Here is a 144,179-nt window from a genome sequence, read left to right on the forward strand (position 1 = left end):
TATGTGGAACTGTGAACACCATATATCTGGCTACACAACTTTCCGTACTTTCTCTCTTATTGCTATGTGGTAGTTGGATTAATATAAATATATTATGTACGTAGTACTATTTCTTTTTATTTTTAATTTTACTCTCTTTTAAATAATTATGGATTAAATATATTTTTAATTTTTTAATTTTTAATAAAAGTTAGTATTAATATTTTTACAATTTTTGATTTAATTTTGAAATTGTCTGGACTAAACTTTTTAACGAGATTTTTTTAAGTTTATTTAATATATTATCATAAAATATATTTTAAACGTTAAACAAATTTAATAAAAGTTCATTAAAAAAATTATATTAAATTAATTAAAAAAATTAAATTTACAGAGTTTGAACGATTAAATTCAATTAAAATTTAAAAAAAGAAGCTAATTTTTAAATATATTTTACAATTTGTACCTTTGAAGTGAATATGTTTTTACTCATTAGAAAAAATAGGTTAAACTAATACTAATTTTGCAGTCACACACTGTTGTCTTCAAAATATCCAACAAAAATACAACAACATCAAACCCCAAATCACTTTTCTCGCCGATTATATATGGTTGACATGTTGAATACCCAATCAAGTCAATATATAATTAAACCAAGTTTGATAAAATTAGTTACAGATTAGGGTTTTGCTTTTTTTAATTATTATAGAATATAATCTTTACTTTTTAATTACATAAAAAATAAGTTATTTCAACCCCAAATAGTTTAAAATAATATCATGCTCAATCACCATATTCAAAATATTATCTTTATTTAAGTAAGTCTTATTTTTAAATACCGATTCTTAAATGATACAAAATTAATGAGTGCAGCACAACAAGCAAGTCATTTTCACATTTTTTTAATGTTATAAGTAATGTCAAAATTGAGTTAAAATTGAGTTAACTTATTTTATTATTAAAAATAATAGTACATGCTGATTAAAAACCTTGTCTCTATGAGCTAACTAGATTAGATTTTGTTAAATAAGAGTATAACCTTCATTAGTTTATTTTCTTTATCTCATACATATAAATTTGGTTGAAAATCACGATTTATGTGACGAATGTTGAGGTCATACATATATATGATACATAATTATATGTGTTAGAGTAATTATTTATTTAGTCAAATAATAAAGTGATCTGATTAAATTAAAGTTTTAGCTAAAGACATATGTCATGAAAATAAAAATTGTGTAGAAACCATTAAGTAATTTCTAATTTGATGATTGTAACGTCTCATTTAAATAAATGAACTTACTTCAATGACACGTCACACAAAATAATAATAAGAGCAGAGATGCAGAGTATGGACTCACTCCCTAAAGGTATCCAAGAGTTATAAAAAAAGAAATCCTAGGGCACACCACAATGCCAAACAAGACACAGTACGAGGTCTAAAGTAACCAGAAACACAGTACATATCAAATAATACATGGGTCATAGCCCTAGCAAAAGACATAAAAAGAAAAGTCCAAGTCTAGTCGACTAAGCAGCGGAGCCATCACCTCCCTGTTGGCCACGGGTGTTCCTCGCATCTGCTCACATCAACAAGTTGATGATCATCGCAAAAGAGAGAACCACACAACAGAACACACAACAAAACAGAAGGGCAAGCTAGAGCCAAAAATAGTTTTATCATACAATCAAATATATCATCACAGTCCAATATACATATACCATCCAAGCATGTTATGACCTTTCAATCAATACACTAAGACTCGACTCGACTCATTCGGATTACATATAATCTAGTCGGATTCAGCGGATGCTTGCACTTGTGGTGGATACCTCTGCTCACCCCTGAGCTATGTGTTACAAGTGTTACAATGAATCAATTCCCCACACACAAGGTTAGCCCTTAATGAATTTCAAGCCTCCTGCTACTCTCACCACAAGAGTCAGTCCGCTCTAAGTGAGATTAACTAACTCCTTAGTGTTAGAATACAATCCTTACCTTGAATCCTTACCAAATTATATAGATGGGGCACCACCATGGACACCCACTAACAGGAGCCATGGAATTACGTCCCGACCACTGAAGCGCGACCCTGAAACCCCACCTAGAGATTTCAAGGAATTACGCACTGACCATGGACCAAACATAATCAAACAAGGAATATTTAACATGCACAGGTATATATCTCATGTCAACCTTTACAATCCATCCTCACTTGTATTCCATATTGAATCCATTCCACTCATCCTTCACAAATCACGAATATAGAAGTGTATTTCATACCGACACCATACCACATTCATTAATCCACCTTCACCCATGTCTCGTGTCAAATCCATACCAAACTCATCATTTTAATTTCATGAATCACCCTATACAAACATCATGCTCACCTCACGTTAATACTCATGAATCATAATTCCATCTTATTCATACAAGGTCACTCAATTCATATAGTTCATACTCAAGGTAAAGCATACCAACCCAAACATACAATTAAAGGACCCAAAACATGAAAGAAACAGTTATATAGAGAGGTTTTGTGCCAGTCTCGCACAAGCCACAAGGTCTCGCTTAGGCGAGACTGTCATCAGGGAAACCCTGCGAGACTCGCGGATTCTCGCTTAAGCGAGCCGTTACTCGCTTGGGCGAGAATACCCCTCGCCTAAAAAGAGCTTCCTCGCCTGAGCTACGCATATAGCAACATACCTCAAGCCCCCATGCGTCCTCGCTTAAGCGAGTCTCTCTCGCTTGAGCGGATGGTGTCTCGCTCAAACGAAAGCTCTTCGCCTGAGCGAGAGATCGAGCGCGAGTTTGGGCCTGTTTCTGTAAGTCTCGCCTAGGCGAGGCCGGGTCGCTTGGGCAAGAATGTCAAGTCTCGCCACTGTTCATCTTGCACATCCATCCAAACACACTCCAAACAACAGTATACATCCATTCAATATTTCACAATGGCACCACAATCGTACAAATCATAAAACAGTGGCAAAATGTGCAAGAAACAGACTTTAACAAAGATCCCTAGCTTCCCTTACCTGGAATGAGTTAGAATGAGATCTCGACACCGAACAACGGAACACCACGGCTCTAGAAAGAGATTACAACCCTGTGAAAGTGAAGCGGACAGAGTTAAACAGGTTTATCAGTACGAACCCTAGCGGGACTTACGAAGAGTACGTTGAAGGCAGAAAATAAAAGGCAGAAAATAAATGGGCCTTACAATGAAGAGCCAAATTAGAAATACTGAATCTTAAAGTAATTAACCAAATTAGGTTATTTAAAGGGTCATAGTTCCTTTCTGATAGCACACACACAACGTAAGTTTCTATTCCTATTCCTTTCTCTTTATTAGGAGAGAAAACCTATAAGGAAATACAGGAGGTGCTCTACAGAAGTAAGATTAGAGGATCAACGGTGCTATAATAATATTATCATTAAGTCGGATTCAATTTACAACATATTTGTAGGTATGAGATAATATTTATAATTGATCGCTAAAATCAATATTAAGATTATAACTATTGGTTTCTAACGATTGGTATCAAAATCACTCATACTTCATTCATGTTTGTCTTTGAAAATTAATTTTAAAGATTTAGATTTTGTTTAATCTATAGGATCCTTATTTGAAACCGTGTAAACAATTTAAATATTAGTATAAAACATATTTGAAACATCAAATAAATTTAACAAAATTTTGTTAAAAGAACTAAATTCACATATTTATAAAATTAGAAGGCTAGATTGGATAAAAAACTTAAAAAAACTAATTTAGTCTTTTACTTAAATTTAAAAAACCAAAAATATATTTAACCGTACAAAACTTACAACTTCTTATAAATTTGAAAAATAAAAATAAACAATCTTTAGAAAGATAATGTATCTACAAAATTAAAAAAATAAAAATAAAAATAGTACTTCAAAGAACCACTTTTTAAATTTAATTAAGATTCCAAATTGATTTATTTAGCATTTTACATTTTGTTTAAAATTTATTTCGAAAGATGAAAATATCTTTAGATCCTTTAAAATCTATATAATCCAGTGAACTTTTAAACAATAAAGATTATCTGATCGTATTTATTTAATATATAAACTAGACTTGTATACAAACACTACTTATTTTATGTTTGAATTTTTGGGTTCTTTCAACTAATTCAGAAAAGTTCCTAAAAGACGGCAAAGTTCTGTACGGAATAGAACTCAAGAAGAAACCTTGTACATTGATGATTTTAGTTTGGGACTTTATCTTATGTCAACTTTTTCTTATCTTCTAGATTTTGTGTGTTATTGCTTTAACGTAAAAGTAAATAGTTAAATTTCTGATAATTAATAAAATCAATTATTATTAATATAGAAGTTATTTTAAATGGGTTAAAATACTTAGTTTTTTTTGTTTAATTTTATTAATTCAATTTTAATATTTTATTTTGTTCGATAAAATTTTAATTTTTGTTAATGTTATTTAATTTAATTTTTTTATAATAATTTAAATAATTAAGTATGATATACCAGTTGTGATTTTTAATTATTTATTTATTTATTTATATATATATATATATATATATATATATATATTTTTTAATTTAGAAAAAAAATATTTACGTGTCTAGTCAATGACTTGTTACGTAGGAGTAACAGTTATTTGATGATTTTTTTTCCTATAAATTTAATTGTTATTTGATAATTTTTTAATATTGATTACCTTATAATTTGGAATATTTTTATTTAAATTTTTCATTGAGTATTTAATTTTTATTTAAAAATTTTACATTAAAAAGCACAATTATATGATATAAATGGTGGAGAGTCTTAATATAATAGTATAATTTGTAATATATATTGTTGATATCTTGTTAAATATTTTAAATTAAATTAACTCGTGATTATAACTCGTGAGGATAAAAATAGTAATATATATATATATATATTAATTAGTAAAATTATACTCATATATGATTTTAAATTATAGGAGAGGTCATTAATATATGTTTGTTTGGTAAACTGTTCTCAACACGTCAAGTACATAAAATAAATTAATAATATTTATGACGTATGTGGAATTGTGAACACCATATATCTGGGTACAGAGCTTTGTGTGCTTGCTCTGTTATTGCTATGTGGTAGTTGGATTAATATAAATATGTTATGTACCTAGTACTATTTCTTTATTTTTAATTTTGTTCCATCATAAATAATTATAGGTTAAATATATTTTTAATTTTTTAATTTTAATAAAAATTAGAATTATTTTATTTTTAAAATTTTAATCTAATTTAGTTTTTCAATTTTAGAATTATGTAAATCTAATTTTTTAACGAAATTTTGTTAAATTCATTTAATATTTTATTGAATTAAAATTTTAAAAACATCTAACTTCAATTTTCTTTAAAAATTTAAAAGATAAAAATATATTTAGTGCATTAGTATACGTTACAATTTGTACCTTTGAAATGAATATGTTTGTACTGATTAGAAAAAATAGGTTAAACAAATACTAATTTTGCAGTCACACACTGTTTTCTTCAAAATATTCAACGTTTAGGTCCATGATCACAAAAGTACAACATCTCTCGCCGATTATATGGTTGACATCTTGAATACCCAATCAAGTCAACATATAATTAAACCAAGTTTGATAAAATTAGTTACAGATTAGGGTTTTGCTTTTTTGTAATTATTATAGAATATAATCTTTACTTTTCAATTACATAAAAATTAAGTTATTTCAACCTCAAATAGTTTAAAATTATATCATGCTCAATCACCGTATTCAAAATATTATCTTTATTTAAGTCAGTTTTATTTTTAAATACCGATTCTTAAATGATACAAAATTATTGAGTGCAGCACAACAAGCAAGTCATTTTCACATTTTTTTTTAATGTTATAAGTAATGTCAAAATTGAGTTAACTAATTTTATTATTAAAAATAATAGTACATGCTGATTAAAAACCGTGTCTCTATGAGCTAACTAGATTTTATTAAATAAGAGTATAACCTTCATTAGTTTACTTTCTTTTTCTCATACATATAAATTTGGTTGAAAATCGCGATTTATGTGACGAAAACATGAGAAAAGGATAAACTTTAATCTTCTATGTGTTTGCAAAATGTTCTAGTGTGAATAAACGCATACATATGTGTGTGTTTTTCTGGAAAAACACAAGAACTTTTTAGCTTACTATGGTTTCGTAACTTGTACACTTTTTTGAAAAACTTTATGGTCAATAGAATCAATCAATCGCTATCTTCATTTTCACACTATGTTTTATGTCATAAAAGAATAATATAAAAACCTTTAATTTTTTATGGTTCTTTTATGGGTTTTGTAAGGAAAATTTATGAGGTAGATTCAACAAGAATGAAAATAAAACTTTAGTAAATTCATGAGACCTTCTCTTATGAATTTCCTTCCAAAAATCATCGATTTTATGTTGGTGGTGGTATTAGTCTATTAGATACAACTATACTTAAAAAATGGTCAATTTTTTCAATCTATTCGAATACAAATTTTTCAACATAGATCTCACTAATATAAAAGTCTTATCCTATGATTCTCCTTCCAAATTTTTTTTTATATTTATATAGCTATAATTTCAAAATTGCCACCTTAGCTTCTAAGAAAAAGCGCAAACGGTGAGTTGCATCTTTATTTGGAAAGCTTCATGCATTACAATTTTATGCCCATTATTATTTGAATAGATATTTTATGCGCAGATTAATTTGAATTTTGAAAATGAAAAATAACATAAAAATTGTTGTAGAGATCGTTGACCCAACAAAAATACAAAGGTCTTGAGATGCTTGTCAAATTTCAAATTGGAAAAAATTATAGATAATTTGTTGTTCACACGCAATAAGAAAAAAAAAACCTTATTTTAATCCCATAAAAAGTTTCGTTTGACAAATAATTTGTATTCTAGAAAGGAACTACATAGGGCATTTTTTAACGTTATTGATACACTAATATTTAAGTAGTATAGTGACCTATTTTGGAGAATTTGAACCTTCAATATTTAATTACAACACTTTTATTTTTGCATTTTCAAAATATACAATTCTAGTTTCATTGTTAAATTGATATGAATATATATATATATATATATATATATATATATATATATATATATATATATATATTAAATATATTGACAACACCCATATATAATAAATTAATCCCTTCAAATATTTTAAAAACACTAGTATGTCTTTTATATGAAATAAACGGTTGCAACAATATAAAAGGTGTGTAATATATATATATATATATATATATATATATATATATATATATATATATATATATATATATATATATATATATATATGGTTCGGGGAGGTTGGGTAGAAAGTTTTTTACAAATTTCAATACGGGTTGATTTTTGACTTGGTTTACCTAGAACCTGACTCACCCGGGTTGAACTCGTGGTGAGCCAGGTTGGTAAGCCAACCCGTAAATAAAGGACCACAAAAGTATTTTTTGTTAAGTTGGATTTTGTATTTGGGTCATGTTGTAAGCCCCATTTTCAGTTTTATGTGTTGGGCCTAGCCCCTTCGTAGGCCCAAGGCCAGCTGTAGGACCCCAATACCCTTTTCAGCTCATTCAGTATGCTCTTGCCTCCTTTTTTAGAAAACAATTTCCTCTCCTCTTTTGTCTTCTGCTAGGAGCTCTGCTAGGGCACGATCTTCATCCACCTTCGAGCTAACGAAACCCATCTAGTACCTTCTGGTAAGTTGAACTTCAGAGTCCTTTGGTCTATTCCCTTCTCATTTCGCTGTTTGAATATGTTGGTTGGGTAGGGTTCTAAGTATTCACCTCGTATTGTCCTGGCTTTCACAGTTCACTGTTCGAGTTCCTGGAGTGTAGTACCTCTTAGCTCAGATCTGTTTGCTTTTGGTGCTCAATATAGAGGTAAGGGAAGTTAGGTTTTGAGTCTTTAAGAGCTATTTTTGCATGTCTTTGGTCCGTACAATGATTTTTTTTTATCTGATTGATGTTTTGGATAGTATAAACTGGCTTGTTGAGTTCTGGTATGTTGCTATTGAGTGTGAGTTCCTGCTGCATGCGCGTAACAGTGGCAAGTACTATTATTCTCGCCCAAGCGAGCTCGTCTCGCCTAGGCAAGAATGGTTGAGACTCGCCCATGTTTTGTTCGAGCAGCTCGCCCAGGTGGAGGGCTCTTGTTTTGAGCGACACGCTGTCTCGCTCAGGTGAGAGTGACTCGCCCAACCGAGTTCTCGAAGAAAACTTGGTGTCCTCTACTCGCGTTCTCGTTCAGGCGAGGGATTTCGATTTTGGGCGAAGAGTGATCTCGCTCAAGCGAGGGAGTCTCGCCCAAGCGAGGGAGTCTCGCCTAGGCGAGAGCTCGTAGAGTGCCCCTGTTGCAGATCTCGCCCAGGCGACTTTTGTTAAAAGAGATCTGTCTAATACTCTTAACCACAAAGGGATCTGTGTTGATTAATGAGTTTCTCACTTGTTTAAAGTGTATCTTGAAGGAGTCTTTAAGGTTTAAAGCTTAGTTAATCAATCACACAGTTCTGGGTTAATGGACTGTTTTAAAACAATCAAGGAGAATTAAAAGAGAGAAGAAAGAAGCAAGACACACAATTTATACTGGTTCGATTCAAAAAGAATCTACATCCAGTCTTCTCCTAAGTAACACACTTAGGAGGATTCCATTAAACAGAAAGGTTCCAAGAATTACAAGCACACCTATGTAATTCTAACCCCCAAAACCCAAGAACTTGATTCAACAATCAAGAACTTCCCCTAGGAGCAATGCATCCACACAATTGCACCTAGGTCCACACTTCAACCACTGAAGCTACTGTAATCAAAGACACAGAAAACAAAACAAGAAACGAAAACACCTAAGTTGTGCAGATTTGACTTGATGCTCCTTGAATCAAGCAAGATCCTTCATGGTAGAGTCAACCATCAATCATTCTTGGATCTGTGCTTGGGTTATTGCAGAATCTTCTGAAGCTCTTCTGTCTCTCAGATTGCTCTTTCTCAGATGAAGACTGCGTGATCTCTCTCAAAAATTCCAGACCCAAAACAGATTACAAAACAGCTTTTATACAAAGGTTTTTGCTGTCACTAATTCAATTAGCCATTTACCTAATCGATTATCGTGAGTATATTTTCACTTACTTAGTACAATACTCACAGCTAATCAATTAGTCAAGGAGCTAATCATATACAGAGTTACACAGCAAGCCTGAAATACAATTGATAAAGAGAAGCTAATATCCTAATGCATATCCTAACTGGACCAAGCTATGTTTTATCCCAGATCAGTAGACATCATCAAAATTGTTCTTCATTTATGGATGAAAGGCTCCCCCTTTCAACAATCTCCCCCTTTTTGATGATGTCCAAAAATGGACTATGATAAGCCTGCCTGCAGCACATTAAGCAAACACAACAGCAGTACAAGCACGCAAGGCAAACAACAGCATAGGCATATAACAGATATCACTTTAATTTTATGCTCCCCCTATCAGTATAGCCTATCAATGCAGTGGCAAAATAATTCTCCCCCTTTTTGGACAGTAGCAAAAAGACATATTCAAGATGGGACAGGAAAAAAAACAACTAAATAGCGCAGCAAAGTAAAAGATGCAGCAGTAGATAATGCATAACAACCAGGATAACAACCAGAATGCATAGCAATTTCGCATAATGGATTAGCGGGCTCCTTTTGAGAAATTAAGTAGCAACTATGTGATGCAGAACTTAACACAGACTAGGCTTTAGATAGAGCACGATAATGGATTAAGGCCAAGGTTAGGCAAGCAGCTACACAGTTTGAACACAATAGGCATACAATGTATGACAATACTACCAACGCAGCAGGTGAAATCAGTAGCGCAGGTTAACATCAGAGTGCAGACAGCCATAATTAGTTGCAATATCACAATAGAAGAGGAACTTTTCACCTTGGCAATGCCTAAAATTTGACCTTTGTTATTAACACCTCTTGTAACATGACCAATAATTGGCTTTGTAAGATATCTTGCAGAACTTCTTCACATCTCCTTTCATGTGTCTTGAGCATCCATTATATAAAAGCTACATTGTTTTCCTTGCATCAAGACACACCTGAAACAAAGATTAAAGAGAAGATGCAGGTACCCAATTGAACTTGGGTCCTTTCATGTTAGTGGTTTGAGGTGTTCCTTTAGGTACCCATCTGTACTCTCCTTTAGGAACCCCACAATTTTTAAAGTAGCAGGAATTAGAAAAATGGCCAGGTTCAGAACAGTAGGAGCAAATGACAGATGTTGGTTTACTCATATCTAGAAAACTTCTGGTGCCTAATGGATTAGATTTGCCACTGTAACCTATTCCCTCTTTATTAAGCACACTCCTTTGAGATCCTAACACTGCATCAAGATTTGATCTTCCCAAAGTGAATTTTGAGAGAGTTTTCATTAGATAATCTATCTTTTCTAGCTGTCCTGGGCATTTTTCACATTGGGGAGAGCTTGTGTCATCTTTGGACCTAGAGTGTTTCTTAGATTTCTCTAGTTTTTCAAGACTTGTTATCAGATTTTCATTTTCCTCTTCTAGTTGCTTTACTCTACCTTCAAGCCATTTAATTTCTCCTCTACGCTTATTATTTGACTTTTGCAATTTTGTAGCTTCCTTATGTAATTCATTAAAAGCATCAAGTAATTCATAGTAATTATTTTCATCATCATTGGAGTTGAAACTACTCACACTACTCTTAGAAGAGCTTGTTCCAGCCATAAGACAGAGGTTGGTCTCTTCCTCAATGCTTCCATCAGATTCACTAGATGAGCTGGAGTCACTATTGTAAGCTTTCCTTTTCTTCTTGTGCTTGTCTGTCTCACCTTTCTCTTCTAATTTTTGCTTCAGCTTGAGGACAGGGCATTCAGGTTTGATGTGTCCCATTTTTCCACACTCATAGCAAGTTGGAACATGTTTTTCTTGCTTCCTAGAGGATCTTTTAATTTCTGCAGAATTACTGGTAGCTTTGTTCTTGTATTTTATAAATTTTGAGAACCCCTTTACCATTAGTCTCAAGGCTTCACTGTCAGAGTTGTAATCATCATTAGATTCATCTACAATTTCTGCTTTCTTCAGTTTTGCTGCAGATTTTACAGCACTCTTCAAGGCTATTGTGTGCCTCTTTTCTCCATCCTCTTCTTCCTTGAGTCTTCCAAGCTCTAGTTCGTGTTCTCTTAGCTTTCCAAAGAGTGTAGCTATGTTCATGCTAGTGAGGTCTTTGGATTCTGAAATTGCAGTGACTTTGGGCTGCCATGTCCTGTTTAAGCTCTTCAAGATTTTGATATTCAATTCTTCTTTGTCAAAGATCTTGCCAAGAGCTAGAAGGTGATTTACTATATGTGTAAATCTTTTCTGCACATCACAAATGCTTTCTCTAGCCTTCATTCTGAACATCTCATACTATTGAATGAGAGTATTCTTCCTTGCCCTTTTGACTTCATTCGTGCCCTCATGGGTGACCTCCAAAACATCCCACATCTCTTTGGCGGATTCACACACAGATACCCTGTAAAATTCATCCAAAGTTAGTGCAGAGGATATAATATTTTTGGCTCTAACATCATAGTGTGCCCTTTTATTTTCATCAAGAGTCCATTGTGAGAATTCTTTAAGAACAGTTTTGCCTTCCACAACTTTAATGGGTTGAAAAGGTCCATTAACTACAGCATCCCAGACCCCTTTGTCCACTGATTCAAGAAAAATTTTCATTCTAATTTTCCAAAAAGGGTAGTTTTCACCAGCAAACAGAGGTGGCCTGTTGATGGATGCCCCTTCAGCAAAGGTTTAAGATGTATTAGACATATCAGGATCTTTCTAATCGATTATCGTGCGATTAGCCAGCTCTGGTGCCAATTGTTAAAAATAGATCTTTCTAATACTCTTAACCACAAAGGGATCTGTGTTGATTAATGAGTTTCTCACTTGTTTGAAGTGTATCTTGAAGGAGTCTTTAAGGTTTAAAGCTTAGTTAATCAATCACACAGTTCTGGGTTAATGGACTGTTTTAAAACAATCAAGGAGAATTAAAAGAGAGAAGAAATAAGCAAGACACACAATTTATACTGGTTCGATTCAAAAAGAATCTACATCCAGTCTTCTCCTAAGTAACACACTTAGGAGGATTCCATTAAACAGAAAGGTTCCAAGAATTACAAGCACACCTATGTAATTCTAACCCCCAAAACCCAAGAACTTGATTCAACAATCAAGAACTTCCCCTAGGAGCAATGCATCCACACAATTGCACCTAGGTCCACACTTCAACCACTGAAGCTACTGTAATCAAAGACACAGAAAACAAAACAAGAAACGAAAACACCTAAGTTGTGCAGATTTGACTTGATGCTCCTTGAATCAAGCAAGATCCTTCATGGTAGAGTCAACCATCAATCATTCTTGGATCTGTGCTTGGGTTATTGCAGAATCTTCTGAAGCTCTTCTGTCTCTCAGATTGCTCTTTCTCAGATGAAGACTGCGTGATCTCTCTCAAAAATTCCAGACCCAAAACAGATTACAAAACAGCTTTTATACAAAGGTTTTTGCTGTCACTAATTCAATTAGCCATTTACCTAATCGATTATCGTGAGTATATTTTCACTTACTTAGTACAATACTCACAGCTAATCAATTAGTCAAGGAGCTAATCATATACAGAGTTACACAGCAAGCCTGAAATACAATTGATAAAGAGAAGCTAATATCCTAATGCATATCCTAACTGGACCAAGCTATGTTTTATCCCAAATCAGTAGACATCATCAAAATTGTTCTTCATTTATGGATGAAAGGCTCCCCCTTTCAACAACTTTGCCTAGCTTAAGCGAGACAGTTGTGTAGCTTAAGCGAAGGCATTTAGCCTAAGCGAGAAAGGGGTCAGGTTTGGATCTATTTCCTTTGGTTATCTGTGGATTGGCTGTATGATTTGTAAATGCATGAATTCCTTATATTTATATATGCCCTGGAATTGGTATGTTTGGTATGAGTAATGGTATGGAATTGTACATGATGGTTGGGTGAAATGAGAATTGAATGTATGAGATGAAAGTGGTGGTTGTGGTATGAGAGACATGAAAATCGTATGTGATAGGCGTAATTCCATGGGCCTCGTGGGGAGACTCCATGGTGGCGTGTAGTGTATATATTAAGATATGGATTCAAATAAGGATCGCATCCCGAAACTCTAAAGGGTCAGTGAGTCTCAGGTAGAGCAAACTGACCTAAGTGGTGAGAGTGGCGGGAGGCCTTAGTCTTTGTCAGGATAATGGCCTTAGATGCTTGAAGGTTAACCTTGTGCGTGGTAGGGTGAAACCCATTGGCAATGGCTCTGCAGAGCAGTAGAGGCCACCACAAGAGCAAGCGTCTAGTGAATCCGATCTTAGTATATGTATTCGGATAATTGAGTCTTAGTGTCTTGTTTGTTTGCTATAACATGATGCTCTATGCCTCCTGTGTTGCATGATTGGGCTGTTTAAGTACTTGTTCTTTTATACCATGATAAGTTTTAAATTGCACCAGTTTACCCTTGCATTTTGTGTATGTTCTGTTATGTTTCCTCTTTTGCGATGATCACCTTCTGGTGGGAGTAGATGAGAGAGGTGCTCGAGGTGGATATGGGGATAGCAGCGGTGCGACTTAGATTTTCTTGTCTTGATGGCCTTAGGAGCAGTTTCAGGGCCATGGGGCCTTTTGTAATAGCTGTTTAGTGGCAACCCCTTTTTGCTAAACTGTTAACTTTCCGTTACATTTTTTATGGCATGGTGGTATGCCCAAGTTTGTTTCTTTTTTTTTTCGGTACCCTCTTGGATGACTGTAATGGTTACTCTTCTCATATTCCATATTCATCTGATTGCTTCTCACTTTTATGATCATGTGATATTTTATTAAGTAGATTATTCTATATAAATGGGATGTCACACATGTTAGGTCATTCTTATTAGTCAACACTTAAATAATTTGTACTTTTGTGATTTTGGTTTGTATTTGAATTGTATTAAAATTTATTTAGATTTTAATTAAAATTATAATTTATTTTTGATTGAAAAAAAATGTATTTTTTTAATTAAGTGAACCCCTGAGTCAACCCGTTCGTTTAACCCATCAATCCATAATGAGTTAGGCCGGGTTCAAATTTTTTTAACTCGCTAATAAATGAGTCAGGTTGGATTGACTCACTAAATGATCAACCCATAATGGGTCGAGTCGGGTCAGACCGAGCTACCCATTTTGACATTTTTAAGCTATGTATTTACTCCATATTTAATCAAAATGATAATGTTATAGGCTTTGTTTTGATAAATTTCTCTATAACTATTTTTAGAAGATAAGAATAAAAAAGTTGAGATGAACTTTTACATAAATTAATATTGACTTATTTGTAATATTAGAATTTTTTTATATTAGTATTTTTCTTAATTTTGATATACATAATACTTTTATTTTTCTCTTAATAGTACTAAAGATTTTTTTTACATACCTTAGTGTTGACCGTTGGAAAGTGACAGCCTGAATCCAAGTTTTACTTTCAATTTATAGTCTTCTACATTTTTTAAATTCTATTATATTATTTCTTCGTATATTTTCACACATACAACAAGAAGAAAAATATTGTTTATGACATAAACCCTATAAACATCTTTTTGAATAAAAGAAAATATTGATATAAATATATACAAAACAAAACTATCATGTATTAAAATTCCTAAATAAGATTTAGAGTCAAACTCTGACAAGTTCTGTTATCATCTTGTAAATAAATTCATTCATATGGTAATATTCAAATCTAATAGATATCAAATTTTTATTAAATCTTCATTTTTATCAGATAATGAGTATATTATTATTTTTATACTCGTACCTGTTTTCTTATTGTTTCAGTATTAATCAATTGATTTTTATAAAATAATAAAAAATTACGATAAATGAATCATAATATCATCAAATATTCAATATTAAGAGGAAAGTTATTTCTCCAGTATTAAATATTTAGAAAGAAATCATAATTGTATACATTTAAAATTATAATACCAAATAAAATTTCATGAGAAACCAAAACATTTACTAAATTTGCAAACATGAAAACCTAGTTGATAAAATTTAAAAATATTTTAAAAAATATAAAAGGAAGGCAAATATTCAAATTAAAATATAATTTAAATGTTTGATTAATTCAATTTTTAAATTCTAATGAATGCTTATTTTTATACACTGATAAAAGTTATAATACACCACTTAATAAAAATCACGCAAAAAACAAAACAAAACAAATAATAATAAACTTTTAACATAGATCTTGTATCTTTTTAACTTCAATATATGTTGAATGGTGATATAAAAAAAAGATCATGACAATTAGATTAAACTTTTATATTATAATAAAGAAAAATTATTTTATACAATTATAGTGACATGATTATAGTATGATTGATAATGAGATAGAAAATAAAAAATAATTATATAAAATATAGCAAAATAGTATGATACATGATAAAAATAAACAAAAAAAATAAAAATATTAAAAAGTTATCATATGTGTGTCTTATAAACAATTTGAGAGATTATTAAATAAAATCACACAAAGAAAAATAAATGTATAATTAATAATATGGTGAGATGAAGAATACCTTAGAAATCTAAGAAAACTTTTAAAATATCAACATAGTCAATGGTTGAGAAATAACAAAAATTGTTTTAGTAACACAAAAAGAGTTATTCAAATGAAACAAAAAATAATAATAATAGAGTAAAGAAGATAAATTTTTTATATTATAGTACCTAGTAAAGGAAATGTTTATGCACTTAAATTGAGAATGTTAAACATCCTTATGCGTGAAAGAAATATATACAATAAATAAAAAATTAAAAAAGAATAGAAATATTCAAATGTGAGACGTAAAAAATATTTAATTGACATACATCATTTAACATAATTGCATAAAGGTTATGATAAGATGAAAAATATGTTGGAGATGCGAATAAATTTCATGACAAACCAAACAATTAGAAAAAATAAAAAGTAAAAAATGTGTAATATATATATATATATATATATATATATATATATAAGGTTACTTAATTAAATGTGAATATTTTAATAATTAAAAGAGGGACGAGGATATGGCGAAGAGGGGTATTATCGCGAGTATGAGGACAGGGACAGGGCAAATATGTACATCTCCATACTCATCCCCATACCCAATTAAAAAATGTTAGAGATTTTTCATACCCATATCCATATTCAATCAATGCGAAAATTTTCCGTCAAAACGGAAACGAATTCGGACAATATCCACGAGAATTTGCCATCCCGGTATATGACTTTCATTAAGAGATTTTTCTATTCAAATAACACATATAAATATAAAAGTTATCTAAGTAGTATGTTAATGGATTTTTCCATAAAAACTTATTACAAACACATTATAACAATGAGACATAAATCCAACTCACTTATTAACATTATTCACAATCCAAAATTTTAAAACAATACATTTTTGAGTTTTTTTTCTTATAAAACACTCAAATTTCTTATTCAAATTTAGATTTATACTTGAATTTTTAACATTATGACACATTTATTTAGATGGTACATTTTTAGATCACAGTTCCATTTATAGAATTCTAATTCTAAATTGTGATAGAAAGTAGATGGGATGAAAAATAATTCAAAATTTAATAATTGAAGAGTCAAAATTTTGAACTATCTTACTTTTTCTTTTTTATTTAAAAGAAGGGGAGGAAGAGATTTTTAGGAAATATTTTTTTTGTTTGCAAAGACATATTCATATTTTGATTCCTTACAAAACTGATATAAATAAAAATGAATTATATGCATAAATATTTGAAAAAGTATATTATTAGAGTAATTTCTCAGTCCATATATTATTTGAAAGAAAAACACATTATATTATACCAATATTCTTTCTTTTTAAACAAAAATATCTCAAATAAAAATTTATTATTGACAATTATACGTAAATAAACTCTCAATAGTTATTAAAAATTCAAAATATTAAAAATACGGTCTGACTACGTTTAGAAGAGGTGAATTTTCATTATCAAATATTACATATAACATACCATTCTACTGTACCTGAAGTTATGGAAAAATCAAATACTCTTTGTTGTTTTCTTTTGTTCTCGAAACTGTAACCAAATAATGGTGTTAATGATCGTCTTACATATCTTCAAACAATTGATTTTATAAACTAAAGTTAATTTTCATTTAATGTTACTTGTAAACAGCTTTACATGTTATTCAAAAAATAATTTTTTACATGGAACTTTTCAGCGTAAATTATCTTAAACATTAATAAATTTATCACATATATCTATATAGTATCAAAACTATTTATTTATTCTTAAAAAAATAGGTTATAGTTGATATTAACATTCTAAAAGTTAATTTATAATGATTTATTTTCTTCATGAAAATAAATAAGTATTTTTAAAAGTATATTTTATAAAAAAAAGTCATGAGTTTCACCTTCAAATATATTTTATATCTAAAAATAATAATCACGAGTTTCATCTTAAAAAATAATTTTAAGAACAACTACAAAGTTGAAATTATTTTTATATGGCTTTTGTTTATAAACTCATTTGAAGATTAATGAATAACTATTAATCTTCGAAAATCACATAAAAATGTAAAATCGAAAACACATATATTTCATGTGTAAATCATATTATAAAGTTGTCAAAATGATTTATCTCGATCCATCACATAATTGATCACTAAGTGAGTCAATTCACCTGACTTATTAATTAGAGAGCTCAAGAAATTTGGGTCTAGTACAACCCACCTGGATCGGTAAGTTAAACGGGTTGACTCACTCAATTAAAAAAATTACATTTTTTTTCAATCTAACAGTATTTTTAGTATATAACCAAAATTTAAAAAGTCCACATCTATTTATAAAAAAAATGTTTTTTGTCATTTTAAACAATAAATAAATGATTCATCTCAAAACCAAATTATATTTCTAAATAAAATATAAATATGTTAGAATATGTGGTTTTCATCCAATTTCTATTACCACACGTTACTTAACCATTAATCATTAATCATTAATTATTATTTTGCTTAATTTTTGAAGACTCTTTGTATGACTTATTTACTATTTAAGTTTTGAAGACTTTTCATATTGTCTGTCTACTAATTAAGTTTTGAAGACTTTTCATATGACTTATTTACTACTTAAGTTTTGAAAACTTTTCATATGACCTATTTACTATTTAACTATTTAAGTTTTTTTAAAGACTACTTTTCGTATGGCCTATTTACTGATTCAGTTTAAAGTCTATAAATAACATCTCCATTACTTGAAAAAGAATTTAGAAAAAACATTCAGAGAGACAACTTTGTAATGTATACCTTAGTGTATTTAGGTGAGGATTCTTGTTCCCATTCAAGAGCTTTGTACTATTCTTTGTATAGTGGAACTTTGTTCATCATCGTCTCGTGGTTTTTTCCTCTTACATTCAAAAGAGGTTTTTCACGTAAATCTTTGTGTGTTATTTGTCTTGTTCTTTTACTTACTTCTCTTTAGTTCCAATTGTCATCATCCCGTGCTTTCGCATTGTTCGAAACCATAACAAAATAATTTCAATAAATATTTTTTTTATGTTCAGGTTGGCTCACCACCACGACTCACCATGAGTTCAACTCGGAAGACTTGAGTTCTTAGTGTGTCGAGTCCTTTTTTGAAAAAAATTACAACTTCTTTTAAATAAACTTGACTCAAATATGTGATGAACTTACAAATATTGATCTTAGAAAATTACATACAAAATGTAAAATAAAAAATACGTATATTTCATGTGTAAATCATATATACACAAAACACATTTTAGAATTAAGTTAAATTTGTATTTTATTCCTTAATTTTAAGTGAAAATTAAAATGAATCATCTTTAAATATTTACATCAACAAATATATCTTATTATATATATATATATATATATATATATATATATATATATTACCATTAGGTTAGTAAAACTGAATTAATCTTATTCAACCACAACACTTAATATATTCGTTGGAGTGGATAGATACATGTTTTTGGATTAATTAAATATTTTATATCAATCATCTATTCTAACAATGAAATTTATTATTTTCCCAAATTGATTTTTGGGACAATTTCATCTTCCCCACCAACTACATGACCCTCACATTAATTTTCCTGGTGTCCCTGTTCCCAAAAGAAATGTGTTTTCGTTCACGTGGCCTGTCAGATATTATATAACATACTATGTACCTGCAGTTATCAAAAAAAAAAAAAAAAGGTGATGAACTATTTTAGTTTAAATGGAAACTACTCTTCATTTTCTTTTGTTCTTGAAATGTGTAACCACATAATGGTGTGTTAATGATGTCTCAAATATTTTAAAACCACTGACTTTGTAAAATAAAGTTAACTTTCATTTAGTGTTACTTATTTGTAGAACGTTTTACATGTTACTTGCAAAATCCGATTAGCAAATCATTTATCGATTGAGATTATTTCAAAGAAGATTTGTAAGTTATATACAATGTCAATTGGCCGTCGGTCGTTTGAGAAGACTTTGCAGAGTACCTCGTACGGTATCAACAGTTGGAATGTTCTCAAGATTCTGTCTTGAGGTCCACTTATAACGATATGTGTAACATTAAACTGGTCACCGATCAAATACTCCTTGTAGTGCGAACAGTTAGACTGACTGCATCAAGGATTCCACCCTGATGTCCTATTATGCAAATTAGGTGTGACGTCGTTCGACAAGTCTAATCGAACGGCGTCTAAGTAAATTAACTAGTTGTGATTAACTTTAATAGATTAATGATCAGATTTAGAAAACAATTGGATCATGTTTAAGCCGACACTACTTATAGGCCCATATATAAAATTATAAATACAAGTCAAATGTATAGTTGTTAGGGCTTTTGTTCTCGCATTTATTACAACTTTTATTGCTTTCACCAGATAGAACCCTTAGTGACTTTAGCATCGAAGTGACTTTAACCTTTAGCAGATACACCCGATCAGCAGATGGACAGGAGGACCAAACGAACAACTTAAATAAAGATCAGAATACTCAAACAATTATTTTAGTACATATTCTTTAACACTGCACCCAAAACAAAAACTATTTATTCTATCGATACATAATTTATTTATTTTTACAAGTTAACCGTTTATATTTGATATCAACATTATAAAAGTTAATTTATAATGGTTTATTTTCTTCATGAAAATAAGTAAGTACTTTCGAAATATAAAAAAAGTTCAAGAGTTTCACCTTCAAATATATTTTACATGAAAAAAAAAATCACGAGTTTCACTTAAAAAATAATTCTATGATCTAAAGTTAAGAACAACTACAAAGTTTATATAATTTTCTATGACTTTTGTTGTAAACTCATCGAAGATTAATGAATAACTATTAATCTTAGAAAATCATATAAAAATATAAAATTGAAAACACGTAGTAAACCATATATACACAAAACACATTTTAAAATTTGGTTAAATATGTATTTGGTTTCTTAACTTTAGGTGAAAATTAAAATTAATTTTTCGTTGAAATCTTGGCTCAATTTAGTCCCTTAAGTTTAGAAATGTGTAGATTTAGTCCTTTTAACTAAATTTTATTAAGTTTGTTTGACACTTCAACATTAAAGTGGAAATAAATTAAACGGCATAAACAACAAATGTTATTATTAAACACATTTGAATTGTCAAATAAATTTAACAAAATTTAGTTAAAAAAACTAAATTTATGTATTTTTAGAATTGAGAAACTAGATAAGACTAAAGGTTTTCAGATGGATTAATTTCAATTTTTACTGAAATTTAAAAGTCCAAAAACATATTTAACCTTTTAGAATGTTAGATAAGATAGGTACAAAATAGAAAAAATAAAATAAAATTGATTATTTAAAAGAATAAAAATATAATAATAATAATAATGAAACTTACATAAAAGAAAAATCTTCTTACAAAACTCTAATTTATAAAATGGCCGTACAATTTCCCTAGTCAATTACCCTTGATGAAATTTTTAATAAAAAAAATTTAAGAGAAAAAAAAATATTTTCCTTGTAATAAAAAAAGTTTTAGGGAATAATAATTCTATCATCTAAAGTTAAGAATAACTACAAAGTTCAAATTATTTTTTTGTATGGCTTATGTTTGTAAACTACTTAATGAAAAGAAAATCATATAAAAATATAAAATCGAAAACAGTGTGTAAATTATATATACACACAAAACATTAATTTATCTTTTATTGTTAAATGAAATTTAACATTAATTTATTTTTGAATATTGATATTAACAAATATATATTAGAATCTTCCAATCATTCTTGAATGGATCTTAGACCATATCATTTGATTAATTAAATATTTTATATCAATCATTTAACATTCTTTTTTTGGGACAATTTCATCTTCACAACAACAACATAGTACATGACCCACACATTAATTTTGATGGTATCCCTTTTCCCCAAGAAATGTCTCTCATCTTATTTTTTTTATTGTTTGACATGACATATTAGGACTAACCTAAAGAATGTTGGCGGGAGGAAAAATTGAAAATCAATTAAAAAGGTAAGTTAACGCTGATTGAATGAATTAATTAAAATTCAAATAGATGAAATAAAACTTTGGTATAAATGAATGAATTGTTATGAAATAAAAGGAATAATAGATAATAGAGAAGAGAAGAAACAATAGAAAATCGAGAATAAAAGAATAGGGAATAACTTATCGGTGTCTATTATTATTGATAGGAAGAGTCCTATTTATATATACAATATGTAATCCATAAAGGAAACAAAACAACTTAGTTAATACAAATATTTACCATAATAAAGAGTAATGAATCATATGAGTAAATGTATCAAATCAATGGACAATCATTAATTCATAACACTCCTCATTGAGTGTCCATTGATAAAGAATGTGCCGCCTCGTTAAAACCTTACTAGGAAAAACCCTTTAGGATAAAAAAAACCTAGTGAAGGAAGAAAGAAAAAGAGTACAACATTCTGTATTCTTTAATACAATATTGTTCATCACATATTCTATTTCTCCCGCTCATGTAAACTTACATCATTAAAGTGACGGAGTCCGAATTTGTGAGTCATTTGCTCAAAAGTTCTTCTTGGCAAAAACTTTCCAAATAGACTTGTCATATTTCAGATGAATGAATTTTTGGATGTCTATATCATCTTTTCAATTGAACAATACACTATTATCTTCATATATGGTTGTTGATTCCATCTTTGTTGGGATAGTCACAAGTTTCTTGCACATGTTGCATTATAGGCCTTAACCAAACGTATTCGCAACTTTTCTCGTAATTTTGTATGATTAGACGATATTGCTATTATGGTTTGTTTCATATACCATCATGAAACCATTGTGCTACCACATGTGAACAAACATCTTGTTTGTTATCAACCATTGTGATATTGTAAGAATATGTAAAATAACATGCATATCCATAACCCATTGGTCTGAATCTGAATCATTTGGATGGAATAAGCTCATATTCATAGTACCCTTAAAGTAACGAAGTATATGTTTTACTCCAAACCATTTTCTTCTTGTAGTTGAAGAACTATATCTTGCTTAACAAATTTACAGCAAATGCAATATTAGATCGAGTATAATTAGCAAGATGCATTAGTGTTTCTATGACACTAAGATATGGTGCTTCTAGACCAAGAAGATCTTCATCATTTTCTTGAGGTCTAAGAAGAGTCTTTATCAACATCTAACGACCTCACAACTATTGGAGTGGCTAATGGACATGACTTGTCCATTTAGAACATTTTAAGCACCTTAATTATATAAGCTTCTTGACGTATAAAAACACCTTTATTTAAATACTCAATTTCTAATTTCAAATAAGACTTTGCCCTTCAAAGATCATTCATCTCAAATGATTTCTTTGAGTAATCAATTGCCTTTGTGAGCTCATTAGGAATTCCAACGATGTTTATGTCATCTACATAAACAATAATTATGGCAAATTCATTATTTGGATCTTTTCATATAAATACAAGAACAAATATGATCAATTTTATATCCTTCTTTTAATAAGTATTCAAAAAGACGGTTAGGCCACACACGTCTTGATCTCTTTAATCAATAAAAGAGCATGTTCAATTTTATTGAATAACCCTCTTTAGAATTTGTCTGATTGGGCAAATAAAATCCTTCAGCGATTTTCATATAAATATGATTCTCAAAAGAACTGTACGAATAGGTTGTAACATCATTCATTAGATGTAAATGCAAACCTTGTTGTGCAACTAGAATAATCGAATATTGCAATGTTGTTGCATCCAATACTAGTGAACATGTTTTTTTCACTAATCAATACAAGGTTTTGTGAACAACCTTGAGCAACCAATTATGCTTTGTATATAACAATTTTATCATTTTTAATTTGATTTTTTTGCAAAAATCCATATGTACCCAATGGGTTTCACAACTTCAGGAGTGCAAACTATACGTCCAAAAACCTTTCGTTTAGCAAACAAATATAATTATGCTTCTTTGCATATTTTCATTTTGGCCAATATTTTCTTTGTCGACAATCTTCAATGATCATTGCTTATTGATCCTCATTGTCATTCATAGCATTCATCGCTATGTTATAAGTAAAAGTTTCGTCAATGTTAACTTCATTTTGGTTCCATATTATATGATTCATGACATAATTTATTGAGATCTCATCATTTTCAACCATTTCAGGTACCTGAGGTTCTTCTGGAACCGAACCATTAATTATGTCAAATGAATCTTTTGGGATTTCAACCTTTTCGATTAGGTTATTTTGCATATTAGCCCCCTTTCTCATTCAAGAGTTTTTATCTTTGGAACCAATAGGTCTACCACTCTTCAAACGTGTTCACATGAGTGTTTCAACCCTTTTTTTTCCGCATCATAATAACTGATCATGTCAAACAAGGCAATCATTTTGATTTGTAAACTTCTGGTTTACCATGACATGCATTTAAATTGTACTAATAAATTTGTAGTACAAACTATAAGAGAATGTTGATAATTTCTCCAATACACTTTCTTTTTCAACTCAATCATAGAGATATAAAGATATTTCATATCTTTTTCATTGTTTGTCTCAATATAATATCCATTTAGACAAATATCATTGAAACTTAATAACTTTCTATTCAACTTCTTGGTAGAAGTATAATAGCTCTTCTAGAGTCTTCAAATATATTTGTAGTACTATAAATAATACTAACATCGATGTCTAACATTATCAAAAAAGAGAAAAATTTATTACTCTTGAGAATTGTATAAGTTGTTGTACAATCAATAAGACACATATCTTTTGGTACTAGTGCAAAACACTCGTTTTTCATATAAATGTAAATATCAATATGATATTTTTTTTTCAACACTCTCATAATCAATTAGATGATCAATGCTTTCATTTGCTTTAGCAAAGAAAATAAGAATATCAAGATGAGTAGCATCCATATGGCCATAATCAGAATCACCATCTTCATAAGCAAAGTGTGTTTCTATGTTCTTCTCATTATTTGTAAGATGTTCTGGTGTACAATAAGTACAACTCAAATGGCCTTTACCATCGTAATGATAATATATACCTTCATCTTTTTGTCAATATTTTCACATTTTCCTTTTCCTTTTTTCACATTATCGTGCCACTTCTGGTGACAAAATGTGTCTTTGAAATTTTCTTTATAACCATGTCCAAAATCAAGATCATGATCGATCATGAAAATATAAATAAAATGTTGCTGAATTCACTTCCAGAAATGGAGCAGAACCAATTTGGACAAGTTTCATGATTTTTTGTCAAAAGCTCATTGCTTTGTTCAGCCATACAAAGACAAGAAATAAATTCATAATATTGATTACTGCATTCACTTCTGGGAATGGAGCAGATTAGCCGGATCTCATGATTTTTCATCAAAAGCTTTATTGCTTTGTCCAGCCAGCCATACATAGGCACGAAATAAATTCACAATATTTGTGAAATCTCTTTTCACAATATTTTTGTTATGAGAAAATTAGTTGCTTAGATGCTTTATTTCTTTATTTAATGGTATCCTAATATCCATTGCATCTAAATATATTTCAACATTTAAAATCCAATATTAGGAATTCTTTCTTGTAATATCAAAGGTCACAAATCCAAATTTTGCAACGTTTCGCGTGTTTAGAATTAACACATAAAATAATAATAATAATAATCATCATCATCAAAATAATCATAATAATCATCATCAAAATAATCATAATAATCATCGTCATAATAAAAATAAAAATAATAAGACGGAGATGAAAATTGATAAAGTTAAACAATTCTTATCGCAAGAGGAAGAATATAAGTTAAAATTATAATTTGAGAAAGGATTAGAAAGAGTCTGGATTGAGACACGCAGAGCACTGTCGTTATAGAGAAAAAGCTTCCACTAGTCCTCAATTGGTTGAAGCATCGTGCTGATAACGTGTTATGAAATAAAACGAATAACAGAGAGAATAGATAAGAGAGAGAATAAAGAATAGAGAGCAACTCATCAGTGTCTATTATTATTGATAGGAAGAGTCCTATTTATATATATGTAATCCATAAAGGAAACAAATCAACTTAGTTAACACAAATATTTACCATAATAAAGAGTAATGAATCATATGAGTAAATGTATCAAATCAATGGACAATCATTGATTCATAACATGAATTAATTAATTAACACAAAAATTACGAGAAGAATAAATTGATAAAAAAATGTTATACTATAAAAAAGAAAGGAAATTTGAAACAAATATTTTTCTATAATTAAAATTATTTTGATCAACAAAAATTAAATAAATAAATAAACACAAAATTAAAAGTGTAATAAATATTAATAATTAATGATAAAAAAAACTTATACTGTATAAAAATGGAATAAATGTTTTTCTATAACTAATTTTAATTTTATCAATAAAATTTAAATTAATTAATTAACACAAAAAAAGTAATAAAACATCAATACTTATGGGTGAGAAAAATTTTATACTATAAAAAAAATTGGGATAAATAATTTTCTATAGTTGAAATTATTTTTATCAACAAAATTTGCGACATCCCATTTTAATAGATTAATCTACTAAACAAAGCATCGCATAGTTATAATATTAAAGAGCAAAGCTGACAGAAGAAACCAGAGTTAAAGAATGTACTTTAACAGTCATCCATAGGAGTACTTAAAAGGAAACCTAGGCATATAACCATGCCATAACAAAACCAAATCTAAAGCTTAACATTTTTGCAAAAGAAATGCTCTAAGAGCATGGAATTACAAGGCACTAGGGCCATAGAATTTCTTTCGAAGGCCACATCAACGAGCCCACTAAGCTGCACTGCTACCACCATCAGGCCTACCTCCAGAAGCATTCCCATCTGCTCCCACCATATGGTGATCATCACAAAAGAGAAGACGGAACAAGAACATACACAAAAATTGCAAGGGTAAGCTAGTGCAATTTAAAACTTATCATGATATAGAAGAACAAGTACATAAGCATTCCCAGGCATACAACACAGAGACACAAAGTCATGTTATGGCAAACAAGTAAGACACTATGACTCAATTATCCGGATACATATACTAAGATCGGATTCACTGGACGCTTGCACTTGTGGTGGCCTCTACTGCTCTGCAGAGCCATTGCCAATGGGTTTCACCCTACCACGCACAAGGTTAACCTTCAAGCATCTAAGGCCATTATCTTGCCAAAGACTAAGGCCTCCCGCCACTCTCACCACTTGGGTCAGTTTGCTCTACATGAGACTTACTGACCCTTTAGAGTTTCGGGATGCGATCCTTACTTGAATCCATATCTTAATATATACACTACACGCCACCATGGAGTCTCCCTACGAGGCTCATGGAATTACGCCTATCACATGCGATTTTCATGTCTCTCATACCACAACCACCACTTTCATCTCATACATCCAATTCTCATTTCACCCAATCATCATGTACAATTCCATGCCATCACTCATACCAAACATACCACTTTCGTTCATAAAACCCAAACACCCAAGCATATTCACGTACATCATATTTGGGAAGAATAATCCAAACAATACATGCAACAAATCATCCAAACAGTCAATAAAACAGTGCACGCACTCACGAACTCGCTTGGGCGAGGGGCTGGCCTCACTCAAACAGCGGGCTCTCACCCAGGCGAGACATGCAACAATGGGGATTTCACGAACTCTCGCTCAGGCGAGGCCTTCTCGCCGGAGCGAGACAAGGCGTCGCTCAAAACACGAAATGGTCGCCTAGGCGAGTGCTCGAGGCAGAACCTTAGGCGAGCCTCTGATATTCTCGCCTAGGCGAGACAAGCTCGCTTGGGCGAGACTATCAGATCTCCCCCACTGCTCCACGCATGCTGTTGGGTATTGGGCTCCCTTCCTATGTGGAGAAAAGGCCCAAAATTTGAGAAGCCCATGTCTCACTTAACCTAGTGGAGAGGAGGCTATAAAATAAAGAGAGAGGCAGAACAATAGAGTCAGAACACACTGAAAGCCCTAACGCATAGAGGGAGAGGTAGAAGGAAAATTCTGTTCACGTTTTTCACAGAGCTGTCACAGTAGAATCGGCGCTGCGGATTCGTTCACCGTTGGATCCGGCTGAAATTTTTACAACAGGTTCGGAACTCATTGATCTTCATTCTGACCGGTCGGATCTTTGATACGAGGTCTGAGTTCGGAGATATTAATTTCGCACTGCAGCAGTGATTTTTAGAGGTTTTCCTCTCTTGTTCTTCTCTATTTGAAAGCTTTGTTGCTTTGTTATTTGGTTGGATGTTGACACTAATTTGTGCTATTGATTGAGACTCTTTTGTACTCTTGTTGATCATAGTGAAGCTATTTCTTTAGTCTGGACGACTCGTGGTTTTTACCCTTGATTTGAGGGGTTTTCCACGTTAAAAATCTTGGTGCCTTTATTTGTACTTTTGGTGATTTATTATTGCTGCTCTTTGATTATTTCTCCTCATAGATTCTTGCAAGTTAGGGGAAATTATATCCGCTGCATTCTCTGGTATATTGTTTGTTGTTGTTTTCCCCATCACATGCAACCCCAGAAACAGACCACATCAAGCATTTTAACTCCATCTTACACAAATACATGTATCCTCCAATCATTTCATGCATAACAGTAGTGGAAACAAGCACATGCAACAAAAAAAGACGAAAAAACCTAGCTCCCCTTACCTCTGTTTTGGAGTACCAAAAGTAACCAACCCTAGCTATGGGGTATCGCAGCTACAAGGACTAGAGTAGAGCTGAAACATGAAGATCCGGACCAAAACAGGGTTAGGAGATCGAACCCTAATGTACCCAAAGCGCTCAACAGCGAAGAAAAGGGGAAGAGATAAACTAAAGCTCTAGAGTTCGACTTACCAGGAGTACAAGATGGGTTATGCTAGCTTGGAGATGGGAGATGATACGTGCCCTAGCAGAGCTTTGCTTCGTAGAGGGAGACAACATGGAGTTTTGTTTTTGAAAACCCAGACAGTGAGAAATGAGGAAGCAGAAAGGGTATAGGGGTCCTACTGAAGGCTGGCCTTGGGCCTCCGAAAAGGCCAGACCCAAAACTTTATAACACTGAAAAAAAAGGGCTTACAAAATTTAAATTAATGAATTAAATAATTAACACTAAAATTAAAAGACTAATAAAATATCAACAATTAATATTAAAAAAAATTATACTATAAAAGAAAACTTGGGATAAATATTTTACTATAATTAAAATTATTATTATCAAAAAAATTTAAATGAATCAATTAATTAATTAACAAAAAATTAAAAAAATAATAAAATATCAATAATTAATGTTAAGAAAAATCTTATATTATAAAAGAAAGAAAATTTAAGATACATTTTTTTCTATAATTAAAATTATTTTTGTCAATAAAATTCAAACGGATGAATTAATTAATCAACACAAAAATTAAAAGAATAAAAGAATATCAATAATTAATAGTAACAAAAATCCTATACTATAAAAGAAAGAAAATGAGATAAATGTTTTTCTATAATTAAAATTATAATTATCAATAAAAAGTTAAAATGAATGAATTAAGTAATTAATACAAAAATTAAAAGAGTAATAAAATATCAACAATTGATGGTGGGAAAAATCTTATGCTTTAAAAGAAATAAAATTGGAAATAAATGTTTTTTTCTATAATTGAAATTATTATTATTATCAATAAAATTTAAATGAATGAATTAATCAAAACAAGATTAAAAGAATAAAAATATCAATAATTAATGTAACATCCCATTTAATTAATAAAGCTAATTAGGAAATGTCACACAGTATAATATAAGAAACAAGATTAACGGAGTATAACGTCACTCCTACAGATATCCCAAAGTACTTAAAGGACGATAATAGAGGCACACCACGATGCCTGATACAAAGTAATGTAAACGAGTGATAGTAATTCAAATAAATTCTCAGATAAGACAATAAATACATGGGCCTTAGCCCTAAATGAAAATTGTGATCCAACCCTGAGAGACTACACATCGAGACCTCCATCACCCCGATGACTTGGGGTGTTTCTCACATCTGCTCACATCAATAAATTAATGATCATCGCAAAGAGAGAGAACCACACAAACAAGACATGCAACAAACAAACAAACAGGGTAAGCTAGAGCGAAAACAGTTTAACATATAGTTACATGCTATTTCACAGTCCACGAAATATATGTCACCCGAACATGTTATGGCTTTTCAAGCAATACACTAAGACTCAGACTCGACTCATTCGGATACATATAATTTAGTCGGATTCAGCGGATGCTTGCACTTGTGGTGGATTTTCTTGCTCTACCGAGCTGCTCACCCCCGAGCTAAGTGTTACGATGTCTCAACCCCCATACACAAGGTTAGCCCTTAATGGGTTTCGAGCCTCCTGCTACTCTCACCACAAGAGTCAGTCCGCTCTATGTGAGACTAACTAACTCCTTAGAGCGTCAGGATGCAACCTTACCTTGAATCCTTACTAATTATATAGATGGGGCACCACCATGAACTCTCATTAACAAGGGTCATGGAATTACGTCCCGACCAACTGAGGCACCACCCTGAGATCTCACCTAAAGATTCAAGGAATTACGTCCTAACCACATATAAATCATGTTTCACCAACCAAATAGGTATTCATCATGCATACCGATCTCATGCCAAACTTTATAACCAACCTTCATTCATATCCCACATCAAATCCATACCAAACTCATCATATTCAATCCATGAACCAATCCCATACATGCACATTATGTATTTCATGCCGTTAACAGATCACATCACCCAAAAATATAGCAAACATACCAAGACAACGGAGAAAACAGAACCTGGTGCATTCTTGCTCAGGCAGAAGAGTCTCACTCAGGCGAGAGCGTTCTCTCGCTCAGGCGAGCTCCCTTCGCCTAGGCGAGAGCTCGAAAAGGGAACAATGGTGTTGTCACGTTCTCTCGCTTAGGCGAGCCCTCCTTGCTTGAGCAAGATGGCCTCTCGCTCAAGACTAGAGCTCGTCGCTTGAGCGACAACTCGGGTAACACCAGGGAGGGTTTTCTAATGGTCTCACTTAGGCGAGCTCCACTCGCTTGGACGAGATTATCAGATCTTCTCTACTGTTCGCGTAGGCCAGTGCACAAATTCATCCAGGACAATGTGAAATACGCATTTATATCATATTGAGCATCATATACACACCATAAACACAAAATAGAACTGAAAAAAAAAACAAGCAGAACACATTTTAAACTCGAACCCTAGCTTCCCTTACTTGGAAATAAGCTAGCAAGGGACCTCAACGCTTAACCCCACAAATACAACAATTCCGAGAGTAGTTTAAGAGTTGGAAATAGCGACACAAAAGAAAGATTGGGTTTACTATTGTGAACCCCAACATAACTACGAAAAACAACTTAGCAGGGAAGAGTATGGTTCAAGAACTAACATACGTGAAGAGAGAACGAAGTTGAACTAGCTTGAATGTGACAGAGGGATAAACCCTAGCAGAGGTTCACAACTGCTCAAGAAAGGAGCAAGGAAGATCTGTTTTTCTGTAATGAGACGTATGAGTGGGGTTAGGGCAGATTAGGGTGTTTGGCTCCCTATGGGTCAGCCCTAGGCCCAACTGGTTTGGGGCAACCCCTTTAAATTAGGGCAGAAAATTATTTAGTGGACCTTACAATTGGAAAGAAAAATCGTATACTGTGAAAGAAAGAATATGAGATAAATGTTTTTTTATAACTAAAATTATTTTTATCAAGATGAATTAATTAATTAACATAAATCTTAAAAGAATAAAAAAATATCAATAATTAATGGTGAGAAAACTTCTATACTATAAAAAAATTGAGATAAATGTTTTTCTATAATTAAAATTATTTCTATTAATAAAATTTAAATAAACGAATTAATTAATTAAACAAAAATTAAAAAATAATTTATTGACTAGAAATAGTCATCAATAATTTAAATTTATATTACTGATAATTTTATGACGAAAATTTTGTCTAACAATTTCAATTTGTATTACCAACATATTTACTAAATAAAATTTTTGTCTATAATTTGAATTTATATTACGATAATTTTTATCGATAAAAATAAATTTATCTATAAAATTCATTGACAATTTGTTTTATAAAAATTTTAATAAAATTCGTCCGTAAATTAAATTAAATTTATCAACAAATATAAATCTGTGGGAAATTTTTAAAATTTTTTAGTGTATGTCACATTTTATTAGATGTTTTCATCCAAATAACATATATAATTACAACAGATAGCACAATAGTATACTGATAAAAGTTTTTTTAGAAAAATTCACGGAGACACAAAATTCTAATGAAATATATGTTTAACTCACATATTAATATTTATTTTCAATTCAAAAATTAAAAACAGTTTATAAATTCTTTTATAAAATACTCAAATCTTTTATTCAAATTTGCACTCACACTTAAATTTTTAACATTGTAACAAATATTTATCTAAGACATATTTTTAGATTGGAATTTGATTTTTAGGGATCGAATTCTAAATTGTGATTGAAGGTAAATTGGTTGAACAATAATTCAAATATATGTGCAAATATATTTGTATTTGAAAATAATAATTCGGATATAAAATAAATGAATTATATGTGTGAATATTTGAAAAAGTATATTATCTGAGTAATTTCTCAGTCCATATATTGTGCTATTTGAATGAAAAACACATTATATTATACCTAGTACAATAATATTTAAACAAAAACAACTCAAATAAAAAATTATTGTTGACAATTACACGTAAATAAACTCACAATAGTTATTAAAAATTAAAAATATGGTAGACACTATTCAAAAATTACGGTCTAATAATTACATTTAGGAGAGATGAATTTTCATTCAGATGGCCTATCAGATATATTATAACATACTATTCTACTGTACATACTGTTACCGAAAAATCAAATACGTGATGGAAACTACTACTCGTTGTCTTCTTTTGTCCTTGAAATTATAACCACATAATGTTGTTAATGATCATTTTAGATATTTTAAAATAATTGACTTTCTAAAATAAAGTTAATTTTCATTTAGGGTGTGTTGTTGGAGGTGGATAGGGGAGAGAGTGTGAAAATGAATTTGTATAAATTTGGGTTGATGAATTTTTGTGTTTTTTTGAGTGGATTTGAAGAGTAAAGTGAGTGGATTTGGAAATAAATTTTATGAAAATTAGCGAGAAATTTGATTGATGTGATAAATAAAATTAATTGTAAAAATAGATAGAATTAGAAAATTACCAAAATATCCTTGATGGAAATTGTAATTTGATGTTATAAAAATAATTATAATTAATTAATAAAAATTAAAAAATATATTAAAATTATATGAAATTTTAAAATAAAAAAATTAAATTTTTATGAATGTAAAATTTTTTTATACAATTAAATTTTAAAAAAATTATACAATTGAATTTTAAAAAAATTATACAATTAAATTTTAAACAAAAATTATATAAATAAAGTTAAAAAAAGGTTAAAAAAAAATCACATACACACACGACACCAATGTCGTAACCGGTGTTAGTGACACATACACACACACACACACACTCACTTGCACCGCACCAGTTAGCTAATCGGTGCATATCTCAACTATGGACTTCACCACCACACACCACCACCTGCTATGTGCGCCACCATAGCCCAGCCTTCCATCCTCTTTCTCGCCCACGACACCCAACCACCTCATCTTCTTCCCCTCCATAGATGAACTCAACAATCATACCCACACCCACACTGTATCGCAGCAACACCATCTCTCACCTCTCAAAACGATCTGCAACCACCACGTTGCCAGCATTCACAATCACACACTAGTGTAGCCAATTTAAAATGTTCTTCGAAAATGCACAGTGGAGTGGAGGGAATCTCGCTCAAGAATCTCGTAGGAGGTAAGGGAATCATGAAAGGGAATTGCGACAGCTGTTTTTGCATAAGAAATGTGATAAAACAAGGTTATTTTGGTAATGTGCCTCACATAATACCACTATCAACGCACTTTTGTAGGGATGGATTAATCCATTTATCTCCCAAATCCGCTCTCTCACATCTACGTAAATCTATAAAAAAGAACGCGGCCTAAGTACAAAATCCGCTCTCTCAAATAACCTCGTACAGTACCAACCATGAAAAGAAACACTACATTAATGTTACTTGTAAAAAGTTTTACATGTTATTCAAAAAAATTATTTGTTAAACTTTTCAGCATAAATTATCTTAAACATTAATAAATTTATCATATATATATATATATATATATATATATATATATAATAGTTTATATTTGATGCCAACGTTCTAAAAGTTAATTTAGAATGATTTATTTTTTCCATGAAAATAAATAAGTTTATAAAAATGGGTCACGAGTTTCTTCAAATATTTTTATATAAAATAAAATTCACAAGTTTCGCCTTAAAAAACAATTCTATCATCTAAAGTTAAGAACAACTACAAAGTTCTAATAATTTTTTATGACTTTTGTTGTAAACTCATTGAAGATTAATGAATACCAATTAATCTTAGAAAATAGCATAAAATTGTATAATCGAAATGGCATTCATCTCATGTGTAAATTATATATAAACAAAACACATTTTAAATTTGGATTAAACATGTTTTTGTCACTTAACTCAACAAAAAATTGGAATTAATATCTCTTCAAAATTTTGATTTAATTTAGTCTCATAACTTTATAATTACGTATTATAATTACGTATATTTAATCACTATGACCAAATTTTAAAATTTTGTTAAATTTATTTGACGTTTCAAACAAGTTATTTTTTAAAATTGTTTTTTAAACAATTTTGAAATCTTGTTGAAATGGTTTATTGTGGTATTTGGATCACAAATTTTTTAAAATAATTCAACATATTATTTATTATTTTAGTAAATAATTATATAATTTATTTTAAAATTAATATAAAGATGACGATCCGTTATATAATTTAACTAACTATTGACGACTTTTAACTATTATATCTCTACTTATCAAATATTCTACTTTTTATTTAGGATAGTTATTTCAAATATTGTGTTAATATAAAATTGGTATTAGTATTTTTTTCCTAACGTGATTAGAAATAAAATATTTAGAAGAGTCAAATTTTAATTATAACAGCCCTTAATTTATGTAGGATAATAATTGTATAATTTATTTTAATTGTAACTGCAAATGTAATTAATACAGCGTTATTTTTTTAGAATTTGTGTTTTCTTATTAAGAGTAAACATTTTACCAAAGTCAAATTTAACTATCATAACCATTAATTAATTAATAAACAATTACACAGAAACTATTAACAAAATAAAATAGATTATTGAAAAATATTAAATGGAAACTTAAAATCATAACATAATATTTGTGACACTTTTTCCAATTTTGAGAATTTTAGACTTTATTAATTTCACTCTATAAAATTTACAAAGAATGAAATTTTAATGGCGAAATGGACGATTTCTCCTATGTCATTCATTGTGACAATATGAACATTTTTTTAGGTTGAACTATTTGATCCATTTCTCTATGAAAATGAGTAATTATTGACCTACTGTATAACTTACGATGTATTTGAGGATTTGAAATAAACTTTGTAGTTTAAATATATAGCTGATATGATAATAGAAAATCGAAAAGTTAAAAAATGTCCACAATCATACCGCTAATCGTTTAATCTAACATTACAAGACTTTGGTTGACATTGATGGAAGAAAAATATCTCTTCAACATTAAATTCAGAATTTCCTCAATAATCATGAACGTTGACACATTGCAAATTCAATCAAATGTAATAATTAAAAAACATTAATCATCAAATTTATATTAATTTTAAAATAAATTATATAATTATTTATCCTACATAAATTAAGGGTTGTCATAATTAAAATTTGACTTTTGTAAATATTTTATTTATAGTGACGTAAGTTATAAAAAAAATTCATTATATGTTTTACATTAAGAAAATATTTGAAATAATTATCCTAAATAAAATTTATTAAGAAGTATGTGGAGGTTATGTAGTAAAAACGTTATTGAAAATTGTATGCTATATATGCTTACGACTTTAGATATGCGTGTATACAAAATTCATTCGAAAAATTAAAATTTTAATATCGTCTTTTAATATAACGACTTGAACAAAATAAAGCAAAAAATTGTAAATGTTGTGAACAAGTTATACCAAACTGATAATTTTATTTAAATTCGACCATTGGTAATATATGAAAAAAATTATATTAATTTTGTAAAAGGAACCGTTTTTCTTTTTCTCTTAAGTCAAAGTTGATGCAGTGCTTACCTAACACCGACGCATGATCACGTGAGAAACTATAAGTCCAATATAAACACGAACTCAACACCCAGCAATGCCAAGACTCGTTCATCCAAGCCACGTTCCTACCAACAAACTTAAACCTTCTCAATCTTTTTCCTTTTTTCTCTTTCAATTATGTAAAACCTAACTCATTTTCCACTCTAATTAATCATAACGATTACTTCTTCCCATGTATAAGCTCTTAAATCACAAACCAAAAATGTCCTTTTCGTGTAAGAATAATAATTCTCAATTCGTATTGTAATAAATATTATTTATTGTGTTCTAGCTTCGGGACCAATTTCTGGTTGCTTCATTTTACCTTTAATTAAGGAAAACTAGAAAAATATTTTTCTTACGTACGTTGATCCGAAATTTCAATAAATTTTAAAATCACTGTATTTATTGTACTTAAGCAAAATCGGGTGAAGAGCATTCTATCACAAATTGCATATGATCAAGAGACAGAGACAAATCTGAGAAAATTTAATAAATAATGAAAAAATAGTATGAGATTTACTTTATTGAATTTTTTTTTATCATTTTATAGTTAAGAAATAATATGTAGACAAATAATGTATTGAATAGAATGATTCTGCTCAATTTCTAAAATTATGTGTATAAAACATATTTATTAAGGAAATAATCTTGAAACGTTAACACCAAATTAACTTTCTCTGTAAATTTAAAATTAGAAGAATGAACACCTATCTACTACACAACTCAAGAGTAATGAAGACATGTCATGTAAATAAGTGATAACACAAGTATACCTAATGTTCAAAACACGAGACACTGAAACTCACATCAATCACATTAAATGCACCCATTAAACAACAACCTCAACCTCACACTCTACCTACTTATTCAATTTACAAACATCTCATAATTCTAAACACAAAAAATAATCACAAGTTTTTTTTTTTTTTCATTACTATCATAATTATATAATAAAAACACGTCTAGATTTCTATTAATATAAAAAGTAATATGTATTACAAATAAACATAAACCGTTTTATTTTTCATTTAAAAAAATCATAATTACAATTATACAATAAAAAAAATTATAATTTTTATGTATAATTTATAAATAACAAAAATAAAACCTTGTTGAATCAAAAGATAAAAAATTACTGTTAATAGCTATAGATGTTCAAAACATATATTTGATAATATGTTTATTATAAAATAATGACCAGCCTCCACAAATATAAAAGAGACCGTGTCAATAATAGTCTAGAACAAAATATCAAAGTTCTGTCTCAATTGGCATGTTGGTTAGGGAAATTAATAAATTAAAAAACGGTCAGAGAAAAAAATAAAAAATTTCCTTTATATAGCACTAGGTTGAGGGAAACCGAAGAAAAACCCCAACACACTACTTCTACTACAGTTTCATTCCAAAAACCAACCATGTCTCCGTTCATGGTTGTCGTCGCAACAATCGCGGTTACGATTTTCGTATATCGTTTAATAAACTTCTTAACGCGTTCTTCTTCTCTGCCACTTCCTCCAGGTCCGAAACCCTGGCCCGTTCTCGGGAATTTCCCACACATGGGCCCGGTGCCGCACCACTCCCTCGCCGCCTTGGCCCGCGTTCACGGCCCGTTGATGCACCTGCGTCTCGGATTCGTTGACGTCATCGTGGCGGCGTCGGCGTCGGTGGCCGAACAGTTTTTGAAGATCCATGACTCTAATTTCAGCAGCCGGCCGCCGAACGCCGGAGCCAAATACATAGCCTATAACTACCAGGATCTGGTGTTCGCCCCCTACGGCCCGCGGTGGCGCTTGCTCCGGAAACTCACCTCCGTTCACCTCTTCTCCGGGAAGGCCCTGGAAGTATTTAGACACTTGCGTGAGGTGAATTTTCTGTTTCTATTACACACGTAATATTCATGCATACACACGTGTATACATGTTATATATATATATATATATATATATATATATATATATATATATATATATATATATATATATATATATATATATATATATATATTTAAAATTTATTTTATTTTTCTGTGAACTTTTTGTGTTATAGTGTATATGACAAGACTTTAAATCTATATATGGGAAAGAGTACATGATAGTTTGAGTAAGTTTTATTTGGATTTGAGTGGTTTTAAAGGGAGAGACGTGTATGTAAGTAAATGAAATTATTTATAAACCTTATGTTATTATTGTTAGTTTCTATTTTACTACTGATATGAATTAACTCTTATTTTGTTCTTCTAATTTTTTACAAAATTTAATTTAAAATTACTTTTTGTTTACTTTATTCTCTTTAAAGACAATATATTTTCGCTTTTGAATTTTTATTTTATTTTGTAAATTAAACCCTGTATAAACATTTTTAAATGCTGTGTCTGTAGAACTTCTGTGATAGTCATAAAAGCTTTTTAACTAATTTATTTAAAGCAACAACTTTAGTATAATTTTTTTCTTCAACGCCACATATTAAAAGTGTCGGTTTAATGTCAAGGCACAATTTATTTAAAGTTACAACGAAATCAGTCTAATTAATTTCTTTTTCAACGCCACATATTAAAAGTATGGGTTTTTAGTATCACGCCACAACTTAATTCATAGATTTGGTAACTTGTAACTCTTAATCTAGAAAACTGTTTTCAAAGCTTCTCATTTCCTCAATAGATCTGTGTCAGTATTGCATATGTTTTGTTAACATTTTAAGGAAAATATTTTCACAATAGTTGTTAAAATATGTTAAAGATTTGGTCCCAAATACATATTTACAGAAGTTGAAAATTACATTTTTGTATAAAAGTACAATTTTACACTTTAGTCCAAAAAGACAGACCTAACGTACGGGGAAAGACGTACAACATACTTTAACACTATTTTGTTAAGAGAAAAAAATTGAGAAAATAAAAAAATAAATGTCACGGTATAAAAAATTAAACTTCAAATTATAGTTATATCATAATATATTTTTAATTTACTGTGATTCACTGTAAAAATATTGATGAAAAAATTAAATAGTTTATCACTTTATAATAAATATTTGAAAAAAAAAATCTTTTAACTTATCGATTAACATATTTAAAATAAAATAAGTTTGAAGTAAATTCAATGCTTGAAAACTGTTTTTTACTACAAAAAATATTTTCAAATATCATTAACAATACTTGAAAAAATACATGTATTCAAAACATATGTGTTTTGCATAATTAATATTATCTAGTGTGAAATTTACTCTATTATTATTATTATTATTATTTGAATACCTCTATTTTTAAAAATAGATGAACATCTTTATGTAATAATAATATTTGAAAGAAGTGTTTTTGAACCTACCCACTACTCTAACCTAATCATGCATTACTGATGATGCCTATTCCCATACCATGCTCAACTTTTGTAATGACAACATTCATCACAACATAAACCGTTTCCTTTTGATGTTTACTTATTTAAGATATATTTTGTTTTAGATGTTGATGTCATTTATTTTATAGACTAAAATGGTCTTTTCAAGAAAAACAATAATTTTTTTGTCTTTTCTAATTTTCACTAATTTACAAGATAAATATTTTCACTAATTTAGACGAGAAAAAGTATCGACAAACAAACCGAAAAAATAAATTTTTTTGGTCCGTGCTTGTTAACGTTTCCCCTTAATAGTTCATAAGTACGCGTCACATTTCGACGTGTATAATTTTCATGCTAGTAATTATGCAAGGCGTGTGTCTCGCATCCGCGCAATGCTTTTCTTGTGGTCGCATTCATGTCACTTCTTACAAAAATGCCACTTATCCGTTTCACTGTAAAGTATTGTATAAATATTTTTTATTTTATTTATATTTTGAAAATAAAAAACTTATTATTAACATGATAGAGATTTCTGAAAATTTAAAGAAATTTAAAGAACTTTTTATTTTGTATAATAATTTAAAGAAAAATAATATATTTAATTTCTGAAAATACTCGTTAATGTCATACGATAGAGATTGAAGTCAACATGAGTGACGTAGGTGTGGCAGTTGACATTAATGAAAGTGTGACGAATTGATAATGAAAAACTAATTGAGAAAATGAACGACACGTTTCAGGAAGAGGTGGGAAGACTTACACGTAACTTGGGAAGTTCAGAGGGAAAAGCAGTGAATTTGGGGCAAGTGTTGAACGTGTGCACGACGAACGCATTGGCGAGGGTGATGATCGGACGGCGAGTGTTCGACGACGGGAACGGCGGGTGCGATCCTAGGGCTGATGAGTTCAAGAGCATGGTGGTGGAGGTGATGGTGTTGGCCGGCGTTTTCAACATCGGAGACTTTATTCCGTTGTTCGAGTGGCTCGATCTTCAAGGAGTGCAAGCTAAGATGAAGAAATTGCACCAAAGATTTGATGCGTTTTTAAGCACCATTATTGAAGAACACGATTCTTCTTCCAACAATCTCTTGAGTATCTTGTTGTCTCTTCAAACTGTGAAGGACGATGATGGAAACCATCTCACTCACACAGAGATCAAAGCACTGCTTCTGGTAGTAACCACTCTGCTCCATACTCCATTTTTTTTTATCGTTTTCATAAAATAATCGCTTGTTAACTGTTTCTACTCTGTTCAAATTTGGCAGAACATGTTTACCGCCGGAACTGACACGTCATCCAGCACAACAGAATGGGCCATCGCGGAACTAATGCGAAACCCGAGAATCCTGGCCCAAGTCCAGCAAGAGTTGGACACAGTTGTGGGCCGAGACAGGAGCGTGAAAGAAGAGGACTTGGCCCATCTCCCGTACTTACAAGCTGTGATCAAGGAAACCTTCAGGCTCCACCCATCAACCCCTCTTTCTCTGCCACGTGTGGCTGCCGAGAGCTGTGAGATATTTGGGTACCACATCCCCAAGGGTTCGACTCTCTTGGTGAATGTTTGGGCCATAGCCCGTGACCCGAAGGAATGGGCCGACCCGTTGGAGTTCAGGCCCGAAAGGTTCCTTCCCGGTGGTGAGAAGGCTGATGTTGACGTTAAGGGCAATGACTTTGAGGTTATACCATTTGGTGCTGGACGCAGGATTTGCGCTGGGCTCAGCCTTGGGCTTCGAATGGTCCAACTTCTAACTGCAACCTTGGCCCATTCTTTTGATTGGGAACTGGAAAATGGGCTGAACCCAGAAAAGATGAACATGGATGAAGCCTATGGGCTGACCCTACAGCGGGCTGAGCCTCTTTCAGTGGTTCCCAAGCCCAGGCTCGCACCACATGTTTACTCAATGTATTCATAATTTTTAAGCTTCTCAGCTTCTTAGTATTGCTGTTGCTCCTTACTTTTTCTTAATGTGAGTTTTAGTAACAATAAAAATATAAATGGTGCAGTGTAATATTGTGAAAAAGGAGATTTGTCTTTTTAGTTGTATTTAATTTCGGGGAAACTTATTTGTATATGTTTATGAATAATTAAATATATGCTATATGGAGGGGATTTCATAACTTGTTTATACCACATGTTTTCTGTATGCTAATAAAGCTTTTTTCTAATATATTGAATGATAAATACTTAACCCCTTCCTACCACTAGGGAGTCACTATGTGTATGTTGAATGATTCCACACACAAATATTCATTTAATAATTCCACAATTTGATTACATTAACCAATTTTTTATGTAGAATCACACATAAATCTATGGCGGAGGCCTTTTCATAAACACACACTTTACATGTAAACTTCATCCATTTTAGTCTGATAAAACTTTCAACGGTTACCAAAATTTACATGTAAATTTCATCCATTTTTACAAATACCTTTGCAACGTAAACACCTCATCCATCCTGGAAAACAAAAAATACTTCGAATTACAATGAAAATCTCTCTTACTTCTTCATTTCCACTTTCTCCCCTTTTTTTCTCTCTTTATATTTTTCTTCCTTCATTCTCCGTTGCATAAAAAAAATCATCTAATTGCACTAAAAAAATAACAAAATTAATGATCCTGATTTCTAAAAAAAAAATCTTTATAGTTTATGTGGATAAAATAATTTAGTAGAATAATTTATTTATTTAGTAAATTTAATATTTGTTGGTGTAAAATATGTTGTTTGGATTAGAAAATTGAATGAAAATAAGCTTGAAAAAATTTAGAAGGTATTTTAAATAACTAAAAATAAAATTTAAAATTCATTGAATTCTACAATTAGTCACTTTTTCTTTTTACATATATATTGAAAAAAAATCAATTTATTAAATATAATTTTTAAATTTTACTAACATTTTTTTGTACAGATTAATTTTAATAAAATTTTATATTTTGAAATAAATATTTTCAAAATGAAATTTTATTTTAAAAAATAAATTTAATTACTTTATGAAAAAGAATAAAATGTGAGATATTACTTTATTTAAATAAAATATTTAAAAATAAAAAAGTTATAAATAATTTAAATGTTATTTATTTCAATTTATTAAAATTGTAGAATTTTCAAGTCTAAACACAATCTTAAACTATAATTGAACCACCTCTCAATTATTCCTCAAACTTTTAACATCCTTCATCGCAGATGTCATGTTTAGAAAGGAAGATGTAGTAATAAAAAGAACAAATTACATGCCAAAGATGAACACGAAGAGTTATAGATTAAAAAGTGTCATAATCATTAAAAGTATGTGATGAATATTAGAAATAAACAATTCGTGGAACGAAATCAAAACAAAAAAAATTGAAAGACGTGATGGATTTAATGGAAGAGATTTTAATATAAATGAAAAAGATTTATCATTTTCAAAGATGAAATTCAAAGATAAGAATTGAAGCTTCCAAAAAACCAATACAGAAAAAAAAAAAATCCTTATATAATATAGGCCTACACACAAAACTCAAACATAAATGACTACGGTATAGAGATGGCAAATAAACCCGTCCCCGTGGATATTGTCCGAACCCGTCCCCGTTTTGACGGGGAATCCCCGCATTGACTGGATATGGGTATGGGTATGGGGAATCCCCGACTTTTTCAGTTGGGTATGGGGATGGGTATGGGGATGTACATATACCCGCCATAATACCCGTCCCCGCCATATCTCCATTCTCGTTTAAATTATTAAAATATTCACAATTAATCAAGTAACCCCTATATATATATTTTTTTTTTTTCTATTTTTTTTTTCTTTTAATTATTTCATTTGTCATGAAACTCATTCTCATCTCCAATATATTTTTTATCTTATCATAACCTTTATGTAATTATGTTAAAATGATGTATGTTAATTAAAAAAAAATTATGCCTCACATTTGAATATTTATATTATTTTTTAATATTTTTATTTATTATAAATTTTTCTTTCACATGAGAATGTTTATACTCTCAATTTAAGATAATATAAAAAAAATTCTTTACTTATTATTATTATTAATTTTTGTTTAATTTGAAGAACTCTTTTGTTTCATTAAAATAATTTTCGTTATTTTTCAACCATTAATTATATGTTAATATTTGAAAAGTTTTCTTAATTCTCTAAGATATTTTTCGTCTTATCATACCTTAGTTATACATTTGATTTCCTTTGTGTGATTTTTTTCGATAGTCTCTCAAATTATTTCTAAAACACACATTTGTTAGTTTTTTAATATTTTTATTTATTTTTTTTATTTTCATCATGTAGAATAATATTTCGATATATTCTATCTAATTATTTTTTATTTTATAACTCATTATTAATCATAATGTAATTTTTTCACTTTAAATTCTGTTTGAAGTGGTTAAAATTTTATATATATATATACATATATATATATATATATATAATGATATTTAGGAATAGTATATGATAATTCACTATAAGAAAAACATGAAATGGTGACTGATTTAGTCAGTAACCCATATCAGTCACTATTTTTCGTCATTGGTGGTAGTAGTTGATTTATTGTCTGAATCAATGACTAAATTAGTGACCGATTCAATGATCGAATCTGTACTTGATTTAGTGACCAATTTAATTACTAATTTATATGTAATTTAATGACAAATTTTTTGGTCACTAATGATATTTCTATTTAATTTTAACCACTTCAAACATAATTTAATAATTAGTTCTGTAAGGTATTTTTCATTTTATCATACCTTAATTATACATTTGATTTCCTTTGTGCGATTTCTTTCGATAGTCTCTCAAATTATTTCTAAAACACACATTTGTTAGTCTTTTAATATTTTTATTTATTGTTTATTTTCATCATGTAGAATAATATTTCGATATATTCTATCTAATTATTTGTTATTTTATAACTCACTATTAATCATACTGTAATTTTTTCCACTTTAATTGTATAAATAACTTTTATTTACTACAATATAAAAATTTAATGTAATTGCTATGAATATTTTTTTGTCACTATCCAACATATATTGAAGTTCAAAAGATACAAAATCTATGTCAAAATTTTATTATTATGTTTATTATTTGTTCTTTGTGTCATTTTGATCAAGTGATGTATTATAACTTTTATTAGTGTATAAAAAAGAGATTCATTATAATTTAAAAAATTGAAGTAAACAAACATTTAAAATATATTTTAATTTGAATATTTGTTTTCCTTTTATTATTATGTTTATTATTTATTCTTTATGTCATTTTGATCAAGTGATATATTATAACTTTTATTAGTGTATAAAAAAGATATTCATTAGAATTTAAAAAATTGAAGTAAACAAACATTTAAAATATATTTTAATTTAAATATTTGTTTTCCTTTTATATTTTTTTGAAATATTTTTTAATTTTATCAACTAAGTTCATCAATGTTGTAGTTTGCAAATTTAACAAATGTTTTGGTTCACATGAAATTTTATTTGGTATTCTAATATAAAATGTAAACAATTATAATTTATTTTAAGGTATTTGGCATCGAAGAAAATCCTCCTAATATTGAATATTTCATAATATTATGTTTTCTTTACCGTAATTTTTTTTCTTTTATAAAAATTAATATTGAAGTAGTTAGAACACGGGTACGGGTATGGGTACGAGATTATACCCGTTACCCGGTGGGGATGGGGATGGAAAAAAAGTTTGATACCCGTTGGGTTTGGGTATGGGGATGAATTTTTTATGCGGGGATGGGTATGGGATAGCGAAACCCGTCCCCGCCCCGTTGCCATCCCTACTACGGTATGCTTTTACTCCTTTAGACTCCAAATTAAGTATGGTAAATTTTTGATTATAGTGTATGTTTTATTTATTTTTAATTACAATTTACTTAAATATTGACTTTCTAACTGTAGTTTTTTTAATGACTCTAATCTATTAAAGCTAACCATTAAATCAGAATAAGGAATGCTCGTAATTACTAGAAATATATAAAGTATTATAGTTTTTCTTTAATACTTCACAAACGATATTTATTCTAGGTAATCCAAAGACACAGATAGGTAACGAACCAGCTTGAATTTCCTTAAAGTACATATTTGTTTGTTATCAATCTAACATCAAACTATTACTTTATATAAAAATTATTATTAAGTATACTTTATATCAACATTATTTTTAAGTATTTTGCAATTACATTCTTAGCATTCTTCCCAGTTCAATTTATTTAACACTAAGACATCTCTTAATATCTAAGAACCGTATATATTTGCTATATAATTATTTGAATATATTCTGGGACAGGTGAAATGTCATTGTAGATACAAATGGCGACATGACTTGGAAAATATATAAAAATAAAACATAATATGTGAATAAGATCATTAAGATTACCTATGGTACATAATAAATATAAAAAAAATTGCAAATCCTATGGATATGTGTATTGGAGATTAAATCTTGGAAAGCTGAAATTATAGTTAGAAAAAAGAACCACCAGGGAACCCCACCCCTTCTTCAATGAAGAAAAGTCTCATTGAATAGAAAACCATATACAGCATGTAGAAATGACCCTGACATGATGGCTCCACCTTTTAACATACATCAAGCTTTTTCTATGGAGTGTTCTTGTTCAAATCCAATGTAACAATCGGAGACCAAAATCAGTTTTACACCCTGCAAGACAATATTAGCAAACACATGCAAGACAATATTAGAAAACAGTCGAGAAATACGGAGTGACAAATGTTCTATTTTTTGTTTGTTGGAAAATGAAAAACTGATGGTTGAAAATATTTTCACTTCAACTTCTCATCATCCCTTCATTATTTCCGGGTCAATTTTGGGTGTTACAAGACCCTAGTGATGAAAATGTAAATGGTGGACAATTCACTTCTACCATGTAGACAACATGTATGGGAGACATTGTGTTTCTTGGGAGTTTTGAACAGAGTCCATATTATTTGTTCATGAGTGTATGAAGAAAAGAACAAGAGCTAAAGGAGAGCCACAACTTGGATGGATAGAAATCATTTACCTGAAGGTTAGCTGGAGTCGAAGGCAACTTCATTGAGGTATTTAAGTGATCTGGAAAAGAGACTCTTTTCAAAGCATATAGCTCAGATGTAGAGGTATTGGCAAGAACCAACCACCACTGTTCCTCTTTTATCTGTGTCAAGAAAATTGTAAATAATATTGACCGCACACAGACTAGAAATCATAACAAAATATTTTTTTAAAAGAAAAAAAAGAACCTTTGGATATCGAGGAACAAATGCTCTAGAGGAGTGTCGTCTTGAATTGATCTTCTCTAATCTGATATTTAATATGTCAGACCTCTCACCATCACCGTCCCTGTCCCTCCTCTGAACCTTTAATTTCACTTTAATATGAGGGAAATGTTGTAGATCCTGGTCCAAATAAGAGAAACATAAACAAATTGAAAATATAACATCTATATACATAAATTAATTGTCATATCTTATAGATTGTGTTAAATGCGAAAGCCTGGTTTTGAGGAGAGAAAGCTTAATAGATTTCATTTGTTAACTTAAAAGTGGACTTCACCTAATTCAATCCTAAAATACAGTTGAAGGGAAAGAATTTTAGCCATATTTAAGGAGTGTTTGAAACATTACCAAAACCAACAAAAAATGTAAGGTTTAAAACTGATTGAAGGGACTAACAAACATTAAACCTACATAGAGATCCTACATCGACCTTACAAGCAAGGTGCAAACCTCGTCTTACTCGCCAATTTTATAGAATTGAGTTAGGATTAAAGTCTACTTCTTAATATGGTATTGGAGTCATTTAGAGCTTATCCTACTCAAGTTCATTGGGGTTGTTGTGTACTTGCTATTGGACTTTTGTTAGACCACCCACAAATATCTAATCTCACACTCAAAATGTTCATTCCTCGATTAATGTGCTGATCTCACATCAAACAAGGATATGATCAAATCATAATATATGAATGAGATTCAAACTTCATCTTATAAACCAATTTTGTAAGATTGAACTAAGCTTAAAGTCCACTTAAGACTATCTAGCATATTTTATAGATTTATTACACATCTCAATAATGCACAACAACCCATGGGTTGCAACATTGTCTATATGAAGAAAAAGAGTTTTCATCCAATTTTTTAACATCTTCCTATTCCCTGCCCATAATTAAAAACGTTTTACATTTTAAAAAAATAAGTGTATTTGACATGAACTCTACATAGAATATTTAGATAAACACAAAAAAGTCAGTTCCCATTTGTTTAGTTCTAAATAAAGCACTTCTTTTTGGTTTTATTGTTTGAAATACTCCATATATTTTATCCTTTGTCAAATTATACTAGTCAAAATCACATCAAACGTCCATTATATTTCTGTTAATTATTGGATGGATAATAATAGACTTAACTCTAAAATTATAAATAATTATGTTCTTAGTCCCTAAAATTTAAAATAAATTTGAACTTGGTTTTCCAAATTTTAAAAAGTTCATTTTAGTCCCCAAAATTTTAGTCTCTAATTACTAAATTTGACGGACTAAAATGATTTTTTTTGGGTAACCAAAAGTGGATTCATTTCAAATTTTATGCATGAAAAACATAATTAACTTAATAAAAACCAACGCGGGAAACACGTTCACAGTTATAGCTAGAGGGACTAAAACTGTAGTACATTTAAATAAAAATCTAGAATGAGCATTTAAAAATAAAAGTTATTAGCACTATTTACCTGGTGCAATCTTGAAGCTGGGAAATTTGCAGTTACAGTCTGCAGGGCTGTTTTGGGAATCTCTAGTAATTCCTGTACACTAGAAATTCCTCTTTGGCTAAGAGAACTTATCAGATCTGTATTCATGCATGGAAGCATCCATAAGGAAGAGTCCTTGTCAAACCACAAGCCCTAAAATCAGGTCACAAGATTTCAGGTCACTATGAGCACAATTTTATTGAAAGCACAGATTTCAAATATATGCAGTGGAACAATCAAAGGAAAGAAATAATATTTTTTTGATACAATGATGACTACAAATACAGTAACTTGTCTTGGTTGACACAAGTTACAAACAAATGATGAAAGAGGTTATGCTGTATCCAGTTCTAATCTCCATCCCCTTCAAAATGAGAACTAAAGGAATTAAACCTAAATAATAATATTACACTGCAACACCAGAACATTCTAGCTTTAGCACTTAAAATCAAGTTCTTATTTGTCCATTACTATAACCAAGTAAAGTGGTAAGAAATTAATCAGTACCTTTAAATCATACGATTTGTGGATTATATGATACAAACTACAAATTAAATCATGGAAATGACATGAAAAGCAACTACTCATAAGTCATCAACTATGCAAAGCAACATGTAAAGTGGCTGTTGCTGCAAGTGGCTATTACATTTTGGATTTGGAGATCATGGTTTCATAATTCTAGGGACGGTAAAAAGATTTGTGGACCCAAACCTTTGGACACTCTGAAATGCAAATGTAACGTGGTACAACTGTTATATCTGAGGCAGTTATTTAGTATTTATTGCTGACGATGTCGTCTATCATTGGATAATGAAGCTTTAATTTAGTGCGTATTTTGACCTCAATTGGCATACTTTTAGAAAAGCTTTGGATCAAAATATTTAACAAAAACCTTAAAGTATTTTATTAAGTCTAAAATAGACAGATATTGAGAAAAAAATTGCCCTATCTAGTTCCATATAAACCATCTAATTGCCAAGAATGAAGAAAGAGCAGCTGCAGAATAAAGCTGGAAAGAATAATACCTGCATGACCATTTGCAGAAGGCGCATGCAAGTAATCGAGCTAGAAAGCCACCCACTGTTTGCACATATATCAATCATTGCCTGAATTATGCGTATACTCTGATCTAATACGGATTTCAAGTCCGTGACATAGTCACTAATTGGTAACTCCAATTGAGAAAAATGAGCCTGTGCCCCAAAAACTTGTATGGTTATGTATATAAGCAAGGAAAGTTAAAAGAATTGTACCATTCTAAGTTAATGGTTGACTGACCTGAAACAGAAGATTTGCTTTGATGTGAGGGTCGTCTAGACGGTTCTTGTCCACTGGATATTTAACTTTCTCAGAGAGAGCTTCATTGTATTTTTCCTACAAGAAAAGAACAATATACCAAATTTTGGATAACATTATTTTAGATAGGCAATAGTGTTCATATATATAAAAATAAGAGGAAGCTTTGCAGCAAAGTAATTACCAGAAAGATGGTTTGTTTTGGAGCATGATTCAAGAAAGGGGATGCAAAACAGTATTTAAAAAGAATTCCATACATCATGGGCAAGATTCGATGGTGTTATGTAGTATGCTTCAGTTTAGATTGATAAAATTTCAGAATAAAGGGATGGCATACCCATTGAAAGCTAGGAAAGCCTCTGAACTCAAAGACCATTTATAAAGGACTTAAATAAAATTTTCCTCAAAGGGCAAGAGGAGCCTAACTTACACTTAACAAAGGCGAGAACAAGATTTGCTCAACTAAACCAACCCCTTAGAATTTGGAATGCTTCAAATTGCTGTATAACTAATAAATTTATTCTTTAAAAATGACTAACTCATTATTTTAGACAATTTATTTTGGAGAAGAATTTTAAATTATAAATTGAAACCACAAGTTTCATGAAGCTATTAAGCTATTTATATAGATTTTTCAGTCATTAGATGAAACAATTCACATTTCATTTCCTCCTTTTTGAAACAAAAGGTGAAATGATGCATTTCACTAGGCTAAAATTATTTTTTCAACACCAGGATATTGAGTTCCATCTTGTGACAGCCATAGGTATAAGTTCTTCATTTTATTTTCTGCTATCTTCTTCACAGAATTTATAGTTTTTCTTAGAACTTGGGTTAGGACAAACTTGACCAAGCAAAATCAGCTCATAAGTTGCAAAGGTTATTCCCCACTTCTATACCATAATTTGGCCATATCACTACTGGACGTGGAATCTCCAACATACACATATCATGCCAAGGACTAGAGATCTCAAGTAAAAAGTTTGTAGGACTCAACGTTTGACTTGGCCAATTAGAATAGCAGAGCCTATGGCCTAGCCTGTTAGCCTATTTAGAGGCCTTTTTTATATTTCACCAAGTAAATATACACCTGAGTCATATCCCAGTGAGGATACTGTGCAAAAATCAGAGATGATAGGGGGTTGTATCTGGGGCGTTCTTAGACTTGGTAAGCATGCTAATGGGTAGTTTTGTAATATCATGGGGTCGCCTAAAGGAAGATGGGTCTGCTGCGCCAGGTGGAGCCAGTCAAAAGGGTGGAGAAGAATTTATGAGGGGGAACAAGAAAACTTTTGCACAGACCTTGAATAACACCTTTGACGTTTCATGAGCCAAATTCCTACTCCTTGTGTCAAGGGAGATCTTGATACTGCAGATTAACAAGGAGGACTACATGGCTGGTTTTAAAGATTGTAAGAACCACTTACATGGTTGCATAACTCTTCACAAAGGGGAAAAACCCATGATCCATCTTGAGTTTTGCTCCAAAATCAGAAAACCTTCGTCTTCTTTAGGTACGTGAAAGGCCATCCCTCAAGGGAAAGGGTACTATGAATTTGGGTTTTACTCAAAGGAGGATATGAAGCATGTCCAGGAAACAGGATCTTGGAGTCTTTTACCTGGAGTGTCAAGGGTTTTTTTCTAGACGAAGAACTTCATCTCAGCTATGGTGAAATTAACATAAGCCCAGTGTTGGGTGAAAGTATCCATGGAGTACAGGAAACCTAGAGCATTATTCTCTATTGCCAGAGGAACTGGAACAACTCTTTCTTTGGGTGATTGCACGGTGGCCAGATCAAGAGGTTCTTTTGCAAGAATTTTGTCGTTGCAAATTATGGTGGAGAGAAAAGGCTTTGCTTTGGTGGTTAATCTGGAATATTTCCATAATTTTATGTTTTGTTTTGTTTTGTTTTTCTTAATGCTATTTTCCTATGAAAGCTTAATGCTTTCATGAGAGAAATTCATATATAAAAAATGTTTACTTAAGTTTTAAGTCCTTCATAAATTTGAATGTTTTCAATTGAGTCTATTAAATTTTTTCTGTCTATTGGTATTAAAAAATTTTAAATGGGTGACTATTATCTTGTCTCGTCATCTTCTTCTTTGTCTCCATGTGTTAAAAAATGTAAAATTTTGTGATTAATATAAAACAATATTGTGAGAGTGACTTCTATCGTTTTAATATTGTCTTATATTATATTAACTACCAAACCTCCAATTTCTTAACACATGAAGACAAGGAAGCAAGACGAAGGAACAACATAATAACCTCGACACCCAATTGATGAAAAAATTAAATGAAAGGAACACAATTGAAAATTTTGAGTATTCAATGGACAACAAAAAATTTAATAGAGACTCAACTGAAAATACCCAAATTTATGAGAGACTTAACACTTAATTAAGCCAAAAAAAAAACAATGAACAACCAATTAGTTAAAAAGATCATCCAGTCTAGTCACAAAAATTTAATAAATTATAATATTTTATTTTATTTATGAAATGAATATATTAATTTAGAAAAACATTAACTACAAAATTTAATATATATATATATATATATATATATTATTATATTTAATTTATAGACTTAATAGACATTATTATAACATGAGGCCATAGGCCTCTGTTAGGCAGCCTGACCTATTGCCAACCCTAACAAGTAGTCCTATAATATAGATTGGTGGTTGTAATCTAATTGGCCCAAGAACAATTGATAGAAGAAAGCTTTAATACCATCTTAAAATTACTCAACCCCACAAAATCAATTTGCAAAGTGAGGATTATCATCCATTTAAATACTTTAGTTTGATGATTTCCAACAATTGTGATCATTTCAACTAAGCAAACAAATTTCTTGCTTACTATATAGCAAAACTGTAGTAATCTTATATGCACAAATTAGATCATCACACAAGTAGGCACAAATTAGATCATCACACAAGTAGGCACAAATCTTGTAAGTTGTAACTATTGTGCAGTTGACTTTAGAGATCAAAGTACAATTGATAATGAATGATGACAAAATCCATAAATTAGAATTTTACATATTTGTGGTTTGATATCCCTCCCCTCACATATTTACAAAAGTCTGAACTTCACAATATTTTGATTAAAAGGTTATCAACTCCAATCTTTATAGCAATTAGAACAGTTACCTCATTATGACGCACAGGTAGTTCATCAAATTCAGAAGCAGCAGATAAGATATGCAAAAAGACCTGCAGAATGAGGGAAAATTTATGCATTAAGATTTTAAAGAATTAAAATAAATGATAATTCAAACAATGAAGGTGTCAGAAAGTCCGAAAAAGGTAAAATTGTATGTCTTACTTCGAGTGATGTATCTGGACCTATGTTAGAACCAAACATAGATACAGTCATGTAGCTGAGGTAATACTGAGATGCAATTGAACCCAACATCATGGGCTCCACCTTCTCTTCATCCATTTTTATGCATCCGCTGTCTTCCAAATCCTCAAATGTGTTCTGCACTAGGCTGTTAAAAGAAAACTGTTTAGCCAAAATAACCCTGTCGAGGACAGTTACAACACTACTTTCAGCCTCTGGCAGATAAAGTGAGAAATAAACTTGCATCTTCGAAAGGGAAAACTGTTGAGTATGATGGTCAGGGTCCAGTAGAACTCTGATTGCAGTTATTTTGCCTCTATGATATATTTTGGGAAATACTTTTTGGACTCTTGATAAAGGAGATAAAATCAATTTTTGGAATGACTAGGGTGTTCATCAAGGTGCATATCTAAGCAAGTAGCTGTGCCATATCACAACAGAGTAAAGCTCTCAGCCACACTGCAATCTGCTCAGGCTTAGGTGATTTGTCGGGTCTGATTATATTTGAAGGACTGGATGTCCTGAATTGGAAATTTCAGTTTCCTCTCACTCAGATTTGAGTAAAATCATCTGGTCAGCTGCTGTTCCACCAGCAAAGTCTCTGGTTTTGTGGAAAATTATGCCTAACAGAATGCCTACTGATACAGCAGTGCAGGGGTGTTCATCTTTGTTCAATGCGCTCCTTGCGTAGAAAAGGAGAGGAATCTTTGTATCATTTCGTTTTTGAGTGTCTACTATACTGTATAATTGGTCCTGGCTGAAGCAAATTTTAAATGATCTAAATTTCAGTTCTGCGCTTCTTATCAATTTTTTAAAGCAAAAACACAGCCCTCTGGTTAAACTCATTCGGCTGGCTGCAGTTTCTGCCATTGTTTGGATGATTTGGCACATGAGAAATCACTCAAGATTTCAAAATCCTGTTGATTTAAACACTGCAAGTCCTTCTACTACTAATTTGGTTAGACTTGTAAGTAATTTTTCAACCAAAAAGATGCATAATACGGAATATGGTTTTAAGGTTCTAAAACTTTTTGGCATCAATTCAATTCGGCCTGGGAAATCTTCTTCCTTTATGCAAGTTATTTGGAGGTTTCCAAGAGTAAATTTGAAAAGGCTAATAGTGATGGAGCGGCTAGAGGTCATCCAAGTTTAGCTCCTTGTCCTGGTCTTTTAGAGGAAGTAGAGGGAAATACATTGGCAGCTTCTCTTCTATTTTGGGCATTCATAATTCCATGTATGTAGAATGTATGGGAGCTGTGATTCAGGATGGAGTGTGATTCAGCTTTGGTTTGCCAAGCAATTTCATCGCCGTCAATGGTTCCTTGGATGCTAATAGGAAGATGGCGAAAATGTTTGAAATTTTGTAGTGATATAGTTTAAAGTTTCATATATTTTTTGGGAAGGGAATCATTGTGCTAATATATTGATTAATTTAGACTTGGATAATAGGGAAGATTTTAAATGGTACACAGTCATGCCTCCGGTTATCAATTTAGATTTTTTTTTTTCATAATAGATATCAAGTTCCTATGTTTAGGAAGTTTAGCTTCTTGGGAAGTTTGGTCTTGAATTTTTTGTTCATGGGTTTGGTTTGGGCCCCTCATGATTTATTTTATTATTTTTTATTTTTCCTTTAATAATATTTTTCATGTAATGACAAATGACATATGTACTTTGGGGTGTCAACCTAACTGAGATAAAAAGAAACAGTTATAAGTCATAACATGAACTTAAAAAGCAATGATTTCAAATCATTACCTAGACAAATATGAATTCAGAAACTCGGAGTCAGCATTCTCCAGTCCATAGTATGCAGGATTTACCATCTGTCATAAAATGCCCATTAAGCACGTATGTAGAAAACTCATACAACAATAAATACAGAAAGAATTCTTGTTCGTTATTTAAATCCCTGCAGAAATTTTATATAAAAATTCACCTTTCAAGCAGTCAGTTAATTTGATAAACAGTAACCCATTAACCTCCTTTCAAACATCAATATTTTTAACCCATTAACCACCTATCTCCTCCTCAATTTCAACTTTTTTATTTAGAAAACTAAGGGCTATAAGATTCTCACATGCCGGACTCACACACAAGTGTGCACAAATGTACATGGTGTATGCACACATATAGAGGGAGAGACTGTTTTGTACAACCCATTTGCTAATTTCATGTCAAATTCAACTAAAATGACTATAATACCTCGCTTGGCTATAAATTGCTAAGCTATCATGAAACGTGCCAATTGTCTGCAATCTTATTTAGCAATAACCTTTCATTTCCATCAAATTTCCTTGGCTATAGTGCTGAACCAGAAATCTCTATTTCTCAGGCCATAATTGCTTTCATTTTTCTAGACGGGGATGATATGGAAGGATGTTGCAAATAGAATATTATTAGGATAAAAGTATTCTCAATATCTCCCTAGTAATTAGGAAAAAATATCCTTAGAATTTTCCTATTCATTTCACCATATTTCAATTTCTGTTTTCAGTAAATGGTGTGATTGTTATCAATAAAATAATTCTTTATTTTCTAGCATTTTTTAAGTTGATATTAGAGCTCCCAATATTCGCAGCCCTATTTTCGTTGCCACGTTAACTGCCATCATTGTCATTGTTCACAATCGATGTTCAAGTCAGTGGTAGGCCAAAAATGTGTGCTCCACTCGTGACCGCCTAAGACCGGGTTGTCAAGACGAGACCCCTTGAGAACCAAGTGGAGGTGATATCCCATTCAACTATGATTTGGTTATATTGACAAACAAGTTTTTTTGTTAGAAATTCAAGTGATAAGGATTGAATCTTTGTTATCTCCTTGTTTAGTGTTCATTAATGTTTAGTATGGAACCTTTTAAAGAGGAACTTGCTTAGTGAATATAGTATGATACACGATACTAATATTACGATATGATACTATTCTCCACCTCCACGATACAAATCGCTTGAAGACTCGTTTCTGCTCCCATATCGTGTTTGTGTTAAACAATTTGATCTTCGAATCATTCCAAATCGCCCTGAATCATAGCTTGAATCGTAGCATCTATGGGTAGAGATGCTACTCATAGTGGCACCTCTCCTGACAGCTACTCCTACTGCAACGACTCTCTTTACGACGCCTCTCATGATGCCTTAGTCCCTCCTGATTAGCATAGGCCATACTAGATGAACTAAGTGCTCTTCAGAATAGTGGAATTTGGGAGCTTATCCCATTACTGTATGGGAAATTTGTTGTTTGTTGTAGATGGGTTTTTGCCATCAAGGTTGGTCTTGATGGTACTATTGATCGCCTCAAAAGCCCGTCTTGTGACCTAAGGTTACACAATTTTTTGGGTTGGATTATGGTGATACTTTTTCGCCCATGGCAAAGATGGCTTTTGTTCGTTTATTTATAGTCATGGCTATTTTTCAACAATGATCTCCTTATCAACTGGATGTCAAAAATGCATTCCTCAATAAAGATTGGCAGGAAGAAATTTATATGGAGCAACCTCCAGGAGTTGTTGCTTAAAGGGGTCTTCTGGGATGGTATGTCGTCTTCGCAAATCTTTATATGGCTTAAAACAGTCTCCTAGGGTCTGGTTTGGAAAATTTTGCAACGTTGTTCAACAATTTGGAATGACTCAGTGTGAGGTAGATCATTCAATCTTTTATCTTCACTCGAGTGCTAGATGTGTCTACTTGATAGTATATGTTGATAACATTGTTCTTACATGCAGTGACAACCATGAGATCTCCCAAATAAAACATCTAACCACCATTTTCAAACCAAAGATCTTGGCAAACTCAGATATTTCTTGGGTATTTATGTGGCACAATCCAACGATGGTATTGCTTTATCTCAAAAGAAGTATGCATTGGATATTTTGGAGGAAACTGGGTTGATTACCTAATACAAACTTCTACCAAATCAAGAGGAGCCCATGTTAGATCCTGTGCAGTATAGAAGTTGGGAAATTGAATTATCTTATATTTACTCGTCCTGACATTTCCTTTCAGTCAGTGTGGTAGGCAAATTTCTTAATTCTCCAATGTGAAGATAATTGTAATGCAATCATCCGTATATTAAAATACATTAAAGGATCTCCTGGAAAAAGAATTGTTATATGGTTTCAATAACCATAAATGAGTTGTTTGTTATTCAGATGTTGTTATTCATATAGAGCTATGGCCTCAGACACTTGTGAACTAGATTGGCTTAAGCAAATGCTTAGAGAGTTACAATTTGGAAATGTCACTCAAATGACACTTATATGTGATAACCAAGTTGTTCTTCATATTAGTTCTAATCCTGTCTCTCATGAGAGGACCAAACACATTGAAACTAAGTTCATTAACTCAAGTGATTAGTTAACATCTATTTTCACGAGGACTGATAATTAATTATATTTGTAACAAACTTTATACATACAATTTGTATGCACCAGCTTGAGGAGGAGTGTTAGATATCTTAGATTATTACATATCTTATCATTATCTTTTAACTTCAGTTACTTTGTTATTATTCCTTATTTCCTTTATTATAAATACAGTAACATATGTGTATTAAGGGAGATTAATCGCATCCAGTCTTTACTATATTCAATGTTATCAATAAATAATTCTTTATTTTCTTACATTTTTCAAGTAAAGTTAATATTTGTAATACTAATACTAAATGACTCTGAAAATTTTGAGAAAAAGCATATGACCAATTAGTACTTACCAGTCTACGAAATAAGTATGTCCATGTAAGATAATGCACTGCGTCTTGTTTATGACAAATGGTTCCAGAAATAATTTCAGCGTTAATGTGATTGTGCAAATACTCCCTCAAACTGCTCTCAACAGGAAAGGGTTCATACAAGAACTGCAACATAAAAGAGAAAACAATATTCTCAGCACATTAGGCTAAAAATGAAAAGATAAATATAATCAGCAATCTCAATTTTGACCTTTTTATAGAAGCTCTTCTTGGGTTCATGAACAAGAATAACAGCTTTCCCATGTTGATCAAACTGAGGGCGTCCAGCACGACCCATCATTTGCAAAATATCAGTGATTGGAAAATCAACATACCTCTTTGCTTTTCCATCATAGTACTCAGTTCCCTGCAAAAGATGCAAAGTATTGTTGAAATAAAATGTTGAAGATAAACACCAGGAGAGATTCAAATATTTTATCCCACTTTCCTGTCAGCATAACTGTGACAGTTTTTCCTGTCAACATCATTGTGACAGCTCATTTTCCTGAGTTGTTAGTATTTAATTGGTACACAAGGAAAGTTTACAAAATATCATGTTCCCAAATGGTGGTTCTGGTTCACCTCACACTTAGTAGAATATCCAAATACAATAGGATTTTATTATACTATCTATACCATTATATAAAGGGGATTCTGCCTTCTAGTATGAAAAATGTTTTTTCTACTAATTTTACCTATTAAATAATTGTTTTTTAAAATTAAAACAATTACCTTACCAATTTTATCCTTTAAATGACCTTTTTTAAACAAATATTTTTTTAACTAAAGCAACTATCTATAATAAAAAAAATTACCAACAAAATAAATAAAAATCTATATACAGTAAATAGTAAAAAGTATTTGTTTATTTTTATCATATTAATAATAATAATTTTACAATATTTTCTTATTATGAAAAAAAAAAATGAACATACAAGTGCATAGTGCATGTGTTTAACTAGTTAATAATAAAAGAAGTGGTAGGAGTCATGGACGCACCCTTGACATGGTCAAGGATCCCAAAATCTTACAAGCCAAGAACAAAATAGTATCCCTACCCCCACCACCACAAGGTTTACGCAATAATAAGAAAAATGAGTTTGCTTTGCTATTCAGCCCACACAGGTAAAATTAATGAATTTGTTGTGAAATTAAAAAAGGAATAATAATAATAATAATATAATAATAATAATACTAATAATAATAATAGAAATAGTATGACAGTAGTATTTTGTTGAGAAGAGAGAAATTGAGAAGGAATAGAAGAATTCTGTGTCTTGAGTGGAAATGGTGTTGTTAGTTGAATATTAAATGCAATATTAAAAGTTGTTGGTAGTATATTAAATGTATTAATAGAAGTTATTAGAAACTATTAGAAGCTTTTAGAAGATTCTAGAGATCTATTGTAATTATTACTTTAGGGTTTGAGTTCTCTATATATGGAGAAGTTGATGTACGGTTTCACGTGGAATTAACAAAAATAAGAATCTTCTTTCTTCCAAATTATTCCTTTCAAGTCATGGGTATTCCTATTTATATAGAAGAACAAACCCAGTAATAAGAACAAAATAATATCAAATGAAAAATATTTGGTAAGGTATTTCTCTACCAAACAGTGTTATCGATATTGAAAAACGAAAAATATAACAAGTTATGGCAGAAGCATTATAGTCAAAAGAAATACAATGTATGAATATAGATAACTTTAAAAAATGGCGAGGGGGGCAGCAGTGAGCAGCAATGAACATTGAGGTCAGCACAAGCAGCGGCAATGAGACTGGAGAAAAATATGGAGAGGTGTGGGTAGAGTGTGAAAGTATTAGGTTAAATTATAATATTTTTGTTGGTTCAGATATGACCCAATTTGCAACAAAATTATCATTTGGGCTTTCACCCTACTAACATAAAAAAAAAAAGAGATAATTAGTGTTCTTTCTTTTGCCCTGTCCCACCATCCTTGCAAATGGAGTTTTCTTCTCCTGCGCCACTTTTTTTGCCTTCCGTGTTAGTAAACCGTGATGCAAAAAACAACCTGCATCACCACCTAAAACATCAAAGAGTGCAACAGTGGCTAGAAAGAAAACCACTAAAACGCTGTCGGAGAGCACAAATGGTCATCGGCAAGGAAGAAAACCACTAGGAGGCTGACGGAGAGAAGAAATGGTCATTGCATAGCAAGGTGGTTGCCGAGTGGAAAAAGCTCAACAAAAAAAAAAACTAGACAGAAAATGTTGGTGATGAAAAAGAACACCAGTTGTATCACTGAAAAAACAGCAGCCTTAAACAATAACACTAGCTGGAAAAAAGCTCAATAGAAAGTGTCATCAACGATGAAACAGCTACACGGTCTGGAAAAGGCTTGTCAAAAAGTTGTCCGCAGTCAACTGTGACAGCATTGGTGAACAGTGTCTCAACATAAACAGCGTGGCAAGGAAAAAAACTGAAAACAGAATCTAAAATTTTTACTCCTATGATACTTGGAACCATAGGAAAACCACAGATTTGAGTCCTCTTCTCCTTAGGCTTTTGATACCATGCTAAAAGGATAGATGAAAAGACAGGTCAAACAGTATGCTACCACTGTGGTACCGCGGTGAGATCAGAGAAAACCAAGACAAAATATAATGAATTTTGTAGGTTAGACAAGTAGTTAGTTGGGGGTTAGTTGGTTGGTTAGACAGTTAAGATGTGATAGTCGTCCCTGGTGGAAGGCTATTTAGAGTGGGTCTATGTTTGTGTAAAGGAGTTTTTTTGAATTTGAGAAATAGGAACGGGATCATTAGTCTCCTCCTGTGAGAAGGGAAACATTATCCCGTGGCACTGTATGTGTTGGAGGTGTGTTGAATAGCAAATAAAAGAAGTATTTCAGTCTCATCTGGTTTTGTGTGTGCTGTCTGTGAGTGATTAGTGATGCAGTTTTGGTTTCTTTAATCAAAGAAACCTAACATAATCCAATAATATATCTAACAATCAGAAATGTATACTTAGAATTGTAATTTAGAAGAATTATATTAGCCATTCTCTTGGAAATGCCATTGGATATTTGAACAGCACTCAAGGGAAAGCTTTTCAGGAAAGAAAACCTCTCATAAAAATCCAATTATAATACAAAGCAAAGAGACAGCAGCTAGAACATACATGAATGATAAGTAGTTAACAATCCCATAAATGAAAACCAAACAGGCTTGACACCAGAAAAGGCAACATCAATACGATTGCCAACAATTAGCATAAAAGGAAACACCTCTAGCAATATCACCTTGATAATCACCAGATGAGCTGGAAGATTCACACCCCAAGCCAATGTGCTGGTACAAACTAATATCTGCACAATATTATAAAACTAACCAATTATGGGCAAGCAAAAATAATGTAACTTTCAATTTCTTTTTCTCAATATAGGAAATGACAAATGTCAATTTTTAAGGCAACAAAAGTATGCCTGAATTTTGTTGTTTCCAAAGAGTTCCTCAACTAGTGATCTGTCTTTGTCATTCAGGCCAGCATGATGTAATCCAATGCCAAATTGCAAAGTATGCCTAAGGTTTTGGTCAGAGACTTGAGACAGAACCATCTGCAGGGTTTCCTCAGGCAAACTAAGAAACTGTCTTGATTGTTCATCCGACGCAGCAAACTTGAATCACGAACAAGAAAGATTAATAACAGCAATCCATAATGGAATAAATATTATTTCTCACATGAGATTGAATCTGCACCTGAATTAGGTCAAGTGCAGTAAGTCTCGTCTGGCGTCGGGATGAGACAAATATAAGAACTGGTTTTGCAGGTGAATGTGTGCATATTGCAGCATATGCTGGTTTATTCATGCTGTTCATCCTTGGGCAATAATACTTTCCAGGATAACCCTATAAGAAAACCAAGTAATGTTAACATGTTTAAAAACTTTTATTTTGATTATGCAACAGTAGGGGTTTGCTTAATAGGAGAAAACAGGTATGGAGTTTTTGCATACGGAAACATTGACATGCGTATCAAATTTCCATTCCTCTATTACCCTCATTCACACTTTCTACTAATCACACGAAATTTATAATAATAGACAGACAAAGAAACAGACAAGTTAAGCTGTTATCTATCTGAAACACTAAATCCACATACCTGAATATGAACTTCCAGAGGCACAGGCCTCACACTTGGCTTGAAATTGAATAGTCCAATTTCCTCAACGCCTAACCAGTCAGCTAGATCACTACATATAGAGATTAAACAAGGAAATATAAGTTAATACAAAAAAGCTCCTTTCCTGGTGCTCTTTCTCTCCCTACATTTACACATACCAAGTCACTCACTAGAAAATCATGAGTGCACATGGAAAAACAGTAACATATTAAAGGAGAGTGGAGAGCACAAGATTATATACAGAAATTAGTGGCATAGAAATTAAGAAAATGGAAAATGAGAATCATTTACATTGAACAAAAATTTTCATAGAAGTGGAGAAAGGAACCTACCCAGCATTAGCCAGTGCTGTAGAAAGGCCAATAAATCGTACTGGTCGATCTGTTTGGGATGATATATACCTCATCCTGGATACAATAACCTAGACAGAAATTTCCACAGTCGTCACTAAGTAGCTAGAGAAATCCTTATAATATGCACAGAAAATTAACCCTTAGAGTGAATAGCTTTCAGATAAAACATATGCTACTAGAGAAAAAATGCTTACAAAAGCAGAAATGAAATATCTCCTTAAAGAAATGAAGAAACACATCGCAGAGAGCACAAGAAAGATGGCATGGAATAAACATATTTTCTAAATCTTTATACAGAAAAGTACGTGTCCAAATACCAAAAAGGGAATGGATCCAGTTTAAAGAATGAATTCGGGTTTGAAAATAAGATCACAGAAAACGACCCTATAAAAATCAACAAGACCAAACGGACATTAATGAATAAAATCAGGGAAACCCAAGAGAGAGTGATTCCCTATTGCTTATGTAAGATGCATTTTACTTTACGGGCTTAGATCCATCTCTATGAAACGCAATGTACGTTCTACATATGTTCCTTTGTTGTGCTTGAGACACAAGGATTCCACCATATGACTTATCATTTACACACAGTACCCAGAGCCTAGTTGAATGCAGTAGACTCACTGCATCAGTGCAAAAGTTTTTCTTCAAAAATCACGTTTCTTTCAATTTTTTCTGTTCTCTCATTGTTGTGCCTCCTTATCTAACCTTTGTCAGCAAATTCCACCATTGTTGCTGCCTTTCGGTGTCACCCTTTTGATGGTTGACACCACCATCAGCATCGCCCTGCCAAGGTGACAACTACGCTGCTGGACTCACAAACATCGGATCAGCTGCACACCAAGAAGTGTGCACACTTCTCTCCTCGTTTATAACAGGCAGCCACTTGTGGTGGAGCATCCATGCACCACTCTAGCTGATCTCACCAACATGTCCTCTCTGATATGGTCAAGGCTTTGTGGTTGAGCCTCATTTATGTATCACTTCTTTTGGGGACATTTCTTCTCTCTCCAGAACTTTGTTCCCCCTTCAGCTACCCATGGCTTCTTATACTAGAACTGGGTCTGAATCCTCGATTTTTACTATTTCAATATTTCACTATCCATTGACGTGTTAGATGACCTTAATTATGACACTTGGGACTCCCCAAGTTTGACTTATAGCATTGTGTTGATTGCCTCACCTAGAAAACTGCCTCTACTAATGAAAAAGTTCACCTTCATTGGTTGAAATTTGATGCTCAAGTTTATAGTGTTCATAAGTCAATCATTCAGTCTTAGATAACAAAATTCTTCATTCTATTTTATTTTCCCATCAACCACTCCATCCTTTACCTCTTAAACCTTTTGAATCTACATGCTTTGTTCATAATTCTAGTCCTGGTCGGTTGTCGTTACCATCAACTACCGCACATTGCAAAACTGTTTTTTTTCTTTTCATATTACTTTTTTCAAATACCACCTGCATTTTTTATTCTTTTTTTCTTCTCCACTTCCTCTATATTTTTTGAAATAATATACATATTTTTTGGCAACAATAATGGCTAATGATCGAGACATTTCAAGAACATCCCAGCGAAAATACCCATTTTGCATTAAAATTAAATTTCTGAATTTTTTTTAAATGCATATATTATATTTCTTTTGACTACAACAATTTTCCGCTATAACCCGATATAGTTTCCCTTATAACTTTATAAAGGATTTTTGGGGTCTCCTATGTTCTCTGTTATCTGATATCGATAACATTAGCAGATTTTTTTACTACGTTTTTACATAGATCTAGAATTTATTATATTTGTAACAAGCTTGGTGCATATGATTTATATGCACCAGCTTGAGGGGAAGTGTTAGATGTAACGGGCTTAGGCCCATCCTTTTGTATTTTCCAATCTATAAATGCAAAACTCTATGCGCTCAATACACATTCATTTATTTTAACAACTCTAAACGGTCTTAAAGTGACATGTGAAGAGTCTATGACCCTATGATAATAAATCAACCATTAGTATTAATCACAATCCAATTCACTGTGATAGGACTAAGTACATAGAAATAGATCAAACAATTTATTAAAAAATATGAGATAGTGGCTTTATTACTGCTTCTTATGTCCCATATGGGATTCAATCAGCAAAACTTTTTACAAAAGGCCTTTCAATTGAATGATTTCATAATATCTCATGCAAGCTTCTAGAGTTAGAAAATTCTAGATATCTCTTTGTAATCATTACTTTAGGGTCAAAGTTCCTTATATAGACTAATGTAATGTTTCATAGTATCAATAAAACAATTTCTCTTATACAGTTTGCTATTTTTCAAGGGAAAGAATTTCTTAAAAGAAATTACCAAAACAAAAATATTGCTCCTAATCGCCATCTCTAATTTTAATAAAGAATTCATAGTACCCAATATGCTATAAAGAAATAAGATAAAATAATGAGGTAGTCACTAATATATTGTCACCATTCATAAGCATATACCTCAAGGATTGGCCCACGATCTGCTCCCAATAAGTGAATCTCATCCAAAATCATAAGTCCAACCTATGGATCATTTGCATCAAGATTAATATGTGAAGTAGATGACATCAACATTTATATAGTTAGATTAATAATATTACTAGTGAACCTATATATAAGAAACAAGGAACAAATTCATCAATACAAAAAAAAGTGGTTAAGTTAGCTATTTTAATTAATGAAATAATTCAAATTATATTCCTAGCATACCATTAGTATTTCTCAAATTTAGGAGGAATAATGTTCAACTTTTTTTGTATCAATTAGTATGTCATTGCACCTATAAATACATGAACCTACTAGTTATTTTAGAAAATATGGATAGCTAATTCTAAAGAGACAAATTATTGTCATTATGGGATTATTTTTATACACAAGGATAAAATATAAGGCTTCTAAAATACACAATGAGCACCACGGTCCACGGTTTTCACACTACCCCTCATGAGTAAGTGTTCTCAATTACCAGCTTGGATATCATTTTTCAAAGTTATTGTCTAGCTTTTCCTTGATAAAATGTTTGTTCACCCGATATGTTTAGTTCTCATGTTTCACAGGGTCATGTGCTAATACTAATTGTAGACTTATTGTCAATATATAACTAATAAGTTCATCGCAATTTATCTTTGTTAAGATATCATTAGATATCTTACTCTATCGTATTTTCAGTTTCTATTGTTATTATTCTTAATGTGTATTTTGGGCTTAGCCCATATTTTCTTTATTATAAATTCCTACGTGTATTTTCTACACAAGGGAGATTAATCCCATACCTAGTTTCACTATATTTTCTCCCATGGCGAAGATGGCTTTTGTTCGTTTATTTATCATCATGGTTGCTCTTCAACAATGACCTCTTTATCAACTGGATGTTAAAAACGCGTTCCTCAATAGCGATTTGCAAGAAGAGATTTATATGAAGCAACTTCCTGGATTTGTTACTCAGGGGGAGTGTTCTGGTTGGTATGTCATCTTCGCAAATCTTTATATGGCCTAAAACAGTCTCTTAGGACCTGGTTTGGAAAATTTAGCAATGTTGTTCAAATATTTGGTATGACTTAGTGAGGGGCATGCATTTAGTCTTTTATGCTACATGTGTCTACTTGATAGTCTATGTTGATGAAATTGTTCATACTGGCGATGATAACCATGGCATTTTTCAGATGAAACAACATCTTTGTGATCATTTTCAGACCAAAGATCTTGAAAAACTCAAATATTTCTTGGGTATTGAGGTGGCACAATCCAATAAAGATGGTATTGTTATTTCTCAAAGGAAGTATGCACGGGATATTTTGGAGGAAACTGAGTTGATGAATTCAAAATTTGTTGACACACCCATGGATCCCAATACTAAATGTCTACCACATTAGGAGCCTATGGCAGATCTCGAACAATATAGAAGATTAGTTGGGATATTGAATTATCTTACAGTTACTCGTCCTAACATTTCCTTTGCAGCCAGTGTGATAACCCAATTTCTTAATTCCCCATGTGAAGATCACTGGAATGCAGTCATTCATATATTAAAGTACATTAAAGGATATCTTGGAAAATGGTTGTTATATGGTTCTAATAACCATACAAGGGTTGTTTGTTATTCAGATGCTTCTTGAACAGGATCTCCTTCTGAAGAATATCTACGTCCGAATATTGTGTCTCCATTGAGAAACAAGGTGTTGTGGCCAGATCTAGTGCATAAGAAGAATATAGAGCTATGGCTTCAACCACTTGTAAGCTTGTTTGGTTTAAGCAATTGCTTAAAGAGTTACAATTTGGAGATGTTTAATGAAATGACACTTATATGTAACAATCAAGCTGCTCTTCGTAGCAGTTCTAATCTTGTATTTCATGAGAGCACCAAACATATTGAGATTAGTTGTCATTTCATTCGAGAAAAGATTGTATCTAGAGACATCAAGATTGGGTTCATTAACTCAAGTGATCAGTTAGCATATATTTTCACTAAATCTTGACGGGGACAGAAAATTGGTTATATTTGTAACAAACTTGGTACATACGATTTGTATGTACCAACTTGAGGGGGAGTGTTAAGATATCTTATCTCTATCTTATTTTCAATTTCTATTGTTATTATTCTTCATGTGTATTTTGGGCTTAGCCCATATTTTCTTTATTACAAATACAACCCCTATGTGTATTTTCTACACAAGGGAGATTAATCTTATACATTAGTCTCACTATATTTATACTATTCCATCATAGAAGTTTACATACTCCTTGGGCCAATGCTTGAAGCACTCGATCCAGCTACTATAGTATGTTTTTTGCCCGATATCCAACAGTAGGTCACCTGCCCACAATTGACCCCACATAATGTGCATTGGTATATGCTTTAAGATTTTCACTCTATTTTTTTTGAATAAAATCCCTCTTCTTGGAGTCCCTTTTAAATACTAAACAATTCTTTGAGCAACTTGCAAATGCGTCTGCTTTGGTTGGTGCATAAACTGGCTAACTAGACTCATAACAAAAGCAATGTTTGGTCTAGTAACAAGTAAATAAGCCTACCTACCTGTCTTTGATACATTTTCTTACCCATGGCAATATCCTCCTCTACACTTCCCAACTTTCTATTTAGATCAACGAGAGTACTAGTTGGCCGACAAGCTGACTTACCTATTTTTTTAAGCAAGTCTATAATATATTGTTGAGATATGTAGATTGTTAATCTCAAATTTTTTGGCAAGGCATTGAATTAACATTTGTTTTTCCTTTTTTCAACCTCAGTTATAATAATCCATCTACATATACAAACAATATTGTTACTCACCTTGAACCTGAATGTTTGATAAATAAAGTGTCATAATTATTCTTTCCATTTAACCAAGAAGCGAAATGAACATTCTGCAATTCTCTACCGAGTCTGGGATTTGTCCTCAGTTTCCAAACCATGATTCACGATCTTAGCCATCATACATGGGTGAGATCAGTACGGCAGATTGTGCAACAATTAAGTACGTGATAGGAGTCACTGTTGTGTAGCAATGAAGGTTGTGTTCTACGGTTACAGTTAAAGGCTCCCAAAGATTAGGAGCTCTTATACCATTATCAAGTTTAGAAGGAATAATATTCTACTTTATTGTATCAATTATGAGGTCATCGGGCCTATAAATACATGAACCCATTGGTTATTTTAAGAAGTATGGACAGCTAATTCTAAGGAGACAAATCCCTATGATTATGGGATTGTTCTTAAATACATAAACCTAGTATTAAAATCAATGTATGTGTTATATAGAACAAAATTACAGCAAGGATAAAATAAAAAGTTTCCCAAAATACACATCCACAAACTCTGAAGTCATATATTGATTCACCTTTGTGACATAACTACGGGTATGCCAATTACGACTAATTCCATCCCACTTTTCAGGAGTAGATATGATGATATCGGCTGACAAAAGAGCCATCAAATCGGGAGTATAGTCTCCAGTCATTTCAACCTGATGAAAAATATGATATCATTACCACCAACACCGTGTACGTTTTATAAATATTTGTTTCTCCTTAAAAACATTAGTACCATTTTTTTCCTTAGTTGAGACACAAGACGCTTTTGCCAATCACTCATTCTTTCCCTGACAATAGCTTTCAAAGGAGCTATATAAATAACCTGTTTGTTAAATAAGCAAAGTAGGTTATACACTTCATAAGATAATGTATTTCTTAAAGAAAACATCAAAGATTATCAATAGTGAAAAAATTAAACAATATATAAACAAAGTTTGACATTTATTTCTACAAATTAATAAACGTCATGTACAATGTATGCTATTCTTTCACTTAGTCTCAAGACAGTACATAAGTAAGCACCTTAAGTAGTTACCAAGAGCAAGCACCTTAGGTCCATGCTCTTACTCAAAATGCATTAACAAATTTGAGTACAAACCTTCATATCAGGCTGAGTATTGAAAAGACGAAGCATAGCAAGCTCAGCAGATATAGTTTTTCCACTTCCAGTTGGAGCTCCTAACAGAACATTATTGTCCGTGTGATACAAGGTATGAAAACTCTGCCCAATTCCATTAAAGACGTAACAGAACAGTCTTAATATGTCGTTTATGTATTTAAGCCCACAGTGCATCAGCTAACAAACTTTGTAATATGGAAAATATAACATACCTGTGTTTGTATCGGATTAAAATGTGAAAATTTATACAATGCTTCATAAGCATTGTTGCCGAGAGAAGACACAGGAAGAGGTTTTAAATCAAGGAGTTCTGTATGAGACGTACGAGCCTAAAGAAAATATTTTCAAGTGAGAAACAAAATACCATGAACAGTTGCCAAGAAATAGGTCTAGAAAAAAAAAAGAAAAAGAAAGTAATGAACACTAATACCTCTGGCAATGGTAAATTATGAAAAGTAATAGTGTAGAATGCCTCGGCATGAAGCCATGAATCAGAAACAGCATGGATATAATATTGTGGTGGATGTGGTTCAAATATAGGTACAGTGAAGGAAAGCTTGTAAGGTTCGCCTCTAGCCATCCGCTTTGTCAGTGTAAAGAGTTCCGAGTGGTAGATGTGATCATTCTCAGAATCCTGCTTGAAATGGTTGATCATGCATGCATTTGGAGTTAACAAGTATCAAAACATAATATCACTAAATATTGGAAAGCCACCTTAATTGGGGTCACCCTAGCCTGGCGTAATTGAAATCAATTTTAAAGTTGACAATTGCAACTTAAAAGGTGGTTGTTTAGTCTCTAATCAAGTAGACATGCGATCAAATCAAAATATATAACTAGGAAACATCCATCATCTCAAACCAGTTTTGTGAGACTAAATTAAGGCCACACAAATTTTCTAGGAATGTACTAGCATTCCTCAATCATACATTAGACGTTTCATATGCCAAAGTACTTACGTTAACAATATAGGTTAAACGGAACAGCATAAGCTCAGATAATTCAGAGACAAGAACAACTTCTAACAAATGAACAACAAGGCTTCTAACAAATGAAGAATAAGGCTAACGCATCAAATAACGCAAACCAAAAAAGTAACTTCTAATACTTAGGGTGGATAAAATAGAACATTTAAAAATAACTTAGAAAATATGGTTAAAGCATCTTGGCTGTAAAGAAATGATCAAACAAGCTGGGTCTGAAGCTGTTTTTGGATGTCCTATGTTTGTTTTCCAAAAGAAGTTACAGAATCTGAAACAAGCTCTCAAAATTTGGAATAAATCTGTTTTTGGGAATTTCAGGATTGGTTATAGCTAAAAAACAGATTTTGGGTGATATTCAACAAGATTTGGATACTACTCCTCCTGATGAGATTGAATCTCTTCTCTTTAAGGAAAAACACTTCTTTTTTTTAAGATGCAGTAAAAAGAAAGAACATTTCTAATGGTATTTACAAGATTGTGGATAGGTTGGTGGCAGTGGCTAGTAGGATTGTATCTGTTAAAGAAAGTATTTGTATTGCTTCTGAAGGAATAAACATGCTTTCTAAAACAGCCAGAGGGGGATGTTGCTTTCAAAATAGATATAAAAAAAGCTTCTGATATTTAGTTGGGATTTTTTGCTGGAAGCGGTAAAGCACTTTCGATTTCATAGTATTTTATCTTCTTGGATTCGATTGATTCCGAAATCTGCTATGCTTTCTATTAGGTTTAATCATAACCTTGCTAGTTATTTCTCTTATAGTAGAGGGGTTAGACAAGAGGCTCCATTATCTCCTTTGCTTTTCTGTATAGCTGAGGCAGTTTTCAGTAGAGCAATCACTTTAAAGATTGATAATCAAAAAATGTTGTCTATGGCCAGTTCTAAAGGGTGTCCTTTTGCTTCTCATAATTTGTATGCTGATGATGTCCTTGTTTTTTGTAGAGCTGATAGAAATCTCTAAATAATCTTATGAAATTTCTGGTTTTATATGGTTCTTGTTCTGGTCAACTGATTAATCATGAAAAAAATTAGTTTTGAGTAGATGCTACTTGTTCTTTGGTGATGCAGGGAAGAGGTTTAGTTTTATGTTCTATACATTCTATCTGCATGAACAACGAGGAATCCATTCAATATCCATTTTTTACTGTTCTACGGCTGTATACATTAGGTCTTGTCTGCGAGGTATTTTTTAAGATTCGCAATGGTGGTCTCTGTTAATCTTGTTACTTTTTTCAAGGCTTTGGGTTGTGTCTTGATAAAACTCATTCGTTCAGTTGTTGTATCTTATATTATTTGGATGATTTGGAGAATGAGAAATTATGCAAAATTTCAGAAAGATATATTGTTGCAGTCTACAATTAACACTATCAAAGGGTATGTAAGGTTGACTGATTTAGTTGGGTTAAGGTAAACACGGATGGGGCAGTTTGTGGCAGTCCTGGCTTCGCAGCGTGTGCTGCTTTGTCTTAGGGTGCCAGGGATGAATATATTGGGAGCTTCTCAGCTTTTTTGGGGTGCAGAATTTACTGTATGCAAAAGTCATGGGTGTTGTTCTAGCTACTAAACATTCTCAGTTGCCAGAATATAGGTGTGTTTAGTTGAAAAGTAATTTCACGCTGTTATGTAAAGCTTTTTCTTCTATACAAAATGTTCCTTCACCACTTGGAGGAAGATGGAGAAAGTGTATAGAGATTTGTGAACGAAAAGTATTCTCATATTTTTAGAGAAGGTAATCATTGTGCGGATAAGTTGGCTTCCCTTCCTTTGGATTAGAAAATAAGATTCAATATAAATGGGATGATACTATGCCATCTAAGATAACTCTTGATTTATTTCATAATAGGTTTCAACTTCCTTTATTTAGAGTTGTTTAGTTCTTTGATAAGTACATGGGTTTGGTTTGGCCCCCAATGTTTTTTGTATTTACTTTCTTTATTTTAATAATATTTTACATGTGATGCGCATGATTGGAGTACTTTGAGCTGTCAGCTTAGCAAAGAAGTCAAGGTACAGAGTGAGGTCTAACATGAGTTTATAAATATATATATATATATATATATATATATATAGAGAGAGAGAGAGAGAGAGAACACAATCTTACCCTAAGGCCACCAACAAGGATCAATCAATGACATTGGCATTTTATCATAAAGAGAAGTTTCAGTAAAACCAGTCCAAGTAAAAAAAAATACAAATATTTGGATAAAAATAGAACGTTTATACATGGAACGAAAATCTTAGTAACTTCTAAGTATTCTGTCTAAATCCACGACTAAGATTAGGCTATTGGCTTCCATATGGCATAGAGAACTTGGTCATTTAAGGGAGCTTCCCAACCAAACCTATAAGCTGGTGGGTTATAAGGCAATTTGCATCAATGATATCAGTTTTTTATTTTATTTTTTTCTATTTTCTATTGTGGGGGGAATCCTCACTCTTCAATGCCTTTTAATTTTATTTATTCACCTTTATTAACTCCTTCCATGTACTTTTTTAAAATTTTTGACTCACGAAAACTTTGGAATCCTGATAAAAAATAACTTTTACACAATAGTCAGCAGAATTCACATAATGTCACGATATGCGAAGTTCCTTCTTAACAACAAACAAGTCTCGTTTATCCCTTTAGCTTACTGGAAATGATTACCCAAGAAAGTAAGAAAATATTTGATACACACCAGAGAATTGGTTGGGAATTTCACATCTGATTATGAGAGATCTGCCAGTTTCAAATGTTTATATACACACATGCAATTAGTTTAGATCTAACAGAGCTGTAACTAACATTCAACAATCCGTAACTGTATAACAAATCTAACAGATAACTAACTTATTTATGGCACACGCCAAAATACTTAACAGAAGTTACAGAACACAAGTAACAGACTGCACATACACATGCAGTATAGTCAGTCAACATTTATAACTAATCAAGATGAATTATGTAGGTTGTCATGTATTTATAACTAGGAATGAGTCCCTTACGGGCATTCCTTGATGCCATTCACCTCTCTTCTCACCCATATAAAAGGATTTGGCCACTTGAACCTTCTAGAGCAAAATTTAGTAAGTCATTTTTAATTCCTTACTTCATTGAAGAGGAATTTTTTTTTGTTTTAATAACCTGTTATAGAAATTCAAAAGCTCCCTTTTGGCCTGATCTTATCTTTGCACAGTGGAATTTAATAAAAGCAATACTTGGAACAGCTGCATAGGCATTATAAAGCTCCTCCCTGTGGTATGTGATTATGTGATTAAGTGTGGTGCTTGCTCAGAATGTTTCCCAACTACTCTTACATTGTTGTGCTGTAGTCTATTTATAGTTATTATTCGGCATTTTCAGTGAATGTTGTGCGTGCCCTAAGTCTCCAAAACAATAATTGATTATATGTCTCAAGGTATTGGAAGAAGTAAAAAAAGTTTTGTACAAATCTGCTCCATATGCTACAAGTGTTCCTTTGGTATGAGGCATAACTCTGGTACTTTTTAGAGGAGGTTTCTTTGGCAAATCAGCCCCGATTTGGTTTAAAGGGTGTTTCACTATAAATATTGAGCAACTGGGAAGATTTGTTATCCGCTTTACTCTATATTCCTAGTTGTTTTCTCTTTTGTTCCTTTGTATTGGAGGATTACTCATCCCCTTTCTCTTTCAAATGCTCTCTTCAGTTAAATAAATTTCTCCTCCATAATAAGTGTTCAGATTTTTTAACAAAAATCAAGGAATTTATAAAGTAATGCATCATCAAAGGAAAATTTATTTCACCTCTACCAAAATCCACCAACGTTGAGCAGTACCATGAAAACGATCTTTCCAAGTGAAAACGGGCGTAATGACCAAATCAACCTGAAAATAACAAGTAATTGTGTAGAATTGGATGTCAAGACTATTTTATCTGATGAAATTGATGAAAAAAATGTAAAACTAAGCAGTCTGGATAGGTATTCAAACTGTAAAATACCTTCAGCACAGTTCTGGTAATTGGACTCACAGTTGCTGATAACTGAAGTGATGGAAAATACCCTAGGTTTTGCTTGACCAACTAAAACGGGGAGAAATAAGAACATAATAATCAACATTTCTTGAACATCTGAACCAACTTTTGAAAGAAACGTTTCAACATTATTCTTCTAAAAGGTACATACCCTTCCTCCTGGTGCATACCGAATTAATGCCCCAATGTCTTTTTCCTCCATCTCAAACAGGCGATCTAGGTCAGCCCCACGATCTTCAAGCTTTCTCAATATCTATGAACCAAACAATACTATCACACACACCAATATGAAATATTATATAGCTAGAAAATTTAGTGAAAACAATAGTTAAGAGCAAACTTCTGCAGAAAGATCCTTGTCAAATTGTCTAAGAGGATGTTGATGTGGCCAAACTTGACGATCCACAGCTTTGCTATATTCCAACATGAACAGAGTCATCTCACACCAGCCTCTTCGTAAACAAATCTCAAATAATGCCCGTGTTATTCGAGCCAAGCTTGCACTAATATATGCAGCATCAGATACCAAAGAAAAAGAATCCATAGAACCTCGAGATATGTACAACTGCAAACAACAAAGTCATATCTTATTCATTCAATTACTCAGGTATCCTAACTGGAAAATTGAGTCAAACTCAAGAACAAAACCTGAATCAAAATGGAAATCTTTCCATGTTTATTGGAAGGACCACCCTTTATTTCTAATGGACATGATGTGCGCGCCAACATCTCTAGCTCATTTTGTTCTTCTTCTCTCACAGCAATATTCTCAAATTCAGAAGAATGTGCTATCATGTTAATCACCTAGAGTGACAAAAGGTAAAAAGAACATAAAAAAACAAATAATGATAATAGTAATTTATAAATGTCATTAGAATGGATGAATGTTTTCATAGGCTTATTGCAAAGAACAGATAAAGATACATTAGATGACTAACCACCAAAATACACAGCTTCCCTAATCTTCTGGGAAAACAGCATATAAAAATGAACAATAAATAATTGCTTTTATTGTAGGAAAACACCTTTTTTATACGGAAAAAGTTTTGAGAAAATTATTCAAAACAAGAGGCAGGCTCAGGTATAAGCTATCACCCTTAGATATAGTAATTGACAGAACACTTAAAATGCTCCTACCTCACTGTCATTCATGTGCCGTCTCAGCATTTCATTGTATGTTTCAACACTGGAATATTGAATGTAAAAATGGCTTGCAATGCGACCAAGCTCAGTACAATAAAAATTGCCACTTTTCTCATCAAAGCGCATCATTTTTGCTTTATCAAGGGCACGTGCAGCATCAATTACAAGAGACCTCTGCTTAGAACTAAGAGCAGGATCTGCCATCACCTAAAGCATAAAAGATTAAGAAATCACATGTCTTATTCCATACAGTAAATAAAAAACTTATCAGTAGAAAACCATTAAATACATATAGCCAATTACTGAAATTATTTTCAAAATGATAGGCGGGCATGCTTCATTATAAAAAATCTGTGGAATGCAGCAAAATTATCAATATTTCCATTCTTTTCGTAGAATAATAAAAAAAATAATAAAACACACACACACACACACCTGACTTTGAAGTTACAACATATAAAAAAATTAAATACAATTTATTTATTTTTGGTATATGTTCTTATTTCTTTATTCTGTGTAATAAGAAACATGTATTTGTGGTTTGTATGGTACCAATTTCTTACAGAGAACCATGTTCCCTGAGATGAGCCTTCTCCTCATAACACAACTCCTACATTTAAGGTCAGAGCTAGAATTGTCATCTACATTTCTAGATTTTTATGGATTGAAGAAAGTTATTAATTTTGATGGAGCTCTCCTCCCCCTCGATCTGAATGAATCCAATACACGATCAGGGCTGGGCTGGGCAAAGGAATTATAGAAGAATAACAGAATAAGCCAGCTACTCTAGCAGGAAGCTTCTTGCATGTTCAAGAACCCTGTGGCTCTCCCCCTCCTCTTCTTTCTTTCCACACAAAAAACTGCCTTTCTCAAATGAAACCTCCTGTCATATATCTATCTAACCAGTTGGTATTCAGTTAACAGCCAGTTATAAAGTTGATGATAGCACAATTAGGTTCAATTCATTGCACTTACCCCATACACCTTTTACAAAGGAAGTTAGTTCAGTGAAAACATACATCAAACATAAACAAGCCAAAAACATACAAATGCATCATATAACTGGTTCAACAAAGGAAAAGTTTCTAGTTTGGTACCTCATCCCACCCAATACCATAGGCTAAAGGATTCATCCTCATCCTTATAAAAAGATAAGTATATCCCAGCCAGGCACAGGCTTCCTTAACATTAGTTACAGTACCCAATGCCACCTCTGCATTTAAATTATCTTTCAAGGAACTAATGAACTGCAAAAGATCAAAGAAGCCACTCAACACAATATGAAATACATAAAGAAAATCTCATCATATGCAGACAGAGATTCAAAGAACAAACATGAACATATTATCATTACCTGGCTTTCAATTGGGAGTTGGCTTGTCAACAGTCTCAGATAATAAGCTAGTTTGTCATGAGACGTAATTATAATACCTTCACCACTTTTGTCAAACTGAGGTCTCCCAGCTCGCCCAAATATCTACATCAAAATTTCATAAAAAAGCCTCTTAGTTAATTTATAAAAAATAATGGGCTGTCAGCTTCAAGAAAATTATCCTGTTTCTCCTATCAGTTCAAAAATATAATATTATTATCCCTTTGTTTCCTATTTTCAAAAGTTTGAATAGATAACAATGAAATGGAGAAGAGTTGTTTTCATTGTATCTGTTAGGTGTCAAACATGTTTCAATTAGTTTCCTATACAAACTTCTAAAGACAGGAAACAAAACAAAAATAAGTTAGCATTTTAGTAACTAAAAGTGAAAAATTAAAAACATTTCTTGGATCATACAAACAGTTCACATTTCCTTTAGACAAGAAACTGCCTGCCTCACCTGCATAACATCCAGCATACCAAGGTCTCGCCAGCCCCCAGCTTTTGGATCATATAATTGGGTACCCTAGAGAACACCAGTGATCATGTTAAATTATAAATTACAAGAGAAAAAATCCAGACATACTGAAAAAAAAAATAATTCAAACAGAAAAAACTGGGTATGACATTGTAGAGTCTTAGAAAGTAGATTTAGGGTTCATTGAAGCCCACATTACCACCTTGTAAAATGAGGTTTGCATTCACTTAGAACCTGTAATTTAGTCATGTATTTATAGGTGGTCTAATAGCAGGCCAATAGTGGGTAACATGATGTCCAACAAACTATAGGAAATAGAGATACATTGAGTTGAAACTGCGTTCCTTACAGAGCACAGCTTATGTTAAGAAAACAGACTCAATACAGTAAATAGAGAAAATAAGGTATCATCTAATAATAAATATATGATATAGAAATAAGTAAAAAAGCATTCCTAATGACACATATATGCTCTAGATATTTCCAATTCTAACTACTCTAAAAGATATTCTTAGTTAAAAAAAATATGTGACTTATTTCTATCATTATAACATTCCCCTTCAAACTAGAGCATATATGTTATATGTGTTGAGTTTGCTGCAAATATGATTGATCCTCGTCCTCTCAAAGATTTGATGAATATGTCTGCAAATGTACCTCTTAGACTCCAGCTTTTCTTTTATGAAATGACAATTCACAAGAATATGTTTGGTCCTCTCATGAAAGACAAGATTAGAGGTAATAGTAATGCTATCTAGTAGTCACATACAAGGTTTGTTAGAGGATATCTGCATGACCACAGAGACGTTTTTGCTAATGTTCAGCATCAGATATGCTTCAAGAATGGGCATAATGTTGCTTTTTGTTATTACGAGACAGTTTCAACCCTCCACTCAAAAGTAGATTTTACTATAATGCTCAGGGAAATACAAATAAATTTGGTTAACGATACTTTTATCCATTCAATCAACTAGAAAAATCTTTTGCTCCACCTCTTCAGTACTCACCAGCCAAATATCGTCATCCCTCATATTATCTTTCCACTTCACAACATCCTCCTTCTGCTAAGGTAACCAACACTGATGTTAGTTGGCCGCCAACCCCCATTGTTCCTCATTCTAGTTCTATTTTTTTCATGTTACTAGAGAAAACAAGAATATTCAACAATGTATTCCTCATTCAGCTCTTCATCAATTACAGCGTGTTCCAACTATCACTAAAAATCCAAATAGTTAGTAAATTTGCTAAGGCAAATTACGATTATTTTGATTATTTTGAATTTCATGCTACTCATTATTTTGTCCAATCTCTGGTAATTAATGAAGTGCTTGTTCAAGGAGATTTGGGGCCAAACGATCTTTGTGCCTTTCCCACCTTTCAGCTTCAACCTCCTCCTCATGCCAAATCTGATTTTTTTTTTGTCAACTATGCAAATTTATACTCTTAAGAAAGTGGAATTTAAGCTTAATTCAACATTATAAAACGAACTTGAAAAGTGGGGTTTGCACCCACTTATGTATTATATAATTTGGTGTAATCTCTAGTCATGTGGCCTCTTCAACACACCCCCTCTTCATGTTGAGCACGGGACATCTAGAGCATGGGACTAGAGAGGAACACAGTAGCAAGTGACGCAAGGCCAGCCACCATGCTATGATAGGCTCTAAATGGCTCTAATACCATCTTAAGAAAGTAGGATTTAAGACTAACTCAACCTTACAAGCTGGTTTTGTGAGGTTAAGTTAGATATAAATTCCACTTAAGAAAAATCAACAATGAAAATAGTATTCAATTTGTTTGGCATGGTAGACTAGGGCATCCTAATGCTCATGTTATGAAACCTATTTTTTAGCTATGAAATACTCTTTTTACCACTGAAGTTGTTTCTTTTTCGTAAAATGTGTTGCATTGCCAAAGTTCATAATAATTTCCTCCTTATCTCGAACTGCTCACAATTATTCTCTTAAACTAGTTTATATTGACTTATGGGGTCGTTCTCTCATTTTGTCCACTAATAGCTTTTCTGTTTGTTTATGCTTAATCAAGATTTACCTAGATTTATCTTCATAAGAAAAACATCTTATTTCTTGAATGTTTTTCAACACTTACAGTCAATAACTAAACTTTAGTTTCAACTGCCCTCGAAAAGTGTTCAAACTGATTGGATGGTGAGTTCAAATCCTTGCCAAAGTTACTTGTAGAAATGAGAATTCAAAACTAGATTATTTGTCCTTATACTCATGATTAGAATAGATTTGTTGAGCGAAAACATAGACACCAATACCCAACAAATGACTTGTGAAGTGTATGTAACCAAATCCCTAGTACCACTACTTTTAAGGGCACACATTTCATCAATCATCGCTTATTGCCACTATAGGTTATGATAAAGAATCACCGAGAAAGTTGATGATAACTGAGGTTAGTATAATGGAGAGAAGGGCTATGACTACAACATATACATTTCTGAATAACAATAAGCTAATCATATTTAATTAGTATCGAGAGGGGGTCAAAAATGGCATTTACATATCTACAGTCATGAATGAACTTGTTTGGTTGATACAGTTACTTAAAGAACTAAGACTTGGAAAGGTTACACAAATGACTCTCATTCGTGATAACCAAGTTGCCCTTCATATTACCTCAAATTCAATATCCAACAAGAGGATCAAACATGTTGAAATATATTGTCACTACATTCATGAAAATATTTTATCTTTAGACAATAGTACTCAATTTGTTAACATCAATGATCAATTTGCATGTCTTCACCAAATATGATTTGTATGCACCTACCTGAGAGGGAGTGTTATATGTATATTAACATATGGACCTAGGCCCATCTCTGTGAAATGCAATGTACATTATATATATATATATATATATATATATATATATATATATATATATATATATATATATATTCCTTTATTGTTCTTGAGACATAAGGATTCCATCATATGACTATAATTTATTCCTACAAGATAATCTTCAACAAAATTTAAGAACTTTTGGTAAGAGAAGCTGAGAAAAGACCGTATAGGTCATGCTAAAAAAGTTTTAGCACAATCACAAAGTGATTGGGGTTCCACAAGTCTATGTAGTGTATGATTGATGCTCTCAAAGTAAACGTTAAGATATAACTTTTTATGGGGTTGACTGATGCAGGAATATGCCAGAAGATCTTTAGTAAACTACAATTCATTGTCCCTGTGATATATACTAGTCACTTATCCCTTTTCCATCACATTCATAAATTTTGAATCAAAATTATTCACTAGATTCCCAACTTTAAAAATTGAATACAGCAATATAATTCCATGATTCAATAATTTGATTGAAGAAAAAGAAACTATATTTATATAAAACAAAAATGATTATCTTATATCAGAGTTTCCATAGAAACAAAACCTTAATGACCACTGTGTGTGCAGGAAGATTGACACCCCATGCCAAAGTTGCTGTACAGACAAGAACCTAAAAGCAAAAAAGACAAAACTTCATTTCATGAAACCGGAGGGAAATTCTAAAACTCATATATGGAAAAATCAGTGTCTCTACCTTCAGAAGTCCATCAGAGAAAAGACGCTCAGTAAGTCCTCTATCTGCACGTAACATCCCAGCATGATGCACACCCACACCATATTCAAAAAGTTCAACAAGATCTTTGTTTCTGGATTTAATGACTTCTTTCTACATGCAAAACATAAAAATCTATGAACACAAAAGAAGCATTCATATCATAAGAAAAATGAAAATCAATGTTTGCTTTAACCACCTTCATAAAGGTGTATTGTGGATGTGTATTATTACTAAAAAGTTCCAAATCCTCATTCCTCCGTGCTAGCTCAACCTGCCAAACACAACATACAAGCGATGATACTGGAAGAAAAGCATGGTACAGATAAAGTGCAATCAGATTCACAGAAATAAATAATAACAATAATGATATGTGAAAAACACCAACACAAGGACAAAAGACCTTCAATTCAAACATGACCATATAAAGCTTCCAAAATGACAAACCAGTTTATTAGCTGTCTTGGCAGTGTCCTTTCGGGAGTGGACAAATACCATTGCCTGGTGGCCTTGCCTTAGAGAATCAGCAACCTGGCTCAAAAAGGAGCCAAAGCTATCAAAATAGTCAACAACGCAAGATTTACCATGTTTTGAAGAAAATGGAGAACGAACAATACCTTTCTATAGCATATATCATTCAACAATTCATTACGAGCTGCAAAGTTTGGCTCACTAATTCCAATATATTGTTGTGCAAGAGGCACTGGACGGTAACTAGAATCAAAGAAGAAAAGGCCTGTGTCTGGATTTACCCTGAGAAATTGTGCAACCTGGTGACAATGAATAGTATAGTAAGAACTTGTAAGTGATGTCCAAAATATACTTTAGCCTACACCACATCAAAGTCAAAAAATTTAATAATAAAAAGTGTATATTATTTAGACCAACACCTCTAGGTAATTGGGAAGAGTGGCAGAAAGGCCCACAATGCGTATCATTGACTGTGTAGATTCCACCTAATAATAATGGGAGAAAAGACAACTATTATGAGAAGTAAAACAAATATAACAAGTGGCTGTAGTGGAATTGTGGTACAACAAACTAATGGGAATAACACACCCACAAACATAAAAAATAATTTCATTTCAAACAGTGCATTTTATGTCTTCAGAATATGTTAACTCAATGCAACTAAAAGAAAATAAAAATAAATGTTTTGTCAAAAACGTACAGATTTCTTTCATTTTTTCCCAATCCTATTTGAATACAAAACTACATCTTTGGGACCCATTTCACCTTATACTTCATAACATCCTGCTACTTTCAACAAATTTCTCAAATGGTATGACGATCATCAGAGCTTTTGTTCCACTACTTTTGTTGCACACAAAAGTTGAGTTCTTCAAGCCACTTGAGTCATCCTTTATGTCACCTAGGTCATCCTTTGTCACCTAGGTCATCCTTTGTCACCTGCGTCATGCTTTGTGTCACATGAGTCAACCTTTGTCCCTCTAGTGAAAGAACTTCCATACCCTAATACTACTTGGGACTTCTTGTAAGGATGTTTTTGAGGTTGTTTTCTTTCGGTATGCAATATCAAAGAAGATAACAAGAACCTATGATTAGTTCAAATCATGTGAATCAGAGGTAATTGTTAATACTGTTGAACTTTCAGAAAATTCCTTGAATAATAACTGTGTCTAACCTTCATGACCAAATATCCCAAGGTTCTCTCTTTGTTGTTGAGGCAATTAGAATCCTTACATCAATTCAACAGGCATTGAAGGATAAGAATTGGGCTCAAGCCATCAATCAAGAGATGGGTACCTTGGAAAAGAAGTAGACTTGGGAGCTTATCGAGAAACCAAAGGATAAAAGGATCGAGGGATGCAGGTGGATTTACACAACGGCATATCAATCTAATGACACATTTGATTGCTAGAAAGCAAGGCTAATTACAAAAGGATATAGCTAGACCTATCGTGCTAATTATGAGGAGAAATTTGCTCCAATGGGAAAGTTGAATATAGCCATAACCAACGACCCTGACAAGCACGACAACCCGGACGGGCTCGACGACCCGAACGGGCCAAATGACCTGGACTGACCCGTCCAAACCATCGGACCCGTCCGAATAGTCGGACTCGTCCAGGTCATAAGGCTCATCCGAGTTTTCGGGTCCGTCGGATCATCGAGCCCGTCTGGATCGTCGTGTCTGTTCGGGTCGTCGAACCTGTTTGGGTCGTTTGGCCCGTCTGGGTTTTCGTGCTTGTCTAGGTCTTTCGGTAGGTCTGGATTGTCAGGCCCGTTCGAGTCATTGTGCTTGTCTAGGTCGTTGGGCTCATCGAGCCCATCTGTTTCATTGTGTTTGTCCGACTCGTCGGACCCATCCGGCTCCTCCGGACCGTCGAGGTCGTTAGGGTCGTCTAGCCCGTCCAGATCGTCGTAGTTGTCTGGGTCGTCGAATCCTTCTGAGTCGTCCTGCCCATCCAGATCATCAGGTCGTCAGGTCCGTTTGGGTTTTCGGGCTCATCCATGTTGTTGGACCCGTCCGGATCGTCCAGATCGTCGGGCCCTTCTGGGTCGTCAAGTTTGTCCGAGACATCAGGCACGTCTAGGTCTTCAAGCCCGTCCAGTTTGTTGGGTCTGTTCGAGTCTTCTGGCCCATCCGAGCCTTAGGTCCCGTCCGGGTCGTCGGGCCTGTTTGGGGCTTCGGACTTGTCCGAGTGATTGGACATGTTTGGCTCGTCGGGCCTGTTTGGGGCTTCGGACTTGTCCGAGTGATTGGACATGTTTGGCTCGTCGGGCCTGTTTGGGTCTTCAAACCTGTTTGGGTCTTCGGACCCATCCGGGTCGCTTGGCCTGATCTTTGATTCTGGCTTAATGTAGTATTATTTGGGGGGCTAACCCACCTTAGCCGTAGCCCTAACCCACTGGAGAGGGGGCTTTGGGGGCTGGGGCTTTTTTTTGCCCCCTCATTTGAGACCTCCCTAAAAGGGGGCTTTATGAAGAGTGGGTCAAGGCTGGCCCATGGGCCAGGGGCCAAATTGACACCTCTAGTTATGAAAATATATTCTTGAGTTACAAGGAGATATTAATTTTTGTAATAACTTTATCAAAGATACTATAGGATTCTAAAAAGATATGGTAATCATTATTCTATTAGTTTCAAGCTCTATACAAACCCTCTTGTATTGATTTACATTTGAATGAAATAAATTGAATCTTTTTTTCTGAGATATTTAAACTGTTTTCAAGTCCACACAAACATAAGACATGTTTTACCTGCCGGAGCGTCCTGGCAACCAGAGCCTCTATCACAGGACCTCTATCGTCATTGAGTAGATGGACTTCATCAATAATTAACAGCTTTACCAGCATTGACAGTGACATGTCACTGCTTTTGCGTGTAATGACATCCCATTTCTCAGGTGTTGTCACTATCATCTGATTTAAACCACAAAAATAATTAACTTAGTTTGCATGCTGGCAAAGAAATCTTGACCTTGCCATTTTCTTAACAAACCTGAGTTTCTTCAAGCTCATTTTTAGAAAGCTGCATATCTCCAGTAAGCTCTCTAACAATCATATTCAAAGGAGATAAACGTTGGCTGAATGTTGAGGTAACTTCTGCAGCCAAAGCCTAGTTATGACAAGAATCTAAAATTAGAAATGACATAAATGCAGGGAACAAAAAGCGAACATGAATACAAGAATGTAAAGAACAGAAGCACAAGCATCAACATACCTTCATTGGCGCAACATAAACTATCTTAAATTCATCTTTATGCAAGTACCCATCCCTGAAGTGCTGTCCAATCTGCACAAGTCATTTATACAGCTAAAGAAAATAAGTTACTCCTCTTCACAGCTGAAACATGAAAAAGCAGAAAGAAATTGAACAATTAAGAAACCTTGTTAATACAATAAAACCCTACACAGCCTTTTTTTTTTTTTTTCTTTCAGCATCATGGCTCTAAATTCGTCATATCAAAATAATGATCACATACTAGGGATTTTTTGTGATACAATAGCTATTAGGGTTTCAGAAGCAGCAGTGCATATGAAGCACCAATATTTTAATTTGTTTCACATATTTGTAGACAATATATTTGTAAACAATAAATGACCGATATCTATACTTTTGGATACTTAATCAATATGGATCAGTAAAGTATACAAGCCTTTAAGAAAATTATGACAATTCAATTCAGCGACAATTCAATTGAGACACATTTCCAATGCCAACACTTGTTTGACACACGTCAAAACAATTCTCATTAAGCATTCAACTAGGAAAAAAAAAACTGTAGTCTTGGACACCTAAGTCAACACCTCTATACAACTCCGTAAGAGACACACACTACTACTATTATTAAAAAAATATCTATTTTTTAACTTTCTAGAAGTTGTGTATCACTCTCTACATGCCAGATGTCAAAGAGACAGCTGTTCGCAGTTAGCTTAAGTTTCTTCTCATGTAAGCTTTACCTAGCTAGTCTCACAGTTGATTGCCTGTGTAAGTCTTAGATCAATTATTAGTTAGGACTTTTCCTGTATAAATACAAACTTTGTATCAAAACATCGTAACTTATCTCTCACACGGAAAAATTCAGTAATTATATCTAAACTTTCTCTCACTACGTTCTCAGAACATTTATAGAAGTCAACTTTAATATAATATACAACATTAGTGGTATATGTTTACTTTACTGGAAAGAAAAAAGAGCCGAAAAACACACATACCAATGTCCTCTCTTGTTACATGGATAGAAAGTGGAAGAAAAAGAGAAAAGTGTACTCCTAGAAACAAAAATTCAAAACTTTATGTTAGAAGTGGGTTTTATGCCTAATTCAACCCCACAAAACCGACTTGTAAGGTGAAGATTGCACCCACTTATATATTGTGAATTGACCTTATCTCTAGTCAATGTGGGACTTTAAACCCACTTCTAACATGGTATCAAAGCCAGGTTAGAGATTATCCTAGCGAGATTTCTTGGACATTCTGTTACACCCGCAATCGGGCCGTTAACGGACCACCCACTAATTTCTAGTCTCACGCACGAGATGAATATACCTCGGCATGAGGGGGTGTGTTGGAAGTACCACATTGACTAGAGATAAGGTCAATTCACAATATATAAGTGAGTGCAATCCTCACCTTACAAGCCGGTTTTGTGGGGTTGAGTTAGGCATAAAACCCACTTCTAACACTTTCCTTCTTTCCACTTTACCTTCAACTTAAATCTCAAAAGTTTTTCTCTCCTCCCATATTTTCATCCATACAACCGAAGAGACATTAAAATGTAATTTATACAAGATTTTTCAGGCTCATTCTCATAGTAAAAGCTTTAGAAAATTTATTTAAGTTGAATATGTTTTTTTCTAAAAAGATAAAATAGAATCGCAAAATGTTAAGGTAGGCTTTATTAAAACGTTGTTTTGAGTTGTACCAATTTGTACCTAGAGACGTAGAGATGTCTCTACCTGTGTTCTATTTTTTTCTTTTGTTGTATATCTGATTTATCTACAATTTATATGTACAAATATGAAAACCCTAGAGAGACTTCTTCAAGCTCTCTAAAGTATATTTTCTCTTTTCATTTTTCTCAAGTTGGTATCAAAGCAGGCTAGTTTTGCTCTGCTTATCCTTGTCTGGTCCGGCAAAGAAAAGTTGTGCACCAAGGTCCGCCACTGGCCATTAGAATTTGATCTTGCAACCACTAGATTTGGAATGTCTCTCTAAGTGATGGCCAACCCCGCCCATCCCGAGGCAAAAACTTCTTCATGCATCACCAAACATAAAATCTTTTAAGCGCATCTCAAGCTCTTTATGCCCATGGGATACCTTCAAGTCACTAAAGTGATGCTGCCCCACAACGGTTGGGTTCATCATCTGATGTACATCCCATTCCAGCCCTTATTTACCCTTTCCTTGCGGGTTGGTTGTTTGGCTCCCATTTTCGCTTTGTAGGATTCCCATTTTACTCCCCTTTTCTGGTTAGAAATAGCTTTTGGGCCAATACATCGTTTTCAGGTTCTCCCACCATTATATTTCTACATTTTTCTACATTATTTATACATATAGTATTCTTTTTGTTCATGATGCTTACCTCATAACCCTCTATGTTCTGAAATATTTTCATCAGGATTTTTGGGGTCACCAGGCTTTTCCGTTTTTGGACATCAATAACACTGCTCCAAACCATCAGATTGGTTTAATTGAGGTTGATGATAATAAATATTTTTAATCTGAATTGATCCCACCCGACTACAGTTAATCAATCTGGATCTGAATATCTTGTAACTCCAAATTGCACCAATCCATGCCCACGAGACCAGGGAAAGAAAACAATTCAAAACAGCAACAGACATAAATTATATTTTGGGAAAAAGTATGTATCAAGCAAGTGACTATTCACCTCGTGTAGAATTGAAATCATAGCTATGTTAGTTTTGCCAGCACCGGTGGGAGCACACACCTTCCAGAACATAAAAAACACCTTGTTACACTACAAAGTAATCATATTTCACTCTTTGCTAAATCCAAGTTCTATAATCATTACTATGTTTGAAAAATCAACCACATATCACTCACTAGAATATTCTCATTAGTTCCATAAACAGTTGAAAATATCCTGCTCTGGATTCGGTTTAGTGATTTGTACCCACGGAATGCAGCTTGTGCAAAGTCATCTAACTCCCTGATCTCAATCTGAAAGTGTGTAATTGTGATAAATATGAATTAATAATCCTTACCATAAACCAAAACTTACAAGACAATTCGGGAATCAGGGAGAAGCAATAGCCATGAAATCTGTTATATATAATTAACAATAACCAAAATTACATAGGTGGGTTTATTTTTTTGTAATTATGGTGTGGCTATCATCTTACAATAACCAAAGATCCAAGGTAGCAATACATAGGTCACACCCTTCACTCACTTCATATATCATTAAAGTATCAACGATTTCATCTTATAGTTCACAACAATACTCCTAATCCCTCAATAAATAGTTCAATGTAACTCACAAGTCACATAGAAGAGATATACCAGCTTTTCTCCAGGTTTCAACGGTGCAGTTGGTTTTGGGGGAATAATAACCTCTTCGTACCCCTTAAAATGCTTCCTTACAGTTCCTTCAGGAAGAGCAGTAACAGCTATTGACTCGGACCTATCTCCAGACCCAATCATCTCATCAAACAAATTTTTCCTCTCACTTGCTTGAAGTAAAGATGAGAAATCCAGCACAGACAAGTCATCATCACCGGCATGTTCTATTCCCCGTCTATTTCGTTTTTCCTCCTTGCGTCGAAGCTTGTCAATTTGCTTTCCTGACTCTGTTTGAACAGTGACCTAAAAAACGTAAATCCTTAATTATCTGTTTGTTAAAGATGAGAGAAATACAGTAGATAGAAATAAAATGGAGGAACGAAAATAGGTGAGAGAATAAAGTGGAAGCTAAAGATGTTTGGTAGAAGAGAAATAGAAAAAAAATGAGGTGAGAAATAGAGAGAAGAGGTGGATTGGTACAATGTAGTGGATTCAACCACTGTTTAAGTATTTCCTCTCCTTTTCTCCCACCAAACTACCCAATTTACTGCTACCTTCTGTCCCCCTTTCCTTTCTTCTCAACCAAACAAAAGCATATAAGTATGGATTTCACTATATACCAGTGAAGAAGTACAGATTAATTAATAAATAATGCGAACAATACCTGTGTTCCATAACTAGGCATGCGAGACTGAGCATTTGAAGCATTTTTATCAGACTTCAATACCAATAAGCCATGACGAATAGAATCAACAATCTCCTTTCGATGCTGCAAATTATCATATAAATGTCAACTACGACTAGAACAACTACAGTCCTTTTTCATTATCAATTTGTTAGGAAACAAGAAAAGAAAAAGAAAAGTAAGATTTTTATTGACTAGGATGAAAAGAACAAGAAATAGGATAGAAATCTTTCCTCCAAGGGTGTTTCCCCTTCACAAAGATTTCTCCTTAATCAAAGAGCCAATGTTCAATTTACAATAACAACAAATCTGCCTCTCTCATATCCTTCTTCCCCAATTTATATCTAGCTAATCAGACCAACTAATTAACCAATTAATATTCTTACTATCTTAATAAACTTCTCCTCCTCCTTCTATCCAAACAGATAGTTCGTAGGTATGCCTTCACTCTTAAAGTGAAGTTCATCAACCACCACAGAGTTATTCAAAGAAAGAAAACAGAGAATTTCAAAACAAAACCTCACACAGCATATGAAGCAATCATTGATTGGACGAATATGGATGGAGGAAGAATTAAGTTCACAAAGAATTACCAAGAACAGTTTTTAAAATTGAGAGGAATTAGCATATTCTCACCAACAAAAATATTTGCACAGTTTCAAATGCGCTATCACCAACAAGATCCAACAGATCTCCAGCTATCTTCAAGGAAAGAGAAAAAATTATAAGTTTCAACAAAGCAGAAAACTGTAGTTATATTCAAATATGTTAGGAAGACTGAAACCAAGCAATATACCTCTTCACCTGGCTTTTCTGAATTAAGAACCCGGCAAATGGCCATAGCCAATTCATCTTGGGATAGCTGTGAATTACAATTCCTAACTATTTTATCACATGCATCTCTTATCCAAGCCAAGTTGAACTTTTCCCCATCGACAATAGAATGATCTGCTGCACTGGTATGACCATACTGTTCATTGTGAAATTCTAATGGAACAGTGCTTTCAAAATCCATCATATCTCCTTCATCTAAGGATACATCAACCAAGAAACGAGCAGGTGCTTGAAAAAACAAATCAGCTCCAAATTCTAAATCCTCGTCGGCATTTAAATTGCTTTCAAAAGAAATGGCAGACATTTTATTGAGTGGCTGCAAATTTAAAAGCCTCTGTGCTAGTGATGCAACTTGCCTCAACTTGGCATCAGCAAGCGTGTGTCCAATAAGCTTTTGCAATTCAAACCTGCATACCAATGTCACACTGAAAGTTTAATGTTTTGAACAATAAGAATTAATATATTTAAGCCGTATTATAGCCTCAGCATTTGTAACATGCATCAGGCAATACAAATTAGAGATTTTCCACCACAGTGTACTAAAAATCCTCCATACAATATCTAGTAAGGCTCATTAATTCTTTAGATCAAAAAGTCATGCAAAATTGAACAGTTACTTGGAAAATGCAAAGGAAGAAGAGGAATGTTCTGATTACAAATTATTATTAGCACACCAACCATGATTCCCAATGCACCCGCTACATAATTTCCAATAAAAATCTTTTATTATTGGTTTCTTAACCACCAAACCAATGCCACAATCAGCAAGATCCTTACCGTATTCCTATAAAGTACAAAAGTGAATTCACAAAAATCAACTATTTAGTGCGTTTGTTTACCAGTTTGAGAAGCAGTTTCGCATGTTACAAGAATTTAAACATGACTGGAGAGTTTTGGTGATTTCCCATTCAAAAGTATTTCAACTCTATTACAAACACCCTCAAGCATATGTAATATACTACCACATTCAGGTTAATGACTCTTGTAAAAGGTTGTCAAACTTTCAAGTTAACTAGTAGACCAACAAGTTTACAATTCTGGGTAGAGAAAATTAGTTAGCAGACTGTCAAACTCTTACTTCCATAAACTAGTGAGTGAAGAATGTTCACAAGTTTGAACTCAAATGTAACTTTTGCACTCTAACCATTGACCCAACAGTGTTAGAAGCTTACTACAGCTCAATGATTGAAGAAATTAACTTATTTTCTAAATGTCCGTACTTGAGGAACTTATCTATTTATGAACTTATATATGATTTGGTCATTTATAGAGTTTGATCTTATTTACTACAATTATACTACCATACTTTATTGTTGAGATATGCCTACTTGCTCTATTACGCGGAATTCAAATGTTGAATTATTGTTAAAAATATTATGTTATACATGCATGAGTGTATAAGTTCCATGACTTTTTATGTACACTCTCAGATTTGAGAATACTTACTTTTTGTCTGAAACAATTTTATCAATGTAACCCTCCTCCATTGGCGTGCCAAACAGCTGGTACACAGCCAGTACCACCTCATGGAACTCCTCGGAGCGCATTTCTCCGTCAACCATGTCCACCACTGCTCCTATAAACTGCTTGTAGGCTTGCCGCACTTCCGAAGAAGCTGCTTCAGCAATTCACCAAACACAAATATGGTATAGTTAAAATAACTCCTTTTTGCATCAATTGAAAATTACTAACACATGAGTCTCAAAACTGGACAATACCTTCTTCCCACCCTTGAACAATCTTCCGTGCCAGTTCTGATTCATCAAGAGAACTTGCAGAACTAAATGCCACATTTCAACACCCAAAATGAACCATCAATCAATAAATTGCACGACAATCGCCAACTTGAAAATCACATAACACTATAAAATAATAATAAGTCCGAAACAAATAGCAGCATCTCAAAGTCTCTGTCCGGTTGCCGGAAACTAGAGAAAGTTACCATTGGACGATTCTCAATTCTCCGTGTTTTTCTTTTTCTGACTATTATCTATTATTAATAAGCATTCACAGAACAAAAATGAAAAGGAACAAAAGAAAATGCAATCAAGAATACGATTATTACTTGCGAGGTTTTTGATTATGGAGAATGGTTTTGCGATGAAGATAGTATTGGTCGACATCGAAGGGGTCTCTGAGAGAGTTGGTGAGGCGAGGAATCTGAATCAACATTTTTTCATAGGTTGAATGTCCTTCAACCCAAACAGAATTGATCGCTCTTCAAAAGAAGCTGCAAGAAGATGAAAGTCTGTGGAAACCTGAATGGTTACTATTATACAATGAGTCAAGTTTCAACTTTATTAAATTGTAAATGATACGGGAAAAAATAAATACGGATAAAATATGTATTGGGTGGGAATAAAATTTAAATATATGAAATATGTGTTCTAAATACTTATATTTTGTTGGTTAAAATATTTTATTGTTCCACGTTTTTTACCAAAAAATATCATATAGGTTTTTAGATTTTTTTTTTATTCTCAATTATGTCTATATTTTTTAAAATGTGTAACAATTAGGTTTATTCAGTTGATATGGTATTAACGCTGTTAAGGATATGTTATATATCTAGGAATGGCAATTCGGGACGAGCCAGGTGGACTGGTCCGCAGGCCTGCACAAAAAAACACGAGACGGACTAGGATGTTGAACCCGCTAGCCTGCATAGGCCCGCAGTCCGCACGGGCTAAAGGTGGCGCGGGATGGGCTAGCCTGCTTACAAGATTATATGTTCTCATTTTGTTAGTTCTCACATCATTCATCATGTTGTTTCTAGCCCGCTTACAAAAGTATATGTTCTCATTTTTTTAGTTCTCACATCATTCATCATGTTGTTTTTTAAGTTCCTTTTATTTTTATTACCATTACTATTATTATTATTATTATTATTATTATTATTATTATTATTATGTTTATGTTTAATCATTGTATATAAGATAATAATTTCAGTTATTGAATATGAAATATCTTTTTATGCATTTTTAGGTACATGTCTTGTAAGGTGACATGTTATTGTACTTTAGTTATAATTTTCGTTGTTATCTTTTTTCTCTCTTTGATTAGGTAAACTAATTGAAATCATTTCGATAGAAAATGAATATCAATTATTATGAAAAAATGAAAAAAAATTTATTTTGCTCAACACAAAAAAAAAAATATTTTGTTCATCACAAATGCGGGTCAGCCCACGGGCTAACCTGTAGGACGAGACGGGCCAGAAAAGTGATCCCAAAATCAAACTACGAGGCGGGCCAAACTGCGGGACGGGCTAAAACGGGTCGGGCTGGCATGCTTTGTCATCCCTACATATGTCAACTCCTCATTTTTTATTTTTTTTAAATTATTATTTTTTAATTATTTATGTCACGTGTCACATCAGTATTGTGTCATTGGTCAATTCGACAATGTAGTAACACGTGTTATGTCATTATCTTCATCTCAATTTGGTCATATATTTATTATTTTGATTCTATTTTAGTCCATAATTTAAAAAAAAAATTAATTCTCCAAATTGAAACCAAATTTAACTTTTGTAAAAATCTTATAATAATATTTTAACAACATTAAATTTATTTAAATTTATATTTTATAACAAATTTTAGTTATATTTTGTTTTAAATTTTGAATATATTTATTTTAGCTTGTTACAAAATTATTTTAAATAATTTATTTACAAATGTTCGAGTTCGTTTAAGAATTACAATTTTATAAATTTAAATATAGATTTTAACATAATTTTGTAACTAGTTAAAATAAATATATTTAATTTTTTTTAAAATAAATAAATAGAATTTGATGTAAAATAGAAATTTGAATAAATTTAATATTTTTAAAATTATGTAATAAAAATATCATTATAATATTCATATAAAAATTAAATTTGATTTCAATTTGGAGAGGATAAATCAAAAGTTAAAAAAATACGACTTGAATAGAATTAAAATAATAATTATAGAGACTAAATTAATGATTTGACACATGTCATCATATTGACTTGATATATAATATAATTATGACGTGACACATTATATAAATAATTTTCAATAAAAAAATTAAAACAATTTTAATATTTTAAAAAATAAAATAATTTAAGAAAATGATGAATTGACTCATCTTAATGCTACTAATAAGATGAACCTAATGTTAGAATTTTTTAAAATATTGACCCAAGACTAAAAAATATACCAAGACTAATTTAAGATTTTTTACAAAAATATGGACCCATAAAACATTTTAAGCTATTTTGTTTTGAAATGTTAATATAAACAGGATTTTAACACATTAATTATATAAATTACAGTGATATCGATTATGGGGCGCACTAGAAAAGCAAACAAAACAAATGCTCCAATTATGAAATAAATCTGCAGCGGTGTGAAAATTAAGTTATTGGGTGCACGAAGAATTAAATGAATCTGCCAAAACCAAACCCAATTCTCTTTGATTCCACCAAAATTAATCACCTTCTTTCTCGGTATCATATTCAACCTCACCATATGCGACTACCATCCAAAACGCAACCATGCTCGCGGCAAAGCCACCAGCGGCGACGGTGGCCACTCATGTCTGTGCGAAACACCGCCGCACTGTCTTCCTCGCTCGTGACTTCTTCAGACCACCAAGACCACCGTCAGGGCAGCCGTTCCGCCAATGAAAACGCTGCCTCCTACGGCCGGGTTCGTCGTCGGCCTCCGCGAGCACAACTCGTGTTTCAAACTCTCGTCACCCACTCCTCCCCTCTCATTCAATCTTATTCCTAACTTTTTTAATTGGTTTATTGATTATCGCAATATCAGATGAAGAAATTTGTTCTTTCTATATGAATTTCATACCATTCACATTAACATTCAACAATAACAAAAAGAAAGTAGAAATTGTGTAACCTGGTTATATTCAAATCTGTGTTTCGTTTCCTTCTGCTTTTTTCCTTAATTATTCTTGTTTGGATCTCTTGAATGTCTCTGATATACACCTTTTGTATTGCTCTTCTGGGTTATGGCTCTAAATGGGATTGAAATGGAGATGAGTAATTAAAATTGATGCGAGGGTGAACTATGATGGATGAAAATGTTAGTGAGAAGATCCTGTAAAGTGTGATAATCTGAAGAGGAATGAGCGGGTGGGGTGGAATAACGGAGAATGTTTTAATGGTGTTGGAAGGTGAAGTGGCCTTTTGAAATAAAAAATTTTAAAAAAAAACTAAAAAATTGACGAGAAACTTTAATGTAATGTAATGGATGTTTTTTTTTTCTATTTTTTTTAATATAAAAATGGTAAGAAACTGTTCTTAATTTTTTTTTTAATTTTTAACTTAATTAAAATAAAATAAATATTGTTTTTTTATTTTTTAGTTAGCATTTTATATTTTTATATTTTTGTTTCGAATTTTATTCTTGACTCTTATTTCTAAAAATTACTTAAATATTTATCTTATAATTTTTTTTAAAAACAAAATTTAAAGAATTTTTTTTAATTAATTTTATTATTTTTTAAGATAATTTATTTTTATCTCTTTTTAATTAACTTTTTTTATGTTTTGAGAACAATTATTCTCCCGACTAGAGATGTCAAAAAGATTCATGTCCGCGGCCCGTAGATATATGTGGATAAAACTCGCAACAGGTACAAAATTTTTATACTAGCATGTTAACGGGACAAGTATGGATATCATAGTATTTGTACTCGTGGATACCCGTACCCGCTAAATTTTAATTCACACAAATACTTTCATATATATATATATATATATATATATATATATATTAGTAAAAAACATTATGAGTCTTCATTTAGCAATGATGGTTGGATTCTTACCCCACATCGCAGTACTTTTAGATATTGTGAGGGCATTGATGTGTCTCCAAAACTGATTATGGACCAACATGGAAGGTAATGAAATTAACACATAATTTAATTAAGTGATTTTTAGAAATTTGTAATGAACTTCCTATGTTTTCATGCTCTTCTATATTAAAATTGGACAACATGAAACTTTGTACAATGTTGCAAGATGTGGACATTGATGAAGTTAGTACTTTCTTTAATATTTCATTCAAAAATAAACTACAATATAAATTGTTAGTGATTTTTTGTTTTTCAGGAATCAATCGGAGAAAGTAGACTTGTTTATCCAAGCACTAAATAAAGAATTTCTATTGTGTTGAACGTCTTTTTATAGTTACTTTTATAATTATTTGGACTTGTATGAACTTGAGTTTATTTGAACTTTATTTCAAATTTATGACAATGATGTATTTTATTTTATTTTATTTGAATTTATGGTTAAATATTTGTTTTTTTAAAATTTTTTTGAATATCCGCGGGTAGATACTCGCGGATATGAAAAAAATAGGCAAGTACCCGCATAATGGATACCCGACAGATATGGGTACGGGTACGGGACGAATATTTATTCAACATGTAGGGTACGGGGAAGCTACTACCCATACCCTACCCGCCCCATTAACATCCCTACACCCGACGAAATTTGATGTTAACAAGTGGAATGTAAAATCCTTTTCTTTTTTTAATATATGTGCTCAGTAGAAAGAAGAAGGTAAAGTCGATTCACTCTTCCAAAAAAAACCTTCTCAGCTTCCTTACCACATTTTCTCTCAACTTTTCTTCCCTTCCTTAACCATTGTTCTTCTCCTTTCTCACTCAGTTTTCAACAATTTCTTGAAACATAGGCTGGAACTAAGACCATTGCAAGGTACTCCTCATATCAAACCGAGTGTTCTTTTCCTCCACATAACTCAATCTCCAACCTTCGTTCTATTTTTGCTTTTTAGTTCTAGAGCTATGGTTCTGTGTTCCTATTTAGAGTCTCATTAACATCTCTCTATGCTCTTATATTTCAATTCTTAGGTTGTTTTGGGGTTGTGGTGCTCATCTTCACCCAGGGCTTTCCTTTCATCAAGAGTAGTAACAATTCTGAAGTAAGGGAAGTCAAGGTTCTTAAAGTTTTCAAATTGTTTTGCTAGTGTTAGTCTTGAATCATGTGTTAAAATGTGAGTTTGAAGTAATTGTTGTATGGGAATGAATTGTGACTTGTTGGTTTGGATTTCTGGAATTGCATGCGTGAGTAGGTGAGAATTTGTTGTTCTCATCTAGGTGAAAAACCTCTAGCCTAATTGAGAATAGCAAAAAACTCACATTTGCTTCTGCTCGAGTTGTTGCACAAGCGAGGATAATTCTCGCCCAAGTGAGAGCAGTCTCGCCTAAACGAGAAAGTCTAGCATAAGCAAGAACTCACAAATTTGACTGTGCTACCTGTTTGAGTTATTTCTCATGCGAGAAGAAGTTTATAGCTTGAGCAAGAGGACCTTGTCACTTAAGCAAAACCTTCTAGCCAAAGCGAGAATGATGCAGATTTTATTTTAATCCTCTATTGAATCTATGGTTGACTGAATTACCTTTAAAAGCATGAAGTATTATGTGACTATGCATGTATATTGGGATATTTTAAAACTATATTTGATGTGGTTATCATGAGATGATAATTATTTTGAGATAACATGCAGAGTAAGTGAGAATTTCATGGAGATATTCCTTTGGTAATAAAATAGTGTATGTAATGACTTAAGGAATCAAGTAAGGTTAGATCCTTACACTCTAATGAATCAGTCAGACTCACATAGAGCAAATTGGTTCATGTGGTGAGAATAGTAAGAGGTATAATTATCACTAATTTTATGTGTATAATTTATCAAGAGGGAAAAGTCCCTATTTATAGGTACAAAAGACAACTCAAAGGGTACAATTCAAGGGTTACATACTTAATGTAAATATCATCAATAATAATCAAGTTGAGTAACTGTCAGCGACTCAATGGACAATCCAAAAATTTCATAACGAATGTCCCTCGTTAAAACCTTACTAAGAAAAATCCTTTGGAATAAAAACCTAGTAAAGGAAAAAGAGTACATCATTCTTAATTCTTTTATAGAATATTCTTCTATTTCTCCCCCTCATGTAAAGTTTCATCTTTAAGATGTCGGAGCTCAATCTTGTGAAGAAATATTTTGTTTGTGATCAATCGTTGTAAGAATCAGATAAATAACCCGCATCTACATAACTCATTTGATTTTGAATCATTTGGATAAAACCAGGTTATATTATATTCAAAGTACCCTTAAGGTAACGAAATATATGTTTTACACTAATTCAATGTCTCATTGTAGGTGAAGAATTATACCTTGCTTAACAAATTTATAACAAATATTATATCAAGTCGAGTATAATAAACAAAATACATTAGTGCTCTTATAATATTAAAAATATGGTAGTTCTTAACCGAGAAGTGCTTAATCATTGTGAGATCTAAAAGGACATTTATCAACATCTAACAACCTCACAATTGAAGTGCAAAAATGTTATAACTTGTTGATATAGACCTTTTTAGCACCTTCATTATATAAATCTCTTGATGTACAAAAACACTTGTATTTAAATACTCAATTTGTTATATTAAACAAAACTTTGTACTTCCAAGATCTTTCATTTCAAATTCTTTCTTTAAGCAATCAATTGCTTTTGTGAACTCATTAGGAGTTCTAACGATGTTTATGTTATATGCATAACAATAATTGTGACAAATTTATTTTTCGATATTTTCACATAAATACAACGACAAATACCTTTCTTTTAACAAGTACTTACAAGTAGGGGTGGGCATGGATTGAATATTTAGATATCCGCTCAAGATCCAATTTGAATCTAAATATATGGTTCAAATTTTAATCCATATCCACTTTTTTTTGAAAAAACAATTTGGATATTTTAAAATCTATATCCAAATATTAGGATCAAGTTAGATATCCATATCTAAATATTTGGATCAATTAAGAATCTAGATCCATTTCTAAATCCATTTTTAATGAAACTTAACTTTTATAAAGTTAAGTTTATATTTATATTTATATTTTAAAAATAAAATAATTATTTTATCCAATACATAAATATTTTTTTAAAAAGTAAAATAATATATAAAATAATAAAAATTTAAAAATATTATAAATTTAATAGTATTAAAGATTAAACATAATATATTATTTAAATTCTTAACATTAAAAAAAAAATTAAAATCATATAATTGTCCATATAAAGTCATTTAATCTTTTGGTAATGAAAATGATTATAAAGTCATTACATCCGCATACAATATCACTAACATTAAAAAATAACAAATCCAAAACACTCTAGAGTTCATGACAATTTTAACAGTCTCTTCAAATAGAATGCACTAACACCTATTCGATTACAAAGTTCAAAATCTCTTCCATGGCTCATTAACTCAAACTCATTAGCATTATCTTCACAACCATCTATATATGAAGCAACTGGAGTTGGCATCAATCCAATTGACTTGTGATTTATTTGAAACATGAACGAATTATTAAAGAAATTTAAAGAATCTATTCCAATGAAAGATATAATAACAAATTCATATTAATAAAATCATGCATTAATTGTCATTATTACAATTAAAGTTATCAAAATAGTTTAGAAAAGCATTTGTTCAAGACACCAAATGAAAAAGAGTAAAATGGCTTAAAACAACAAAAACTAAAGAAATTGCAATTGAAAAGTTGGTCTAAAACTAGTAAAGTGTATCTAAAAACAGAAAATTAGAGAAGCAATTAGAGTAACAGTAACAGTGAAAACTAAACTAAACTAATCAGAGAAGCAATAAACTATATAATCCACAACAAAACTAAACTAAAAATGAGTGTATTCAGATTGGCTGAAAAAAATGTTGTAGAAAATATCCTCTTCATCCCTCCACGAGTATTATCCTCCATCACCTGGTCTTTCTGCTACTATAATCAATTCATCCTCTTTTGGATTTTCCTAAATGTCAAGGCAATAACAACAAAAATTAATGCATCACTCAATCATTTTATCTCTACCCACCAACTCTAATAAAACTAATACATTTTTTGTGACTTATAAATGTTCCATCAAAATGTCATGTCAGAATACAACTTAAGGTTTTAAGAAAATCACTAAACAATATAATACAAAGAAAGAGAAGTTATTCACATGAAAAAGGAAGTCCATTCATTACTTACTAATTGCAAAAGGCATGAGGCGTGAGCTTTAACTCAAGAAATTATATTGTGGTCATCATCTTGTTGAGAAACCAACTCTTTAAGAAATGAAAAAAAAAGTTATCATTAGTTAATACATATTTAATTATAATATTATTACATAATTTAAACATCAACATACCTTGGTCAACAGATTGAAGCTCTTCAAAATCATAGTCTAACAATGATGGTGAATATGTGTCTTTCAACCAATCCTGTGTACAAATAAGTGCCTCCACCTTTTGTTGTGATAAAGAACTTCGATATGGATCAAGCACTCTTCCTCCCATGTTAAATGCATACTCAGATGCTACCGTAGAAACAGGCATAGCTAATAACTCTTGTGCTATGTTTGACAAGATTAGAAATCTACATGAATTCATTTTCCACCAATCAAGAATGTTCAAAGTTGTTTCACCAAGCTCTTCCTCTAAATACTTTTGAAGTTCATATTTGTTTAAAGAGGTTAATCTTGTTGTTTGCAAAAACTTATTCCGACCATATGGATCATGCTTATAATTAGGTATATCAACATGTGTTTGTTGTGTGTCAGTTGCAGCTCTCCCGTTTCGACTTTTATATTCATCAAAGAACAACTTTAAGGAAGTATTGAGCCATGACTTTAACACCCATCCATCATTTGTTTTTTCAGGATCAAAAAGTTGATTAATTGCCCAATTCATATAACTCATCTTGTATCTAGGATCTAAGACAACAACAATTAACAACAATATATTGAACTTGTTAGGTTCACCCCAATATTTCTCATATTTTTTTCTCATTTTTCAGTCATCTTATATGTAGCACTGCTTGTAGCATTGGACTTGAGGAGATGATTGATCTCATTCCAAATTTCTACCACTTCTAACATGTAGATATTACTAGTAACATAAGAGTTACCAGAGATGCAGAAAGTAGCTTCATAAAAAATGCTCAAGAAAGGTAGAATAGACTCAACATACTCCCAATCTTTATAAGAAGGCAATCCAATCCCATTTCCTAACTCATTAGCATATTTTGTATCATAAAACTCAAGTTCAACAAATGCCATTTTATGCTTGAAAGCAGCATCTAACATCAAATATGTTGAATTACACCTTGTTTCAACATCCAAGCAAATATGACCTTTATATTCAATTTTTTTGTCTTTCAACACACTCTTTGAATTTCATAAATATAGAAGGAGGTGATCTAATATATTTCACTGCAGCACAAATTCTTAAAACAGAATTATCAATCTCTTTTAGACCACTACTCACAATTAAGTTCAAAATATGTGCATAACAACGTATATGAGTATAGTCACCTTTCAAAACCAAGTTATTCCAAGACAATAGTCATTTCTTCAAGTGTTGAACTCCCGTGTCATTTGATTTAGCATTATCTACTGTCAAGATCAAAACACGACTCAACCCTCAATTATGCAAGCATGACTCAACAAATTTAGCCATGGCCTCTCCGGTATGACTTATTACTTGACAGAAATTCAAAATCCTTTTATGCAAATTCCAATCATTGTTGATGAAGTGGGTTGTTAAACACATATAACTTTGATTTTGAGGTGAAGTCCATGCATCAGTAGTGACACAAATTCTTTGACAATGTTGAGAAAGAAAATCCTTCAAATATATCTCTTTTGCATTCCATAATGTCACAATATTTCGTGATATGGTATAACGTGATGGGATCTTAAATCTTGGTTGCAAAGCATTTGGATACCTTATAGAAGCAACATGCTCTACAAATCGAAAGGGGAGTTCAACTTCCACAAACATTTTTACCAATTCTTCTTGACAAAGTTCTTGGTCAAATCTACCATAAGAAAGAGAGTTAATATTTCCATCAATTGTTGAAGATGAACATACTTTTTGTCTCTTGTTTACTTCTTTATTAGGGTTATTTGGACATATCAACACATGATTACGCATTGTAGTTGTTCCTTTCTCATATCGAATAAGGATATCACAATACTTGCATTGAGCCCTTTTATCTGATTTTGGTTCTAGTTGAATGAAATAATTCCAAGCTTCTGATCGATTTTTCTGTCCCTCATGAGAAGGGGGTCCCATATTTGCAGAGCCACTAACAATTGATGGAGTAGTAAGTGCATGCTCAATTGGTTTTGAGATGAAACAATCATCTTCGTGGATTAATGACATTTTTAGAACAATGTTGCAATATTGACTAACCAAGAAAACAACCTAGAAGATATCATATCATATCAAATCAAATACGATATTTTTGGTTTCAAACAAGCTTAATAATTACACAAGAGTTTATCATTTTATTTTTATCTAAACATAGCGACATGAAATTTGGATATTTTTTAATAACTGTTTGGTATAAGAGAAAGACACTAAGATTCACTGTCAAATGAGAATATTCTTATATACCTCATAACACGATTTTGACAACTTTGGTTTGAATAAAAAAAGTCTAAGTGAAGCAAATTTTAACTATTGAATTACCCATACACAATTGTTACATTACATGTCACATAAACATATCAATCATTTCATTTGAATCCTAAAGATGTAAAATGTTGCTTTATTATTATTTGATCATACAGAATCATGCAGAAAGGACACTAGGGAGACTATTTTGATCTTTTTCTGCTACTCTTATTATACTATACCATGACTCAATATTTATCTATTTGCAATACTTTGAATAGCAATAGCTACCACTCAAGTGAACCATTAAATTCAATCTTCACAAACTTGGGAATACATTAAACAACTATACCATTGTTGGCAAAACAATAAAACGTAGTCAAAGTCATAGAACCAAATGTGACTCAAGATCCCCAATAAAACTAAACAACCTAATCATTTTCAGAATTCCAATATAACACCAACCCTATCCTACCAGGCAAACACCATATTTGCAGAGCCACTAACAATTGATGGACAAAGAGAATTCTATTTTAAAAGCAAAGAGTATTTAGTCAAACAATCTTTTGCATGCAACACAACCACATCAAAAAAACAACTATTAATCCTATAAATTCTAATATATCCAACTACATCCAAGTAGAACAGAAATACATAGTTTTTGTACAATAAATGATTAGGGATCCAGAAACTACTAACCATAAGCTCATGACCATCTAGATTGAGAAAAGAAAAGTAGGATTATTGTTCTTTTTGTATTCGAGTAATCATCCCAGACATATCCCAAGTCTTCCAAATATTTATATTTTCTTAGTTACGAGAAATTGGTAATAAACACACAAGAAAATATACTGAGCTAGAATAGTTTGAAAGTCATTAGTTTTCATTTTGCTGATTTATAGTTTTCAAAATATATTTACACACACGTCTAAGAAGCAAATTAGGCTTTAATGGATCAAGGATGGGAATAAGACAGTGGAAAGAAGAACCCATATGGCCTTCACAAGAAAAAAAAACTTTTATACTCAAGGAAGAGTGCGGTAAAAAAATTTAAACACAGTTAGATACAAAATATTTTATAAATCATTACTGTCTATAAATATCTACCAAACTACACTTGATAAAATATGACAGAACAATGCCTGTACAAAGACAGTGGCAGGAAGAACCAAGATGGTCTTCACAAGAAACAAACTTTTATACGCAGAAAAGGGGCAATGAAAAAATTTAAACAACATAGATAGATACACTATTTTATAAATAATTACTGCACATAATATCTAATAGACTGCAAGCATGTTGGCAGAAAGAGTCAAAGATGTGGATAAACCAACACTTCCTATAACATTCTTCAAAATCCCCTACAAACTTTTCTATACCGTTCTCATAGAGATAACCTAACAACACCAGAATCAACATAACCTCATTACTATTCTTGAACGGGGTGAAAGTACATTACACTTGCAAACTCATTGCTTAACAATTTTAAAAATGTTCATTTTTTTATTATAAAGCATGCTCTGCCTATTTCCAGTAAGCTTTGTCTAGACCAAGTTGTCCTACCAAACTTGAGTCGTGAAAGTGCAGAAAGAAAGGAAGGGAAAACAAACCTAGGGATAGCAATGTTGTCGTCAATGTTGGTGTCGATCTCGATCAAAACACAACAGTGTCGTTCGTTCTCTAAAACAAAATCAAACAAATGAATGAATCAAACTTAAAACTAGATAAAATGAACAGAGGAGAAACGAGAAACATTATTGGAATGGAGAAGATAGAAGAGATTCAGATACCTTGAATCAATCAACCGTAACAAAAGAAAAGAGAAGAAATTTAGGGTTCAGAGAATTGAAATCGTGGAATAGAGGATACGGTTCAGATAAGTTTGGATAAAAGTCTTATCCAACGTTAAAATTTAGATTTCCCATCTTATAAAATCTATAAAAGTAAAATAAAAATATGATCTAAAATATATAAAAAATAGATATAAAGTAGAAAGCAGAATCTATAAAGTAGTTTTACAGTGGACCAATTCAGTTTAAAATTGGACCAGATTGGGTAAACCAATTTTTTTTCCCACCCTTACTTACAAGGAAAATTATACATCTTGATTGCTTTAATCCATAAAAGGGATTTTTTCAATTTTATTGAATAATCCACTTTAGAATTTGCATTGTTGGGTAAATTAAATCCTTCAGGGATTTTCATATAATTATCATTCTCTATAATATTATTTTGCGCAAAAATCCATTTGTACTCAATAAGTTTTTACACCTTCAAGTGTGCAGACTATAGGTCCAAAAACCTTTTGTTTAATAAGCAAATCTAATTTTGCTTCTATTTCATCTTTCCATTTGGTCAATAATTTCTTTGTCGACAATCTTGATCCTTATTGTCACTCATAACATTTATCATTATATTATATGTTAAAACATCGTCAATGTTGACTTCATTTTGGTTCTATATTATCTTATTCATGACATAATTTATTGAGATCTCATCATTTTCAACAATTTCAGGTACTTGAGGTTCTTTTGGAATCAAATTACTAATTATGTCAAATGAATCTTTTGTGATTTACACCTCCTCGATTAGGTCATCTTTTCTTTTTAGCTCCTTTTCTCATTCAAGGATTTTTATCTCTGGAACTAATAGGCTTACCACGCTTCAATCGTGTAATTAATTAATATCAATTCTATTTGGAGCATTATCAGTTGGTATATGTGATTTAGTTATCCTATTTGTGTTAGTAAAAACACCTGATAATTGATTGACTAAGTTGTAAATGAATTATCATTTGAACTTCGAGTTCACATTCTTTTGTACAAGGATTAACAGAGATAATGACAATTCATTCTAACCAATATTCTTTTCCAATTGTTTTCTTTATCCCCCTAATGTTGGAAAAACTCATTCATAACAAATGACAGTTGACAAATCAAACTGTAAAGGTGTCTCCTCTAAAGACTCATCATAGTCTCTTATGGTGGGGAAATTCGATCATATACAAAAATTCTTAAACGAGACAATTAGGTTATTGACAAAAAAAAAAACCAATTGCATAATAGAGTAATGATAATAATTTGTTGGCTTGATGTGAATCAATATTGTAGCATGTAAAATTGTATATCTCCAAGTAGTCATTAGAAGATTAGCTCTCATAAGTATTGTCTTGCAACCAGCTTTAGACGTTTTATTCATAATTCTACAACTTCATTTTGAGCATGAACACATGTTCTACTGCATGTTCAACTTCAATTCCAATTGACATACAATATTCATGAAAAGCATAAGATGTAAATTCGCCAGTATTATTAAGAAAAATTTTCTTAAACGGATAATCTGAGAAGTGATCTCTTAACTTAACTAATTGTTCTAATACTTTACAAATGTCTGATTACAAGTTGATAATAAATAAACATGTGACCATTTAGCTTATGCATCAATTAAAGTGTGAAATACCTAAATGATCTACATGATAGGTGCATTGGACCACAAAATAAGCCTGTATTCATTTCAAAAGATGAGATTGACTCATTTCTAAAGTTTTCGGTTGATGGTCTTATTATCAACTTTCCTTATAATCATGTATTACATGAGAGATCATTGGATTGAAGAAGTTTTTGACTCTTAAGTGGGTATTCACAAGAGTTTTCAACTATTTTTCGCATCATGATAAATCCAAGATGAATATGATATTTATTTAGACAAATATCTTAAGAACTTAATAATTTTCTATTAGATTTCTTCGTAGAAGTGTAGCAGCTCTTCTAGAGCCTTCAAAACATTATTTGTGATATAAAAATAATGTTAATATTGACTTCTCAAATAACCAAACATAAGAAAAATAAAATAATAATCTTGAGAGTTTAATTTTTGCACTATTAGCAAAATATAGTATATTTAGTCTATCTAATATTAATGCTTATCAAAATGATCATATATATATATATATATATATATATATATATATATATATATATATATATAAATTTTACTGAACTTAATAACCTCAACTTGTTGCAGGTACCATCCAAAATTAATTAACTTCGTAAGTCATATATTATCAAATAATATCAAATAAAACTAAGTATAAAATATCATATCCAAAATATTTGAACCTTAATATATGTATAGTATAATAAAATTAGAACCACAAATCCATATCAAAACTCTTACTTCACATTCTTACAAAAAAAAAATATGTATTTTTTTTAATATATCATTTAATGCAATCTTAATTTACCCATTATATTTTAATACTAATCAAGTTCAAATTTATTATCTTCCAAAACCTAAATTTTCTACACCAAAAAATGAATGGTCCCTTTTATTTACTTTTATTTAAAAGTTACTTCATTGTCTCTTGATACATTGATTGGGCTGTACAAATTCATTTGCATCCACCAATACAATCTCAATCAATTAATGCATCTTAAATCTAATGTTTTTCTCCATTTAATTTATACGCGTAAATGCACAAGTGATGATCTTCTCTATTCAACATTTAAAAATCTGCAATCAATAAATTCCAACATTTATATTTCTATCATGTGACATTATATATATTATTTTAGGGATGACTTTTCAATTACCATCCACATTCCCTATGTAATACCAATTCAAGTTTAATAATGTTATTCATGTGACATCCAATATTAGAAAAATGTTAATATTATACATTCACACTTTTATAACAATTACTAATATATATATATATATATATATATATATATATATATATATATATATATAATAACAATATTAAATGTTCATTATACACTCATCACACATATACATTTCATAATACAAAAGCAAAAATTGATTCTTAGGTATACATAACCAACATCAAACATGCATATTTTATATAGTTATATTTTATAATAAAAATAATTTAATATATAAAACTATATTTTATACTGTCACATTAAAGCTTCTTCTACCATTTTATAAAAAAAAATTCTTAATACTTCCCATTAGGGATGACAACGGGGCGAAGTGGAGACGGGTTTCACTATCGCATACTCATCCCTGTAAAAAAAAATTCATCCCCATCCCCGTACCCAAACCCAACGGGTATCAAAGTTTTATCCCTTCCCCATTCCCACCGGGTAACAGGTATAATCTCATACCCGTACCCGTTTTCTTACTACTTTAACATAAATTTTAATTAATTTTTATAAAATAATAAAAAATTACGGTAAAGGAAACATAATATTATCAAATATTCAATTTCGATATCAAATAATTTGAAATAAATTATAATTATTTACGTTTTAGATTAAAATACCAATTTACAAACATTAATGAAACCTAGTTGATAAAATTTAAAAATATTTTAAAAAAATATAAAAGTATAATAAATATTCAAATTAAAATATATTTTAAATGTTTGTTTACTTCAATTTTTTAAATTCTAATGAATCTCCTTTTTATACACTAATTAAAGTGTTAATACATCATTTGATCAAAATGATGCAAAGAACAAATAATAAACATAATAATAAAATTTTGACATAAATATTGTATCTTTTAAACTCCATTATATGTTGAATGGTGATAAAAAAAATATTCATGGCAATTACATTAAATTTTTATATTGTAGTAAATAAAAGTTATTTATACAATTATAGTGAAAAAATTACAGTATGATTGATAATAAGTTATAAAATAAAAAATAATTAAATAAAATATATCGAAATAGTATTTTTAAAGGATGAAAATAAACAACAAATAAAAATATTAAAAAATTAAAAAATGTATGTGTCTTTGAAACAATTTGAGAAACTATTGAAAGAAATCGCACAAAGAAAAACAAATGTATAATTAAGGGTATTATAAGATGAAAAATACCTTAGAGATCTAATAAAACTTTTCTAATATCAACCTATATACTCAATAGTTGAGAAATAAAAAATTGTTTTAACGAAACAAAAAAGTTCTTCAAATAAATCAAAAATTAATAATAATAATAATAATAATAATAAGTAAAGAATTTTTTTTTATATTACCTAGTAAGTGAAAAGTTTATGCTATTAAACATTTAAATTGAAAGTATTAAACATTCTCATGTGAATATAAATATTCAAATGTGAGACATAAATTTTTTTAATTGACATACATCATTTTAACATAATTACATAAAGTTTATGATAAGATAAAAAATTTATTGGAGATGCAAATGAGTTTCATGACAAATCAAATAAATAAATAAATAAATATATATATATATATATATATATATATATATGGTTACTTAATTAATTGTAATAATTTAAACTGGAACGAAGATATGGCGATGACGGGTATTATGGCGGGGATATATACATCCCCATACCCATCCTCGTACCCAATTGAAAAATTCGGGGAACCCTCATATCCATACACATACACAGTCAATGTGGGGATGAGTTCGGGCAATACCCACGGGAACGAGTTTATTTGTCATCTCTACTTTCCATCACCAATAAAGTGATCAATGTTTCCATATTCCATTCCATTCATTTTAGCTAAGAAAAACAACAATATCAAGATGAGTGACATCCATATGGTCAAAATCAGAATCATCATCTTTATAAACACAAAGTGTGTTTCATGTTCTTATCCCTATTTTGTTAGGATGTTTTTATGTAAGACAAATATGACCCAAATGGCCTTTACCACACCGTAGTGATATTTTCATATTATTTATCATTGTTTTCATCTTTTTCTTTTCTCCTTTTCATGTTATTGTTCCACTTCTGATGACAAAATTTCTCTTTGAAATTTCCTTTATGATCATAAAAATATGGATCAGATGTTGTTACATTCACTTCTGGGAAGGAAGCATAACCAATTTAGTCTCATGGATGTTGTTGCATTCACTTATGAGAATGAAGCATAATCAATTTGGTCTCATGAATTTTCATCAAAAACTTATTGTTTTGTTTAGCCATAAGAAGATATGAAATAATTTGAGAATATTTGTGTTTCAGTCTCTAATACTCAATAATATGAGTAATTTTTTTCTTGTAACATCAAGAGTCACAAATTCAAATTTTGTAAGGTTTGACTTGTTTAAAATTGGCTCATAAAACATTAATAATAATCAATTTTTTTTGTGAAACTAAAAAATCAATATAGACAATAATTAAAATAATAATAATAATAATAAAACAAATATGAAACTTGATAAAGTCAAATATTTTTTTACCACAATAAATCATAATTATAAGACAAAATTGTCGAGAAGGAAATAATTAGAAAAAGTCTGGATTGAGTCCTTAAAGAGAAAACATATCCACTAACTCAGTTGGATAGCCTTATAACGTATTATAAAATAAAGTTAATAATAGAGAGAATGATAAACAGAAAGAATAGATCACCAAATACTAGTTTTATGTGTATAATTATCAAAGGGAGAAAAGTCTCACAGAAGACAACTCAAAGGATACATCTCAAAAGTTACATACTTAATGTAAACATCATCAATAATAATCAAACTGAGTAATTATCAACAACTCGATGAACAATCCATAAATTTTATAACAAATTGCTATTATTAATTTTAAATATAGTATATTGAATTTATTAGTTTCTATATATATACTTTATTTCTTCGGTATCACTTGCGATAATTTTAATTATTTTATTTTAAATTATTAAAACTAGTTCAACCCATTAAACTCCAGTTAAATCTTTAAACATTGTTTTTTCGACCTTCCATGTGGGGGTTCAGCTTCGGGTATATTGAAAAGATATGTACGCTGACAAAATCGCACACATTCTCTGTTCTGCTCACGGCATATTTTTCTAGGGCGGAAATGCGGGTATGTCCCGCCCGTTTATTTTAAATAAATAGTATTATTTATTCATAAACTTGTAAAAGTAACTATGTAAATGAAAGAGGAATAATTTTTTTTTTATAATTAAATTTTGACAATTTTTTTTATAATTTTAAATGTTATTTTTTAAATAATTTTATATTTTTTTTCATTTTCAATATTTAAAAACCATTTAAAAAATATTCATTATATTATAAAAAAAATTATTAAAATTTAATAATAAAAATATCACTTTGAAAAAGATATACACCAAATGGTCCATCATTCCACCGCCACTTTTTTAACCGGACAATTTGACACTACATCTTTTTTACTATTTTATCTTTTAGTATGATTTAGTTTCTTTTAAACATAAAAAAATAATTTTTGTTAAAATTATTTTACTCTTATAAAAATATCAAATAGTCGTGAAATAATATAAAAAAATCTTTTCCAATTCTAATTACATAAAAATAAAAATTGATATATTATATTTTTGTCTTCAACTTCAGATCTCACTTCACACTCTCACTCTAGCAACCATTGTTCCTCTCCCAAAACAACCTCATCTATCTCCTTCAACATCTAAAAAAATCTGCAGCATGAGCTCGAAAGCTTTTGCAGCACTGCTTCTTTTGGCCTTCACCAGCTCTTCAAGTAAGCATTTTGGAGTTGTTTTCATCTGTACCAAACAAAGCTTCTTTTCTTCATTATTCTCTGGCACAACATTTTTATCATTTCTAAGTACACAACAACGTTTGTTTGTTGATGTTTGTAGTTTGTAGTTTGTTTTTTGGCTTAAAGTTTTGGTGTGGAATGTGACAGGTGCTACTTGGTGCGTTTGCAAAGAGGGAAGTGATACGATTCTGCAGAAAACCTTAGACTATGCGTGTGGAGCTGGGGCTGATTGTAACCCTTTGCACCAAAATGGCCCTTGTTTTCAACCAAACACTGTTAGAGCTCACTGTAACTATGCAGTTAACAGCTATTTCCAAAAGAAGAGCCAAGCTCAAGGCTCTTGTGACTTTGCAGGAACCGCCACTGTTACTGCTTCAGATCCCAGTAAATCCTCCACACTACTTCTTCTTTCTTCGTCACGCCAATTTCATCATATCCTTCAAAATTAAAGATTTTGTTATTTTCATTAAGTTCCCATTTTACTAAAAAATTTATCTTTTCAGACCTCTGGTTACAAATTTTAATGTCTGGTTTCTCTGTTTTCTACCTTTAAAATGCAGTGATCCATATACATTTTTTTAAACTAATCCTAATAATAGTATCTTTGGTGTTTGGAAGTTGAAAGTTTTAATCAGAAATAAGATAATTTTATAATAGATAATTACTTTTTAGTATTAAAATTATTTGAAGATAATATTTTTAATATAGTATTAAAATCATTGAAAAAATTTAACATCGAAATGAAATAATTTTATATTATATAACTAAGTGCAAATCTTCGTCATGTGGCTGTGTTGAGTTGAATTAGACTTAAGTAAATCTCTTACCCATCTTAGCAAAATTAGTTTATAACTCTAATAATTTAGCTATATTAACAAAAATTACCCTTTTTGAAGTTAAGTGTTTTTTTTTTTGAAAGTTCAGCTCAAATAGTCCTTCACAAATCCATTGTGTTATCAAACTAGGTCACAGTCATTGAATTAAGGATTTTAGTACTGTTATTCAGAATCTCTTTCTCTTTAGAGTACTTACTTATATTCATTCAACCAGTTACCACAAAATCCATAGATTCTCAAGGTCTCATGACAACTCAAAATTTGTGACTTGTTTTATGAACAGGCAGTGCAGGATGTTCCTACCCTGCAAGTTCCAGGTATGCATGTTGTTCTTCATCTTCGGTTACCTTTAGCTTGGAATTTGATTCTTCAAAACCTTTAAACAACTTTCCAAATTATTCAATTTTTTTTTATATATTATTGTATAATATTAAGAAAATTATTCAATGGCAGGTTTATTTGTGTGTGTGAAGTTTGGTTTGTTGTGGATTTATAATATATTTTATAGTGATGTTTTTAAATATATCTTACTTAACCAAGTTAATATTTAATAACATGGTGTTTTATGAATTAGATTTGCATACTAAGTAAATATGTGATAAAGTTCACCTAAAATATCTTATGTGAGGAGCAAAAACCTAATATGTTTCAAGTTGAAAAAGCAAAATAAATGGTTTGGAAACTCGTCTTTTCCCTACAACAAAAAAGAAAAAAAAAATCTTTTACTTTCTCAATCAAAATGTTTGAGTGGAGGGTTTCATGTATTCAAATAGAGGATCATAATGTTATCATTTAATGAAAAGGATTTACGTTATTATTACTTTTTAAAAATAATAATATATGAAAAAGACACTCTCACTTATTTTTTTATAAATAATTATGACATTATGGCTGTCTTTTCTTGTTAAAATTGAATTTTACTTTTGTAATTCGTGTTTCTTTTTCTATTTGATGTTTCTTTGTGTTAAAGTCATAGTTACAAGTAAATGTGTATTATTACTTTTTCTTTGTGAATAATTTTTGTAAGACTAGGACCTTCCATTCTTGTAATTGCATAAATAACTTTGTTTTTTTATAGGATAAGTCAAAATCTATTATTACTTTGCACTAGCTGGGTGGTCCATTGTAGGCCAAAGTCTTTTCTCATTTGACCAGTCTGCATGATGATGATGCAGGTTCATTCATTGCTCATTTTTCTGCTACCAAAGTGATTTTAATACATACCCATTTTAAATTTTTTTATATTAAATAAAATTTTAAGTAACTCTTTGACTATAAGTTAAATATCATTCTGTCTGAAATATTTATCAACAAAAAATACCATGAGAATTTTAGAAAATATGTTACCTACCTTTCTTCATACAATAAAAATATAATGAATTTTGTTATGAATAGGGTATTGATTAAAGATAATTAATATGTATTAAATTTTATAAAAATTTATAGTTAACTGTAATAATAAATAAAATTTAATCTAATAATCATTAATGCAGTTTTATTATATTTAAAGCACAAAAATGTCTTTAAAATTAAAATATAATTAAACATAAAAAATTTAAATTAATATAAAAATAAACAAAAAATAATATTAAACATTTTAAAAACTAAAAATAATTAAAGTATCAATTTGAGATTTTATTGAATTTTTTTACTCTAACTTGATAAATTTTTATAATATCTCGGTTAACTCAACAAATCTCTTTATAAAAATACAAACAATATAATTAAAGTATCATTTTTTTTACTCTAACTTGATAAACAATTATAAATACATAAATTTAGTAATATAAAAAAATAATTACTTAAACTTTTAATTAAGACTTTACAAATTTTAAAATACTTATTTTATCTTAAAAATTTAAAGGACATGTTTATCTATAAAATTGGTTATACATATTTATATTATTTTAATTTTTAATATAAAAATAATAAAAACAATACATATTAATTATTTCTTAACCGTATCTCCCGAGTATAATTGTCTCCAAATATAATTTAATAGGAGTAGAGAGCTAACTTTAACCACAGCTTTAGTTACTGAAGTAGCTGATATTCAATTATAATGTATATTTAGAATTTTAAAAAAATTATTATTTTAAGTTTTATATATATATATATATATATATATATATATATATTATTTGGTGGGTGTTAAAATATCTTGAGTAGGAAAGAAAAAACATTAAATCTTATCAAGAGAACATAAAAAGAAAAATTAAAAGGCAAATCTGTATGAAGTGTGCTCTTCTATGGCATTTTACATTCATTATTTGATTCTTTATTATTATTTTTTTATAAATGTGTGTTGAGGATTTAGATGTAAGTTTAAATTTCATATTTATTAAAAATAAAAAAGTTGTGTTTTATATAAAAATGAAAATTTATAAGTTTATTGTTTTAAAATTTAAATTTTTTAATTAAAGATAATCTTAATTTTTGATGTAAAAATTAAACTCTTATTTTTTTCGAAAACATTTATTTAATAACACTCGGTTCGCTTTTCTTAAACAGCAGTGCAGGCACAGGAACAAACAGTGGGACAAAAACACCTTCCGGCATCTCTTCTTCTTCTCCGTACAGTTCCACAGCAGGAGTGTTGGGAGGGATTGGCAGTGACACCAACCCAGATGAGAGTAATGGTGGCCTTATCAACACTACTTTCTTCATTTCTTTCTTTTCATTTTTCATCGCAATTCTCTCCTGCTGCTGCTGAAAACTCTCTTCTTCTGTGTATGTCACACTCACCATGTTATTATGATGGACCAATGTGATGTTGTATTTTACTCTGCATCTGTTACTCTTATTAAAAATCTGCACTTCCATATTTCCAAATTCAGGTTATATGGATTATATAGTTTCAAATTTAAATTTGTATTATAAATTATACGATATAGAATCTAATTTATGTTTTATATATTTTTTTAAAAAATTTGTATTATATATTATACAATTTAGAATGTAATTTGTATTTTAAATTTATATTATAAATTATATAATCGTGAATGTATATTTGTATTATAAATTGTAAAATTTAAAATATAATTTACATTTCAGATTTTCTTCCAAACTTGTATTATAGTTAGTATAATTCGAAATGTAAATTTACATTATCAATTGTATAATCTAAAATTTAATTTGTATTGTGAATTGTTTTCCAAATTTAGATTACAAATTATACAATTCAAAATATAAATTGCATTTTGAATTATGTAATCAAAATAATTATAAATTGTACAATCCAAAATATCTTTTTCTACTAATTTCAGTGAGTACAACTGAAATTTTAAAAGTAAGAGGGTGTAAAAAGGAAACATTGGGGTGCAAGAAGAAATTTAACGGGTCTTTCTCTATTTTTCTATTATCTTTAAGGTTCAGCGGTTAATGTGGTGAGAATGTTTTTTTATCAACAATGAAAAGTATAAATAGAGAAGTACTTGGGATACTACAATCATTTTGCACATCAAAAAGCAAAGATCAAAACAACTAAAAACTAAAAGAGAAAAAAAATACCTATAACCTATCATAAGGAGGATATAATTGTAACATCTCATTTAATAGCTTTTAAACTACTAAATAAAACATTATATAGTGATAGTCCAAAGCAGATAACATGGAAGTTAAGTATAATCTTATACAGTCATTCAAAATTGAGTAATGATAATACTATATGCACAAGACCACTAGTAGGAAGAGAAGATAAATTCTAACTACTTACTACAAAACACACCTATCTACAGGACCTCTAGATACTACTGCTCAGTCATACTATCAACACTACGTGAAATCTCTCCACCTACAGCCTCCTCTGCTCACACATTTAAGTGATCATTGCAAAGAATAAAACGAGAGTAGACAACATAGAACACGTAGGGTAAGCTAATAATGATTTAAAGAATGTTAAATTAAAGTAAGACTAAAGTAACGATCAATCATCACAATTTCACACAAGAACATTCTAACACCTCATACGCCAATCAACTCCAGACTCAATTATCCAGATATATGCAATTAACATCAGACCTCTTGGTGGCTTGCACCAGTGTATGATTCCCAAACTCTGCAGAGTTTGGCCTCAAGGGGTTATCACCCAATCATCACACTAGGTAAGTCTCCTTCTCGCCAAAGACTTGATCGAGTCGGTGGCTAAGACCTATTGCTACTCCTCACGACATAACTCATTATACTCTACATGAGCCTTAATGGTTATTGGAGCGTTAGGATACCAACCAAAATTGAGTCCTTATGTCCTTGCATACACTACCTTATCCACACTTAGAATTTCTCCACGAAATTCTTCCATAATTCACATAAAACAAACCCTCATTCATCAAATCTTATCCAAGATATATCAATACAATCATAAAAGTCATATTCAATCATTTAGTGCATGAAACATGTCAAAACAGCAAACATATGAGACAAGGTAATTTAGCGCTTAGCGTCCAGTTCCAACGCTAAGCGCCATTTGTCTCACAAATTTCACCGCTCAGTCTCAGATCCAGCACTCGGCCTTGAGATTTAATTTTTGTTCCAGATCTGCAGAGGTCCCAACGTTGGGGCATCGCTCGGCTAGCGCTCAACGTCATTCTTCTCGCATTTTTCAATGCTAAGCACCGCTGGGTTGGCGCTCAGCGCTGATCCTCTCGCATTTTTCAACACTCAACCTTGAATTCTGAGGCTCAGCTTCACACCAGAAAACAACACATATTTGGTTTTCTTGAGAAATTTGTTACCAACTTTCATGACTATAATTGGCACACCCTTTGCAGAGTTACTAGGTTTTCAAATTAGTTTTCAATTGAGGAATCTAAGGCCAATCAGAGTTATGACTCAAGTATTCATCCTTCTCAATTCAATCTCAAGTCATACAATACATTCACATATCAGCATATATCAATACCAATCAATTCAAATTCCAACAGCAATCAAACAAGCAGTTCTAGTCATACACAATTACACCTCACTAAAGTCTTTAAGCATAATCAATTATTAGCTTCCCTTATCTGATTAACTCGCACAATCTACTGCCAAAAACCTAAATTCCCCTTTCTCTTCTGATGCTCACAAATCAACCTAGAATTATCAGAAACACGATCAGAGGATGTCATTAGAGCCACTGATCAACAAGAATTTTTACAAGGTACACAAATCTCACATGTGATACAAGTACATCACATGCATGGCTTTTCAAGAAAAGACCGAGAAAATAGCATTATTATAACTTACTCAATTCAAGGTTCTGATCGGACAGACTTGGAGATCTCGCCGCAGTGTATAAGACCCGAGGAATTTAATTAATTAAATAAATAAATAATTAATAAATGTGGGTAGTGGGAGCCTTTATGATATTAAATTATAACTTGTATGATGTGAAAAAGTACTAGCTCAAATGGTTGAGAGTACTTTGATTGTGTGAGAGGATTTGGATTTGAGTCCTATGAATGCCATTATTGTGTTATTTATTTATTATTGTTTTGTTATATATGGGATCATGTTTTGGAATGATATAATACTTCAATTCTATGAGTTAGCAAGAAACATGAATTGACATGATGGTTTGGCATTGACTTGGCATTAGCATGGTTAGGGGTTCAAGTTTTGGAGAACTCAAATTAAACTTTATTTTTGCTATTTTTGGTTTTTGGCTTGAATTTGAAGGGTTAAGGGAAACCCTAGATGCATGGGCCACCAAAGGTGGCTGAGAAACGAATCATAAAGATCAATGAATGATAATAAACATTACCATTAAACCTTGAATTCGTTTTTTTGTAATTACCTAGCTTTAAGGCACCTTTAAGAAGAAAGGTTTTGGCAAGTTGTGAGTGTACTCAGAAAATAGAGACGAAAATCAGAGTGTAGAGAGTGTGGTGAGTGAACAATTGAGGGGCTGGACAGTGGAAGAGCTTAAAGGAATTGTTGGAAATCAAGGAAAGGACTCAAGCTTTATACTTTTAAGCAAAGGAATTTCGAGGTTAGGGGAGCTGGACTCCAATTTTCCTTGTTCGTCTTAATATGTACATGAAAAGTATGATAACATGATTGCATGATCCTTGTTTAATTTGCAAAATTTCTGATTTCTGGAAATTTTTCAGAAACCGCCTGGCAGGCTATACATAGCCGCCAAGAGGCTCATCCATTATTGTGTGTTTCTGGGTTCCTGTGAGGAACCGCCTGGCGGTGAAGCCCTGTACCGCCAGGCGACACAAGCATGTAACCCATTTCTGGGTTTCTCTGATGAACTGCCTGGCGGTGATGAATTTTCGCCAGGTGGCGCGAGTCTGTTTTGCTCGATTTTGTGATTATATGCAGTTTGAGATGATTCTGATCGGGGGAAAATCAAGGGTTAGTGGTTAAGAGATGATGTGATGTTGTAATTCTTGAATTCTAGCATAAATGACGTTTAAAATTGATGGAACGGTGGGGATATGTTTTAGGACCGACAGTATGGGTTTTTTTTATTCTTAGAGTACAATTGATGTGTAATTGCTTTGTGAATCTCACTGAGTATAGTTAGTATTGAATAGTAAGGCTGTATTGTTGTTTTCTCGTGCAAAGATGAGAGAGACTGGATCGAGAAAGGCGAAAATGGGAGAATGGGATTGTTGACATGTGTGACAAAGTCTAATTTTTCTCAGGTCTGATACACCGCCTAGCGGAATATAGGTTGTCGTCGAGCGGCAGCGTTGCACCAGTGGGTTCTGGAGGTTTTAGTTGGGTTGGTTTGAGTTGGTTGCTGTGATATCTTTTGGACATGATGTGGTACGAAGGAATTAGTGAAAAGAGATGGAATTTGGGTACCTAGAAGATAGGAGAGCAAATGGGGTTAATGATATAAGATTAGAACTATAGGGTAGATTGTGGAAAATCTATCAGATAAGGGTTTGGTAGCTGAATTATAAATGCGGTAGTAGTTGGTACAATTTATACAGGGTAAGTAACAAGATAGGATTTCATGACTGTGAGGGCTTAAGTGGTGAAGTAACCATAATACTGTCAGGGAAGGTTATGTAATATAAGTTGTATTAGTTGTTTGATGTGAATTGTTAAAAAGTCAACTAATCTTAAGTCAAGCAACTCACTGGTATGATAGGATAGGAGGGCTCATACGGGTATACGCAAGTTTGGTAATAGGATACCATTGGAAAATTTGTACACTGGAGTGTGCCAACGTAGGAATGAGACTAAGCCGTTGAATGGAGTGCATAGAAACCAGTACATGTCGTTGTGCTGGTATGGCGCCTGGCAGCAGGGTTCAACCCGCCAGGCGATAGCAACAAATACAGGGAGTCTGTATGTCGTGAGGCGCCTAGCGATGAGATGGGTTCCGCCAGGCGATAGCGTCATTGGACTATTGGAACTAATGTGCTTAGCGATGAGGGCAATCCCGCTAGGCAGTGTTTGAAACTCTGGGTGTTTCTGAGGCACTATGCGCCTGGCGGTACACATCCCCCCGCTAAGCGGTCTGGAAGCTGGTAGCGCCTGGCGGTACGTGTCCCCCGCCAAGCGATTTTGATGCTGCATCCTTGGGTTGTTGGATTCTACATGCGTGATCTACCAGGCTTTTGGTGGTGCTTCAAAGGTGGGATTACTGGTGTTCCTTGAGTTGAGCTCGGAACGTATCCCTTGAGTTGAGCTCGGGATAGGGGTTAAGCACGTAGCATTCCTCGAGTTGAGCTCGGAATGACATCCCACGAGTTGAGCTCGGGATGGCAGATGAACACGAGGAACCCGTGAGTTGAGCTCGGGTTTGGCGAGTGTTGTCGATGTGAGTGTGCTGGTTGTGTCTAGTACGGATGGGTCCAGAGAGATTGTCATCCTCAGTAGTTAACTGACGAGTTTGGTAGTCTTAGAACGTTGCAAACTATGTTCGTATTTGGGAACTCCACCTGGCGTTGCGGTGTTTGATCCGTAGCAATGGTTTCCTGCACGTGCTCTATCGATTGTGACCGATAGGTATGGCAGCAAGTCACCTTGGGGTAATCACTAAAAGAGGTAGAACATGAATGACCTGGTTGTGGCCAAGGGAGATGAAATTGATGGAGGGTTTTTATTTGGTGGGTTACATGAAATATATAAGTGTCTTATATATATGTATATGAATATATCTGTATGTTTATTCTGTTAAGCTCACCCTATCTGCTTGTGTTTGGCGATGATCGTGTGTGCGGTACACGTGAACAGATGATGTTGATGCAAGTGGTGTTGGTGATGCTTAGCCACGAAGCGGGGAAAAGCTTGGGGAGTTTATATATTTTCATGTCTTATGATTTTGGCATAAGATGTAAACTTTTATGAGATATTTTTGGATTATTCCACTTTTATAATTATGGATTTTTGGTTTGTCCTTGAAAGTTATAAAAGTTTAAATTTCCCGCGTTTTGGGAAATGAGGTATTATTAAATGGAACTGTTATTATTTCTTTATTTAATATTAAAATCTGTAATATCCTGACGGGATGTTACACAATGATCACTCTATCAGTCTCTGATTTCTAAAAGGATGAGAGAATGGTAAGATATTTTAGAGAGAAGTCAAAGATAATTTAGAGGACATAGTTTTATAGAGATAGTGTTTTCTAAATAATGAAATCTTTTTATGAAATTTCTATTTATATATAAGAAGTTTATTATTAAAATAATAATAATAATAGGATCTCATTATTTTAAACATAGTCATTCTTTTAATGTGATTTTCTAGGTTCTCACAATAATAGTTTATGATAACTATTCTACAAGAAAAATAGTGCAAATTTTTGAAGATAATAGAGACAAGTGTATGTATGTTAAGGATTTCACAAACTCAAGGAAAACAATTACTACCTAGTTAGTTTTGTGACAAAATTTTTCTTTTGTTTTCTATGCATGTCCATTCGATTCATAAGCCCACACTTTTGTGTACCGCAAAAAAGAATCTCTAAACTATATAGCATGAGTCTAGATGACACATTAGATGAGCACAAATAGAGTTGTGTATGGGTGTTACTTCAAAAAGGGATCGCAAACAAAGTATACCCCAACACCTAGCAAAAAGAGCACCATATGACGTGAGTGAAAAAGACTACACCTCATGTAGCTAAAAAAGCATCACCTAAACTAGCCAAAAAAACCAAACTCCTAATTCATTATTGATTTCATGCATACATCTGGACACAATCACCAAGCCGAGTATCACAATCTCATTTTGGAAACTTTATTAGTTATCCACTTCTAAGCCTTGACTTGGGCCAAGTTGAACACTTGTTCCCCATCCTTCACCATACTCATAAAAATTATTCTATTTCTATGCATCTAAATAGTCCATATAATTGTAACCCACTTTCAAATAGAGCTACCTTTTTTACTTAACCTTGGTAGAGAAAAATGATAGAAATGATTTTTTTTCTAAATTGTGAAGTGTTGTGGCAATATCCTTCCAATTATCACACAAATTCCATATATTCTTAGCAAAAGGACAAGTAAAGAATAGGTGACCCACTAAATCTTTACACCTGCCACACATGACACACACATTGGTATTCACTCTCACCCCTCTTGTGATCAAATTATGACACATTGTGGCTTTGTTTAAGATTACTTTCCATGTAAATTATAAGATAATTGGTAAGGCTTTAATATTCCAAAGTTGTCCAAATAGATCATCTTCGACATCTATCGATATTGTTTTGACTTTACTATAGGATGATTTGACAATATAAACATTAGTATTCCAAACTCACCAATCTCCCTTGCCCACATCCATACCATGCTCAGACAATTCTTTGCCATAGCAAATTCCATTTCCAAACCCCATTATTCCAACTTCCAATGTCCTCTAATTTAGTCTCTTGTGTAATAGAGTTAGCATACATCATTGAAAATCTTTTTAACAAGGAATAATTGCCTAACCAACTATCTTTCCATAATCAAATCTTATTTTTCCTTCCTTTGCTCCAAGAGATATTAACAAACTAGTTCCATTTTGCCCCTTGTCACATACTTTCCTAAGGTCTCTCCATCACCAAGACTCATGTTTATTTTTGATTAAATTATTTAGGGTCGTCGAAGATCCATACTTTAACTCCAAAATTTCTTTCCATAAACCATTTTTATCAGTTCTCATTCTCCACCCACTTTCATTTACCAAATAAAGTCTTATTAAATGCTTCTAGGTCTCCAACTCCTAAGCAGCCCTCATCTTTAGGTTTACATAAAATATCTCATTTTACCCATGTTATCTTCCTGCGATCCTAACTCCAATGCCATAAAAAATCCTTTTGAATTCTCTTCACCTCTTTTGTAACATTTATTTGCATCCTAAACAAGGAAGGGTAAGATAGAAGTAAGGTTGTAATAACAAAATTTATGAGTGCAAAACCTTTCCTCTCCACTTAGGTAGTTTCTTTCTGATCCTATCTACAATGCTATTCTATAATTCTCTCTTCCTATGGTTACAGTTTACTTGCATGTCTAAGTAGATAAAAGGAACACCTATTTTGATGCAATTCAATAATGTATGTGATTGTTATTATTAATTACATCTTTATATGTTTATATATCTTATATTTTTAAATCTTTATTAATTTTACTACTATTCATATTAGGAAACAATTCATCATGGTACTAAAAGCCCTTCAATACATAGTTTGTATTGTGATTTAACTACACGTTAGTATGTAATTAAAAATTGTTATTTATATAATTTTAAGAAAATTATAAAATTTAAACAATTTAATATAGCATGAATTTAGAATTTGATGTTGATCTTAACTAGTTTGGTAGTTGTATGAATGAGTCATGATCTATCTGATCTAGCACTCCCAGTGGGATTAGAACCTAGGAGACGGGAACATGGGTATTTCTTTCTGCACCCTCTATCTACGACCTGCACCCCTATGTAAAAGACTTAAATGCTCATTTCCCATATTGATTAAGGCAAGTGCTTCCTAACTATCTGATTAATAAGGAGGTTAATCATGTTCATCACTTAACCACCACACAGGAGAAAAATATAACTTTATATTTATGTCACTTTCTAGGTAATTAGGAAAATGCACATGAATAAATTTACCATAGTTTTGTTTTTTTTATTGGTTTATTCTTCTTCTATTGAGATTTTACCTTTTGTTTTCATTTATAAATAAAAGACTTATCTCTCATGTACTTTTTACACTCTTGAAATTGAATGCATTAGATTTTATGAGAATTTTTAGTGTTTTAAAAGTACGAAACTTTTTTATGGGTTCTTATTTTAGATTATTTTTTTAAGTGGTAAATCTTCATGGTAGTTATCCCAGTGAGATTTATACACTCTTATTTTCATTTCATTTTCTTAATTCATTTATTTTTTCAAGTTTACCTTATTTTTTGTATTAATCTTGCGTGGTCAAAAGCTTATTAGCCCATTGTTAAAGTTTGCATTTGTTCAAAGTTTTAGAATTGATAGATCCAACCCTACAAAACTTTGAGTTTCAAGCATCAATAATCAAACCTTAGAGCCTTAATAGTAGGATTATAACTTGTTAAAGAAATAAGTCTAAAAAAAACATTCTCAAGGGTGATTCTCATATTGTGATCAAACAAGTAAACAAAAAAAACCTTTATCATTATCATATTTAAAAGATTTGGAGGATAACTTTAAAAAGTTGAACTTACACATGTTATAGGTGGCAAAATGATCAAGTTAGAATTTCTTTAATATAGTTACTGATAACATATTTGTATCGATGCCTTCAAGTTATTTTTTTTCAAGTTAATTTTGTAAAAGCTTTTGTATTTATTCCCTTTGAACATGTACATCATCTTTATAAACTTTTCAAAGTGTCAAGAAAAAGTTTTCACACTTGTTTATTTTTAGGTGGCCACATAGTTTACTTTGAAATCAAACATAAGACAATAAATAGTATTATTTATTCATAAACTTGTAACGGTAACTGTGTAAATGAAGAGAGTGCGCAAAAAAAGTATTCATGACAATACCACACAAAACCAAACGGGTCCATCATTCCACGACCACTTTCTTAATTACATAAAAATAAAAAAGATAATGATATTTTGATTACTAAAATTTCACAACTTTATTTTATAACATGACGTATATCTTTTAAGTGATTTTTAAATATTAAAAATAAAAAAAATAAAAAAAATATATCACCTAAAATTATAAAAGAAAATTGTCAGAGTAATTTAAATTATTTTTCAAATAAAAATTGATGTCTTTTATTTTTGTCTTTCAGATCTCACTTCACACTCACTCTAGCAACCATCGTTGATTGTTCCTCTTCCAAAACAACCTCATCTATCTCCTTCCACCTCTAAAAAAATCTGCAGCATGAGCTCGAAAGCTTTTGCAGCACTGCTTCTTTTGGCCTTCACCAGCTCTTCAAGTAAGCATTTTGGAGTTGTTTTCATCTGTACCAAACAAAGCTTCTTTTCTTCATTATTCTCTGGCACAACATTTTTATCATTTCTAAGTACACAACAACGTTTGTTTGTTGATGTTTGTAGTTTGTAGTTTGTTTTTTGGCCTAAAGTTTTGGTGTGGAATGTGACAGGTGCTACTTGGTGCGTTTGCAAAGAGGGAAGTGATACGATTCTGCAGAAAACCTTAGACTATGCGTGTGGAGCTGGGGCTGATTGCAACCCTTTGCACCAAAATGGCCCTTGTTTTCAACCAAACACTGTTAGAGCTCACTGTAACTATGCAGTTAACAGCTATTTCCAAAAGAAGAGCCAAGCTCAAGGCTCTTGTGACTTTGCAGGAACCGCCACTGTTACTGCTTCAGATCCCAGTAAATCCTCCGCGCCACTCTTTTCTTCTTTCTTCATCACACCAATTTCATCACATCCTTCAAAATTAAGGATTTTGGTATTTTCATTGAGTTCCCATTTTACTAAAAAATTTATCTTTTCAAACCTCTAGTTGCATATTTCAATGTCTGCTTTCTCTGTTTTCTACCTTTAAAATGTAGTGATGCATATAGATTTTTATATTTTAAAGAGAGTCTGGATTTTTTTTAAACTAACGCTAATATCAGTATCTTTGGTGCTTGGGAGTTTAGAGTCTGATATCCATTCGATCAGAGTAGATAAGAAATAAGACAATTTTATAATATATATAATTACTATTTGATATGGTATTAGAATTATTGTTAGAATTTTCTTGGTTAGAAGTTCTATGATGGATTGAAGATAAAATAATTTTGTAATATATAAGTGGATATAAATCTCATCTTATAAGTGATTTTGTGGAGTTGAATTAAGTTTGAAGTTTACTTCTTAACGATCTTAACAGAGATTTATTAAGGTTATTATTCTATCCGTTATCCTCATACAGCTTTTAACACTAATAATTTGGATGGATAATACTTTAGTTGGGGTTTAGCCATATTAACAAAATTATCCTTATGTGTTTTTGTGAAAGTTCAGCTCAAATGGTCCTTCACAATTCCATTGTGTTAGCCAACTAGGTCACAATCATTGAATTAAGGATTTTAGTACTGTTATTCAGAATCTCTTTCACTTCAGAGTACTTACTTATATTCATTCAACTAGTTACCACAAAATTCTTAGATTCTCAAGGTTATCATGACAACTCAAAATTTATGTTTTTTTTTTTATGAACAGGCAGTGCAGGATGTTCCTACCCTGCAAGTTCCAGGTATGCATGTTGTTCTTCATCTTCTGTTACCTTTAACTTGGAATTTGATTCTTCAAAACCTTTAAACAACTTTACAAATCTGCTCCTTAACTAGCTCTGGTTTAGTTTTTGTTTTCTTTTGTCTAAAGTTTGGTTTAGTATACACATTTAGTAGCATAGTGGCTAGTGACTTTATATGATAGCTAACTTTACTTTTCTCATAATAATGGAGAATGAGAGCTATGCTTACATATTTATCCATTCCCCACAAAAAGGTTTTCTTTTGTGTGGAAGTGGGGAAGAGGGTGCATTATTCATTTGTTTTCTCATATGTTGATCAGTGCATAATCATGTATTTGGATTTTCAGAAACTTTCATATGAAAGGGTTCTCTGTTGTTACCTTTTTCTTCACATCAGACATTTTAATTTATATATTTTCTTCACCCCTTTGGTTTTTTTTATATATATTATTGTATAATATTAAGAAAATTATTCAATGGCAGGTTTAGTTGTGTGTTTGTGTGTGTGAAGTTTGGTTTGTTGTGGATTTATAATATATTTTACAGTGATTTTTTTTAAATATATCTTTCTTAACCAAGTTAATATTCAATAACATGGTGTTTTATGAATTAGATTTGCATACTAAGTAAATATGTGATAAAGTTCACCTAAAATATCTTATGAGAGGAGAAAAAAACCCTAATCTGTTTCAAGTTGAAAAAGCAAAATAGGTGATTTGGAAACTCGTCTTTTCTCTAAAACAAAAAAGAAAAAAAAAATCCTTATTACTTTCTCAATCAAAATGTGTGAGTGGAGGATTTCATGTATTCAAATAAAGTGGTTGTAATGATATTTAAATTGGAATAGAGGGATCATAATGTTATCATTTCATGGAAAGGATTTACCTTATTATTACTTTTCAAAAATAATAATATGTGAAAAAGACACTTCTCACTTATTTTCCTATAAATAATTATTTGATGTTTCCTTTGTGTTAAAGTCATAGTTACAATTAAATGTTTATTATTACTTTTTTTTTATGGATAATTTTTTTTAAGACTAGGACCTTCCATTCTTGTAATTGCAGAAATAACATTGCTTTTTCCTAGGCTAAGTCAAAATCTATTATTACTTTTATGTATTTTGCACTAACTGGGTGGTCCATTGTAGGCCAAAGTCTTTTCTCATTTGACTAGTCTGCATGATGATGATGCAGTTTCATTCATTGCTCATTTTTTCTGCTACCAGAGTGATTTAATACATACCCATTTTAAAATTATATATATATAATTTGATGGGTGTTAAAATATCTTAAATCAGAAAAAAAAAACATTAAATCTCATCAAGAGAACATAAAAAGAAAGATTAAAAGGTAAATTTGTCTAAATTGGTCTCTTCTATGACATTTATTTTGTCTTTTTCAGGAACCAACTAACTAGATAGATGTAATAAAAGAAAAAGAAAAAAGTGTAGGAGTTCTATGAGCATCCATAATTATTTCTCACTATTCTGAGTTGTGACTCAATAATTGTTTAGGGTAGATATTTTGATGATATAACTTTAGGAAATTTAAGTATTATTATTTAATATATTTTTTTTTATAAAAACGGTAAATCTTTTTATAATTGTTTTGCTGACAAAAATATAAATCTTATTTAATTGTTTTTTTTTACAAAAATCACAATTTTTCAGCAAAAACAGTAAATCACTAAGAATCAACATATTTTTAACATTTCTTTTAAGTTAAAACTTTTTTTATACATCTCATTATTACTAACTGCATTTTCTTTTTGATGCAAAAAGTTAAAATATTATATTTCACTATATCACGTTGTTATCATCATTGGGATAGTACTGCATCGTTGTTGTATCTTCATTTTTTAGGAGACAAAAAACTTGTTTCGAAAGAAAACTCATTCTTGTATTTTATGTTTTTGGAAAATTCATTTTGAAAAATCTGTTTTTAAATAAATAAATATATATATATATATATATTTATTTATTTATTTATTTATTTGAAAATGATTTTTCAAAAATTTATTTTGAAAATTTTAATTTAAAATGTATTTTATGTGTTCCTAAAATTCATCCTATTCATATTCCGAAAATTTCAAAACTTTCAAAATTTACAGGGCATAATTTAAATTTGTCTTTTGGAGGGTTGAGGAAGAAAAAACATGAGGTTTTTATGATATTAGGATCATTCATGTCTTGTGTTAACTTAAAATAAGGGTGGCACATATTCTGATATTAAGTCTCTTTTTATTTGTATTAAAATATTATCTTATATACATGTGACATTAATAGTTACGTGGTTAAGATTAAGTGAATTAAATCACAGTAAAATTTTAACCCTTGAACTTGTATTACACTCTTAATTAAAAAGAGTTACACTTTAATTAATGATTACTTTAATTAATGATTATAGTTTTTAGTTTAATTACAAGTGTTCGGTTCCTATGATGAAAGGAATAAGTTGAGAGATAAAAAGAATATAAAAACATTTTACAAATAAGATAAAAATCAATTATAAAGAATTAATTGTCTTCCGAAATTTAAACCAAAATTTAATAATTTATTAGGGATATGATTTAATTTTTCCACGAAATATTCAAAGTAAAATTAAATGATAAGTCTAAACTTTTTTAACCATTTGTTAAATTAATACTTCTTTACGTTTTCTATAAAAATTCATACTCTTTGGTATTACTATAAAAATTCATTCTTAAAAGGAGAATCACACTTAAAATTGGTAAAAGTATATCAATCCATAAATTAACCACAACGTAATATTTCACGAAAGGTAATTCAGAAAAGAAAAAAAAAAAGTTTAACATTATTACAAAGAAAATATGAAATATTGACACTTTTAATAAGTAACAAAGTAGAGTAAAAGAAAAAGTGAGAGTAATACTTCAAAAGGTGATATGATATCAACATAGACAATATTAAATATTAGTTTAACTTTTTATTTATTTTAATTCTGATCCAGTATGTGTTATACGTGTGTCCCCTCGTAGTTTTATTTTTTTATTTTTCTAATAACTTTACTCTTTATGCTTTATACTTTTGCAAATTAATTAAAGTGTTGATGAGATGTAAATTAATATTGTTCCACTTTTAAGTATAAATTTCCCTTATGTATTTATATTATATAGCTGGTAGTAGTTTTCCACACCAAAATTTTAGGTCATTATTATTTTAAAAACTGAACAGGCACATTCACAAGTATTTTTTGTTTTTTATACGTTAAGATTTGGATAAAATCATTATCGTGCATATTACATTTGAGATATTCGCTTTAAAATTTAAAGTTTTATCACGCTTTTACATTGGAGAATTAAAGGTGAATGACTCTGATTTTCAAATAATCTAAAACTATTAGATAAATGAGATAGCAATCCATACTTGAATTCGAAGAAGTTTTACTGTAAAAAATATATATTTCTTTAATCATCAAACCACCGTATGAATAGATATTACAATAAGACAAAAGTATATCCACTAAAATTACTCATAATTAGAGCTAAATACAATAACTAATGACAACAATAAAATAATTAATTAATAATAATAATAATAATAATAATAATAATAATAAATAATCACAATAATAACATCTTAATAACTTCAATAATAATAATTATAAGAATAATAAATAATTTTGACTGTTATTCTTTATTTCGTTTTTATTTCGTGTTGTGACTTAACGTGGATAATTATTTTTTTTAGAAAAAAATATAGATACATTAATTAATGATTCACATTAAAGCACATCAAAAATAAAAGATAAAAGTAAAAAAATAGAATCATAATATCATTGCACTTTTCATCGACTGAGAGCATTGGTTTCCTTTTCCTGAACAGCAATGCAGGCACAGGAACAAACAGTGGGACAACCACAGTTTCGTCTGGCACCTCTTCTTCCCCTCCGTTCAGTTCCACACCAGGAGTGTTGGGAGGGATCGGCAGTGGCAGCAACACAGATGACAGTCACGGTGACCTTATCAACACTACTTTCTTCATTTCTTTCTTTTCAGGTTTCATCATTATTATGTCGTGGTGGTGCTGAAAACTCTCTTCTTCTGTGTGCATGATGGAGCAACTGATGCTGTATTTTACTGTGTATGTGGGTCTGTTAATTCTCTTCTTCTAGGTCTTCAATTAGAGGCATTAGTTTTTGGTTTACTATTTTTCTCTTAACATTTACTTCCATGAAAGAAAGGAAGGGCTTTTGGTTCTTTCCAACTATTTCCAAGTAGTGCTGAGGTCTTCGGGATTTTTTCATGCACCCCATGTTTCTTTCTGCACCTCCGTAGTCTTATTGATAGTTACTCTTGTTAAAAAATTTGCACTTTTATGTTGATTTCCAAATTCACGTTACGGATTACGGATTAATGGTATAAACACCAACGTGATATTATATCAGTAGATGATGACATTATAATGTTATTAAGTTAATATATAAAATAAAATTATATTTATTAAAAATATAGTGAAATATTTCAAAGAAGGTGAAAGAATAACTATTGATAAATAGGAAAAAAAGAAAAAGCAGAGATAGAGCGTTTTATAAAAAACTTCTAAAACAACTGTCAATTTTCAAAAGTTTAAGAAATAATTATATTTTAAAGGATAAAATTGAAATTTTGAAATGTAGACACAAAAGAAGAAATCTTCTTTATGTCTTGTTATAGATATAGTTTGAAATGTAAATTTGTATTATGAATCGTACAATTTTTTACTATGATATATTTTTTTTGTTTTTGAAAAATAAAATAAAATCTCTTCAACTCTAATAATTTATAGTTTGTCGTAATTGTTGTAATCTTGTAATACTTTTGTCAGGTGTAACTTCTGTAGAATAAAAAATAGCAATTGGAAGTGATACCTAATTAAAAGAAGGGTCTAGAATCTATGTTATTTGTGAAGAAATTGATTGGGGTGGAGTGAGTAATAGCCAAAGAGTTAGCTTCTTTGATAACTAGCCAGAACTCTTGTACAACTTTAAATGAATTGAATGCTTAGAGATTTTTTAAAAAAAAAAGAAAAAAAACTTCTAAGAGTGTGATAGTGTTTTTTATTAATTCAAGCGATGATTCTTTCTCTCAATTATATTTTACATATATTTTCTTATCATATCTCCTTCTTTTTCTTTTGTTTACATTACTTTTCTACTAGTTTTGTTGCAAATTATGTTTCATGGAATCAATGTCTCAAGCTTGATGAAAAATTAGTTTTTTACCAAAATTGAGTTCTCCTTTCTAAACTTCTACTTCATGCTACTACAAAATTGATTTATTCCTCTTAGGGATGGCAATAGTCCGCATGTGCACAAAAATAACGTGGGACAAGTCAAAAATAACGTCGGTCGAAGTCTGCAGTCTGTGTGAGCTAACCTGCAAGCTCATATATTTGTGTATATCAGTTACTTTTTATTTAAATTCTTTTACTAATGTTTTAAATTTTTGTATGACTGAAAAAGACAACTACTTTTTTCCGATTACTTGTGTATATCAGTTACTTTTTTTCTAAACTCTTGTATTAATGTTCTAAATTCTTGTACGACTAAACAAGAAAATTATTATGTATTTTTTAATATGCTTAAATTTGAAAATACATATTGTATGTCAAAGTACGAATATAAATATGATGGAAATGTTGAATTATCAATTTATTATCCAACTTCCCAAAATCTTTGTTTAATAATTTTGTGAACTTCTTAAAGTTTTCCAATTTTTTGAACATTAGAATTTTTATCATAAGAATTTAAAAAAAAAAAAACAAGTTAGCCTGTGGACCTGCACTTATGCGAGGCGGACCAGACTTTTCACCGTGCATTGAAAATGCGAGACGGAACGAACTGACTCGCATTGCCACCCGTACCCCTAATTCTTGTTGATTCAAAGCACTCTTACCTAAGAATTTCATATATCGTTTGGAAGGTGTCGATTAGTGGAACATCCCACTTTCATATATAGTGTTTTTGGAGTTTCATCAATATTTCGTTAACTTTAATCTTTCCTAAACTTCTTCTAACTAACTTAAGATGTAAAAACATTCGTTTTAGGTCTTCCAATTTTTTTTTTCAGTATTAATATTCTTCTTTTAAATTAATTGTAAAATCATGTTTAAGAAAAAAGGTCAAGATTTTTTTTTACTATTAATATACATTTATTAAATAAATTATAAAATTATGTTTAAGATAAAAAATGTCTAAAAAGAATTTGTAGTAATATACTTTTATTAAATTAATTATGAGTTTATATTTGAGAATAAACTTTAATTAAATTATTATTAATGTCTATTGATTTTTATTGGTATTAAAAAAGATATTTAATGAATTATTTTTTCAATAAATTATAATTTCTTTTAGGAAAAAGATAATGATTAATTATCTTTATTATCCTATAATCAAATTTGATTATATTTTCTTCTTTTTTATCTTTCCGTGACTTTAATTTTGATTCTATTTTTTTCTTTTGTTATCTTTGTGACTTTAATTTTAATTATATTTTATTTCTTTCATCCCTTTGTGTCTTCAATTTTGATTATATTTTCTTCTTTTGTTCTTATATGACTTCAATTTTAATTCTTAATTCTATTTTGCTTATCTTATCTTTACATGACTTTAATTTTAATTTAATTTTATTTTTTTACCCATCTATCAATTTTGATCCACTTATTTCACTTCTTGGCTCTTATTGCTTTCTCTTGTTCTAGAGTTCTTCTTTTAAGGATTTTGACATATTTCATTTATTGAATCTCACACTGCTTATTTGTACCAATATTTTTATTCTCATATATGAATATATGATTAGTATGTTTTTCTTTCTATTTGTGTTAATGTTGTTTTTATTCTATTTATTGAACTTTATTGGGACTATAATGTTTTTTCTTTTTATCTGAATTTGTTTAGGGATTAGGATTTAGGGTTCTAGCTAGGAAAAATAATAATTTTTTTATTGTTTTTATTAATGATTAATCTCAAAATGAACTTTGCAGGTTTATGAAAAAATTGAAACTTGAGAAAGAGACTTATACTTTAAGATACTACAAATCTCTAATGGAGATCGAGTTTACTTTCTTGTGACAACACGAACCATGTTTTATTGTTTTAACTTATTATTTTTATATTCTTATTTTTTAGTAATATTTTATACATTATAATTCGTTTTTTATTTTATATAAAAATATATAGATATGTCAACTAAAAATTTTAAATCATACTATTAAAAAGTGTAAAAGAAGAGAAAAGCTGAAGCTTTAATTGCATCATAAAAAAAGCGAAGATTGATGGAAAAGAAAAATGAATTAAAAAAATACAAGTGTGTGTGAATTTTGAATGAACAAGATAATACCAATATAGATATAGGTAAACACAATAATAGAGAAATAAAAATAGTTAGTGATCAAATAAACAGATAAGAAAAATGAAAAAAAAAATTACAAGTAAGTGTTCTACTATTTGAATGAACAAGATAATAATAATATAATAAAGATAGAGGTAAAAACAATAACAAGAAGAGAAGTAGTCACGATGATAAGTCTGATACTCACACTCATAAACTCATGATAAAAAATAAAAAATATATAAAAAAACTAAAGAAATTTACCTTATTATTTACTGAAAAAAATATTAAATAAAATTAATTTCGAATAATTTAATAAATAATTTTATATAAAAAACAAAGAAAATAAATTTTAAATAAAAAACCATATTTTTAAGGATACAAATAAATAGGATAAAAAGTGAGTATAAATTTCTTCAACTACAGGAAAAAAAGAGTTGATATATGAATACAAATAAATTAGACAATAACTAATTAGTTAGTCCCGTAATATTAAATATGTTGTCTACTCTTTCAATAATTTTTCTTAACCAAATATATATTAACTTTGTTGACAGCAAATGAACAAGAAACGAGGTATCGATATATTTAAAACATTTAAAACAATCAACACTCCCTATGCAGCAAAGAAAAAACAAGACAACCTTTTTTTTGGCCAATGCAAATCCATGCAATACTGTATTCACATTTATCAAAGCAAAAAGTAAAATGCAGAGCTGCAGAAAATTTCTATAACTGACTAATAATAATACATGCATTACTGCAAAGTTAAAGAAAAATAAATATAAATGAAGATAAGTTTGAATTTAAAGAAAAAAAGATTGCAAGCATGCATTACTAGACACTTAAAAATTCAGGTAAGTTTGAAATTTAAAATTTTTAGGCATTTAAGTAAATTTGTTTTATTATTATTATTATTATCTTTTTTATTTTTATTTTTATTATTATTGTTAACGAAGACGCGTCTGTATTTTTTAATTTTTAAAAAAATTTAAATTTAAATTAATAATAAATATATAATTAATTTTTAAAATAATTATTAAATATAAAATTAAAAAAAAATTATGTACAAATTTTTTTTAAAATAATAATTTAAGACATTTTTTTTAAATAATTAATTTTTAAAATAAATAAAAATAAAAATGATATTATGAAATATGAATATTAAAATAGAAATTTATTTATATATTGTTATAGATTAATTTTACTATTTATTATTATAATGATTATTATTATTATTTATAATATTATTATTATTATTATTTGTCTATAAGATTTAATAATAATAATAATTATTATTATTATTATTATTAATTTTTTTAATAATTTTAATTCTACAATTTAAACTAATAATTTATTATTATTATAAAGATTATAATTATTATTGTTACTTTTATGTTTTCATTTACAAATGAAAGGGTCTGGCTAACGAAACACTTATTCAAATTTTTTTCAATTTGTGTATTTAATAAATTCTAAAATTTTAGTTTAAGTTTTACGACAAGTACTTTTTTATTTTCATCTTTATTTCAATGGTATTTGACATATTATTACCTTTTTTTATTAAATTTTCAACTTGATTTTTTATTAATTAATATATATTTTATTATTAGAAAAAAAATAAAATATTACTCTTCAATAATTTACCTGATATACTGTTGTTTCAAATTAATAAAAAAGTAAATATGTTATTATATGTATATGTTATACATACAAAAAGAGAAAAGAAATATATATTTAATTTTTTAATAATTTATAGTATAACAAGTATTTTAAATCTTTTTTATTATTAACAAAAAAAAACTACCGTTAACAAAAATGGTCTTGCAATCATATGTAAAATTTAAGAACAAAAACGTTAAAACTTATATTATGATATGTCTTTTATTTCTCGTCTATTCAAAATAAAAGATAAGAATCTTTAGGTCTCTTAAAAATCTCTCTTTCTAAACAACTTCAGTTTCCTCAAACTAAAATTATTCTCAAATCTATCTTTACAAATACTACATCGTTTAAAACAAACACACCCTTAGTTTCATTCCATCGTGTTCACAATTTTTTATCTTTTTGATGAACACTCTTCTTATGCCTGTCTCGTAACTTTTTTTATCAAAAGTATATTTTCAATTCATTCCAAGTACATCGTCTTTATAACAAAAGTATGCAAAACTTTCTAAATTCCACATAAATTGCCACTAGTAGTCTTTAATATCATTATTTGTGACTACGAGAACTCAAATGATTCACCTTTTTTCTACTCTTTTATATTTTTACAGAATTTAAATTTTTTATTGATTTTTTTTATGTCCTCTATTGAACATTAAAAATACATTATGTTAGTATTTTAAATATTCTTTTAATATATTTTAAAATATTAAAATTAATTGTAATCAATATATTATGAAAATACAGTAGTATTCGACCACTTAAATAAAAGCATAATAAAACGGTAAAACTCAAGTATATGAAACACTATTTTTAACTTTGGAAATGTTTGATAACAAATGGGCAAATAACCGTTCATTCAAATTAATAAAGAATTGAATGTAAATTATGATTTTGGATAAATTAATATAAAATTTGTTATGTGGTTTATTTGCTAACCAATCTAGTCAAATTCTCTAAAATAAGAGTCTAAACTCTATTTAAGTATTTTTTATAGAGTCAAATATTCCAACAATAATAATGTCACAAAAAAAGTGATTCATCACAATGAAGTATGAACAATGAATAAATCCAATTTAAATTTGTACACTTTAAAAATTAATTAATTAATTAATTAATTATCAAACTGTAAAACGTAAATAAATTACTCGTTTTATTATTTTTGTAATGGAAAAATATTGTCTGAACGATAAATTTAAATACAAAGATGGGTTACAATCAAATATTAAAAAAAAAAAAATTGAATTCATCCATTTAAAATCATAAACAATAAAGTCTCAACTAAACAAAATACAAAACCAAAAAGGTTTTATTATTTCCTTAAATAATTTCGTTTTCTTTTTGTTCAAATGATGCGAAACCAAGGAGCACGTAATGCAAATGATCCAAAATAGGTGCCACTGTTTCGATGTTATGCTTTGACTATTCTTTGACCTGAACAAAATGCCAAAATGGTTTCAGTATTTTTTCTTTTCCCTTTCAGTTTTCTCTTTCTTTCTCTTTCTCTTTCATCCTCTTCTCAACCCAGAAGAGGTAATGAAACTTGTTGAGGAAGTTTCACGCATTCACAGAGATTAGCAGAGAATAGAGCTATGGATGTTTTGTGCTGTAAAATGAAACCACCAAGCTAAAGTCTTTTTCTTTCATTCAGCATGCTGTTGTAGAAGTGAAGAAGGAAAAAGAAAGAGCTTTTTCCTCACGCAAAAACTGAAACCCCTTTTTCGTATTATTTGGTTAAGTATTTGTGTTTCAGCAAGTTCATCACTTTGGAATCGAACAAGGTCCGCATCAACAGATTTTTTATTTATACATTCTCACACTTCATACTGATACTTCATTGTATGCTTTCAGTTTTTTCCAGAATGTTAAAAGTTGCAGTTTTTTAGGACTCACCCTTGTCTTTCACAAAGAGTATAGTACCCCCAGACACAATGCAGCCACCCAAGGAAAATATCAAGGTAAGCAAAAAACAAAGCATTTCTGCTCTTAACTTGCCCTTTGTGTGTTCATTTATCATTTTCTATTGTATGGTTTTCTGCTGGAGTTTGCTATTTTTAGAGCATCGTGCTGTGCCGTGTAAATTGTTTTAAGAGTCAAAATTCTATGTCACTTGTTACTCACTACATTGATTTTGAATAATACTTCCTTGAAATAGTAAGAAGCTTTCATGTTACGCTCCCTTACAAAGTGGTGGTGTGATCAGGATCGGGCATTATGGAGTGTTTAAATTCCACATTGAATAGTATGGTGGGATGATTGGTGGAGTACTTGAGTGTTTGATTCTCTTTCTCCCCCTTGACCCATTTGTTTGGATGCTTATCATTAGTATCAACGTTTATTGTTGGTGTGTTGAAAAGAACAATCTGCATAGGGGTTGGTGGTACAATAAGGACTTGGGTATAGGGAGTGTAAGTCCCACACTTAGTATTAAAGGATGCTTGATGAAGTAATTTTGTACTTGGTTCTGCCCCTCTTAACAACTAGCTTTTAAGGGATGGTTGCCCAAGTGCACAAACAGGGGTAGGGTGGTATGATGGGGATTTGGTTATGTCTCCTGTAGAGTAGTTTGATATCCTCATATTTTTATTATCACTTATTTTCTTTTAAGAGAGGGTTCTCCTACTGCTTATCAATTGGTATCAAAACTTGTTTTTGGTTTATCAAAACGGGCTCTCTATAGTGGGGCTGGCTAGAAAGGCTGACTAAAGTGGCATTAAGTGTCAGCTTGAGTTAGTTTGGGATGCTCGATGAAGTACTTAAACGTTTGGTCCTCTCCCCTTAAAAAGTAGTTTTCAAGGGGACAGTTTTCTGAGTATTTATCACCATGGCTTTTGATAGAAGACTAGTTTTGGAGTTGCTTAAGGTTGCTAGGTTATCAATTACAAATTTCACTGGTTATATTAGGGCATAAGGATAATTTAGTTAGGAGATAATTAGGATATTAATGAGTTAGTTAGTTACTTGAAGGTGTTAGCTAGATATGAATAGTGGAAGAAGAAGAGAAGAGAAGAAGGATGCTCATTTTAGTAGATTTTGGGGGCAGATCGAGATTGGTAGGGCTGAAAAATTCTTGACGTGCAAAACATTTATTCATTGCATAAGCTACAATTAATATGCATCCATGAGCAAGGAGAGCATGACAATGCTTTGCTTCTATTGTTGGTGCCAAAGATAACCCAGAATTCAGATTGGGAATCATTTTTAAAGCTTTTAAAACAAGATTCAGAGATAGCTATGGTAGCCACATCATTGAATGATTGACTGCCATGAAGCAAAGAGAGTAAACCGAGATGAAAGTTTGTAGCAAAGAAATGGAAACTTCCTCAGTGTTGTTGGAAGAGAGGACCAACATTTTAGAGCTGAAACACATGCTACACAAGATATTGAACGAAGGTGGTGATCCACATTTGATTGAGCAAGACAAATATAGAAATGGAGGAAAGTGGATCAAAATGCATTGAAGTGGAGGCTAGTTGTCGGACAAAAAGGTTGGAGCTGCACACCTTTGGTAGAAGCATAGAAGGGGAAGCTGAGTCAAAGTAAAGAAGGTTCAATAATAAAAACTCACATTCTTTTGTAGTGGAGAAGAAAACAAAAATGAAGTGAAATTAGCAAGAGAAACAAGGATTGTGATGGAGGAAGAAGTGGATGCATGAATAAAGAGAGTGAAGATTGTGGGCTGTAAAGATTAGTTTCTTGATAACACAATTGTAGAGTTAAACAAAAAGGAAACTGAAGGTGGAGATGCAACCATGCATAACTGTTTTAGGAATTCACATTTCCATAAGAAAAATTCTTATTAATGAGTTTTAGGAAGGTTGGATTGTTAGGGTGTAAGGAGAAGTTAGTCAAGATAGTTAGAATATTATTGAGTTAATTAGTTAATTGAGGTCAGTTAGATATAAATAAGGGAAGAAGTTTAGGAGAGAGGAATGATGTTCATTTTGTACATTCAGCATTAGCTTTTTGGGAATGGAGAAATCCTTTATGAGGGAAACTTTTTGAAGGAGAGAGGTCTTTCCTATTTTTATTTTGTTGTTTTCTCTTTTCAATTCATGGTTCCTAACCGGTAGTGATTCCATATACGTTAACCTTTCTTAACCATCTTTTTTTATCTCTCCCACTTGACTTTGGAATTGCAATTTGCTTTGTACTTTTCTTGGGTATCAAGTTTCCTCCAAAGAAAATCAGTGTCTTCAAATTGAATCTCCCTGAAGAAGAGTTCACCCAATTAGCTTTTCCATCATAATATATCCCCTCCCTTCCCTTATATTTATGGAGTATGACATTAGTTGGACTTAATCAGATAGATATTTATGAGTTCATTATTCCTTGCAGCTTGAACAATGCGATATATGCGGTGCTCGTGGTTTGATAGAAAAAGTTGTTACTTGCTCTAAATGCAGCGTGATTCGACATGCGTAATGATCTCAAATTGGCCATTCTCTTTCATTACTTATTTATTTTCTTTCAGTCTTTTAATTTTTGTGGCATGATTACTTTCTTGTCTTATTAAGCAAACTAATAAATGAGAAAAAAAAAGCAGGCAAGTGGTATCCTATCTATTTGAATTTGCATTCTTTTTACCAAGAAGCTTGAAAACCTAAAAAACTGTAAATATTTGCATTATTAATAAGAATGAAGAAAGACTAAAAAAGTGCAAATTATTGGCTTTGGTTTGACCTATGTTTTTTTTTTATATATATATGCCTTTGCAGTAGTATAAGTGCGGCATAGAACCTTTTTTCTTAATCAATGCTATATCCATCCCATTTCAGTTATTGCGTTCAAATTAATACCACAATAATTCCTAAAGACTGGCTCTGTGAGACTTGCCAATCCAAGCACGATTCAACTTCACCTTATAAAGTGAACCAGGATGTCAGTTCCTGGGCTTGTAAAAGGAAACCATCTGTCAAAAGAGCCAAAGTGAAGTACCTTGACTTAGATGAAGTCATTAGGCTTTCTTCTGGGAGGACCTCTGCTGGATCAAAAAATGTTATTTCCAAGATTCCCTCCCTGACTCCAAAACCAAATCCTCCCATATTACCTCCTAAAGTACTTGGGAAGCTTCCAAGAAATGATGAAGTACACAAGAGGCCAATGACTAACCAACATGCTTCTTGCTCATTGTTTAAAGGTAGGAATTTCCCTCCATTTTTGCTTCCATGTCTATTTTTCTTAGCATTTATGGTGCACGTTCTTGAAAGCACAAAGTTTTAAGTGTGCTGAGCTTGCCTGGGTTTTAATCTGATTTGATGGAAATAAAATGTGCACTTGAGCATGTTCATTCCTGTCTAGTCAGAGTTTCTTACACCCACTGCTTGGTTTCAATGCATTTGTATGTATAGTTAAAGAGAAATAATCTTTAATTTAATAACTCTCTGGATTGTTTTAAAAGAAGTTATCATATATAAAGAGTCAGTTTGGATACGTTTCTGCAATAACACTTTTTGGAGAGAAAATAAGAAGAAAAAAGGAAATGAGATTTTTCATGAGGTAAAATTAGCTCATTAATAGGCTAATTTGTAAAAGCTTTTCATAAATTTTCTTATTTTTAACTTGTGCATAAGCAAATTTTAGCTTATTGAAAAACTCATTTTATTTTTTCTCTCGTATATGTGCTTTTGTAGAAATTTGTTATAACAGATCCTGGGTCTAAATTTAATTTCCATTCACTGGCATTGACTGTGTAAGAGTTTGAACTATCAGAGATATAGAACCACAGTATGACTGGTTTAGAAAAAAATGTTCTAAATCTTCTGCTTTTCAAGTTTACCAGGAGATAAGTTTGTGATTTGTTTTATGGTTCTAGTAGGATCAACACAGGAGTGTATAGAAGAAAATCAGCAACCCTTGGGTGGAGTGGTAGCAGATAAAAATGTACAGGCCCATGATCCTCAGAAAGAAAAGGCTACAAAAGATGCCCCATTTGGAGATTTATCAGCAACAAAATCTTTGGCTATTGTTGGTTAGCAAGGATACTTTTCTTGTCATGATTTCATTCTGTGTTACGTTTGATGCTTTTAACTGGTGTTAAATCCTAACATCTCTACATGCAAATGTAAGGGTTGTGTTATGTATGTATTAGGAGTTCTATATTGAGTAAGATAAACTATTTGATGTGGTACTTAAGTCTTGAGGTTCTTCCATCTAATGAACTAGTTTTTTTGAGTTGGACTTTCCTCTTGTGTTTAAGTCTAACATTATATAGTATATGAATGATGTATGATGATATTAGTCACTTGCATCTGGTGTGGGGTTCTCAAGCTGTCATATCATATCTTATTTTATTCCCTTTTCTTTTGCTCTCTCTCTTCCTTAGCTGGTGAACCTAGCGATGATGCTCAGAGCATTCAACAAAACTTAGACCTTTATCGTAAATTTTTACCCTCCTCAATTCATGCTTGGAGGTATGTACCTTCTTTTTTGCCTTAAACTTGTCATTGATAACCTTTTTACCTTGCATTGCACTTCCTTCCTAGTGCACATAAAATTTCGTATGGTGGTTACAATGAGATTGGAACTATCGATCTCTCTTCAATTTTATATTTTACTATTTTTTATTCCTTCTTTCAAGCAGATTCAGCTTTAGGAATCACCATGTACATGGGTGGATAAAAGCTATGAGCTTTTGTGTTTTGACTTTTTCTCTTATTTTGAATATCTATGAAGTTTTGTTCCTTCCCTTTACGGTGGTAAATAACCCATTCCATAAACAAATGCGGCCATGTTAGGGTATAATTACAAGCAATCACATTTGCAAGATATATTTGCTTATTTTTGTTAAAATAAATGGTTTTGATCTTGTAAAGTTCGTGATTATGTCTGAAGAGTTAATTTTTTTTTTTTAAATTCCTCCTTCTAAACTATAATGACATTCTATTACAATTGGTATAACATAGGAACCTCTATGAAATCTCAAATAAACTATTGGGACGTGTATAATTAGGTTTAATGTGTCTAGGATTCCTTTGGAATAACTTTTCTATACAAATTTATAGAAGAGAAAAATAAATTCTTATTTTCTTTTTTTAAAACTGAGTTTGTTAATAAATTCAAACTTTCTGGCTGCTCAAAAACACTTCTGTGAGTAGAACATAGGCTATCTTCTTATTTATTATCAAAACAAACAATTCTATATATGGTCTCCTAGCATTATATGAATTTATTGATGAATTTATTGCAAGAATATGATACTTGAAACAGCAAACATTTAGTTGGGTGAAGGTTACAGTTTTACTCATCCCAAATTTTGTAGGGGTCAGATCCAAATTCTTCAAGCAGCTGCATCTAGCATAATTTATGATGGATTTGAGGCCCAAACACCATGCATGGTTAACAAGAAAGCATATAAACTTTCAAGAGAAATGCCATCAGTTCTGCAACTGGAGTCACTTCCTGCATTGAATGTCTTGACTGATATATTCCCAGATGATTCTCCTAACCTTCAGGATATTGCATTGTACTTCTTTCCATCAGAACATACTGATAGGTCATTTCTTCCTATTTTCTTGATCTTTTTCATTTTCCTTTTTCTTTTTGGTGTCATCCATGTGGGCAATTGCGGTTTAAGCTGCTTATCCTACATGTTCTCCATTGAATGTAGGTTGAGAAAGGACCTGAATGACATATTGAAGTTTATGAATGACGAGAAAGCAATGCTAAGAAGTTTTATTGATGGAGTGGAATTGCTAGTATTTACCTCAAATCAACTTGACATAGACTCAAGGGGTATGTAAACTAAACTGCTTCATTCATTAGCTCTGCTTTTTCTTCAACAATTCCTTTCCATTCATGAATATTTAACATCAAAATTCAGGGAGGAGAGAGCAGGTTTGAAATATTAACTTTTATCATGGATTTGGTGTGGTCTTGTACCCCAAGCTTTGTATTCTTTTATTTTTTTTTTCTTTTTAATAAATTCTCATGTGATAGCAAATGATCGATAAGTTTTGGAGTGTTAGTATCGTTGAGATGTTAAAGTTCACAGTGATACTTAACATGATCTTATTTGGAATTTGTTTGTCCCATTCGCCTGCGTTACACAATCAACATTTGTTGACATTAACTAGTGTGTGCAGGTGTTATTGCTGAAGTAAAGGCTGGACATTTTTTATGGGGAGTATTTCGCCAATTTAACATGGAGCCAGTTGATATGGAAATTGATATGATTGGAGGAAAAGATGTGGAGGGAAAAGTTGATCGTATTCTGAAAGTTAAACCCAAGAGGGTTCTATGAAAAGTGTAATAACAGACTGCATATTCCACTAGGTTTTGAAGCATTTACCTAAATTTCTGCATGAAAAATTGCTTCGTGCCACATGTTTAGTATTACATTTACCTTAAAAAGTTCATTATACATCATTACAATCTGTAATCATAGTAAAACAACTAAGTTCCACAACTATCTTAAGCTAACCAAGTTCAGAAGTAGACAAGCTTTAAAGTCTTGATAGTTACACTGCATAAGTACAAACCAAATTGTTTCTATCAGAAGTCTGTCCATGGCATCCTGAGACTGCATTTGGGTCCTTCATCAGAATTTTGTATGAAGATTGTTCACCAAATGAGAAGAAAAATAACTTACCACCTAAGAATATTGCTTCAATCCCTGAAGTGCATTGCATTACTTTACTAATCTACTTAGCCATTTGTGTTAGAAGTGGAGTTTAAGTCTAATTCAATTTCACAAAATCGAATTTATAAAGTGAAGTTTGTACCTCACTTATTTTAACACATCTCCTCATGTCGAGGTATATACATCTTGTGCGTGAGATTAGAAATTAATGGATGATCTGTTAGCGGTCCGATTGCAGATAGAACAGAATGTTCAAAAAATCTCACTAGGATAGATTTTTTTTAAACAATGATTTTGATACCATGTTAGAAGTGAAGTTTAAGTCTTTCTTAACCCCCACAAAGTCGATTTGTAAGGTAAGATTTGCATTTCACTTATATACTATGAAATTGTCTTATATTTAGTTGATATAATCTTTCAGTAATTTGGTTATTGGTGTGTGCTATTGTATCACAAAGAGAGAAAAACTGTAATAATTGATGAAGCTGCTTTATTTTGTGAATGTTATAGTGCAGACAGAAAAAGAAAATATAGGAAAAATATGTTTATTTGTCTTTTCTAAAGTGTAGATTTAATTCCTCTATTTTTGTCAATTTTTAGTACCTTTGATTGTTATTCTAATTTATAGAGGGTAAAATTGTTGTTTAAAATTAGACGGACTATAAATAGTAATTTTAAGGACTAAAATTGAATTTTGAAAATCTTTAAAAGATAGGACAAAAAGTTGAGTAGTCTTATAAAGTTGTTTTTAGTTGGATTTTAAACAGTTTGGTTAAGTGAGTCGTTAACTCTTCATGGTTCTTTCAATGTGGATAATTAAAATTATGAAACAATTATTTATTTATTATTCTTATATAACAAGTTTTGACAATATCTGATTTTAGTACAATAACCTTTTATGGCTTTTATTTAGTATACTAATTAAAATTTGATTAGTGATCTGTATGCTAGTTTTAACGTATTTTTTCAATCATTATGTGATATTAAATTTAATGACATTTTATTACATTTAATAACTGATTTTGTGGAGGCTTTTATCTTTTAGAAATTCGTTGATAAGTCTTAATTAAAATTACGAAGAAATTTCCTATTGCAAAATAGCCACCAAAATGTATTTATTTGTAAGAAAAATATTTAATTCACTTATTTTATTAGTAATCTTTATTTAGATTTTTCAAATAATAGAAATATGATACTAAGACCTCGAATGATTAACAAAATTATCTGAAGCTTATCCAGCAGAATCATATATATATATATATATATATATATATATATATATATATATATATATATATATATATATATATATATATATTATAACCAACAGAAAAATGCAAAAATAATTCAACCTCCTTTTGTTAACCTGACTTCTTAATTCATTAATCCATTGTGAATACGTAGGTATGTTATTCATTTACATTTTTTATTTTCATGTAGATAAAATAAAGAGATGATAATGTTTTAATTTCAATAAAAAAAAAGGTTAATTAGGATGTTTCTAAAAAAATTATCAAAAATGTATTATCACTAGATATAATAAATACTATTAAACTTAATTTCACATGATTAAATGAGAGTCCATATGAAAACCATCGACCAACTAAAATGTAATATACTAGACTAATAAGATTTTAGTTAATATACTAAATATAAAAGTTATCATAACTTATACTAAAAATAAAAATCACATACTAATGGGAAAAAAATGAAAATTTGTCAAATAAATAAGTATTCACTTTGAATCAAATTATTCATGTGAAAAAACTGTATGTAGTCAGTTAATATTCTATATAATGAATATTCTTAAAATCTAAATAGAAGTAAATCTATTAGAAGAAGATTAATTAATTTGTTTCCACTGTTATGCTGAAAATTGTGAAATGAAAATCATTTAAAAAACATATAAAAATTTAATTAATTTTCAAACTTTAAACATATAGTGACAGCTGATTCATTGATGTTTAATCTCGATAAGTTGTGTACTTGTAGTGACATTGGATGTTCCACAGAGCGGTAAACATTACCACACACAAGGTTAGCCTAGTCCGTTAACATCTTTGATCAAGGTAAAATCCTTAGACTAAGACTTCCTGGTTCTCTCACCACATACTCCATTTTTTTCTACTTGAAAATTTTGAATGGTTATTAAAGCATCAGGAGAACTTTCGGATGGACCCCTACATCAATGCTTACATTATAACAACCACTACTAATTCTCCTTGAATTAGTATCAACAATTTCTAATTCATCAATTAACTCCCAACCAATTATTCATAAAAGCTATCCAATTCTTTAAATAAATCAGTTAACAAGGGTTCATGTTCTAATCCACTCGCTTAGCGAGTACGTCTACTCGTTTGACAAAAAGTACCTCTTGGACCAGTGACAAATTACTCGCCAAACGAGTGTATCATTGGGACTCTAGTACAAGACTTCCTCCAATAATTCACCCAACGAGTTTCAAATTAGGGAGCCCTTGACTTATAGTTCGCCCAACGACTTCCAAGACAACGATTTCTAGACTCAAAATTTGTCCAACGAGTAATTCTCGTTTAGTAAGTATGCATAATTTTGTAGAATCTGATTTCTGCATAATTGTGCATTCTCAAGCTCGTACAGATAACCTAATTTCCTTTTACATATGCCAACACATATCAACTACAAGTTTATCACAAACATCAATACCAATACAATTGAAATATTAAACATCAGTATGTCTACACACA

The 144,179-nt window shown here is 31.2% G+C and overlaps 5 protein-coding genes across 8 annotated transcripts; 4 read left to right on the top strand and 1 right to left on the bottom strand.

Annotated features, from left to right (window-relative positions):
* The first annotated feature begins 37,327 nt into the window (after positions 1-37,327).
* TT7 (Cytochrome P450 superfamily protein) lies at positions 37,328-41,434 on the top strand. The gene is made up of 3 exons (XM_028049610.2): positions 37,328-37,835; positions 40,049-40,480; positions 40,574-41,434. Exons 1-3 carry the CDS (start codon positions 37,389-37,391, stop codon positions 41,219-41,221), a joined length of 1,527 nt encoding a protein of 508 aa, XP_027905411.1. The 5' UTR covers positions 37,328-37,388; the 3' UTR covers positions 41,222-41,434.
* A 4,109-nt stretch (positions 41,435-45,543) lies between these two features.
* LOC114196220 (U5 small nuclear ribonucleoprotein helicase) lies at positions 45,544-90,725 on the bottom strand. 2 transcript variants are annotated; one of them, XM_028086784.2, is made up of 49 exons: positions 90,506-90,725; positions 90,159-90,220; positions 89,887-90,055; positions 88,403-88,847; positions 88,243-88,308; positions 87,586-87,690; positions 86,922-87,224; positions 86,463-86,579; positions 86,287-86,346; positions 83,610-83,681; positions 83,388-83,504; positions 83,147-83,308; positions 80,812-80,877; positions 80,539-80,691; positions 80,369-80,452; positions 80,121-80,195; positions 79,904-80,035; positions 79,754-79,819; positions 76,322-76,387; positions 75,844-75,966; positions 75,587-75,736; positions 74,484-74,696; positions 73,995-74,150; positions 73,687-73,911; positions 73,498-73,599; positions 73,314-73,394; positions 73,118-73,198; positions 68,804-69,007; positions 68,586-68,702; positions 68,353-68,475; positions 67,987-68,076; positions 67,781-67,906; positions 64,401-64,463; positions 61,898-61,986; positions 61,545-61,635; positions 61,142-61,291; positions 60,868-61,059; positions 60,685-60,750; positions 57,637-57,792; positions 57,408-57,551; positions 54,459-54,526; positions 52,683-52,848; positions 52,508-52,570; positions 49,332-49,427; positions 49,079-49,246; positions 48,036-48,206; positions 46,553-46,708; positions 46,336-46,467; positions 45,544-45,974 (listed from the first exon to the last, which is right to left on the bottom strand). In XM_028086784.2, exons 1-49 carry the CDS (start codon positions 90,610-90,612, stop codon positions 45,903-45,905), a joined length of 6,261 nt encoding a protein of 2,086 aa, XP_027942585.1. In that variant the 5' UTR covers positions 90,613-90,725; the 3' UTR covers positions 45,544-45,902. The 2 variants fall into 2 exon arrangements, with proteins under 2 accessions (XP_027942585.1, XP_085523206.1); XM_085667080.1 differs by lacking the exons at positions 86,287-86,346; positions 86,463-86,579.
* An 18,515-nt stretch (positions 90,726-109,240) lies between these two features.
* On the top strand, positions 109,241-113,027 carry LOC114164414 (PLASMODESMATA CALLOSE-BINDING PROTEIN 2-like). 2 transcript variants are annotated; one of them, XM_028049084.2, is made up of 4 exons: positions 109,241-109,380; positions 109,549-109,785; positions 110,521-110,554; positions 112,749-113,027. In XM_028049084.2, the coding sequence occupies exons 1-4, from the start codon at positions 109,326-109,328 to the stop codon at positions 112,948-112,950; spliced, it is 528 nt and encodes a 175-aa protein (XP_027904885.1). In that variant the 5' UTR covers positions 109,241-109,325; the 3' UTR covers positions 112,951-113,027. The 2 variants fall into 2 exon arrangements, with proteins under 2 accessions (XP_027904885.1, XP_027904886.1); XM_028049085.2 differs by having other exon boundaries at positions 112,752-113,027.
* A 9,391-nt stretch (positions 113,028-122,418) lies between these two features.
* On the top strand, positions 122,419-128,143 carry LOC114162276 (PLASMODESMATA CALLOSE-BINDING PROTEIN 2-like). Its single transcript, XM_028046101.2, has 4 exons — positions 122,419-122,598; positions 122,767-123,003; positions 123,839-123,872; positions 127,720-128,143. Exons 1-4 carry the CDS (start codon positions 122,544-122,546, stop codon positions 127,922-127,924), a joined length of 531 nt encoding a protein of 176 aa, XP_027901902.1. The 5' UTR covers positions 122,419-122,543; the 3' UTR covers positions 127,925-128,143.
* Positions 128,144-134,318: 6,175 nt separating this feature from the next.
* On the top strand, positions 134,319-141,853 carry LOC114162934 (zinc ion-binding protein). Of its 2 annotated transcripts, XM_028046951.2 has the most exons (9): positions 134,321-134,650; positions 134,721-134,827; positions 137,208-137,290; positions 137,648-138,009; positions 138,685-138,840; positions 139,195-139,282; positions 140,131-140,364; positions 140,479-140,603; positions 140,954-141,853. In XM_028046951.2, exons 2-9 carry the CDS (start codon positions 134,801-134,803, stop codon positions 141,109-141,111), a joined length of 1,233 nt encoding a protein of 410 aa, XP_027902752.2. In that variant the 5' UTR covers positions 134,321-134,650; positions 134,721-134,800; the 3' UTR covers positions 141,112-141,853. The 2 variants fall into 2 exon arrangements, with proteins under 2 accessions (XP_027902750.2, XP_027902752.2); XM_028046949.2 differs by having other exon boundaries at positions 134,319-134,650; positions 140,131-140,603.
* Positions 141,854-144,179: the final 2,326 nt, after the last annotated feature.

This window comes from Vigna unguiculata, chromosome 9 (assembly GCF_037176805.1).
Source record: "Vigna unguiculata cultivar grain cowpea cultivar isolate G323 ecotype 2 chromosome 9, ASM3717680v1, whole genome shotgun sequence".
Classification (NCBI taxonomy): domain Eukaryota; kingdom Viridiplantae; phylum Streptophyta; class Magnoliopsida; order Fabales; family Fabaceae; genus Vigna; species Vigna unguiculata.

Excerpts from the sequence above, each read along its gene's own strand:
- TT7 (XM_028049610.2), top strand. The coding sequence starts at position 37,389 with ATGTCTCCGTTCATGGTTGTCGTCGCAACAATCGCGGTTACGATTTTC. Across the intron at positions 37,836-40,048 it reads TATTTAGACACTTGCGTGAG|GAAGAGGTGGGAAGACTTAC; the intron begins GTGAATTTTCTG and ends GACACGTTTCAG. Across the intron at positions 40,481-40,573 it reads AGATCAAAGCACTGCTTCTG|AACATGTTTACCGCCGGAAC; the intron begins GTAGTAACCACT and ends CAAATTTGGCAG.
- LOC114196220 (XM_028086784.2), bottom strand. The coding sequence starts at position 90,612 with ATGTTGATTCAGATTCCTCGCCTCACCAACTCTCTCAGAGACCCCTTC. Across the intron at positions 87,691-88,242 it reads CTGTGCAAATATTTTTGTTG|CATCGAAAGGAGATTGTTGA; the intron begins GTGAGAATATGC and ends GATAATTTGCAG. Across the intron at positions 80,036-80,120 it reads CACAATACACCTTTATGAAG|AAAGAAGTCATTAAATCCAG; the intron begins GTGGTTAAAGCA and ends TTTTGCATGTAG.
- LOC114164414 (XM_028049084.2), top strand. The coding sequence starts at position 109,326 with ATGAGCTCGAAAGCTTTTGCAGCACTGCTTCTTTTGGCCTTCACCAGC. Across the intron at positions 109,381-109,548 it reads GGCCTTCACCAGCTCTTCAA|GTGCTACTTGGTGCGTTTGC; the intron begins GTAAGCATTTTG and ends GGAATGTGACAG. Across the intron at positions 110,555-112,748 it reads TCCTACCCTGCAAGTTCCAG|CAGTGCAGGCACAGGAACAA; the intron begins GTATGCATGTTG and ends TTTCTTAAACAG.
- LOC114162276 (XM_028046101.2), top strand. The coding sequence starts at position 122,544 with ATGAGCTCGAAAGCTTTTGCAGCACTGCTTCTTTTGGCCTTCACCAGC. Across the intron at positions 122,599-122,766 it reads GGCCTTCACCAGCTCTTCAA|GTGCTACTTGGTGCGTTTGC; the intron begins GTAAGCATTTTG and ends GGAATGTGACAG. Across the intron at positions 123,873-127,719 it reads TCCTACCCTGCAAGTTCCAG|CAATGCAGGCACAGGAACAA; the intron begins GTATGCATGTTG and ends TTTCCTGAACAG.
- LOC114162934 (XM_028046949.2), top strand. The coding sequence starts at position 134,801 with ATGCAGCCACCCAAGGAAAATATCAAG. Across the intron at positions 137,291-137,647 it reads TGCAGCGTGATTCGACATGC|TTATTGCGTTCAAATTAATA; the intron begins GTAATGATCTCA and ends ATCCCATTTCAG. Across the intron at positions 138,010-138,684 it reads TTCTTGCTCATTGTTTAAAG|TAGGATCAACACAGGAGTGT; the intron begins GTAGGAATTTCC and ends TTATGGTTCTAG.